General features: G+C 34.6%; 1 protein-coding gene across 1 annotated transcript; it reads left to right on the plus strand.

Annotated features, from left to right (window-relative positions):
* The first annotated feature begins 71,518 nt into the window (after positions 1-71,518).
* On the plus strand, positions 71,519-120,277 carry LOC129222650 (uncharacterized). The gene is made up of 10 exons (XM_054857181.1): positions 71,519-71,625; positions 72,515-72,649; positions 73,505-73,540; positions 74,792-74,911; positions 93,791-93,880; positions 104,901-104,973; positions 110,158-110,268; positions 113,803-113,936; positions 118,205-118,266; positions 119,997-120,277. The coding sequence occupies exons 2-10, from the start codon at positions 72,527-72,529 to the stop codon at positions 120,055-120,057; spliced, it is 810 nt and encodes a 269-aa protein (XP_054713156.1). The 5' UTR covers positions 71,519-71,625; positions 72,515-72,526; the 3' UTR covers positions 120,058-120,277.
* Positions 120,278-144,179: the final 23,902 nt, after the last annotated feature.

Raw genomic sequence — 144,179 nt, forward strand, 5'->3', positions numbered from 1 at the left:
AGTTGACTGTCTGTCGTGTGAAGGATGCCGGGCGATTCCTTCACTTTTCCACCTGGTTTACGCATCAAGATAACCACCAGTTCGAAAGTTGATTCTGACCAATCTCCTCGGTTGAAGGAGGTCTTAAACTTTTATCCCGATACCATAAAATTATATGCATATTAGCTAACTGCACTAGTAGCAGATCCAGTCCAGTAACAGGCAGTCATAAGTTAATGGTTGAAATAATAAGAATTTTAGGCGGGTAAAACTGATGTTGCTGTGGCGCATGAATACGGAGCAACCATCTACTGTTATCAGATTGAATTTTATGAACCAGTTCGTATTTACAAGGCAATGGTGTACGGTTATGAATAGCCACGACGAGGTCAGCGGGTGTTTCACGTTCATTTGACTTTAGTAAGGCTTCAATTCTAAAAACAAAGATCCTTTGCACATTTTCAAGAGAAAGGGGAAATTTTGTACATTACTCATCCTTTCCTCATCCTATCTGTTACTGGATATCATCAGATTTTTCGGTGTCTGTCACTGGGGTGACAGACACCGAAATTGAGTAAATAAAAGTAGAATTAACTAATTCAGAGGATTCAGATGCAGCCAAACGTTAGATGAGATGTAATTGCATGAGAGAAAAATATGTAGTCTAAACACATTAAAAGGCTCAGAAAATTGAGTTAACCTGAGAGCGATATCTTAAGCATGTCTGTTGCTGGTGCCATTACCCTATACTAAACTAAAAAGAACTCTCATTTCTGATTCATGCAGTTTTGTGGAAACAATTAGAATTAACGACGAATTACATCGAATATATTGCTGTATGGCAAAACAACTTTTTCTAAAACCCGCTTCCTATTCATTCTCATATACACACAGATTTGTCTTCTCTAGCAAGCGAACATTACTTCTTTGAAAGTAAAACATTTGTATTTCAGCAATTATCGAAAGAGTAATTACCGACTGCAATGCCGTTCCAAATGAGGAATTGCTATAATAAGAACGGAAAAGCTGAGTAACTGCTAAGTTCATTGGCCACTCATTACCCTTGTATGACAATGCGTTATCACAGTCGTAGATAAAAAAAAAACGATGAAAATTAATCACTGCAGTCCCATTACTGCTTTTGACATAGCTTACAATTAGTATATAGAAACCTGTAGCTTTGAAAACCATTCAATAACTTCTGGCGTGGAAAATAGGAAAGAGAGGACTTTACAATCATCTGCAAGACGCAATATCCTATTACAAACTAAATCGTAGAAAAAATTCTTCGGTGAGTGGACTTATAAAGCATTTCAACCCGATGAGACACTTGCAAAATACGTATTAGGGTGGGCCGAAAAAAAAAGGAAATTGTCGATAAGAAACTTCTAATAACAAAAAAAAAAAAAAAAGTTGTGTATTGGCATCTTAAATGTGGGAAAAATTTTTTTATATATATACGTATATATATATATATGTGTGTGTGTGTGTGTGTGTTTGCAGATCGTTCACTGACTACAAAATTTGAAAAAAAAAAAAGTTAAAAAAATGGTTAATTTTCAAATATTTTGTGAAGTTCCAAATGTTTAAAATTTTTATTCTAATACCATTTATAAATGCTCTTTTTTAACTCTCTTTTCACATATTTTTGAAAATATTTACATTCCTTTATGACTTATTTTGCACATTGCTGTATTTCTCTTTTTAGATTCGAGTTATTTTTTTTACAATAAATATGCACTATACAATACAGCTCTTTGTTAAAATAGCAATTATATTTTTAAATGTTAACAACCCGTTTGCACTTTTCTTCTGAAAGCATAACTATATACTACAAAGATAAGGACCTTTTTTCTCTTATTTTAATATTGTAAAATACATCCTTATATAAATAATGCCGATGATCGAGTAACCCGCGTGTTTCAACAATGAAACTCGCGCCACGGCATGATCATTTGATAATATGTTTTGGTAATGTTTGATATGCGGGGAAAGACTTTCTTGTGACAAGGCTGAACTCGATCCGATTAACTGTTTTACGTAAGACTCATTTCAGGGGAATGAAGAAACGAAAAAATGGTCAACAATGAACGCCACCTACTGGAGTTTAGGGTTCATCCACTGCAGTTAGGATTACAATTTCAACCATCAAAAAATCACCAAACATGCAAGCAATTTTCACCCCTTATATCTTGACGGGCGACTTTCTAATATTATAATATTTTCCGTCTCATTTTACACTCCAAGTTTGTCGAAGGCCAAATTCCTATCAAATGATCGCCAACTTAGGACCTTACTTTACTTTTTACCGATATCATTTCATTACCCGATTACACTGAAGTTTTACCGCCATCGCGCCAGAAGAAGTATAACTTCGAAAATGTTAATTTTCCCTCACCAATAAAAAAAAACAATTCATTTTTCAAGTGCAATTCCCTGAAGATTCTTACAGTTTAAAAAAATATAAATAATAAATAAATTTCGCTTTTTATAGCGTGACAGCTCAAAGTTGGCCAAGACACATCGAATTAGACGTTAGTAAAAATTAAATTTTAACCAGATATTTCTTTCTATGATCACAGTTCCTCATCTTGAAAACATAGTTCTTCTCAATATCATCCACACATCTCAATGTTGATTCATCTCCATGTTATAGAATAAATGATTTAGTTCGAAAAATTTCTCTTCATGTGATGGGCTATACTAACGTAACCAGGAATTAAATTTGGATAGTTAATTTGGGCTATTCTATGTGGATCTGATATTATTAAAAGAAAAGGTGAAAAGTCAAACTCTAGCTGCTATAATACTTAAGTACTACTTTATACCGCTTCAAGATAACAGGTAAAAATTCATTTATACATTTTAAAGTAAAAATATAATGAATTGCAAGCAAAAACTTCTGCTTACATACGGCTACAATACAATGAAACATAAAACTCTGTTTATCTTGCTACGCCACGCTTTACGCCGCGTGGTTTATTCGAGTGCTTGTTAAATAAAGGGGTGAGCAAAGATAGACGTTGTATACTTAACGATGCATTGAAAAAGGTGTTCCTTGTAACACCAAAACACGTGTCTGCAGTAATTTGCAATTTTTGTGTTTCAAAACGGTGGTTAATTGATTATTTTAAAGTTGTATACATATCTAAGGCAGGTTTTTGACAGATCAAAACGGATCTAGAGGCAGTTGAAGTGGATATTTCGAGCGGCAGCGTTCACGAGAAAACCAGTCAAGATAGTTTAAATGGAAATAATTTTCAAAGGATTTCCATAACTACGAAATAACTTGCCTAGGGATTTAACTACGAAATAACTTCCCAAGGTATATATTTTTTCGTAGTTAAAAAAGGAAAGAAAGAGAGGAAAGAAAAAGAAAAAAGACTGACTGCAGAAGACCTCACTACAGTTTCCGAAGAATTTTCTTCACAAAAACGCGCAAAAGCATGAACTTAAATTTGAGATTCGGTACAAACTGCTTTTGCTTTCGCAAAATAACTCGGTGAAAAATCATAACAATTCGACTTTTATCATTTCGCATAATATCCCTTTTTGTGCAATCTGCATTGTAATTTTACTGAAAACAGTAAAATTACAATGCAGATTGAGTGAATGAGTGTATGCATCCAGTTTGGAATGATAACGAGGAACTTAGGCAACCGAAGGCAGCCTTGAAAGTAAACTCCAAAGAAGAGAAAGTATTCAACCACAGGTCTTGCTCCGTAACAGGTAGATGGGGGAGGGGAGATCTTTACATAAAATGGAGTTAGAGAGAGGAATTTTTCAAGTATACACTATACTTTCTTTACTTCACACAAAAAGGAATATCATGCGAAATGATAAAAGTCGAATTGTTATGATTTTTCACCGAGTTAGTTTGCGAAAGCAAAAGCAATTTGTACCGAATCTCAAATTTAAGTTCATGCTTTTGCGCGCTTTTGTGAGGAAAATGCTTCGGAAACTGTTGTGAGGTCTTCTACAGTCAATCTTTTTTCTTTTTCTTTCCTCTCTTTCTTTCGTTTTTTTACTACGAAAAAATATATCCCTTGAAAAGTTTCGGAAAAGGGAAATTAGAGCTACATACACTTCTCAACCTTCTCGAAATCCTGAATAGCAACTCTGTATATTTCATTCAAGCTTAATACGAGGTTTGGAACTTCCCTGTAGTGGCAACTATTTATTTACAGTAAATACAGAAGTGACACATGACATCAAATTTTACAGTATTCCAATATAGTCACCAGCATTGTGTACAACCTGTTTAAGTCAATCGGAAGGACTTAATGTCTTTAAGACACTGACGTAATTCCTAAGGATCAAGGAACCACTTAGTGGAATTCTCTTTAGAACTGTTCTAAAGATTCTGGCGGCAGTCAACCACTCCATTCGAACTACCAGCAGAACAGGCGCTACACCCCAGGTGTTCTACAACTTCCACATCGTTGGAAACGGATTGCATGCAATGCTGATGGCTCTATTGTTGAACTGGCCATGGAAAGGTCCCAATTTCAATGCCAACCGGTCGAAGAGCATCCGTGTTCGTTAATGGTAACTGGGGCACATCGAACATTTCGTGGTCACAAAGTCCTCCAAGTGAATCAATACCTCTGGGAGTGCTGGACCAAAAATTCCTCTTCTACAGATCAGGATCAAAAAACTAAGCTGTCTTCATGGCCACATCCAACCGGTTAAACCACAAGTCGTGGTAATTATGGTGGACCCTGGAGTGTAATGTATTAAAAGCTTGCAAAACTTGGTGACATATATCATTTTTGAAGTTAATGTTAATAATAGTTGCTAATATCAAAGCTCCAACTCACGTATAAAACTGTTGAGAAATCAAAATTGGCGTGAAGTGACTTCAACATATAATTTTCAAATAACCATGAACCAAAAATCATTCTCAACGCTGGAACGCGTGTTCTGGACAGCACGTCATCTCAACATTGACCGGTACAAAACGGCCATATCCAATTCCCATACTCGCAGCCTATTTAATATTCCCCCGAGTTAGCGGGCGGGCAGGGTCCCCAGCACCGGCCCAACCGCCTTTTCACTGTTCAATCATTAGCTACGCACATCACGTTGCAGTCTGTAAGTGGATTTCTGGCAAACCACTGCCTCCAACCTGCGCGGCAGATTAAAAACCGGAGCCACTGCTAGGGTCCGGCAGATATCGGGGAAGTTTCGGTTTGCAATATCTTCTGGGCACACTTTGCTTTTTTAGCTTTTTTTCGGTGCGTGCTGCTTATCTTGCTGTGGCGCCATGCATGGATTGATGAATATGATTTTTTATTCATTATTATTTGGGAGGAGGCCTCGGCGACTGGAATTTTTGACGAATTCGCTGAGATACGGCTATCTGGAAGATACATACAAAAGCGCAGCAGATGCCAAAGTTATTAATGGTCATCAAGAATCCGAGAAATCGATAACTGGGAAGGGAAAATCAAAAGTTGTTTATGCTTCCTTGCCGAAAATTTTCTGACCTCGAGACAGTTTGAGTTCGCAATAAACACTAGAATGACAAATAAATATTTAGAAAAAAGAAAATTCGTTTAGAGTTCTTTTTTTAATTAATTAATTAATTTTTTCCTGCTTATATCCCGCAGAAAGATTTTGAAATTTATGATATATACAAACAGTTTGTAAATAAAATATTCACTGTTAGCAAAAGTTTCTGTTGAATCTTTTTCCTGATGAAATATTTAGATATTGGAAAAAAAATTGCTATGGAGTATTTTTAAACTTAATTCAATAAAGAATATAATGTGCTAGAGTCTTGCAGCAGCATTCAAATCAGTAAATCAAATTGAGAGTATTATTCAATTCAAACTTGCTGCACACACACATTGGAAGACAAGATAGTTCGGGATGAAACAAAACAACACTAGTCAGAAAGTTATTCATTGTAATGAAGACGGAAAATGTGCCAAGACCCATTCCTTGGAAGTGCGAAGTCCCTATTTAGAACCGCCGAGAACTAAGGCCCTTGTCAGTTTGGTCGCCAGGCACTTCTTCACCCCAAAAAAATTTGTTAAACTTATACTACTACCATTCTGAGCCGGAGCTCCTCAAGGGACGGGTCCCTAGTTTCCGACTAGGCTGACATGGCCTCTCGTCGTGCCCTGCCCTCATCCCTCCCTCTAGTTAAAGAAACGCTATTGGTTTGTTTTATACTTTCAAGAATCCTGTGGTATCATACTTAATTTATGTAAGGAATTCAAACATTTATTTTTCAGTTTGTGTGGTCTGTGTAGTAAATCATTTTCAATTTTTTTAAAACTGCCGTAAGACTTGTTTTATTATCAAAGCTTTATGCCCCCCCCCCTCTCTTGCATTTATTTTATCATTCATCTCACACACACACATTTATCTATGGGGACATATCTGTCTCATTGAGAAGAGATAAAATGGAGTGAAGACTTTCTTACGTGAACCAAAGACCCCAAGTCACGTGATAGATGTTGACGAAAAGCGTTCGAAGAAATCAAGTTTCTCGTCGTTGTTGAACCACGTGACTTGGAGCCTTAGCTTTTGCTAAGTCAATGATTGAACTTGTTCCCTCCATTTATACTCCTGCTCTAAGATCCGTCCCTGTAGACATATCTGTCCTTGTGTTCAAAAGCAAACAGCAAAATTGCCTATTTTGCAACATTAGCATTTAATGGTATAAATAGCATCAACCTCATATCATTTTTTAAGAATCAAAAATGCATTTTATTGCTATATTTACTCGAAGCAAACGTTGGTTCCCTCAAAAAATAACCTTCGTAAATCTGGCGTAAGAAAAAATCGATAACAAAATCAAGTAACCGTTCTTTTCGAACTCATTCAGTTTCAGTCTTTTCCCGTTTTGGAAAGCTTTCAACTCCTCGATTGATTTTGTCTCACGACCATATCAACTATTTTACTACCCTTCCCGTTTCAAAAATAACGTTTATGTTGCGAAGGCTTTCGATCGAACATGAGGTCGCAGAATTTAAACAAGTAACTTTGATGCGGGGGAAATGATGTGCATGTTGGTCCATGATCAAAATGCAATCTTTGTTTCGAAGAAGTTCTCATTAATCTCCATGATGTGTTTAACTAGGCGAAAGACATTAACAGTGGCTATGATAAATGTGATAAAAATATTAAATAACTATTGAAACACTACTTTGATTAGGATTCACAAAATTAAAGCAACAATTTATCTCAAGCAAAGTCTGAGTTTAGAACAAATAGGTAAGTTACTAAAGAATTTTCCACTTCGCTTTACTTCCAGTCAAAAATACCGTTTTCAAGTTTTCTTTTTCTTCTTGAGGATATAAAAAAAAGTTAAGGTTTTTAACCAATTTTTGAAAAAATAAATATATAAATAAGTAGAGAAATGTGGGATAAAATAAAATGGCGGGGAAAAGTGAAATGGAAAAATATTTACTCTGCTTTCAGCACCACCTATCTGCGGTAATGTTTTAACTATGTAGTAGCACATGTAGTCTATTCCAGTCAAGAAAAAAAATACCGTTGAAGATTAAATCATATGAAACTAGGGACAATTTTCAAAAATTAATAGGTACTTATAATGTAATAGTTTGTTGAAACTCAAAAATTATTTTTGGTTTCATACAGCCAAAGAAGACAATTGAGATTTTGAAGAAAAAGTTCTTGATATTAACATTTTAAATATTAATTGAGACCTTCTAGAATTCAATTCAGTGTTTATTTAGTTAATATTAAACTTATTTGCATTTTAAATACTTTTTACAATTAGTCAAGTACATGCGGGGCAAAGTGGATAAGACAAAGTGAAATACTTTATTTCATTACAAATGGCGAAAAGAATAACAAAAAATATTTTGAATAAATAAGCAAATGATTAGAAGGATAACCTTTCTCTGTTATCCGATATGAAATGCCGATGATGGTAAGCAAACAAAAAGGAAAAAGATATTGTTACAAATTCTGTAAATAGTAATTATTTCTCTGATTAATTTGTCATAATCTAGCTAAATTTGGCGTTTATTAAATTATCTTTCATCTAAAATTATTGTAGTAACGTAACCTGTAAATAGTTTCTTGTAATGAATATACAGCCCCCGTACATTCGGCTGATCCTCATTTCTGAATGATAAGATTTGTGAATAGAAAGAAATAAGAAAGCGTAGAATGGAGTAGGATTTTCTGGAATATCTGAGAAGCTCTCTTTCGATGTCTATAAATAGCAGTGCCGAATGATACAAAGTCAGTCTCGACTGAGCCGTTGGGCTGAGAGCAAGTATTTTGCTCTGTGTTTTGCGAGGCATTTCGCTGTGTTGTTTTGCGTATTTGGATGAAAATACGTGTGCCATCGTTGAGTATACAGTGTTAATTGATATTTGCCTAATTGCTATGGTGAATTTAGCAGTTGTTAACGATCTTTCCTGTACATAGTGTAAATAAATCTCCTGTGTTTTCGCAAGAACTGTGTCGTCATTTCAAGAAAGTTTGAAGCTGTACCGGAACCCTTAACAATATCTTTGTGGGGGAAAAATTTGCAGATAAAATAATGAGCTATGAGCATTCTCACGGCATTACCTCCTCAACCAACTTTCTGTTGCTAGTCACATTCCACGAGACAAACGTCACGCTAACTATTGATCCGTTGAAAGGTTCATCGAGTCCTATTCTGAAGTTCTTTATGCCGAGATGAAACCGAATTTCTGCTCCCGTGATCAAGAAAAAAACACTTTTCCAATCCAAAAACATCCGACTCCACCAACATCAGTCTTCATTAAAAAGCATCTCAGCAGCTGATACAAAAAAAAAAAAAACTGTTATATTCGAAATGGGCACGATGCATCCACCAAATCTTCACTTTTTCAATTAGTGGGCATCCGCGCGTGTGCATTTGTGCCAACAAATCGGACCGATAAGCTGCAGGCCGCACACAGTAGGCCCGGGGCCGCGATGTTTATCGGGGTAATGAGCGGGGGCATCACTTAACCTTTGACAAGAGAGGGCCACTTAAGAAAAAGGAGGGATCGGGGATGGAGGGGCGGCGAAGGATGAGTGGTGAGGAAGAGATAATGCTGTGCCACCACGGCCGAGATATTTTGCGCTGTCAGCGACTGTGACGAGCTCTGATAAGAGGGAAGCGTTAAAAGGGAGTTAGGTTATGATCTGGTTTCGTTTCAAAATCGGCTCATTTTTCACTTAAAAAGACTACTGGACATGCAGTTGCATAAGATTAAAGTGAGAAGCCAACGTAAATGAAGCACAAATGCTTAAAAAAATACACTACACATGACTATTTCAAGGCTGCAATGAAGCCTCTTCATCGATGCAAAACACTTACCATTCAACAAGAATTCGTAAGAGGACTTCTTGTTGTATGGTGAGTCTTTTCGCACCGATAAAGAGACTCCATAGTAGCCATGAAACGCTATATATGCTGTATGTTCTTGAGAATTTGTGCTTCATTTACGCTGGCTTTTTACTTAAATTTTACTGTAGCACAAAGCTGATTTGATCACTTTTCAATCAGTTGCAAACTTTTAAAATGTCATCTACTGAAATTTTTTTTTGTACGCAGTCATTCAGTGAAAGTTTGAGCCAGTCAGGTTAACATCGAGCTACTTCTCATTTTTTGAACCGTTGTGTCCAACATACGGGACGGGCTGTGTGCCACATGCGACTCGCAAAACACTCGTACGGTTCACTGTTTTTTTTTTTTTTTTTTTTTTTTTTTTGTATACAGGCAAGGGCGCCTATTTAGGGGGGCAAGGAGGGCTCGAGCCCTCCCCCCCCCCTTAGCAATTAAAACTTCCTTGCTTTTAGTACTTTTTTCCTTGCAAAAATGTAAAAACATTTCTTCTCCAACCGTTAATGAATAAGTTATTATAAACGTCGAATTTAATAACTCGAATCTGCACTAAAATCAATTTCCATGGGGAAAATAATCTGCGAAACCATGGGGAAAATATCTGAGCCCCCCTTACAATTTTGCATAAGGGTGCCCAAAACCACGGTTAGTCACAATGTCACTAACTTATAGAAAAATATTTAGTAATTGGTTTCTGAAAAATAGATGCAACTAATATTTGTTAATTTTAGCATTAGTAATGATTAGAACATCTCGTGGTTTGTACTTTTCTTTCCTCTTTCCCTGTTTACCATGTTATTTAGAAATCTTCAAAATATTTTGGTATTTAAAATGTGTTCTGGTTCTGACCTGAGAGAAACATTTCAATAATAAGGTGCAGCCCTCGAGTAAAAAGATCTTGGGCACCATTGTTTTAGAACGTTTGATTTTACAGTCGAGCCTGCTTCATGTAATATATGTATCATATATTTCCTGAAATATTTTTCTAACAAGCGGAATATTCCATTATCCGGAATTAAAATGATAAATTACTACGCTTTGATACATTGAAAGTTTATTACCCTGAGCGGGATATTGTTTTAACCGATATTCTAATCAGTAAGGACGGTTGTACAGACTTAAAAAAAAAAAAAAAAAAAAAAAAAAAAAAAAAAAACTAGCCGACCCAGTGACAGCCCCACCTAGGCTATGAAATAAGTATTTTACTATGCATTTTACAAAAGAAAGTTGGAAATATGGTACACAACTCAATGCAGCAGTCATTCATTCTGAAGTTACTGTTTGGAAGCTATTTTTAATGTGGTACTACACTGTCACATTCTATTCTATGTAATATTACAAGTGGTAGAAATCTTGTGAGGTTGCAAAGTACAAAGAGGGAGTTTTTAAGCGATTAGAAATTTTATTTTGCTGCATTCAAGTTGCACTACTTTTATTAACTTTTTGTTCTTTTCTTTTTTTGAGGAATCACGATTGCTTATTGCTTTTATTTGACTGTTTTTGGCGTCCTATCATTTTATTTTCCCAACGCCACCCTCCGCACCATCACCGTCGACCGGCTCCTCACGATGCTGCTCCTATAGCGAAAGCCGTCTCCAGGTTGCATCCATGTCCTACACACACGCGCATACATACACAACTACACACACACGCACACATACACACACATACACACACATACACCTACACACACAAACACGTACACACACAAAAACATACACACAACTGCCCACACATTCATGCCTGCACACAGACATAAACACACATGCCTACACACACATACACCTACCCCCTACACACATACACATACCCCCTACACACATACACATACCGCCTACACACATACACATACCCCTACACACATACACATACCCCCTGCACACAAACACATACCCCCTGCACACAAACACACATACCCCCACACACAAACACACACGCCTGCATACACACATTTGTGATTGCGAAAAACATAATTTGAATTCAAGATGTCAAAAATTAAATTATTTCTTTTTCTTTTTTTTTTGCATTCAATATTTAAATTGGTCTAAAGGTTAACTAAACACCAGGCTAAAAATTCTTCTTAAATGGATTACACGATTATAATCCTTTGTTAATTTTGAAAACTGTACAGTATAAAGAAAGTTCTTCCCGTTTTATACAAAGAAATACAATAAAGCTATAAAATAGGGGTGGGACAGTTTAAAATAGCGAAATTGTGGCTGGTACCCTGAATTGCTGTATACGTTAACTATCAGACATGTAATCTACAAAGCGCATTTGGGACCAAGTTTTCGTCCATAGTTATTTGATCTATTTATCATTTTTTTTAATTATTATCAAATTCGTCTTCACGCTCTTTGGATCCAACTTACGCTTATGTTAACAAATTACAATCCTAAATGTTAACTAATGCAACTTCTCCTTTATGATCTCTTAGCCTTCTCGAGCGTGATAAACAAGTTAATAGCAGCAAAACATACCAGGGTCATTCTTCAAAAAGTGTAACTTTTCTGTCACACGTCTTTTACAGTAATAACTTTAAGGAACAATTCATTTAACAATGATTTTTAATTTCATCAAAAAATATCTATTTAAACCTGCCAAAAATTGTTTAATAATATTTTTTTTAGTATATTTTTGGTTGGCAACATGTGAATTCTCACCTCCGTGGCATGTTACACACCTTGCTTGACTGTTTATGTTGCTTAGTAACTTGTTTAATTAAAAATAAATACTTCTTTATTGATTATTCCTTTCACAAGTGTCTCAAATACTAATCGTTTAAGTATATTTAATTTTTTAATATTGTGTTTTAGTTCATTTTAGTAGGACATGTAGTCATGTCACACAATAAATTCCAACCTCAGTTACTTAAACACAAAATGCCATTTCTCATTAATACGTGGCAGTAATGACATCAAATTTTATTGTCCATGACACAAGGGAGCCACTTTGTTTATTTTCAGCCGTAGTTGAAGTTGTGAGATTATGGTAAAAAAACAAAAAGATAGATTTTGCTTCAAAAACTTAGCATGGTTCTGACTTCTCAACTCCGTGAACCTGAATTTCAAGGATGTAAATTAATCTAAAAAAACGAAGTGAACATGTTTTCATATGCTGAACATGTGCAAATTGTAGCAACGAAGAAAAAAAAAAGTTCCCTGAAAAATGTATCTTTTAGGCCTATATTAATGGAAAATTCCTCACTTCCGTGACAGACCTTATCAATGTCATTATTTCTGAGATGAAAATAAATGATGGAGGAGAAATACATCAATAATAGGCATTCTACCAAAATTAGAAATTGCCAGTTTTTCCTCAATTTTACTAAATACTATTTTTTAACATACATTTGAAACTACTAATTAAGACGTACTTTAATTAAGAGAGCTTAATATTATGTTCCCACTAATAATTAAAATAGCCGATTGTTTGCACAATTAACAAAATTACTACTTTGATATTAAATTGGCCTCGAATTTTAAACATTAAATTTTTTTTTCTTTTTTTTATTTCTTTGAACAAAGTATTTTTTACTTTTTTTATTAATGAGTAAAATAATTGGAACTTATCTAGGCCATTGTTTATGGCTACTTCTTGTAGGTAACACTTTCATGTAAGAACGGAAAAAAAGTGAAAACAAAAGGTTTCGAAATTGAAAAATATTTGCGTTCAAAAGTTACGTTTTCTGGAGAATGACCCACCAATGCCTTATATCGCAAACCAGCTAAATCTATGATAGGTAAATTTTCAGCAGGTAGTAAAAACATGTTAGGTTTATTGCACCATAGGCGGCTCGTACAAGGCGGGCGGGGCAAGGAGGACAGCTTCCCATTCACTTTTAGGAGTCCTTGGGGCCTTATCCTCTCACTTTTCAGAGTTAAAAATTAACATTGATTGAAAAATGATTTTTTATTCAGCATATTAATTTAGTATACGAAAATAAAAACTAAAATTCCAAATAAATGAACTTGTCTCGTATTATTTCAAAAAAGGACACTTTGAATCGGAAGGGGGAGCCTACAGCAGCCAACCGTCCCGAATTTTGACTGCAAATTCTGTATTTTTCAGAGATTTTTCAATTAGCAATGTTAAAATCCAATAATAAAGCCCAATTTTCTTTTAAAAAATAAAGATAAAGGTAAAAAAATGTCAGATTTCGTGGAGCCTCCACCTATCCCTCATTCTTCTTTAGACCCTCCACTTTTTTAGTGCACCAGCCGCCTGTGACGTTGTGTAGTTATCGCGGGTTTTAACAGGGATGTCCCGTTGGGAGGTCACTGTGACCTCCCAAAAAGTTCCTTATTCAACTCATTTTGTCTGAGGATTCGGTAAATTAGAAAATAAGAAGAGAATTGCAGTCCTTTTTTTTTTCCCCATCATGCTTTATAATATTCTAGTGGTACCCGCGCGGCTTTGCCCTTAATAGAAAATTAAAAGGTCTTTTGGGTTGCCTGTACATTTACAAATAACGTATGGTGAAATTTCTCGCCAATTGCCTTGTGCCCATGTTACGGTTCCAAGTTATGATAATTTCGTAATTTACTCGTCCATCTTATGATAATTTTGTTCTTAAAATTGAAATAGAAAAAGAACCACATCAAATTTTCGAAAAATCGCTTCGAGGTGCACACCCCTATGCTACAAAGTAACTTTGTGCCAAATTTCATGAAAATCGGTCAAACGGTCTAGGCGCTATGCGCGTCACAGAGATCCTGGAAATCTGGACAGAGAGAGATCCTGACAGACAGAGAGACTTTCAGCTTTATTATTAGTAAAGATTTTATCATTAGATCCAGGTATATGTATGAATGATCATATTTTATTGCTCGGTAAAACTTCATTCGGTCCATTGAGAATTTTATCCCTCTCAAAAATGTGAATAGGGAAGTATCAACCTATCAAATATTCCAATTTTAACTATTGCACAATGTTGACAGGCTTACAAAACACAAAAATTCACCATGGCCGGATTTTTAAAACCAACGATTGATTTTTTATGAATTTTTTAAAGAGCGATGCGCAAAAAAGAGGTGTGGCCCAAAACCTCAGCAGCTGACGTCATTTCCCTGTTCCGATCAGAGCTCCATTTCTATGCCGTGTTGCGCCTACCAGGAGGTGAATAGCACTGTTTTTTTCAGCCTTTTTAAAGCCTTTAACCAGCATTTTTTCCATCATGGAGCTAGGATTCACGAAAGGTCAATCCAATAACCTTCCTCAAGTAAAGTCATTCATAGTGTTTGACTTTTTTCGAAAGGACGAGAGATTTAATGTCCTAGAAGTACGGGGAGTGAAACAACAAAGTTTCACCATTGTTATTCTTTAAAATTGTACGTACATATCCGTCTATGTTTGCAGTTCATATTATTCGCATTAGTTTCCCTTATCAAGATTGATCATTTCCATTTGTGTCTCGATGGTTTTTTTATCTGAATATATAAATTACAATGTAAGAGCGCTATTCCAGTTCTTACTTGGCGGCTTTTAATGAGGCGCGCATTTTGTAACAACCCTATTGCAAGTGATTCCAGTACTAAGTTTTAGAGCAGTTTTTGCATGAAAATTTTTCGCTTTGTTGGCAATAAAAGTTGATCTGCTTTTTTTTTGTGGAAAATTGTTTTAAATCCATTAATACATGTTAATTATCCTTAAGTTTTTGTACTACTTAGCAAAAAAAGGAAAATTATATTTTTTTGCTCTTTTGATAAAAATAATAAATTTGAAAATGGTGTTCATTTCATAAAATAAGTACCTTTTTGCATGTGGGAAAGGTCTTGTATATATAGAAACGCTTCTGGTGATAAACTGAAAATGTATTTTTAAATTATCAATTTGTAATAGTTAAAATTTGAAGATAGTTTGAATGTTAAAAAGAAAGTATTAATAGTTTTTGCATTGTTATTAAAATGGAAATAGTAATGCAGCTATTACTTTCTATTTAAGTTTATTGTGCAGAGTTTAAATTCCTTTGTTTACTTGCATTTTTTTTTTAAAATATCTCATATGCTTATTAAACATTTATTTATGAACAGTTGTGAACATATATTTCAAACTGTATTTCTCACTTGACATAGTTTTTAATTAAAATGAAGTGCAAATTTTCATTTTCAAATTTTAATTAATAAACACACTTGAAAACACACTTGATCCTGCTGGGACGGAACAATAACAAATCGCTTGTGAGGAGTTTTTTTAGATGTAGATACGCATCCAGGAACGAAGCAATACTTGTAATTGATTCTACTAGCCATGACAAAGAAAATCAAATTAAAAACAATCGCAGAATGCATTAAACCCTACAGACAGCAAAGGATTTTCACTAGCCTTTTATGCGCGCTGCTGTTAGAAGGCTCTTGTTTTCCCGCGCCTTCCCCCAAAGATCGCCAAGCACTTCTTTGTCCTAGCCAACCCCGCCGCCTCGCAGCGCGGCAGTGACGTCAGTCAAAGGACTTACAAGCAAATGACGTCACTCGCGCGTGAACTTTAAAAAATTATTTTAAAAAAAAGTATTAGTCGTATCGTAAAATTTTTTTCGCAGATGATGTTCATGTATGTTATTCTATCATATAAAAATAAAATTAGAAAATCGAATACTTCCCTATTCCTAGTCTTTAATACATCGAATTTCTCTATTTGTGGGCAACATTTGGCGTTATTCGTTTTTTATACTGATGCAGCTTGAAATAATATCCAAGTTAAAAATATTACTTTTTTTTTTACAATATGTGGAGTTAGCTAGTCACAGTCTAAACCATCGATAAATTATATTTAGCATAAACACTTTGTTTAAAACAAAATTAGTTCAATATTTATGAACTAGAAAAGAATAAAAACGCTTTTTTTTCCCAACAACTCACAAAATAAAATTCAATTCAACGGAAATTTTACCAATATCAAGACTGTAAATTAGAAAGATAACGCTTAGGTTAGGAATAATAGATTTTAGAAGTATCTTAACAACAAAACAAAAACTACAATTCTTGATACCAGATAAACCATAATTAAGCAAGAATCAGACATCACTTTGTCAAAAGCGTATCTCGAAAAGTTGGAATGCGATATCAAAATTCACGTTTTCAATCCCCCCCCCCCCCCCCCATCCCATGGCGCTTTCTAAACATCAAATCTGTACGCTGCAAAAAAAAAAAAAAAACACAGGAATATTACAGTAAAAAGTAATGGCATACATATTGCCAGTATTTTTTTACAGTAAAATTTTACGGGAAAAATAATTTATTTATTTATTTATTTATAAAAAATAACAAGAACGCTGTGGCTGGTTGCGCTGAGTAAAAAACCAGATGCAAGTAATGGGGTTCGACCCTGAGTTCCTATTATTCGGATCTCAGTTCGTTATACCCAAACCCATACTGAATGGGTCTCGACTGGAGAGTGAGGTGGTATTATATCCTTCGCATCATTAGTCACGTGGTGTGCCAATTGGCGCAGCAATCGCTTACTTTTCCCGGCACAAAAATCTTCTGTACTGTAAAAGCTCCGTTTTACTGTAATAGTAACTTAAAAAGTAAACGAAAGTATGCATTTCTTCAAAATCGAGATTTAAGAACAATCTTACTCAATTTATTTTACTCAATTCAGTGGGTATAAGCACTAAGATTTTCATAAACAAATTTTCATTTTATAAGCCCGTAAATGAGAATTCAGTAACGTAAATCATAGCCAAAGAAAACTTTTTAACTCATTTCCTAACTAATTTTCTTTTTTTAAGACTTAGGTACCTTTATCATCCAGGTACAGAAATGATAGTACAGAAAATGAAATACAGCCTTCCTCGGTAAACGCGAGCTCTTTTATAAGTATGTCCTACTGTAAAACCAAAACCATTGCACAGATTCGTTGGATTTCGTCACAGTGAAAACGGAACCTACATAAAAGCAGGAACCTGTTCCTCGCCCGTGGAGAAGGTTCATTTAAAAGTGCCATGCGGACCGATAGCTCGTCATCCACAGCCTCCCGCGGGGAATCCTCCGAGAGGGGAAGAGCAGGCTCCTTTCCCGCGCGGTGATGATCGGTATCTTCCCCCGGCAGACGATCTGTTTACTTTGGACTTGACTGACGAGGTGCCCTCCCCTGCACGTGGGTGAGGAGGCACTCGCTAAATGGCGTGAAAACGATTTTCTCTGCGACTCAGAGGAATATTTACCCTTCGGAAAAAGTCGTGCGCAACGGGAAACTAACAGGGATGCTTACATCATTTACTGAATTGTCATTATAATGCGACCCCGAGAGAAATCACATTATTTCAAAAAAAAAAAAGACGAAAGATTGAAGTTAAAAAACATGTAGAACTGTTCTCGTTCGCCTCGGAATAACTTCTCTATCGGTTTCGACCAGTGGCGTAGTCAGAGATTTTTCTTGTAGGGTTTCATTTATTTTTTCGCTCATGCAGATAAATGAAAAGAAATAGAAAGAAAAAAGTAGATGTAAGTAAATAGACAAATATAAATCAATAAGAACATAAATGTCAATAAATAGACATACATAATTCAGTAAGTAGATGGAGATAAATAAATAAATAAATAGGTAGAGATATTATAAATATATATTGAAAGAGATGGGTAGACGGATAGATGAGATAGATTCATATACTATGTAGAGAAAATCGGTAGATATGAACAGATAGATAAGATGGATTCATATACTATATAAAAAAAATCGGTAGATATGAACAGATAGATATAGGTATGTAGAGACAGATATAGTACATTCAGCGAGAAGTGATAGTAGAAGAAAACAAAGCAACGTGACACTTGGCGATACCGATGATTAGCAAATGGTTGTGCCAAACAGCAACCCTCTTTGTTTATTTCCGCTATCACTTCTCCCTCAACGCCCTATTGATAGATAATAGATACAATTTAGCTGAAGAGATGTATCCATAGAATGACAGAGATTAATAGAAATTGCATCTTTTGGAAAAGAAATTTTGTGATCGTCTCTGTAACCAGGGGTGCCCCCTCCCCCAAGTTCAATGGCGCAAATCCCCCCAACCAAAAAAAATTCTCAACTCTTTCCCCTTTTTATATTTTTAGCTCTCTTTTTTAATTTTATTTACTTTTTTAAAAAAGTTTTTTTAGTTCTCTTTTTTTATTTCATTTACTTTTTAAAAATATTTTTTATTTGTTTATTTATTTATTTTCATTTATTATTATTATTATTATTATTATTTTATTAGAAACGTTCTCTGCTACGCCAATGACATATACACACACTGACTAAATAAATAAATGAAATGAAATGCAAACAGAATAAAATAAAATAAATAATTTAAATTAAAAAGTAATCAAAAAATAAATTTAAATGAATAAATTTCTAAAATCCCCCCAAAAATTTTGATGGCGCAACTTGCGCCATAATTCCCCCCCCCCCCTGTGGACAACCCCTGTCTGTAACAGTTATACAATTTGCTTCTTCGTGGGAGAGTTTTACTTCTACCCCCTCTCCCACTTTCTCTATGTGCTACTGTTTTCTATTCGATCACATGACGAATTTGATATCATGTTGAAGACTCAGGTATAGTTTTGCCCTTGTGGCTGGTGGAAACCGATAGAGGAAAAAATTCATATTGTTCGAAAATCTTTCTGACTTTGATATTTGTTTTTTTTTTTTTTTTTTTTTTTTTTTTCTGAATCATTAAACGAATCGTAAACATGGGTATGAAAAATCTTTTAAAGCGGAAAATATTAAACTAGTTTTTCTGAACAACGACTTAGTTTCGTTAAAATTTATTTTTTAAGGTATGTCACATTATAAAAAATTTTATCACTTCAACGGACAGGTATTACACGCAGTTGATTATGTGCATAAAGAGATATACACAATTAAATTAAAACACAGGTGGAAAAAATTGTATATGAGGTTTCATAAATATTTCCTAACAATATGGCAAGTCATGGTAGCGCAGCGAAGAGAGGGAGGTTGTTGGTGGTAAAAACATGCCCCAGAGACCTTTGTTTTAGCATTATAGTGGAACAAATTATAGGACAAGCAACAAAAACTTAATAGAAATATTAACAATAAGTTCATGCGCTTTAATCATACAGAAGATTAAACTGCTTGTTCTTCTGTATATAAACAAAACAAACAAACAAAAATACAGAAGGTTTTACTCTCTACTTCTGGATCGTGAGTTAAGAATAAAAATTGGATACTATGTGCGTCCAAACAACTTAAATTGTGCTAAAGCCCATTAAGAATAATCAAAAGTCAGTAACAAACAAAATTTATTAGCAATTTTTAAATTAATTACGTTTGTTTATTTTGAATGTGTGTAGAAATAAAGACTAACACACGGAGAAGCAACAGATTAAATGGGCTAATATTTTACCAAAATGGTGTAAGATTTTATCCTAAACTTAATATATCGTACATTTAAAAATGTTCAACGTGGGGGACGGGGGAAGGGGAGAAATATGGTAGTAAATTAAATAACAAAGTACTATTCCGTAAAAAAAAAAAAAAAAAAAAGAAACATATATTCCTAACTCGACAAAAAGGTTTCAGCATTTGTATTTTGTTAACACTACTTTCAATCTTCAAAAACTAATAATGGAAAGATATTGTCTGTACACAATCAATACCTCTTGAAACATTAATGCATTCTCAAGTCAGCTAAAAATATCCGTTGAATACACACCAAACTAAACGTGTTTTATTAAAAATTCAAATTTGCAGGTCGATTTCCGTACAGCTGCTTAGTTGCATAAAAGAATTGCGTCGCACTGCGAAATAAGAAACAATAAAATTTCCAAATGCGAAACAAAACTTGTGGAAAGCACATGCGCAGAGATTAGTTTGTAATCATTAAAATTTAAAACGGGAAAATAATTTCAACTTCTGTAGGTCCCTCACACAAAATGAAATAAATGTCCCTCCTCATGGGAAAATGCAAAAGTTTCATCTAAAAACATTGGAAAATAAAACACTAAAAAATAGAAAAGCAACTCCAAAATAACTCCAAATAAACATCGACTGCCGCTAAATATTAAATAAGGCATTTTATCTATGCAATTTATTTGAAATCAAAACCGATGAAGGTAATATGCAGACATTACAATTTAATGTTTCCCAAATGTTTGAAAAAAGGACATCCTTAAAAATCTACGAAGAAAAAGGAAGAAAATTTTAAAACTATTCTCCTTGAAAGACAACGTTAATGGTAATTTTTAAACAATTGGGAGATTTCGTTTCTTCTTTCTTTCTTATTAGACAGAAAAAAAAATACACTTACAGCAAATTAGTTTTTAAAAAAGCTAGAGCTGATCGTTTTAAGTTTAAATTGGGGGCGTTACCGATATTAAAAATAATCATTTGCATATTTCTTCGGCAATCTACCTACGATTTAACATTTTTTTTTTAGATCAGCGCATGCCTTAAAGGTAATCATTAAAATGAGCTCATTATCGAAAATAATTGAACGGTATAAAAAGAGCGGTAAAATAGCAAGCAAATTGTGCTCAAGCGCTTTAATTCATTGAAAAACGAAGAAAATTTCGGAAAGCTTTCAGAATGGTTTGAGATGAAATTTATTTTGTCGTTTATAAAGTTATTGTTATTATTTTGTTCGTTATGTTTCCGCCTTTCAAATTTAAATACAGAAAAATCAAAAAGAAATATTGGAACACCGTTATACATTCTTTGGTGTATCGCGCAATAGGATATACCACGAGTGCTATCATGTCGCCCGATATTTTAAGAAATAGAGGAGTCCCCCGTTTTCTTGTATTCGCGAAATCTCTATATGGTCTCGCATATGTATACTTTTTATGCACGCTATCTATTTCTGCATTCCATCCCAATTTTCTACCTCCTTTATACTCTAAGACAGTGGAGAACAATCTACGATCCGCAGGCCGTATGTGCCCCGCAAATGCTGATCCGTGTGGTCCGTTGTGTTATTCAATGTTACAAATCGAAAACCACTATTAGTCACAGTGTCACAAACTTAGAGCCAAATATTCAGTAACCGGTTCCGGGAACAGATGCAATTAATAAAATAAGTATCAAGTAATTTATACCTACAATTCTCAGTTTATTTATTTATTTATTCATTTTCTTTATTTTTCTATGTTTTCCCGTGTTATTTAAAAATAAATAAATATTTTGAAATTTTCTATACATGTATGTTTCAGTCAGGGAGAAAAATTTTATATGAAGTTTGGGCCCCACTGTTCTAAGAAAATACACTAGCTGTCCTTTAGCATGAATTTGAATCATATTTAAGCTAAAATTAATAATATTTCGCGTTTGTGCAGACAGCTTGTTATAATATTTATGTGCAATAAAAATGCGAGCCGTGCATTCAAGTTAAGTTTGACAGGATATTCAATTCATGATCAGTTAATATTACTGTTGTATCACAGTCATTAATTTACATTTTGTAAAAACTATGTGCGTTTCATTTCACCGCTGTTCGGTTATAATGCGGGTACAAAATATAGACATTTAATTCAAGGTCTTGTCGCATTAGTGTCATTAATTTACATTTGGTAAAAATTAAGTTTCATTTTACCGCTGTTCTGTCATAACGCGGATAAAAGATGTGCCCCCACACCCGCGGAATAACAGGGTTCTGCTCATTAATAATAGTTTTATTAATCTATTTCTTATGCATTATAATGTCATAAGAAGAAAATTGAGTATCAAACTTCATTACATGATGTCTTGATTTATGGGTCATTTCTTGCCGCATTAATTTTATAATGATATCATGTAATTATTTAATGCTGTTTTGTAAGAATTTTATGATTCATATTTTTAGATTTAAGTATGCGAAGAAAGTTGAGTTGCGCCTCCAAACGGACGTTCAAAAGGAATAACTATGCAAAATTTCTTATAACGTTTCTGTATTTTTGGAGCTTGTTTCTGATTAATATACGTACACTGTCTTATAGTAATAGCATGATTAGCATATCTCTTTTCGCAAATTATTATTTTATCAATTACTTTTTATTTTTCATTTATTTACTTATTTATCTTACTTTTATTTATTTATTTATTTGATTATTTTTTATTGCATTTTTAGTAAAGAATTTTGATACTATATAATCTTGTTGCACTCTTCACACACATAGTACAAAAAGAAGAAAAAAGAAAAGAAAAAATAATAATTTTTTGGATGACAGAATACATAATTTTAGTTTTTTGGTTTGTTTTCTTGTACAATCAGAGTTGGTCCTTTTCAAATACCCAAACACAGTCTTTTGTAATGCCCCAACAAACGGATTTCACTCACTGAAAATCCAATAAACGGTTCAAAAAATTTGCCAAGCTTATTTTCGTGCTCTGTACCTTACATAAAAATGCAGCATGCGGTGTTAAATGGAGAAAGAATTGCTTTGAGTTTTTAAAACATTGCAGTTCAATGTTTTTGAGTTTTTTTTTAATTAAAAGCATCAAACATTCCAAAGGTTTGAAAATCAAAATAGTACACATCTTTTATTTCCCTTTTATCTTCCCATTTATTTATTCCTTATAGAATTGAGCCCTACAATGATCTGTACTGATTTTGTATAATTTCACTCCTCCAAAATACATTTCACTAGTCTAAAAATGTTCAGGACTATTTGAAAAGCTTTGAAATTTAAAAAAAAAAGTCACTGCAATATCTCTGCCCAACCATTATTATCCAATCCTAATTTATTACGACTTTATTAGAACTTAAAATTAACATTTTAAGGACTAAATCGTCCTTAATTTGTTAGAACCTATATTTATTTATTATTAGAACTTCATTTTAATGTTCATTTTATTCAATCCGAATGAAGGGTTGCCCACAAATTATGTCACGCTTTGAAGAAGGAAGGGGGGGGGGAGGTTCGTGAAATTTTGAAAGTTTGTGACAATAGTGAGGGAGGGAATAATAAGTTTAACATTACGGATTTTTTAATAACAGTATATTTACATTTAAAAAAAAAACAGCGTGGCATGCGACAAAAACGGGGGGGGGGGGGGGGTTAGTTAGGTGTCACACTTTGTGACACAGAGGGGAGGGTGTTAAATTTATTGAAAAAAGTGTGATGTCATTTATGAATAGCCAATAAGACAACAAGGATGTGTTAAATCGACTCTTCTCTTGATATTTCAAAGTTTGCATATCAAGTTATTGCGTTATTGTTAAACACGTTCACGAATCACGACACAGTTTAGCGACTTTTTATACGTTCTTAAAGGGATACTACCCCAGAATGATATCTAAAACAAGTTACTCAATGAAACAACAAAAAAAAGGCTGGGGAAACACACCCAACAAGCATCCCTGCACAGCAGATTTTTCTGAATTCTTCGTTATGAATAGCATTATTTATGTCAAATTTAATTTCGACGATCGAAATTATCTTCACCATCATCTGAAGAACCGATGCTCTCCCAATTTTTGAAGATATTTCTTAAAATTCTAACTAAAATGTGTAATAAACATTGCAAACATTTCTTTATACTACAGACACACATTTCTAACTCTTTTCCGCTATCGTTTTCGTCTTATGATTTTCGAAGCAAATTGTACATTTTTTTAAAAATTTACTTATTTATTTTTTGTTCGTTTGTCAGTGGAATTTTTATTTTATTCGAACTGAGATGCATATTTAAAAAATAATAATAATTTTTTCTTTGGGGTTGGCGGAGGTCGGGTGGCTTTCTCATTCTGTTCTAATTGTAATTAGTATTTTAACTAAAGTTTTCTTCCTTGGGGCGCAGCAGGATCTTCGATTTACTCTAATTTTAATGCTTATTTTAAGTCTTTTTTTATTTTAGGGGGAGTTGGATTTCTAATTTGTTTCATTTGCAATGTATATTTTAGTTAAATTCTTTCATCTATTAAGCTCAAGTCTTCAGCAATTAAAAAAAGGGAGGGGGGGGGGTCTTGTAATCCCAAAACGCATGTGTGCAACAATTTGCAACTTTGGTGCTTCATATACATTGTTTTTATCTTCTTTTCTTTCTTTTTTTCAGAAAAAATGTATTACTTTATCTTTTAAATGGTTGCAAAAATGTGGTACGAATTCTTCAGTACTTTTCTAGACAAGTGAAAATATTTTAGATACATTAAACGAATGCCTCAATTCTTTGAACAAAGATAGTGTTCCCCGTTTTCAACTAAAGGAGAAGGCAGAAGGCACAACAATTATTCAAAAATCAGCAACAGAGTTTCTTAAAATGACGTGCAAAATAAACTGCAAGTGATTAGATCGGCTTTGACCAAAATTGCAATCACGCAAATAAAAGTAAGGATGAATGACTTAAAACGATTTAAGTTCAACTGCCAATCTGGCAGATAATAGTAAAATGGGGCAATATCAATGATTTGGTTTGGTTATACAACAAGCTGTTGATTACATTAAGCAGTGAGTCAACAAAGCATGATCAGCGTACGCGTTGAAATTTATTGAATAGGATATTCGATGTTACAGTGAAACCTGTGTAAGTTGACCACCTGCAGTGCATTACTTTAGTGGTCAACTTAAACAGGTGGTCAACTTACAGAGGTTGATTTATTACATGATAAGGACTAATTCTGTGCCTGAAAAAACCAGTCAACTTAGACAGGTGGTCAACTTCACAGGTTTTACTGTATTGAAAAATTTATTTTGCGACCTACGTCTATCGAATACAAAATTCAACAAAAGTATTCAAACTGAAATCGTTGCATAAACCAGTGGGACTCATCACCTACGAAAGCGATGTCCCACCCCTTCGAATGCAACGAAGCACCCCCCCCCCCCCACACACACACACACAAGAACGAGACTCCCTCCAAAACAGAGACTAAGATTTCCCCTCCCCCCTCCAGAAACTTCAACGGCGCAATCTATGCCTCGTTTCTCTTTTTTTAGCATTCCTGCATATGCAAAATATAAGTGTATTTTAAGGTTACATATATATTTACCAATACGTAAATATGTAATTCACATTTATGTATCACATACGCAATATGTAAGGCCGCATGCAATTGAACTTCATTTCAATTGCTACGAATTTGTCTTTTATAAAATTAAAATACATCACTTTATTTCCCAAATTTAACACGAAATTATGCACTCCTTTTAGTTACATTCTTAATCACATTTTCAGCAATACACCAAATTTTTCATTTGCAGTTTATCTGTCGATGCAAATTTTGGGTTTATTTTTTAATTTCATAATAAAATATAAACCCTTAATATTACATATGAAACTATGGATTTACCTACACGTATTTCTACTTATTTTCTACGATTTCTTTCTTTTTTTTTCCTCGATACACATGTATTGTTATTTAACACTATTTATGTACTTCATTACTACTCTTTCTATCTTTCACTCAGTATAAATTATTTTTACATGTAATGAAGTATCCATCTATTATCCAACTATCAATATTTACATTCGTATTTAGCTAAACATGTTTTTACTATTTACATTTGTGTGCATTATATAAGTATTTGTTTTCTTACTCATATGTTGCTGGTTTTATTTGCATTTATACATAACTTAGGTATCATTTTCTTTATCCTGCTATATGCTGTACAGTATGAATATTCGTGTAATTTTTATAGGTTCTTATTCATCTGCCTCTTACCTAAGTTATATAATTAGCTATATATGAAAATGTCGAACTTCAGCTCCATGCACACGGTGGGCCGTCACTTTTATATGCATTGAAAAAAGGGGTTCCTTGAAACCCCGAAACAAGTGTCTGCAGTAATCTGCAAATTTTGAGCGATTCAAAGTTTTTATATTTTCTGTTACTCTTTTAAGACTTCCTTCTTCTAACTATACCTATCTACCACTGTATCTAAATATTCTAATATTCTTCTCCAAGCTGTTGATCTCTCTTTGTACTCTATCTGTCTAGCTGTTTATCCATCACATTGCATCAATCTATTCACCTGATGAGATGCTCATTAGCTATTTCTTCCCACAACTCTGTCTAATGTAACCAATATTTGATGCGCATCATTTGTTTTGTTCGCTTATACCACTACAGTTGACAGAATCTCTATCATTTTGCTTATAGTTATTCCGTTGTACATTTAATGTAGGTCAAGGGCGGATACAAGGGAGGGGCGATGGGGGCGATCGCCCCCTCCTTGAGCCGAAAAACTAGTACTTTCTTCAAGTATATTTTCGACATTAAAATTTCAAAAACGCAATTTTACATAATCTTCGATGGTGTTAGAAGAAAGGGAGCTATTCCCCGGAATTCTTCCGGAATCGAAGTTTTGAAAACGCAATCGTAGCACATCTCTTATTACTCTGGGGATAGGGACTAGAACTTTCAATAGGATTTTTTTTGAAATTGAAGTTATAAAATCTCAATTTTAGACGATCTTAGATGGTAATTAGGGATAGGTTCAAAAGCTCACCCTGGATATGTTTTGAAAGAAACACAACTATAGGACGCCTTTGTTTACATAAGGGTAAGCGATGGGGTTCAGTACACTCTTTTGAAAGTTTAAAGAGATTAAAGTTCCAAAAAGTGAACAGTAAAAAAAATCGCCCCCTCCTTGAACATTTTCTGGATCCGCCCTTGATGTAGGTACATATAACAGTTACTTAATGTAATGTACCTTACAATTTATTGTTATTATATTCATTTCCATTATATTTTATATCCTTCCATTATATTTTATATCCTTCCATTATATTCTATATCCATATATCACGACAGTTATAAAATCTAAGTCTCATTTCACCTACATTCAGTAATGTAGCTCTACTTTTCAACTCTTTATCGAGTTTAATCTAAATATTCAGCAATTGTTTCATCGATTCACTTACTTATTACTAAGCACCAGGTATCCATTTAAGCATACACTGCCGGCTGCAGGTAAGCGGCAGTATTTGCAAAAATGCGTTTTCGAGATATTTGAAGAAATGTGTGTTGGATTCAATATTAACGATAGGGAAATCTTGGAATTAGACGTTTTTTTTTCGCACCTTTTTTTCAGCGGAAACTAAACAAGCAAAGCTTGTACAATAAAGCTAACGTACAATAGATGACAAAAATGCAAAAATATGAAAAATGAAAAATTTGCAGTTACTGCCCTTTACCTGCACACGGCAGTACACCTGTTTGTCTTTTTAAATAATTACGCATTGATTAATCTTCTAGATTTATGATACCCATTTTTATTTGCTAATGCATCTAGATTCTATCACTAAATTCTTTCAGTAATCAGTCCCCCCCCCCCAAAAAAAATAATGCTCTGGTCCCGCTAATGATTTTGTCAGATATGCAACTTTCCACGCTTCCCCCCACCTACCAATACTTATAATAATTGATAGCAATAGCGTAATCTAAAATTTCGAAAATCTAAGCCTCTCTCATGTCTTTTTTCCTCAAAAATTATCAGAAACTTGTCTTGAGTCATACTTTTCCAAACTGTCATGATTTTCATTAACTATATTTCCATCTTCAAGACCGAACATCCTTGGGCACTTAAATAGAAATTTCACAAATGCGATGAAAATTAATAAATTTGAAGATGGACGGAAAAATTTTAAGTGTAAATAAAAAAATTATCACATTGCTAAGGGGGATTGAGGTCTTCAAAACTGCCTTTGCCTACGGTCTTAGTAGGTATCAGGGGCGTGCACAGAAATTTTGGGACCCGTCATATTGTTTATTCCCTATATTGTACGCCTAGAGTTAAAAATAATGGGCCCCCTTCAGTTTCGGGCCAACATATGTCCCTTCTCCCCCGCCCCCCCCCCCGTGGACGCCCCTGGTAGCAGCATTTGTTTTCTACCAGATGCCTATGCAATAATGAGGAAGCTACAGCAAAAGATAAAAATTACATCAAATCAGTATAGTTGCAACCACCGGGCTTAATTTCCAGTAGAAAAAGGTCGAGAGCATATAACTTATTTTCATGCTTAATAGAATGTCCAATATGTAAATCTTCACATGAAAATTAAGCATGGGAGGTGGACTTCCATCCAAATTAAGCAGTGGTTGCAACCAGAAAGCTATTGCACGAGTTAAGAAGTGGTACTTCACATCACGTTCAATTAAGATGAAAGGAAAAGTGTACATACCGGAGAAGAAGCGGCGTACGAGGAATATCCAAACTGCGTGTACGACATTCTTGTGCGTTCGGAATTAGTCGATCGTCACTCACATAGGAACCTTCTGACACCTCTTCGATGCACAAAACAAAAACCAAACATCCACCAAAACCCCGTGCCCGAGCTACATGTTCGCAGACGATCCAACACTAGGAGAGGACGGAGAGAGAGAACCGGGATGGGGTGGGAAAAAAAAGAGAAACGTAAAGGGAAAAGCGTTTTCAGAACAGGGTGCTCATGTCCTCTGCCCGATCCCTGGCGCGACAACCGAGACAATCGCCGATTCGGAATCCAGGGAATCCGTTCGGGTTTTGCGGACCGAATCGTCCTTCGGGCGCAATACGGGAATTGGGTGACGTGGGCGGGGCCGGCTCGCCTCCCATTGGCCCGCAGCGCTCCGGCCCACGGGGGACGGGGCCACGCCCCCTGCTCCGAGGCGGTTGCGGACGCGAAGGCGGACGGAGGGTCCCAGAAGGACGTTTGTTGACAAAAGATTCGGTTGTAAAACCACTGCCGGATCGGAGCGACTGCTGTCGGAATGCCTTCTCGCAAGAATGTGGAAGGAGATCGTGTGTCGATAGATGCTTTCTGCTCACGGATAAACATCAGTTTGTTGTAGTAGTCGGATTTTATTAAACGCGTCAAAGGCCATAATCAAAACTGATTATTATCTTTTTTTCGAAACCGCAATGTCAAGTTATCAGTGATGTTACCGTCAATTTTTCTGAAGGTATACTCCCAGTATTCCTTTACGCACAATATGTGTATGCGATCATATACATAATATGTCATCGTTTGAAAATTTTTGAAGCTTGAGGGTATACGCTATATGTCTAAAAAATGTTTGAGAGTATACGACGAATATGTATTATACCTTATGGGAACACCACTGAAGTTAAGTAAACCAGAGGTCAGGCTGCGCCATTGAAATTTTAGGGGGGGGGTTGAAGGGTATTTTTCACTTTGTTTGGGGGTCTTGGCAATATTAAGGGGACTCGCGTCTATGATTTCAGGGGGTGGGCACCCATGAGTAAACTATGAAATAAAAGTTTCTTCAACTTTGTCTCAACCCTTAGGGGTCGTCTATAGATGATGTCATATTTTATTTCAACATTTTTAACCCCCTCCCCCACCTTGTCGCATGTCAAGCTATTTTTCTTTAACATATTCTTGCAAAAAATGTGTGATGTGACACTTCTTGTTACCCTTCCTTCCCCCTTGTCATAATGTTAAAATTTGACATTTTCAATAAGTTATTCTTTAATGGTTGAAGAAATGTATTTACATTTTTGCAAAGAAAAAATACTAAAAACAAAAGGAAGTTCTGATTTCTAAGGAGGGCTTGAGCCCCCACTTGCCCCGTCCCCACATGGACACCCCTCCCCCCCCAGACACACCAACTCAAAGTGTGACATCATTTGTGAACAGAGCCTCTTGGTTACTATGGAGACATGTGTCCCCTAAGATAAAAATTTACTTTATAAATAACAGAACACAAATAATATTATAATATTTTCATTCCATATATTTAAGGACATCAGAATCTTAATATTAACAAAAAAAAGTAGTTATTGTTTTTTAAAAAATGTAATTTTATTTTAAAAGCATACCATGGCAAATGTTCTCAAAAAAATTTCACGTTTACACATTCATATTGTCCTGCTTCTACTTCTATTCAAGATCAAGATCATATTTTTTACATGTAGATTAAACGTAAGTAACGTCATTAATGATTCAAATATTCCTTAGTTAAACAATAAATTATCCACGTTTTGGAAAATTGTTATAGTTGTGTTTCTCCGATGGATCACAGATAGAGACACTAACTTATGTCCCATCCATTTACAAAAAATCAGCGGAACCAATTTTCATAAAATGTGTTAAGGGAAAGAGGGGCATGTTGGAATTTTTTTACTTTTTGGTCTGTAACTTGGTTGAGATGAAGCATTGCAAAATAATTTCAATGAAGCCTTTGAAAAATAGGAATTTCATGTCGAAATCTAAGAATCATAATTAATAGTTTTTAATTGATATCCCCGCTAATTATTATCGGAGGATTATGTAAAATAGCTGAACATACAGACGGGAAAATGACGGATCTATCGATATCTGGCTCGATGGTCAATTCACTGGCGCTCGGGAGAAGTAACTTAGACATAATAGGTACATACATAGATACATACACTCAGTTTTTAATTTTCCTTTATAAGTACGTCACTTGACCAGGGGTTGGAAGTAGCGCGCTACAAGTAGCAGCGCTACTGTAGTCGCTACATTTTTTAGTAGTTTGTAGTGTAGCGCACTACTTTTTTTAAAAAGTAGTGTGCTACACTACAAACTACTTTTTGTGTACTACAAAAAATTTTTACATAAGTAGTGTAGCGAGTAGTTCGATACAAAAAAGTAGTAGTTTGTAGCGATTTCTGGAAACTACTTTTCAACAAATTAAAAAAAAAAAAAAAGAATCCTAGGTTCAAACGAATTTGAATGGCGCAGATTTTACACAAGTACACCGTCAAATATAATGAGAAATATGACTCATAAAAATACGAGCTGACCTCAGGTATATCATTTTGACTCCATACGCTCCATACGTTCTATCTGTTTGAAGCCATTATTTTGTTTGTCATCGAAATTTTCATATTTCGCCAATAATTGTATTAAATAAAGCTTTACTTAAAAAGAAAAGTATATGAATTAGCGATAACCGCCAATTTAGTAACTCCTTTGTTTTTTCTGGCTGCCGAGAATGTCCCGTGGATTATCGTTTTATACTCGTATTTTAAAGAGATTACTGTCACAATACTGTAAAAGCACTTAATTTCACAAAAATGAAATCATCGGTGATTTCGCGAGTTGAAAATTTCCTGAATTTTATTAGAACAGACCGAAAGTCGAAAAACGGAAATATTTCGCGAATCTTAAATTTTCGTGCTTACGACGGGCACCCGAAAATTAAAATCTCGCGAAAAGAAGTGCTTTTACAGTATTCACCAAATAAAGAAACTACTGTAGCTGTTATAGAAGAGGATGATATTGAACTGCCCTCTAGCCGGCTTACAATAAATACGAGCATTTTATATAAGAGTATGATAACGGATATTTTTGGGGGGGAAAAGAGAAAAAATAAATAAAATATAGTTCTTAGTAATTTTCGATGTTCAGATGAGCTAATTTATCAATTTAAACCCTTTTTTTTTTTTTGTTCAATCCTCTTACGGTGTTGTGTATACGGTACGGTGTTGCAAAAAAATCGAAAGTTGATTTTTCAAGTCGCACGCCCGGTTATATTTTTCCTTTTGCGTCAAAACAATGGGGTCGTTTCCGAAATTTTAAAACTATTTTTTTTTTTTCTGAAAGAGCATGCTTTAAAACATAGGATTTAACCATGTTTCAAATAATTTGACTAAATTTAGTATTTTAAGCACTTATTTTAAACGGTGCAATTTCACTGTTTACGCTTCTGCAAATGACATCACAAATGATGAACTGCCATTCACAGCTGCCATAAGCAGATCGCAATATTTAATTTGCATCTTTACTCACGTGTACTGGCAACGATAAGGTTGATAGCAAGCGTAAAGCGCAGTATTTAATTTGCTTCTTGATTATCATAACGTGGAAACGCAGTAGACAGATGCGCCAAAATACGTCATTTGTGACGTCATAAAGACCACGCCTTACTTTCAAAATAGGACATTTTAAAAAATTAATTAAAAATAAGCGTTGGGAAAATAGAAGTTTTTTTTTTTCTTGCTCCATTTTTTTTTTCTTCTTTTTCTTTTTTTTTTTTTTTTTTTTTCTGCTTATTCTGTCAATTTCAGTGATTAAAATATTTTGACTGAAGGAAACAACCCCATTGTAAAAAAAAAAAGTTTTGTTATAATTTGGAAACAGCAACCAGTTCCGATTTCCGTCTGAAAGTATGAACCAGCACTTGTAATGCTAGGCCAAATAATATATATATATTTTAGAAACTCGAAATTCCCGTTGATAAAACGTTTCCCTTATACCACACATGCACCACAAAAACATTTATTCAAATTAAAAAACATTTAGGTATCCCACACTTGTCTTAAAATTTATAATTTTCTTCAAAAAATTGATTTTTCGATACATATTTTTTAAAATATAAGGTAAATTTTATGAAATTATCAAGCTGAAAAATATAAACTACAAAGTAGGTAATGATTTTTAGATAGAAATGTTTGCTCTCCTGCAATATTTAAGTCTCCCACATAGTACTCAAAGATATGGATTTTTTCAAGGTGAGGTTAAATTCTTAATTTTAAATACATTATTTTTTTTATTATTCATTTGCAAATGTTGTTCTGAAAATTTGCCCGCTAATAATTTTTGAATTTTTTAAAAGATAAATAGAAAAAAATCAATTTTTTGAAGAAAATTATAAATTTTAGGCCAAGTGTGGGATACCTAAATGTTTTTTAAATTTGAATGTTTTTGCGGTACATGTGGGTGTGGGGTATAGGGGCAACGTTTTATCAACAGAAGTTTCGACTTTCCAAAAAAGATTTTTTTTTTTTTTTTTTTTTCGCAAGCATATAAGTGCTGGTTTCAGACGGAAGTCGGCACGGGTTGCCATTTTTCAAATTGTATGATTTTTTTTTTCACAATTGTTTTGATATAAGAGGAAAAATATAAGAAGGTATGCGAATTGAAAACTTAACATTCATTTTTTGTGGGACACCCTAGTTTGTTTGCTTTTTGTTTACTTATTTTTTGAAAAGTAGCGAAGTAGCGACTACATTTCAAAAGTAGTTTGTTTGCTACATTTTAAAAAAAGTAGTTGTAGTTAACTACATTTGTAACAAAGTAGATGTAGTTGTAGTTCACTACAAAAAAATGTAGTTTTTCCAACCACTGCACTTGACACATGTTAAACCTTGGCGATCATTCGTTCATTGCCACTATACTTAGTCAAAATTACATAGAAATTAATTGTTTGAAGATATCATAAGGGAGAGAAAGTAAAAAAATCGCCAAGTCTTGCAACGGTAATGTACCGAGAATTGTACAAGGTACACTCAAAAATAACCAAATGTAAAGCTGTCTGTCAGAGGTGTTCCAGATGCGGTCACGCGGCGGCCTCCCAAAAACTTCCTTATTTAGTAATTTTGACTTTCCGATTTGGAAATTTTGTGGCAGTAATGTAATATTGCAATTTTTTTTGAACGTTTTAATGATGTCTAATGTATTTTCTAATTAAATGAAGGTGTGTGCGAGCTTGCAAGGCTTCTGCTTTTTTTTTTTTTTTTTTTTTTTTTTGTCACATTCGGTGAAATTCAGAGTTTTCGGGGAACAACACATCGGAGAACCCATTCGGGACACACTTGTGAAATTTTTGTTTTTTTCGTTCAAATATAACTTCACTATCTTTCCTTAAATACCGATTAATAGAATCTTTTTCTATGATGCTGCTAGAAATTTTGTTGTAATGAATAGCGGCAGGAAAAAGGATGTCCTTTTTGTGGTCAAAGACCGTCCATTGCCGGCGGCAATTGACAACTGCCCCCGACTTTGTTACGTTAAAAAGAAAGAGTTCTGACACGTGCTCCAAATGTGTCCCACTCGAGATTTTTTTTTTTTTTTTTTTTGCGCTTTTTTTAAAATTGGCTCGGAGGAAGAATATTTTTGAAAAGTTTCAAAATTGATTGTAGTATGCATCTATGTAAAATCTATTTTCAGTTTCAATTGTAGATTGAACTTTGGTAGTATGGAGCGCAGAAGCACAGATCGGTTGTAGATTGAACTGTGGTTTGAATTGTCAAAAAATTAAGGGTAGCGGATTGAAGATGTTTTGATAGAGTAAAGCATTTTTCAAAAACTTTCCTCAATTCAAACAAATTGAATAAAATTTCAAACGAAGTCGTACATGGTAAAGGGCATGAGCTTTTCCACCATTGAAGGAATCGTTTTGCAATAATTCTTCCAGTCGTCAAATCACAGTTTTAAACTTATTAAAAAAAGTGGTTTTTAGGGTTTTAACTCTTGAAGACCATCTTGCGTCACTCAGAGACTGCATAATTATAGAGTCCTATAAAAGGTATTTGTTTGATTTTCTTTTTTTAAATTCAATAACCACATGCATTTTTAAGGAGTTTCTATGAAAGCATATAATGCATGAGCAGCTAAAACGTGTTTCTAGCAGAAGAAAGACATTCATTAAATAAAAATACATTTAAAAAATGAACGTAAAAGTGAATGTGAAATATCAAGGAATTTTCTTGCGAAAACCATGCAGCCACACCACTTAGCAGGAGCCTATTATGGACATACCATCGTTATACTGGGCACACAAGTAAGAAATATTTAGCCTATATGAGGAAATGTATTCTTTAGCTAAAATTAACCATATTCTCTATCAGTTTTCTATGTTCTAAAAAGGCCGGAAAATACTTCATCAATTTCTAAGTCATCATCTAAATATCGAAAAACCCTTTTTTTTTGTCTGGGAATGTGTCGAGTTTCATCAAATAGTTACTGAGAACCAGCGCGATTTTTTTTAATGACCATTGATTTCCGACTTACCTAAATTGAATTCACCAATTTTCTATCATTCTGCTCAAAAAAATTTGGGGGTGCGACTGCCCTCTCTTGACCCCCCTATTTACGGCCCCTGGTGTGATGTGTAACAAGGGGAGAGGAGGAGGTAAGGTGAAGAATGATACTTAGTGACATGGAAGGTCAAGCATGTTGAAAAAAAAAGTTTGATATCATTTATGGACAGTTTTCCACGAGCTTTTTTAAAGAGGGGTCCGCTCTTCATATTGGTCGTTAAAACGTCAAAAGTTCTTTTTATTGGGGCCGCAGACGACTTTGTATTCCAAATAGATATAATATTAGGCTTCACAAACCAGCCAAAGCAGTCCAATGGTTTTGGAGGAGAAAAACTGAGGGTGGGATTTTCACAACAGTTTTAACAGTAATTAGAATAAATAAGAGAGGATAGCCAAGAAGGGGTGGGGTTCCTCTTACCTTATTCCTTCATTTTGCGTGACCAAAGGTATCCTAGAAATGGGTTTTTGAAACTTTGATTTTGGAAGCATTCCAAGGGAGGGTTTCCAAACCCCACAATAGCAACCAACAACTATGAAGAAATTCAAATTTGATAAAGAAGACTAGAAACTCCACCCTCCTTATCATTATTTGAAACTTTGACTTAGAAAGAATTTAGGAGGAGAGTTCCAGAACCCCGCAATTGTAACCTAGAATTGTGAATTTAGGACTTCAATTTCGAAAAACATGCAGAAGAACACACTCTCGGTAACCTTTAGAAACGATCCCTCTCCATTATTAAAGATCGTCTAAACTTTCGTTTACGAGCATGACTTCTAAACAATTTCTGGGGAAGAGCCCTTGAACCCCCTTTTTTAAAACATCATTGGAGATCATCTACAAATGCGTTTTTGGAATTTCAGGATCGAAAAATTGTGGGGCCCCCAAACTTCTCCTCTCACGAACAATACCAAAATTAATTTAAAATTGCACTTTTAAAACTACAATTTTAGAAAATTTCCGGGAAGAGACACTTTGAAGACTCCACCATTCAATTTCAGGATTTTTTAATTTCGAAACATTTCCAGAGGAGGGTCCCCAAGTTTCTTCTCCCCCAACACCACCAAAGATCGTCTGAAAATGCATTTTTTTGAACTTCAATTTCGAAATTTTTCCGACTGAGATCTCCGACCCCTCCCTCTATAAAATCACAGATAATCTGCACACGTGTTTTTCAAGTTTCAACTTTGAAAAATTATTAGGTGAGGACACTCAAACTCCCCCCCCCCCTTCTCCAACACTAATAAAGATCGGCCTAAAACGGTGTTTATAAAACTACAATTTCGGAAACCTTAAGAAGGAGACAACCCCGAACTCTCCTCTCCCTATCAGGGAGAATATTATACTTACGATTAGGTTTCAATAGCTAACACGTCAATCTTGTAATGACACCCTCTTAAACCAGAAGCTGAAATCTCTCTCTCTCTCTCTCTCTCTTTCTGTTAAAATAAGTTAAAATTTGAGGGACCGCCAAACGCATTCCCTCCTCCAGTTTGTGACCTTGCGACGGCCTTGCATTCGTTTTATTCCCATTTTCTCCTTCCATTAAAAAAAATTAATAAATAAAAAAAATAAACTTTTAAGATTGTGTACATGGAGAAAGGGAGGGGGATAGATTTACCCTAAAGCTAAGGGCCGGTTTAAAGTAATCGCCCGGGCCGTTTTAAATGTCCAGTCCGGCCCTGGATGGGTTTTACTGTACTTTAATTTCATAAACGATTCATTCATTGATGCTAGATTTTTTATTACAATTATTCGGTATTTTCGGATCTTAAGCCAATTTTCAATTATGAAAAAACACACGAAAATGCAGACAAAAATGTGATATTTTATTTAAAAAAAATAAAAATTGCTAGAATTAGTGTGGTAGCCCCCTCCTATCTCCCCCCCCCCCAAAAAAATAACCTTTTGTTGTCGGATGTCTTTTCATCTATAAGCTCTTTTTTTTTTTTTTTTTTTTTTGCTATTTCGAATGGTGAATCCCTAAAATAGATTTCCAGCTTTAAAAAAACAACTCTAAGATGCGCTACACTGTTTAGTATTTTTATGGAATTATAGAACTATTTTCTTAAAAGTATTACTAAGAAATAAACAATGGTGTCGTTTCCAAAATTTTAAAAGTATTTTTTTCTGAAAGAACATGCTTAAAAGCATAGGATCTGACCATTTTTTAAATAATTTGTTTAAGTTTAATATTTTAAAAAAATTTCTTAAACCGGTGCGCTTTCATTGTTTACGTTTCCTGCCGATGACATCACAAATGATGAAATGCCATTCTGTGTTGCCATTCCCAGAGCAAAAAATTTAATTCGCATCTTTACTCACTTGTATTGGCAACGATATGTTTGATAGCAAGCATACAGCGAAATTTTAATACGCTTCTTGATTATTATAACGTGGAAAGGTAGCGTATTCGAGCGCTGGAGTTGCGAATAAGCTCGAAATAATTTTGCGTTAAAAATAAATTACCCTAATTATTTTGCAATCCATAAAATCTAAATTTTCTAAATAACTCAAAGTTCCAAATTTGAGTTTAAGAAAAAGAAATCTTGGTTTTTTTTGTGCTTTTACTTTAAAATTTATAAAAACCAGTACTGTTTCAAACCCTTATTTCAAACCATTTATTGGATTTTAAAACTTCAAGACCGGCAGAATTGCGATAATCGGGTCGCGGCGATAAATATTTCATTCTGGCTACCCGATACCTTACCTTGGCGACAGAGCAATTTAAGCAACCCTACACCAAAGCTTATTCGCTATTCTTTTGGCCAATCAATCATGTCAGAGTTCACTACACAAAATTGCAATGTAATTTTTTTTTTTTTTTTTTTTTTTTTTTTATTCCATAGAATAAGATTTTTAATTTTCTCAAAGGTTTTTTTCCAAAAAATCGCAAAATATATTGTGTTCTTCAATTTTTAGATCTTCGAAACATTTTATAAAATTTTACATCGCGAAATGTTTGTCACTATTTTGAGTTATGGATTTAAAAATTAGTTATTCGTATTTTTGGATCCTTTTTTTCGAATTTGCTTGCAGTAAGTAATTTTCTTCGTGTTTTACTGTTCCATCTTTGATTTAATTCATTACTTATAGCAATAACTTATTCAGTAAGTTTGAATTAAAATGTTAGTTATGGTAACGTTCTCTGAATGGATCTTTTGATGTGATTTAAATTATTTAATAGATCGTTTTAAATTTTAATTGAACTAGAAATGTATGTTTCCTTTTAATGTTCTTTAGTAAATCAAACATAAAAAATGTAACATCATTTGTATCACGAACCATTTCGTTTTATGCGCTTTATATTCCCACGCAGATTATGGTAACATCTTGAAAAACGTTACCTCGCACTTGTCTTTTCTGCAAACTTAAATTTAAATAATGAGAAAAACAATGAAATTCTATAAAAAAAATTTGAGCAATTACATTGCTTATTGTTCTCATTTGACTGTTTTGAATTCCTATGATTTTATTTTCCCCCCGCCTTCCACTGAAGCACCACCGTCAACCGCCCCTCCCGATGCAGCTCCTCTAGCGAAAGCCGTCTCCAGGTTGCGTTAATGTCCTACACACACGCGCATACATACACACACGCATACATACACACACCTACACACACGCATACATACACACACCTACACACACACACTCGTGATTGCGAAAAACATAATTTGAATTCCAGATGTCAACATTCAAATTAATTTTTCGAGCAATCACGATTGCTTATTGTCCTCACTTGACCGTCTTTGAGGTCCGGTTCCTTTTCAGCTTGAACCAGGAGCATCTGCAGCACCACCGCCCACCGTCCTCTGCAGGAGCGGCTCCTCCGGTCCTGAGATATCCGCTTCTCCTGGTCGGAGGCGTCCATCACACACACACGCTCACACACATACGACTTCACACACACGAAATTACACACATACACTCACACGACATAACACACATACACTCACACGACATCACACACATACACTCACACGACATCACACACATACACTCACACGACATCACACACATACACTCACACGACATTACACACATACTCACACGTCTTCACACACATACACTCACACGACTTCACACACATACACTCACACGACTTCACACACATACACTCACACACGCCTACGTGCATACACACAGATCTACGCACACGCACAAACCTACACACACACACAACTATGTACACTTAACGGCCCAGGAGGAGGGGAACGCTTGGAGGGGGGGGCAGGAGTCGTTTCTAGAAACAATAACGGATAGGAGCAGTTTCTAGAAACAATAATTCCAATGAGTAGAGTCCTGTCGCAGTTCGTGATTGCGAAAAACATAATTTGAATTCAAAATTTCAGAATTTGGTGGTTTTCTTCAGTCAAAAGTATTACTTTTAGTCATTGAAAGTGATAGAATGAGCAAAAAAAAAATTACATGGACCCAGAAAATAATTTCATTTTTCCAACAGTTTTTTTTAATTAATTTTTTTTAATGTCCGATTTTTTAAACAAGGCGTGGTCTTTATGACGTCTTAAATGATGCAATTTGGCACATCTTTCTACTACGTTTCCACGTTATGATAATCAAGCAGCGAATTAAAATTGCGCTCTACGCTTGCTATCAACCATATCGTTGCCAATACACATGAGTAAAGATGCAAATTAAATATTTTGTTCCGTGAACGGCAACATTGAATGGCATTTCATCATTTGTGATGTCACACGACAGAAGTGTAAACAATGAAAGCGCACTGATTTAAGTAATTTTTTAAAAAATATTAAACTTAAATAAATTATTTAAAAAATGGTCAGATCCTATGTTTTTAAGCATGCTCTTTTAGAAAAAAAATACTTTTAAAATTTTGGAAACGACCCTATTCGAATTATTATTATTATTATTTTTTTTTTTTTTTTTTTGCTTCCTTACGGCTATGATCAAACAAATGAGAAGGTTAATAAACAATTCTAGTTATCAAGGTGATAGTTGAAGCTTGGAGGCATCCAAAGCTCCACCCCTTTTCTTTAGGTCTATTCCCATTAGAGGATTTTCTTTGTTAACAATGCAGTACTTTGTTTACATTGAGTCTTAGGTGCCAAATTTGGCTGTTTTTCAAAAAATGCGCCAACGCGACCCGGTTACCGTAATTCTACCTCAAGAGCAAACAGTTTTTCAAAAAAATATTATTGATGCACAAGCATAAAATCTAACGCAAGTGATGTTTACGCGAAGCAGTAGATGTTTTTACATTAAAACAGCACAGCCAAACTGTTTCGTAATTTTGGCAGGGCCCAAATTTGACACTTGCAAATTAGAAATAAGTCCTTTTAAACTGAAGTGAGATTAAAATGTCAAGTTCTGTAGCTGAATTCATGCAAAAAGAATTAGATCTACCTTACCGACCACGCTGGAATATCTACGAGGAAGATTACTCGCAATAAAAACAAACAATACTTCACAGTCGTTGTTGCCACATACTCTTTTGAACTTCGCAATTGAACTAAAGGCTTTAAAATGACGGCTGCGTAATTTCTTAATTGCGTACTCATTTTTGAAAATACATTTTTGTTTCAGATCTAAAAATTAATTCGCAACTCCAATAAACAATACGGGGCGCTGCAGCCCGTCTGATGGCGGATGAAAAAGGTAAAACAAACAAATACCGTAACTTTTAACTTGCCTTGAAGCTTAATAAATTCATTGTGTTTTTGGGAAGCTTTCGTTTCTATTCCTCCAAAATTACATTGCACCACAAACTGTCTGGAGCTTGTAATTTACGCCAAACACGTGGAACGGAATGTTTTACCTTTTCCGGTAGTATCGTTAATCACCGCAAGGTAGCGTATTCGAGCTCTGGAGTTGCGAATATCTTTTCATTAAATTAGTCGGCTGTGATGGTGCACATATTGTTACACGAGATTGGCGAGAACAATCAACACAACAGCCGAATAAACTTAATGTTATACTTAGTTACTGGATTTAGTTCAGCCTTGATTTAGTTGACTAAATATTTTACATTTTAATGGCACTTTTAAAATCATCTAACGGCTTGTTTTATTTACTTGGTAGATTACTTCCAATTTTAATTCAACATTAAATTTTTTTGTTGGCTTAATTAATTTATTTGGTTGAATTTTAACATTTTAGCAGAACTTTTGGAATAGCTGTAGCGCCAAGACCTTTGAAAGCGCGCCAAGACCATAGACTACTCGTATAATTTATGGCTTCTATGGCCAAGGCCAAGTTACGGCAAATCTGTCGATTAATCAGATATCTTCTAACAAAAGTTCAAGAAAAATGAAGAGACAAGTGTCATTGCTTTGATGGTTACTATTGAATGTTCAAAATCTTTTCGTTTCAAAATTTGACAAGTAAAATGAAATAGTTATTTCAGCTAACAAACTTAAAAATATAGTTGCTCTTTTTGTCGGAAATTTTTAATATCTAAAGATAATTTTTTACTATCTGGAACAAAATGAATCCGTTACACATGTTTGCTTTAATATTCAGTTTTTTAATACTTTTGATGTTTTTCTTGCGTTGCCTTCATATTTTTATGTCTTCAAAAGCTAAACAGAGAAATCCCCAAGCATTAGTATTAATTTATTCAGGTCTGATGTAAAGTTTTCCGCAATATGAGCATCACGCTTTTTGCATTTTGAATCAATGTTAGGCTGATTCTAAGCATTTTGTTTGCTAGCAGTGTAATAGGAAAACTAAATAATTTTGAGGAAACAAATCAAAAAATGCCATTTTGTTCATGCAGAATTAAAAACATTTACAAGACTAAATATTCTGTACTTACGTCACATACAAAGTAGATAACAGTTCCAATAGCAGTCTACTTGAATCTAATGGATGGTGCATAGCAACTGTTGCCTGGTCATCAGAAAAACACTAGAAATTGGAAATCCATAGTAAGTTTAACAATTTTGTTTAAATGGGAATATCATTTTAGGTGATATTTCAATAGCTGGGAATTTGACTAATAAGCCAAATTTTGGGCAATAGTCATTTCATTCTGGACCTATCAGTAAGCTCAAAATTTGCTAGTTGGAGCAAATTAAGGATCCAATATAATATTTTTATAGCGACTCTAGAGCAAACTTAAATAATTTCGCAGCGTCGTAATGCTATACATAGGATCTGCGTAGCCTTCACAGTGTTTCCAGGTAAGGTTTGCACCAACTTTTGTCTGTTGCATCAAAAATTCCGTAACACTTGAAAAAGGGGAAGATTTCGATAATTGGGAATCTGGCGATCTTTCTTCATTGGCGTCAATTTTTGGCTCCAGCGCCGGCGCAAGAGGTATTTTTCATTGCAAATCTAAACAAAGAGAAAGGAAACATCTATTCACATAGGGTTACTATAAAGCAGCAGGGTTACCAAAATAAAATTATTTACGCCAAAAATAAAACGAACGCTTCAGATTCCCAATTATCGAAATATTCGGGAAAAAAAGGGGGGGGGGGGGTGGGCGAGAGTCCCAATTATCGAAATCTCGGGGCTATTTCGATAATTGGGAATTTGGCGATCTTTCTTCATTGGCGTCAATTTTTGGCTCCAGCGCCGGCGCGAGAGGTATTTTTCTTTGCAAATCAGAACAAAGGGATCGGAAACATCTATTCATATAGGGTTACTATAAACCAGCAGGGTTACCAAAATAAAATTATTTACGCGAAAAAGAGACGATCGTGCCAGATTCCCAATTATCGAAATATCCCCGAAATATCCCTGTAAATTAAACATTAATAAAAATAATATGGATTTATTTCTTTTAATGACGTGAAGATACTTTCTTTTTTTACTTTTCCGTTAAAGGACGTCACTTGGTTTGACACCTTGTTAACTTTCTACCTTGGCAACAATAGAAAAATTGCTTAAAGCGACTGCCAATATCTACAAGTATTATATGACTACCCTAAAAGTTAGAAATTGAAGTTGTTGAATGTCGCCAACTACGAAATTGTTAGTTTGCAATAGCGATGAATAAATTAAAATCGCCAAAAAATGAAAAAATGTGCCAAGCGACGTACCTCAATAGATTTTTAAACAGACAAGCCTTGAATTAAGACTAAAAGTTTCATTAAAATGAAAAATAACTCTCTAATTAGTTAAAATGTCATTAAATGTAAAATAATCAGTCAAATAAAAAAAGAAGCTTATAAGTACTATGTATAATAAATAAAGTACAAATTCTTCTCTTAATAGAGTATAAATTCTAATAACATTAAAAATTCCATAAAATAATTTGCCAAGTCGACTTTTTAATGATTCATATTTAAAATAAATCAGCCAAAAAAATATATATATCAAAAATAAACATTAAAATTTCCATCAAAATTAAAATCAGAAACGGAGAAGCAAACTTGGCGACGATGTAAACGGAATTTTTCAACATCGTAGAATGTAAGCAAGTCGCCAAACCAAATGTCGTACCTGTAACTACCTGGTAACGGAAAAATACCAACACAAATAGTGCATGATATCGCCAAATAAGTTGTTTCTTAAAAAGTTTGACAAAACATAATAACAATAAATATAATAACAGAATTTTTTTTAAAAATACTAAGCACTTTTCATAATGCACTCAAAATGGCAAAATAACTTTTCTGGGTCAGAAACGACAATTTAAGTATTCCTGTAGCTTTCAATTATTCCAAGAAAAAGACTTCTCAAACGAAGAAAAGTGCGGCTCAAGTCATGTACAGAATGTTTTATCATTATCTGGCATCTTTAAATCATAAATTTGAGTGTTGAAACATGCATAGTTTTCTTAATGGGAAAGTTTAGTTTGAAATGACTTGAGCGCATTTTTCTTCGTTTGAGAAGTCTTTTTCTTGGAAAAATTAAAAACTACAGGAATACTTAAATGGGGTTGTTTCCTTCAGTCAAAAATACTACTTTTAGTCACTGATATTGATAGAATGAGTAAAAAAATAACATGAAACCTGAAAATACTTTCACTTTCCCAACAGTCATTTTTTAATTATTTTTTTTAAATGTCCGATTTTGAAAACAAGGCGTGGTCTTTATGATGCCACAAATGATGCAATTTGGCGCATCTTTCTACGACGTTTCCACGTTATGATAATCAAGAAACGAATTAAATATTGCGCTCTCCGCTTGCTATCAACCATATCGTTGCCAATACACATGAGTAAAGATGCGAATTAAATATTTTGCTCTGTGAATGGCAACACTGAATGGCATTTCGTCATTTGTGATGTCACACAACAGAAGCAAAAACAATGAAATTGCACTGATTTAAGTAATTTTTTAAAAATATTAAACTTAAACAAATTATTTAAAAAATGGTCAGATCCTATGTTTTTAAACATGATTTTTCAGAAAAAAAAAACACTTTCAAATTTTTGGAAACGACCTCATTGTCCTTTCCAACCCAGAAAAGTTATTTTGTCATTTTGAGTGCATTATGAAAAGTGCTTAGTATTTTTTAAAAAACATCTGTTATTTTAAAAGTTTTTTGTTTTCAAACAAAATTTTTATGTCCAGAGAAGTCCTGATTTAAAAATTTCATTATGATTACTATTAACATTATAGGCTGTGGGACGAAGGCATAAAAGATGCTTAAAAACATGGTTTCGCTTGCCAACTTCGGGGACTACAAAAAGTGATATTTTTCTGAATCCTTAGTGTCTACAGATGAAAAAAACCCAATGTTCACAAAAAAATGGTGTCTCATAATTTTTTTACAGACCATTAGAAATACAAGACAAAATGAGTAAAAATGAAAAAAGACGAGAAATTTTTAAATACATCAAAAATATTATGCAACCACAATAAAAATACTATGCATGTACAACATTAAAAATATTTTTTTTTTCAAGAAGCAAAGATTTCCTTCATCACGGGTGCCAACCTAGGGGAGGGGTCATGGCGCAGACTGCGCCCTTGAAATTTTTAGGAGGCGGGTTGTTTTAAGGGGTATTTTTCTCCTTTGTGGGGGGGGGGCTCTTGCTCTTCTGGGGTCTTTGTGAAACCTAAGGGGAGGGGTTATGCCCTTGCTTTTAGGGTGGGCACCCCTGCCCTCGTCCTTAGTAAAAATCTAATTTCTTACAATTTCTTTTAGTACATACAGCAGGAGAGCTTACAACAAATCAATAGTCCAGCAAGTTGACCAAAAAAGGCACATATTTTATAATTTAAATCTACTTTTTATACTTACTAGATTTATCAAAAACTAATTCTAAATGGATTATCATATCTAGAAAATTTCGTCCTTTATTCTGGAGTATCATCGTCAGAATCACTTATTTCATCCATCCAGTCTTCATGCATAGAATTGATTTCTTCTTGGGAGTTTACACAGCTGCTGTTACAAGAGCAAAACTCTGTGCATGAAAAAATTTTTCATTTTGCATGTTCATCTCTTCGAGGAGCACTTCATTTTCTGGCATGCGCAGGAGATTTGTTTTTGTATAATATCTGGTGCAATTGGAATAGTGTTCCATTGTATTTCAATGTTGCCAGCATTTACACTCTAACCATGTTCTGATGGACTAGGAGCGTTAATTAAATTTTGCAAGCATAGGCGATGAATATTTGCTTGATAGTTACTTCTCTTGATGTGTAACAGAAGAGAATCAAAATTTGGAGGTAATGATACATCTAGTCTAAATTTTAACTTAAATATCAGGTAACGAACTTCATCAATGTGCTTCAAATGAGGATATCCGTACAGTGCACAAACAAATGCTTGAAGATCTTTAACCGACGACTCATTCACTTCCCATGAAGAACCCAATTCTTGAAACATTTTTAGGCTATTCAGTTTAGACTGCATTAAGAAAAAAGGTTTGCTTTTGCCTTTGCCTTTGAAAGCACTAGATGTGTCGCAGCCAGTAAATACATGAAACCCGATCAATGCTGAGCAAAGATCGTTAACTAACATCTCAGCAATGACGGAGATGTTCTTTAATTTTAAACTGCATAAAGTGCCCATTAGTAAATAGGTATCAGTTGCAAAATACTGATTCATTGCTAAGGAAAGAATGAAAACATCTGTGTCTGAACTCTTTATCAAAACAGTAGCAGCAGAGCTTTTCGATGCATAAAAAGCGTGCAAAAGAAGTCTGGTGTCAGCCTCTTCATGGTCAGACCTTAATTCTGTAATTTCTCTCACATCTAGTTTGCTCTCTGTAGGAGTTAGACGATGACATTTCCTGTCCATGTGAAAGAAAAATGGACACGCCTTTAAGGACAGCAGAATCGTAGGATGTAGGATGTTCATTGGTTGAAAAGGAAATTCACTAGGGCTTCTTTGTTATGACCATGTGCAAGGAATTTCTTAAACTGTTTCGATGTTATTTGATTAGGGTGTCTGATGTTAATAAAAATTTCGCTACCAAAATTTCTTCTTTCTCTTTCACTGGCTTTAATACTAATCGGAGGGTATGTATCTGTTAGAAAATGTGCAGCTGTACAATTATATTTTATGCTTATGTTGACGACATATTCGATAAGAGTGACTGCTAATTCTCCCATTGTATTTGGTATATCTTTCATTTGCTGCAGCACTGCCATCCCATCCATTATTATTACTCCATTTCTTGGAATTTGACTTAAGTCGGCATTACTATCAGCCAGATCCAGTACCGTTTGGACCAAGGAGGCCTTGTTTGTTTAAACAAGGCATCCGCCAATATTTGCAATTGCAGGTGGGTGTGGAGTTAAGTTATACTTCATGATACTTCTCATGTCGAGCTCTGAGGATTGTCCCATTACAATTATGCGAGCTAAAAAATCTGTGGAACTCTTAAGAAACTTTTTCTCAGACTGCTCTTTTAATGTATGGTTTTTTTAGAATCTGAAAATGTCAGCAGCTTTTGCAGCTTGATTGGAGAGTATATGACTGAATCACGTTCTTCAAAAAGATGTTCTTTGCAGCATTTTTCATAAGCTTCTTTTCCTATAAACTTTGCTTTAGTGAGATCAGATTGTAGAGTTAGATGCATATGCTCCACTTGAAATATTGACTAATGCTTCTTCGCTCCACGTAAAGGGATTTATCATCGAAGTTATAGTATAGCACTATTTACCATCGCCTCATGTTTTTGAATTTGTGCGGGTTGAAAATCTTTTTTCATGAACTCCTTTATTGTTCTTTCAGCGAGTTGCTCACAAGATGAAGAGTCATGAGCTCTCAAATGGTGCGATAGCATCCAACGATGCACAGCAACTGGATTTCTGGTAAATTCTGTCAATCCACCTTTTGTTTTTGAGTCTCGGTTAGCTGTTTGCTCTATTACTTGATCCATGGCTATGCCACAAAATCCATAGCTTGTTTGTCTTTGAGCCACAAATTTACCAGCACTTAGCTCATTGTGTGCACATGGATGTGTCTCAGGCAAATTCAGCATCTCATGTAAATAAACAGGTAAATAACGAGCATAGTTGATATGATCATAACTGAAAAAACCAAGGTATTAATTCTTCAACAGTAACAAAATGTAAATCCCAGTCGGCGTTTCTTGTTGCTCGTAAAAATCTCAACAGACAGCCAACCATCTCCAAGTATGATATCCAAAATGCAAATGTCATGTTGTTTTCACAGTTTTCAACAACAAACTCATTAAACTTCTTCATAGTCAGAAGGAAATCTTCAGGAAACTGGTTTTCTTTTAAAATTTCCAGTTTAAAACTTTGATAGAGATGAAAAGATATCTTCAAACAATCAAGTTGCTCTTTGACTGATAATGAATCCAGAAATTCAGACCATAGAAGTCTACTTAATGCTTCAAAGATTATTTTGTGGCAGCGTATGCTACGATTGTAGTGCTTACCACTCAGAACACCATTTATTGATCCTTCAGCAATGATTCCAGACTCAATCATAATATTGCTAAGTCCTCCATTCTTGAAGCGTTTGCCTAGCACAGAGAGAAAGGACAGTGAAGTATGAAATTCATCAAGACGTATTACTAAATGTTTGAACTTTTCCTCCTTCCAACGTATTTGTTGTGCCTTAGAATAAATTGCCTGATCAAATACTAGAACAATTTCTTGTAATTCTAGTTTTTGGCACAAATACGAGCTTTTTTCCAGAATTGCATAACTGTGGAAAATTCTGTTGGGTTTGCTTCTAACGCAGGGAGATATCGTATTGTTGATTGAGAACGTATATTTTCTTTATTCAATGTGCAATTGTAACCAGTCCAAGCCGGTAAAATTTCTTTGTCTTTCATAGGGAGTTTCGAAAAAATGTAAGCAGCATCTGCAAGTCTTGCATTATCTAATTTTACTCTTTTATTGTTGCATGAGAGGGTTTGAGAGATTTCAGGAGAACAACGTTGTCCAGTGGAATAATTAGATATATGTATTACTGGTGGATCAATTTTCCTTTTCTTCGATTTTTTCCCAGTTTTAATATACATTTGTGGACTTTCGGAGGAATCTTGTGCTTCTGTTTGTACAATTATACCATTAGTGCTATGAGTAGTCCCGTGTCCAGTTACTGATTCTTCGTAAAAGTAAATATTATCCCAAACCAGAGTTGCAAACATTTTTGGAACAATACCTATGGGAAGACTATTTGTTGTGTTTAACTGCATTTCTGCTAGTTGAGTGTCATACTCAAGTACAGCTGAATGTGAAATGGAGTGGCCCAACCCATTTAAAATATTGATTACACGTGCTGATCCAGTTATATGCTTCATTGCCATTGCCAGTGATATATGCTTCGGAGTCTGTTTTCTTCCTGCTGATGTAACATATATCAAATCTTGAGAAATAGAAAAAAGTTTACGTTTAACCTTTTCTGTTACACTAACAAATTCCACAGTTTCCAAATCTTCGCTTTCACCAACACACCATACTAAGAAATTAAATAACACTGGATGAATCATGCGTTCAACAGAAGCTTCATTTAAATCTTCTGCAGGAGGAGGCCATGTGCATTGAAGAGCCGGTGATTTCTTTATTATATTATGTAGAATTAATGCTGCTTTATACAGAATATTAATTTCTGTACTGTTACCATTTGATAAATCATTTGATAGTTCAATCATGTCTTCATCGGTATCTGTTGAGTCATTGGAGAATGAACTTTTTTCAATTAGTACAGGTTGCTCATATTTATTGCACAAAACTAATTCAGGAAGATTTCGTTGCTTTGGCTTCACAAACACTAGTTGAGGAAAGTCCCTCTGTAACCATCTTCTCAGCTGCCTATTACTTATATTTTGCTCTTCTGCATTTAAACTTTCTGCAGTGCTTTAATATATCTGTGATAGTTTGTTCATAGAAAGAATTTCAGAATTTCTTACGATTCTTTTCTCTACTATGTCACAGAAAGCAGAATATGCTGCTGGCTGGTAAATTTTAGAAGTGGTCTGAACGCTCAATTTAGTGTAAGATTTATACAGTGTCTCCCAAAAGTGTTCGTACACTTTGAAATTTTTTAGTAAAACCAAAATAACTCGAAGCTGAATTCGAATGTGAAGTCCAATATTTTTTCACATCATTCCTATGTCATTCTAAATACAACCCATTGGTTTTTTTTCAAAATATTGAAGGATCTTCTTTTTGAAATGGGTCAGAAAATGAAGAGACAGAGAAATTACACGCCACAAAAGTCACCATACACTCCAATATTTTCGAATAAATTCACGATTAAAATTATGATATGCCGTTTTATTAATATTTTTGTATTGTGTTGACCGTTGTAAGTCATTTGGCTTTAATTTTTTGTTTATTTATTCCTTAATATTGTGCTTATTACTGTAAAATGGCTTGTATTCGTAAAAAACCGCAATCACCATTCAAAATTTGATTTTTTTCCCACAGTAGTGGTAAATTGGTTTGAAATGTCTCTAAATTAGTTAATTTATTTGTTTGTATAGTAAAGTGCTTGATAAAAGTTTTTAAAGAAAGGAATCGGACCGAAAACAAGGTAAGAAAAGGTCAACCGGCAAAGTTGACAAAACGTGATCGGAGATTTAAAGTTAAAAAAAATATGAAAAATACACATTTGAGTGCTGTAAAAGTTTCTGCAGAGTTAAATGAAACATTTTACATTTAATTTTCACCTAAAATTGTTCGCCAAGTTCTCTAATTAGCTGGATTAAATGGGACCTCTTCCCGCAGAAATTTTCTTGGTCGTGCGAAAAACAGAAAGCTTACGCTTTTCGTCGCAAAATCAATGATAAATAAGCTAAAAACGTTTTAGAATTACGTCTTACTTACAGATAAAAATGAATTCAACATTTTTGGTTAAATTGTTGTATAATTGTAAGTATAAGAAAAAAAATAGGAACTTAATCTTAAGAACTTATTTGGATCAGTTAATCAGGACGGTGGAGGTGTTCTAGTGTGAGGGTGCATATCAGCATCAGGACTTGGTAGTTTGTAATTTTTTGATGAAATAATGAATCATGCTGTTCCTTTAAACATTTTAAAAACCAATTTTGAACTCTTGGCCAAAAATTTGGTTATTGGAAACAACATTGTTTTTTTATCAAGATAATGATAAGAAGCACACGGTTTTCAACGTTTGCGTCTAGTGCCTCGAAAATTGTCCTAAAGTTTAGAAAATACCCCCTCAATCTCCAGATTTTAACTTAATGTAACGTATTTAGAGAGATCTGGAGGCTAGATTACGAAAATAGGGCTTTAAAACGAAAATACAGCTAGAAACAGTAAGACTCGAAGTGTGGTTGAACACTTACTCAGAAATTACGCAAAAAAAAGAAAAAAAAAGAATGAAATCTATTCCCAGACGTTTAAAAGGTGTTATGAATACTATATGATATTCTACTAATTAATAACTTAATCAAAAGTTAGATTATTCTATAATGTATAGACATTTCATAAAGTGTACGAAAACTTTTGTGAGATAAAATTTCTGGAACTTTTTGGTTTTTGATCTTTAAAAAATTAAGTTTTAATAATTTTTAAAAACTTTTCATGTAGTTTTGTTAAAACTTGATCATAGATCTTATAATTAAATACCTATTCCGAAATATCAATTCTAACCAATGGATTGGGGCTTATTTCTTTGAAAGTCGTAGGTGTACGAAGACTTTTGGGAGTCACTGTAGCAACTCTTATGATATTTTGCTCCTTTTGCAATTAGATCAGTATCTTGAATTTTAATAAGAAGTCGTTGATCATTTTTCTTCAAAGCATTTTCTAGTAAAGACTTACTTGCAATGAATGTCTGGCACACGCTTAGGTTTTCCTTGCATTTTTTCCCAGAACATTTCTCAGAGAAATATTGTTCTTTACTACAGATCAGGCACAGATCGGGGAAAATGTCTCTTCGGTCAGTAGTCTTAACTCTTAGCCGTTTTGGACGATCCGGTATTTTTGGTGGTTGAACTTCACCTTCACAGGGTTTCTTTTCGAATCTTTCTATTCTAGTTTTATCTGTAAATCGCATGTAACATTTTCGGTGGTAAGAGTAGCGATTTTCAAAACATTTTTTCATTGCATGCATCTCCACGAAATCCTTCCAACTCCTTCAACTGCTCTGCTGCATCTTTCTCTTTGCATTCACTTAGACCTATCCATTTCTGCATATACTCTCATATTTTCTCAAAACCTTTTTTTTTTGAAATAAGAATCAGACCTTCATTCGTGTCTTCCGTGACATGAATACAACAAAATAAAGGTAATTCATCATCCATGGTTGTAATCCAATGAAACAAAAAGCTCAAATCCAACCAAAAATGGTGTAAACTAAAACCACTTAATTGTATTTGGTGTTAATGTCAAATAGAATTGTATGCGAACTTGTAAAACAGTCATAAAAATGAACTTGAAATATCGTATGTTGCTAAAAAGCAATATTGTTAGAAAAGAAAAGTAAAAAACGAAATGATAAGAAAATGAAATATGCTTCTTAATTTTATCATCTGCTAATGTTTAATTTTATATTTCCTAAACATGTCTTGGCATCGATTAGAGTTGTTGTTTATATTCTAAAGATTATTGTTGGTCGGTTTCTGCTATTCGGCGATCTACAAATATGTTTTTTGTGCAGTAAAGTTTTTGTACTTTGTAATGTTTTTCTACGCTTGCTCTAGTGTAATAAACGAAACCCCGAGATGACGAGCACGCAGATTTGCGGATGGATACAATTTTCGGTTTCCTTTTTGTATTTAATCACAAAACAAATATAGTAAATAATTTAAAACGTATTAATATATTTTGCAACAAAAAAACAAGTAAAAAAGTAATTACATGGTTGAAAAACTGTTTACTTAATTTTTTGATTATAAATATTGCGTCTAATAGCGCCATCTGGAGACAAATTTATTTGTGTAATTGCCAACAGTCCACGGAACATATTATTACGTATTAAAACTTAATGAGACAGTTCCAGCTTGTGAACATTGCATTTTTCTATTGTGTTCATCATTTATAATATATTTCAAGCAAGTTCACGTAGTCCCTAAGATTGGTAAACGAACTTGAACGATATTTGCTCTTGGCCCATAAACTACTACTGTCGCAAGGCAACAAAATTTGTAATAATGCGTTTTATATTTAAACATTTAATGGAGGAATTAAATGAAGTTTGCTGTTTCCCAGCTTAACCGAAATAATAATTTTGTTTTAGAATTTTAGTTTTTCAGTGTAAACTTATACCTTTTGATTAAGCAAATCATTTAGGGAAATCTCGAAGTCTCTAAGTGGTCTAGTTGCTGAGATGTAAGCAAAACCAGTCATCAGATGAAAATCAGGCCAAGTGTAATAAAAGTGCTTAATTAAAAAATATCGTTAAGATTAAAAATGCGCCGTGACGTAACGGAAAGGTACCTAAAAGTTTTTCAATAGTGTTGCAGTGGTCGCCGCTCATTTGAATCACGTTTGTTCTCAATAATTTTGATTCCATTAAGCTGCTGTTTCAATAAAGCTGCTAATGGAGTTGTTTCCTTCAGTCAAATGTAGTACTTTTAGTCACTGAAATTGATAGAATAAGCAAGAAAAAAATAACATGGACCCATAAAATTCTTTCATTTTCCCAACAGTTCTTTTTTAAAATGTCCGATTTTTCAAACAAGGCGTGGTCTTGAGGGCGTCACAAATGATGCTCTTCGACGCATCTTTGTATCGCGATTCCACGTTATAATAATCAAGCAGCGAATTAAAATTGCGCTGTACGCTTGCTACCAACCATATCGTTGCCAATACATGTGAGTAAATATGAGAATTAAATATTTTGCACTGTGAATAGCAATACAGAATGGCATTCCATCATTTGTGATGTCATCGGCAAGAAATGTAAACAAAGAAAGATCACCGATGTAATTAATTTTTTAAAATATTAAACTTAAACAAATTATTTAAAAAATAGTTAGATCCTATGTTTTTAAGCATGTTCTTTAAGAAAAAAATACTTTTAAAATATTGGAAACGACTCCATTCAATAAAGCTGGATTTTGTTCTGTTTTTGACAATTTGATTCATTTAAGCGGATGATTGAATTAACCACTGATTCAATTAAACGGCATCCACTGTATTACTTTTTGCTAATCAATCAATCAACCAAAACTGCTACTGTATTGTACACAAGCGTGGATTTATGAAGCGAGAGTAAACAATGATTGTTGTAGGGGAGCATATGATGCTAAATGGAGTTTTACCCGAGCGTCGTGAGGACCTATTTGATTTTGTAGTTTAGGTTATAAGAAAAAGAAAATGTCATGAAATATTTCCTTGTCAGTGGTTGAGAAATCTTCAACAAATTTTCAAGAATGTATATATATATATATATATATATATATATATATATATATATATATATATATATATATGGGAATACTTGAGCGTGTCAAATATTGATAGTTTAGGTGCACCAATGTGTTTCTCTGAGGCTAAAGGTATGTTCGGCTGCCAGCGTGGTGGGGGTTGGGCAAAATAAAAAAAATGCCGAAAATGTTTCTTTTCATAATGCTGACGTTTCGGAAGTGACGAAGGCTCATAGCGAATTTTTAAAAATGCAAAAATAATAATAATAATAATAATAATAATAATAATAATAATAATAATAATAAATAACAAATTGTTATATCGAAATGTTCGATATAACATCGATCGAGCGTGTCAGGTTTTTATTACAGAAGGTACAGCTTGATGTTCCAGTCATCGTAGACTAAAATGTGACGATTATTTAGAGTAGCATTACTCATCTGACCTCTAGGAAAAAAAATCTCGCCGATCATACCTACTATCAGGGCCTGATCCCTGAATAGGCGAATTAGGCCGTGGCCTAGGGCCCCCGCTTTTGAGGGGCCCCCCAAATGGCAAAAATTGTTTTAGTAAATGGCAGAAATTGTGTAATCCAATGCTAAAATTGTAAAGTCTGAATACGGGGAGCCCCAAAAATTTGTTTGGTCTTGGGTCACCTGATATCTTAATAGGGCTCTGCCTACTACAGAATGAAGAAATATCCCATTTCATCCGCCATCTCTCCGTGGTCAAACTTAATCGCTTCCTGCACATGTGCACGCTCTAAACTTCTTTTTTTTTTTTCCATTGAGGTAGCGAGAAGCAAAGGGATGCAAGCGGCAAAATTAAAAATTTGGAGATAACCAGTACAAACGGTAGGTGAACCTCTCCTCTGTCTTGGGGCAAGAGATTGTACTAGTACCCTGATAGGTGTTGCTGTACAGAACGATTTAGAAAAAAAATTTCAATGAAAGCCTACCTAGGATCTGATCTTTAAACACGTTTTACTCGAAACTACTTGCATCCCTTTGCTTCTCACTGCCTCAAATGTCAGAGAACTTGACAAATTAGCAAAATACGAACAGAACTAAAACGAAGAACCGGGGGGGGGGGTCATTGTCTCAAAACGCACACTCTAAACTAGATGGACGATTTTTATTATTCAGCTTAAAGAAATTGGCACATTATATTACATCATGATTTTTTGCATTTTTTCTTCAAAATAAAAAACAAAAATTAACCACTCTCGAGAATGTCAACACCTTATATTAATCTAATGCTCTTCAATATTTCTGACGATCGATTTTTTTTTAACTTATCTGAAGGACTGTCTTAGGCGCACGTTCCTATATAAAAGGACGTAAATTTTGTGTAGGTACTCGAAAAGATGCATGGTATCTCCCCCCCCCCCCCTCCCATGTTCAACTGACGCGCTCGAATAAATCCCAAAAACTCTTTTGGCTCCCCTGCTATATCCGTTATTGAGCAGTTCATCAGGTAGGGCCGAGGTAGTCGAATCGGTAAGGCGTCGACAAAGTCGGCTCGTATGAGGAGGAAAGGGAGGCAACGGCCCCCTCCCCTTTAACAGTAAAATGGCTTTGCCCTTTCACTTTTTAAAGTTCAAAGTTAACAATCGATCGAAAAATGAAAAAATGATCGATTGACATTTTTAAATAAGAAAAATTGATTTAATAAGTGTGTGTGTTTTATATTTTTCTCCTGTTATCTGATCTTGAAAATTAAAATGCAGCTTCGAATTGGAAGGACCATATCCCGAATTCGTTAGAGAAGGTCATTTAATCAAAATGACGTTCAAATTCAATGGTCCAATTAAGGAAAAGAAAAGATCAGCTTTAGAAGCACCGCCCACCTAACCTGTATCCCCCCCCCCTTTTTCGGTGCACCAGCCGCCTATGGTGTGGGACTCATGAGTGATATGTCACGGGTTCGAAACTGGCTTCATGAGAGTGGCAGATTTACCATGCCACAAATGACGCAATTGTAAGCCTCTCCCCTTCCCGAAATTAGGGCCCAGAAAGGGATCCAAAACGGAACATGAAAAAGTGCTTATATTAGACTAGGGGGCTCCCTAAACTAGACTACGATGGGACCCCGAATGCGGGAATCCGTCACTCTGCGCCGTGCGTGTTAATGATGACTAGTGCAATCACGTTAAATATTTCACGAGCTCTTCAAGTTACCATTCCAAGTCGGATCGAAGTTCGCTCAGCACCTGATCTGGATTTAAAAAAAAAACCAGAGGTCTTTAGTTCTCCGTTCAATCGCTGAAACCACTTGTGATGGTAAGCACGTGGTACCCTGAAGTGTGAAGTAAAACCTACTACGGATGCAGGAGAAGATTTCCCTCCCCTTTTAGCATCATGTTTAAATTTTGGAATGAAAATGGCTAGTGGTACCATCTTTCCACGGTTAAGCCAATGTTAGTCCACTTTGGAAATCCAACTTCTCGAGACAATGTCTCTGTGCATGGATCAGTATGATAACAACAACAACAAAAAGTACCGTTAAAATTTCATTTTTCCAAAATCTCGGTTTAACAAGAAGACTTAACTTAGTAATAATAATGATATTGAAGTCATTTATACACTCTTCTATTAGAACTATACCTGAAGCAAACCCAAGCTAGCTGCATACATACAGTGGCTCCCAAAAGTGTTCGTACACCTTGAAATTTTGTAGTAAAACCAAAATAACGCAAAACTGAATTGGAATATGAAGTCCAATTTTTTTTCACACCATTCTTATGCCATTCTGAATAAAACTCAGTAGTTTTTTTTCAAAATATTGCCAGATTTTATTTTTGAAATTTGTCAAAAAATGAAGAGACGGAGAAATAATACGCCACAAAAGTCGTCGTACACTCAAAGTTTTTCGAATAAATTCATGATTAAAACTATCATATGTCATTTTTTTATTATTTTTGCATTGTGTTGACCCTTAAAAGTCATTTGGCCTTAATTTTTTGTTTATTTATTCCTTAATATTGTGCTTATTACTTTAGAATGACTGGTATTTGAAAAACACCACAAACCCCATTCGAAATTTGAATTGTTTACTCACAGTAGCGGTAAATTGGTTTGAAATGTCTCTAAATTAGGTAATTTATACCATTCTATAGTGAAGTGCTTGATAAAATGCTGTAAAGACAAGAATAGGATCGAAAACACGGTAAGAAAAGGTCAACTGGCAAAGTTAACAATGCGTGATCGGAGGTTTACAGTTAAAAAAATTATGAAAAATACACATTTGAGTAATGAAAAAATTTCTGCAGAATTGAATGAAACATTTTACGTTTAATTTTCACCTAAAATTGTTCGCCAAGTTCGCTGATTAACTGGATTAAATGGGACCTCTTCCTGCAGAAATTTTCTTGTTCGTGCGAATAACAGTAAGCTTACGCTTCCCGTCGCAAAATCAATGATAAATAAGCTCAAAACGTTTTGGAACAACGTCTTACTTATAGATAAAAATAAATTTAACATTTTGGGTTAAATTGTTGTATAATTGTAAATAAAAGAAAAAATGAGGAATTTAATCTGAAGAACTTAGTTGGATCAGTTAATCAGGACGGTGAAAGTGTTTTAATGTGAGGGTGCATTAGAGCATCAGGACTTGGAAATTTGGAATTTTTTGATTAGATAATGAATCATGCTGTTCATTTAAATATTTTAAAAATCAATTTTAAACTATTAGCCCAAAATTTGGTAATCGGAAACAACTTTGTTTTTTATCGAGATAACGATAAGAAGCACACGTTTGCGTTTGGTGCCTCAAAAATTGTCCTTAAGCTTAGAAATACCCCCTCAATCACCAGATTTGAACTTAATGTAACATATTTAGAGATATCTGGGGGCTAGATTACGAAAATACAGCTTTGAAACGAAAACAGAGCTAGAAACAGTGAGACTCAAACTGGGGTTGAACACTTACTCAGAAATTACGCAAAAAAAGAAAGAAAAAACAATGAAATCTATTCCCAGACATTTAAAAGCTCTTGTTGATACTGCATGATGTTCTACTAAATAATAACTTTGTAAAAAGTTAGATTATTTACTAATTTTTTGACATTTTTTCAAAGTGTACGAAGACTTTTGTGAGATAGAATTTCCGGCAATTTTTGGTTTTTGATTTTTTAAAAATTATGTTTTAATGTTTTATTAAAAATTTTCATGTAGTTTTGTTAAATATAGATCATAGATCTTATAATAAAATACCTATTCCGAAATATTAATTCTAACCAATGGATAATGGCCTTTTTCATTGAAAATCGTAGGTGTACGAACACTTTTGGGAGCCACTGTATGGTATGATTAGGCTCTTCGTAGCCAATATCTGCTGTTTTCACTACATCCAAACCTGTTTTTATGCGGTGGATAGGGACCGCATAAAAAAATAGTATTAAAAAATTGTTCGAAACTTCACGAGTACTGTTTGAGCACGGATTGTATGGAACTGGACGGTAAAAATTTGACGCGCGTGTTCCGCTCATTTGAATATGACTCCGCTTACTTAAGGGGCTTTCATACATCTGCAAAAGCTGACATCCCTAAAAACTAATAGATGCGTCTATTTCTGCCTGTAAATCGGATATTTGCCTTTCCATTCAATCCGTGGTTTGACAGTAGCTACAAAAAGTTGTTTTCGCAACACAGTTAAGAAATATTTTTTTATGCGGTGGATAAGGATCGCATGAAAAAAGTTTCACGAAGAAAATGACCCAAAAAGTTCTCTTTAAACGGAATCAAAATAAACCAAGTGATGATAATTTTGCAGACTCCCGAATAAGGAAGTTTTTAGGAGGTCACGGTGACTTCCTATCGGGATGCCCCTGTCGTCACTTGAAGATACTACCTCGAACTCGTTTTATAAATAATTTTCACATATATAAAAAAAACTGCACGAAAAAAGACCGCACAAAAACAAGTTTAGGTGTATGTATTCTTAATTTTTTTTTATAAAGATGATATTTTCCATAAATACAATGTCTCTCCTATTCTGCAATGTTGAAATAAATCTTTTAAAATGATTTGTTATCACATTTTTTTTTTTTTTTTTGCATAGATTGGGCACGTTTTCTCACGCTTGGTGCGTTAACAAAGAAAATACCAGGGCTGCGGAGTCGGGCTGATCCTGGGTTGAAGAGTCAGAATCTGGAGTAGAAGGTTTATAATTTCAAGAGTCGGAGTCGGTCATTTTCCCTCTACGTCAGCAACTCTGTCAGTACTTGCGGACTCGTAGTCGGACTGATTTTGGGCTAACGGAGTCGGAGTCGGAGACTCTAAAACCCTTGCTGTAGGAGTCGGCCATTTTCCCTCCGACTCCGCAGTTCTGGAAATTATAATGACGAGGCTTATTCCCGGTGTTAGAGATTTTCGATAGCTTTCGTTTACATTACAACCTGTAGTAGGCCAAAACATCCTCTAATCCACTTTGTCTTTGGTAGAGACTAGGTTCCAATTTATATCTGTAATGATCCATTAGTTTTTTCTTTTCTAGGAAACTTTCTTAGCGCTGGTTAAAGTACGTGCAATGGGCCGGTATTTTGATCAATGTGAAAGCGGGCTCACTGAGTTTTCCTTTTAACACTCGTTTTTCTTTCTTTTGATACTTTCATTCTCTCTCTCTTTTTTAAAATGGCTTTTATTATTTCGTTCAGGATTTTCTAAGTGTACTTTTCACTTCCCATCATCTTATGTACAACATCCCGTAAGTCAGCTGTAACATTTGTTAGGTATTGGAGAAAATTCCATCAGTCAAACACTCCACGACGCTTTTCTTAAAATTCAGTTTTTTAATGATGAGACTTTCCCTCTGTACCCTTCCACATTTGATAGAAAGTGTCGGCGATTCGGGCACTTTTTATGGTTAATTAATTAATTTTATTTTTCAACTTAGGAACCAAAATTAAAAATTATAAAAAAATGCAGAAATGTCAAATTTTTTTGAACATTTATTTATTTTACTTTGTATTTCTGCTTTACGAAACAATATTTAGCACGAGCTGTGACTTTTAGCTCATGTATTCATTGTTTAGATATTAGTAAATCAATTGTTCTATTTAAACGAGCCAAACTTGTTAAATGAAATTATTATCAAGTGTTTGTGACATCTCAAAATAATTTGGGATAAATAATGTAAGTCTAATTCATGTCTAAGTGTTTCTTCGGGGAAAGTTATTGTGCCCATAATTCATCACAGTCTTAAGAAACACATTACTTTAGTTGTTAAATTTGCATCAACTACCACTTATCTGCTCTCAAAACCAGCCTAACAATTTTTTGCAACAATTTTTTCTTCTCTTTTTTATCTTTAATTTTTGTGCTGCCGCTAAAAGTCCTATGTTTTTTTTTTTTTGCTTCCCCCCCTCCCACATTTTTTCAGCTCTAATCGCCGCCTTTTTAAAAAATAAATACCCCATGTATGGTTTTAATATTAAAACCAAACATTTTTAAGCATCCATACTCAAACTTTACTTTTTCAAACCTTCTTAACTTTCCACTGAAAAAGCTTTTACTTTTCTTAGGTAAATTTCACTGCATTTTGCCCGATATGATTCAAGCCGACCTACATTTCCCCCCATTTCAATTTGTAAATCAACCCCATGGGCGTAGCTTGCCTTATCATTTATCGCTCCTTGGATAACACAATAGAATAGTAACGACACCCAATGAAACAGATAATTGCCAGCGCGAAACCACTTCAGAGCTGAAGTGAAATGAAAAGTATTCATTACCTTGCAAGCGATTCCGCACTAATTAGAGTACAACTTCCACGGGCCATTTTTCTACAAGATCTCATTCCATCGAAGACGATCCTTGCCGGTTCAATAATTTCTCTTTCTATGAGGCGCTTTCTTAGAAGGATGGGGTTAATGAATACGAGATTAATTTCTTTAATTACGTATACCACGAAACGTAAATAATAACATCTTCCGCGGAAGGAATAGGAAAAGTAACTTCCACGTATCTTTATTTATGTAAGCAGTAAACCGGAATAAAACATTTCGCAGAATATAATGCATTTTTTTTCCCTTTCCTTTTTATGATCAAGGTACAGCCTATGTGCTATATCTTTTCTTACTCTTTTTTTCTCCATCTTTTTTTTTCTATTATTATTCACGATGATTAAGATACAACTGAAATATTATCTACATCCTAAACCAGGTGTCTCCAACCTTTTTTACTCAATTGCCACATAGTGAATTTTTGGATGCGAGACGGACCAACAATCCACGGGCAGACCTCCTCCCCATACGCCCACATTACATTTATTTATTTATTTTACAAGACATTATTGTTATTTTTATATAACCACTTAACGATTTTATTATTTGTAAGAAAACGGTCATCAGAGTGCCTATTATTTTTATTCAAGAAAACTAGAAAATCGCCCGTCAAGGTATGACGGGTGAAAATTGCTTCTACATTTAAACGAAGCCATTGACTGTTTGGTGATATTTTTATTGTTGACATTGTAACCCTAACTCCAGTGGATTAACCTTAAACTCCAGTAGATAGCGTTTAGTGTTGACCCCTTTTTCGATTCTTAATCCTCCTAAAATGACATTATTACCAGTAAAGCAGTCAAATTCCCGGACTCAGTTCAGCCCAGTCAAAAAAAAGCATTTCGCCGCATGTCAAATAATATCAAAAAATATTATCAAATTATCATGCCGTGGCGCGAGTTTCATTGTTTATGACGTCAGCGTTACTCTATCATTCGCTATTATATATATATATATATATATATATATATATATATATATATATATATATATATATATATATATATATATATATATATACACAGGGCAGACTGGCTGACTTTGGCCCAGTCGGCAAAAAAATATTTTGGCCCACCTACGTAAATTAAAAAGGTTAAATTAAACAGTTCCGAATCTCGATTCTTCTGAGTCGAGCAAAGACATTATACTACAACTATAGTTCTATACAACTATTTTAAAGTTCTAAAAAAAGAAAATTGTGAATCGTAAAATAAAGCGATATTTTCAAAGTTGATGTCAAAAACCGCAATTTTGCAGTTTTCGGTAACGTTAGAGGAGTGGGAAAAGAAAAGGTTCCCCCACGATTTTGTTTTCTTAACTTTTTTTTTCCATAATCGAAGTCTGTTTTAGTTTATTTATATTTACAATAGAATGTCGGGGGCTCTTCTCAGAAATTCTCCGAAATGGGAACTTTAAAAATTCAATTTTAGGCTTCTCATGGTAAAATTAATCAAACAGGGAAGCATCGGAAGCTCTCAACGAAAACGTTTCGAATTTGAACTATAAAAAAACACAAAACTATCTTTGGTCACTTTTGAGAGAGTAGGTGCTCAGTGATCTCATTTGGAAGCATTTAAAAACTAAAGTATACTCGACCCAATTTTAAACTACATTTCGTTACTACAGGGAATTCGGCGACTCCCCTTCGGAATTTTTCGACACTGAAATTTTAAAAACAGAATGGAAACATTGAAAGGAAAGCGGAAAGTTTTCCGAGTGTTTCCCCCAAGACTTTTTAGGAGGGCGCCGTGGCCTTTCGCTTTTAAGATAGCCTTTGGTTAATTAAGTGCCCAGTGGTGGGTTTTGAAAAAGAGAGACGTGTACTGTACTCGTAGTGAATGGTAAAAACGCTAAAAAGGAAATATATTAGTTTTTTTTTTTTTTTTTTTTTGAGCAATCACGATTGCTAATTGTTTTCATTTGACCATCCTTGATGTCCGGTTCCTTTTTCAAGCCCACCGTCCTCTGCAGGCGCGACTCCTCAAGGTAGCCGCTGCTCCTAGTCGGTGGCATCCATGTCCTACACACATGCTTGCTCATACACACACACGCCAGCGTGCATACACACAGGTCTACGCACACACACAAGCCTGCACGTGCACATACACAACTATACACACGTAACCGCCCAAGAGCAGGGACAGGAACCGTTTCCAGAAACAAGCGAATGGGGTAGTAACCAATGAGTAGGGTCCTGTCGCAACTCGTGATTGCGAAAAACATAATTTGAATTCAAAATTTCAGAATTCAAATTAATTTTGAAAATTAGAAAGTTTTTTTTTTTTTTTTTTTTCAGTTTATAAGTTTCCTGCGGATCGGACAAAATCTGTTCACAGGCCGTAGACTGAGCAAATAATTCATAGTTTCTAAAGTCGTTTTTTCAGGGATAATAAGGCCAGAAAGACTATTACTTTAAAATGTGTGAAACTTTGGAAATGTGTACAAGTGCCATCTAATACTAAAAGAAAATATGCTAAAAACTAAGAAAGAATTTTTTTTTTATTTATGATCATCGAAAAATGATTCTTAAACTCAAATGGAAAAGTCGAACATATAAGGAAAGTAATCTTATAAGTATGAACGAAAAAGACATAACCATTAGGGGAAAAAAAGTATTTTATGTGAGTCTTTAGCTTGTATGCGAAATGCTTTGGCACACACAGGAATTTTGCAAGGGGAAGGTCCAAATCGAAAGCCTTATTCGCATACCATACTCCAATACGGCCATCAAGCATACTGACTTGATTTTATCGATTCCCGAGAACGAAATAAATAACGATAAAGCAAAATAATTTACGCTTTTACTTTTCTCATAATTAAACAATGGATTCAAAATCATGGAATTTAATTTTAATCTTAAGGGAATCTTAAGGAAAAGTGCACAATATTTTTAAGAATCTCTTTGCATGATGATTTTATTTTTTCTCTTATTAGATCATAAATTTTTGTTACCTTTGTTTGAAATTAATTTACGTACAAAATTCAAAGAATCGCAATCACGACTGAAGAAACGCCAGATATTTGGTGGCCCTCCAGTTTCGCCGACATAAAACGTCCTTCCCTCCTGTTTTTCAGTTCTAATCTTACCTTTTGATGTATGTAGGAAATTTTAAATGTTGGCGAAACGGGGGGTAAACCAGAAACTTGGGAGAAAAATATAAATTACTTGAGAAAAACTTAGGGGATTGAGCAGAAAAATTCTTGAGATCAATATAATACTTGATTGAAAATTGTAAAGAGCTAAGAGGAAAACAATTCTAACGATTAACTGAAAAAAAAAATCCTCACAATTAAGAAATCTCAAAAATTAATTGAAAAATAGAAAGAAAATACTCTAACGGATGCGGGAAAATAATTACGTGTCATGGACAAACGAGGTTTCCACGAAAAGTATCATAAGGGGAAAATGAATAACAATTAAAAAGGATAAGCGACTCCTTTAAAGATGTCAATGTACTAGATCAATCACTGGTTCTACAAAAATCTGGATCATAAGGTGCAAGCTAAACCTTCTCCTCAGGAGAGAGCCCCTGCCCTAATCGGTCGGACTGGAAAGGAGGCACAAAGCGGGGGTGGGCAGTCAAAGAAGAAAACGTTTCTGAGGAAACTCTGCGTTTTCCTGAAAAAGTTGTGCAAGAACATTACGATATCCTTGAATTAATAATGTAAAACCTGTAAAGTTGACCACCCTTGTAAGTTAACCGATATATCCAGGCACAGAATTAGATCTATATCATGTAATTCAACTTCTATAAGTTGACCACCTGTTTAAGTTGACCACTAAAGCAGTGCACCGCAAGTGGTTACTACTGGTTTTACTCTAGCGATTTTCTATATCCAACATAAAAAAATTTCATTCGAAAAAATGAGTTTTGAGACAAATAAATATCATTTGCATTAACTTTAGATTTCATTCCAATTTTTAAAAAAAACCTGTGGATGTTGTGCAGAACTTTTGCAAACTTATTCTTTTAACATGAAAATATCTTATATAAGAAATTATGTATTCCAAGCGGTTACATTGCGTAACACTTGAAAGGGATCCCATGATTTATAAATCATGGGATCTATAACTATGATATTAGGATATAGATTATAAACTATGATCTCCGTAATTGAGTAATGGAGCTTTCCGCGATTGCCCACTGCGCAGATGCATGAGAGCGCCTGATTTCATATGGCTATAGATAGTCACCAAGGGATGACTGACAAATCTCCTGACCGAATAGCGGGATAGCATTTTATGGCATATTTTTGTCCGCTATTCGGGAGTAAGGGCAAATTGGTTGCCCATCATGTAAACTGTTTCAGTATGTGGAAAAATTAATTAGTTGTGTGTTGCGAATTGTGTGTGTGTGTGATTCTCTCCTAAAAAATAAATTTACTGATGGAAAATGTGAATGAGAAGAAGTGGAGAAGTTCCTTTTCATCATCTTAAAAGTTTCTACAGAGCTTCTGCAGCAATGGGCAGAAACTCTGCATTTTTCGCCTTTCCTTGCTTTAGTCCCTTTTACTCGCTCTGCTAGATCTACCGCTCAATAAACATCTAAATAAGTGCTCTCTTAGGCAAACATTTTCCTTGTATCTTATGATCAACGTTTTTGTGTAGACAGCTACTAGTCTATAATTGTTATTGGGTAGCTTCTAAAAACTTCTTACGACTTAAAAGATGGAAATTCTCATGATTAATGGGACAAGATAAGGGGGGAAAATCTAAAGAATTAAGTTTAATGACTTTGACACACACAGTGAGAGTGTAAGTTTTCCTTCCTACAAAAGATAAACAATGTTCTGAATTCTTAATGAAAGAGCAAAGTAGCGTCGACCCCCCCCCCCCCCAACCTAAAAAATATATTAATAAATGAATTGAAATAAATCTTTAAACGGTTGCGAAAAATAAATTTAGTCGAAAGGTTTCAAAAGGTATTTGAAAAAACTTTAATGTACAATTAAGTTAGTAATGGTGAATTTGCACATTAAGGCACCCGTAACAAATCATTTTTGAGGGGCCCTTTGAAAAAGATCTAAGTAAAATATTTACGCGCATGTTTGAATATACGTCGGGAGAGGAGGGGTCATTGATCTTGGGAGTCCCTTCCAATTGCGACATGGTGAACGAACCACTGAAATTTATTGCATTACAAACAATTTAACATAAGTACATCACCTCTCATTCACCATTTTCAGTGTATATTCCTATTTTTAAGTATATTTAGACTTAAAGCCCTAAGAATAAATAATTATTCCCTTGATAAAAAAAATCCCTTCAAATGAATAGTTTTTTGAGAAAATGAATAAATGTATAAATAAAGAAAAATTCATAATTTTGGCGTGTAAACACCTCCTCACTAAATTTATCAGACACCAATCGAAATGAATAAAAACAAAATAAAGAGTTTATTTCCGAAAACTTGCGAAATCACTCATATCTCACTCCCGCATCCTTCCCTTCAGACAGGAGATACGGCCTGGCAGTTCTCGACGGTGGCGCCCTCTCCAAACAATTGACGGGCGTCGATCGTCAAGGCGATGGAACCGAAGCTCAGCAACCACGAAGTGATCCGATTCCTGCTACAAAAGGGTGGACGATGTACCAACTACGAGCTGGTGTCCAACTTCAGGGCAGTCCTCAACGACCCCCTGCACCAAGGTAGGTCAGCCCCCGATGCCCCCCTTCGGTCCCCATGCCAACAGGTGTCAATCCGCTGTTTTGAGTTAGGCCTAATACCTGTGTGTGTACTACCTGCGCGTCGTCTGCCACCAAGGCCATTCACTTTTCGCTCGCAGGGAAAGTGAAGTTCTCCGTAGAGAAGCCCGGGACGGGAGGGGGCACTCACTTGTTGCCTGCAGTGAATCACTGCCGTGGAATGCACTTTCTGAGAGACGGACGTTCAATCTTAATCTAGGAACTTATTCCTTGTTTAAATCTCTTTTCATAAATGGTTTTTCAATTGCCGTTTTTCTGTATTCATATGTGAAGCACTCATAAATAATGTTGTTTGTATCACATCATATATATATATATATATATATATATATATATATATATATATATATATATATATATATATATATATATATATATATATATATTTCCTGCCCTTGAGGAGTCCCCCTGATGAGAACTCAGGGTGTTTTGTGGGATTTTGGTTCGAATTTTCATTTTTTCTTGTTCAAATTTTCTATTGCTAATAATCTTTACTAATAATAAAGCTGAAAGTCTGTCTATATATATCTCTGTGACGCGCATAGCGCCTAGACCGTTCAGTCGATTTTCATGAAACTTGTCACAAAATTACTTTGTAGCATGGGGGTATGCACCTCGAAGCGATTTTTCGAAAATTCGATTTTGTTCTATTTCTATTCCAATTTTAAGAACATTTTACCGAATAAATTATCATAACGTGAACCATAACATGGGCGAGCAATTTAGCGAGAAATTCATCATCCATTATTTGTAAATATATAATCGAACCGAATGACCTTTTAATTTTCTATTATGGGCGAAGCTGTGTGGGTACCACTAGTATATATATATATATATATATATATATATATATATATATATATATATAAGAAATGAAATTTTACAGGAGAAGCATTTGAAGTTTGACTCTTCAGGAAATTTGCTTTAAGAAACGTAAATTTGCTGTGCTCTCCAGTGGTTAATACTAGAACAAAAACATCTGTCATTATTTTCCAAAGATAATGTCATTTGAAGACCTTTAAGCGAAAAAAAAACAAAAAAATTAAAAAATTTCGTATTGTGGCACTGTTTTTCCAAATGAGCGATATATATATATATATATATATATATATATATATATATATATATATATATATATATATATATATACTTATTTATTTATTTATGCAATTTATGAACGTATGAATGCCACAGAGGCGTAACGAATGAAGGTTTGAACAGTTTCGTTTTGATAAACCTTTAATAGTGTTACTAAGCACAATATGCATCGGTTTAAAATTAGTTTTAAAAGAATGTTAGCATTAAAACTTATTTTGCGACATTTGGAGACATTTATTGGACACTTTTTTTAGAGAAAATGTAAGAAATTTGTAGTTTTCATCAACATTTTCTCCAAATCCCGTAGCCAGGGGTTCTCAAAATTTTCTGATTCGTGGCACCCTTTGAAGAATTGGAAATCCCTCACGGCTCCCAAGTCTCTCCTATTACATACATGTTATTGTTACCATAACCATGAACACTTCGTGGTACTCCATCATTTCTTCCTGCGACACCCTAGAGTGACGCCGCCCCCAGTTTGGGAACACCTGCCGTAGGTTATTAAGAAAGAAATGAACGATGCTTAATGCAGAAAATATTTTATTACCAGCCTAAAAATATCTTCCACGTTTTCTTTGATTAGGAATGCATTTATGCCATAACAAAAAAAAAAAAAAAAAAAAGAGAGAGAGAGAAACATACGGGTAGCATCTTTTATTAAAGTGACCTCACCAGCAATACTTTTTAGAGCTATTTCCGCTCAACAGCTCTTCTCCTATTCCTCTACTCTCTATTGTCTTTTTGTGACCCAAATCATTGATCAAATTTAGCTTTTACGACAAGAACTAATGTTAAATTAAAAATATGCTCCCCTTCCCCGACTCAAATGAGTAATACTGTAAAAGTGTTGAATTTAGAAGTGAAAACAGTAAATTTAGAATTTGTTCAATCGAGACTCCCCGTAAAATTAATTTTTGAATTAGAGAAATATGCAAAACATAAGCAAAAGTTACAAAACAACTTTCAATTTTCGTGTGTTACTTTTTAAAACATGCAGTTTTCATACATTTTTCATTACCTGGGGTTTAGTAGTCGATAAAAAAGTATTTTCTTTCCAATTTAGTGGACCTTAAATGTGACAATATTAATAACTTTGAAATAGGTTCTACGTTACTTAATCAGCCTATTTTAGGCTGCGTTACTTAATAGCCTATTTTCTAATTGATAAATACATTAAGTTTTTTTTCTTAATAAAAACTCTTTATTTCTCAGTTACGTGTTGACACAACGTTAGAAGTTAATCGTATGTAATCATGAGTTTTTTGAAAAGGGTTCTTTAAAATAAAATTTTAATTTTTGTTTTCCACTAACTAAGATCCTGCATCTTGAAGTCCCCTATGATCCAAGTTTGAATAACAACTTATAGATTCAGGAACCCTTACTTTGAATGTTTTAATAGGACAATAATTAAAATTAACCTACCACTTCAACTCATTAACACACCGCTACAATATCTTCTACCCTATTTTTTTACCCTAACACACAAGTTTTTCTTTTTTTTTTTTTTCAATCCCATCTGGATTACCATGAATGAATTCCCCTTGATGAAGAATGGGAAAGAGGCATCACCGTATAACCCGAGAGAAGCGGTGGCAGGATAATTGGATTCGATAAAATCTCCCATCTTCTTTCTTCTCGAACAATACTGTTTTGTCAGGAGAATAAAATCACCGTCATTATGTATCCCTCTCTGTGGTAAATATTCATTGAATCTCTCTGAATAGCCTCTTGGACTGGGTCATGCATTATTCCTCGCTCACAGTTACTTTTGGTTTAAAATCAACAGGTGACTGCGGCTGCCATTTCAACGTGTCTCATTTATTATTTTTGTGTTAGGGGCTGTCTATAAATGATGTCACACTTTTTTCAGCATTTTGACCCACCCTTCCCTCTTTGTCACAAAGTCTCACACTTCAAATTCTTCCCCTTTTGTCACAGGTCTCACTGTTTTATATGAACATTTTATTTTAAAAAAATAAGTGTTGTCACACTTTTTGTCACCCCCCTCTCTACCCCTTGTTACAAACTGTCACAATTTCAGGAACCCCCTCAAAGCATGACATCATTTGTGGAGAGCCCCTTAGCAAGGGGTTCGGTTCCACATTTGAAGAGTCGAATATTTATAGTTGCGGTGATATCAAAAATAAATGAGTTTTTTTAAGTCTTTTAAATGTCTTGTGACTTCTGGAACAATTTAAATTCACGTGGAACATGACAGCGCAATTTTGATATAATTATTGACAATCTACTAAAGAAATTAATAAATAGTTAATTCCTCAATTTTATAGACAATTACAAACTTGAATTAAATTAATAATTAATAACTATAGTAACTGACTATCATTACTTGATAAAACAGTTAAATAATTAAAAATGATCACTTATAACCTGTTTAGCTGACAATATCTTTAGATTTAATTGAACTGGCAATTTTCAATTCGTATTAAGATTCATATTGATTCAAACTAAACATTCTTCTTTCCCATTGTTTGTTTCAGCTGAGGCTCGACTGAAATTCAAAGACATAATCAATACAGTAGCCATAGTTGGAGAATCTCAGGTACATAGATTTTTAGACAACCTTTTCCCACCTTTCCACAAGTGAGGGGTTGTAATAGTGTTTTTATGTTTCAGGAAGGGAAATTCATCGAACTCAAGCGGGAGTATCAAGACAACAATTACTCGCCGAAATCCGACCAAAATGATTCCGGGCCTTCCAGCATCCTTTCGGACAGATCCGATAGCAGTGGATCTTACACATCACCGTTATCACAAACCTTTCAACCATACTGGCGATACCGCCTGTCTTCGAATACTCGAGTTCCTACATTACCAGCGAAAAGCCCTGATTACGAGTTAGTCACAAAGCCCCCTGCCAGGGAATCGCAGCCCACTCCGATAAACAGATCCGTCTCAGAATCCGTTCTTTCTGAATCTCAAGACATTGGATTGCCACCCAGGAGGTCTTTAGGGTCGATTGGGTGTAACAGACCTTTATCAGAAGAATCAGCATTTACCCAAAAAACAGCTGGTTCTGAAAATTCAGGGTCAAATGGATATAGAAGCTACCATAACTCGACCTCGACGATATCTGAGAACACGCCAACAAGATCTGTTAGCTTTTCTTCCGATAGTAATTATGATGCTTTTGTGAGGGGTCGCAGTCGTGTCGCGCAAAATGACTCAACTTTTAGTGATACTACACCATTCCAATCTTTGACTTATTTCTATGAAAATAATTACGAAATCGCTCCGAGGGATGGCAGCCGATTTCTTCGTCACAATTCGACTACAATTGTACCAGACTACGTGCCATCTAGGGCACGAGCACAATCCTGTGACACTAACTACGATAGCTCTTTCAGGGAAGACAGCCGACGGGTTCAGATTAGTTCTACAGGAGCACTTAACAATTCATCAAGGTCTTCCAGTGTTTCTTACAACAATAGTTATGATGGTTCCTCAAAAGGTGACAATTATTGGCCCCATAACACACACCAACAAAGACATAGTTTTAATAGAACTGCTCCGGAATATTCCTCTTTGGACTACAACCAACAACTTGCTAGTTACATGGATGAATCTGTTGGTCTACCACCGCCTCCTCCACCACCAAGAAAATCTGCCAATAGCATCGCGACTGATTTCGGAAAGAACGAAAATATACAACAGTACTGGGAAAGTGGTTTAGGAGGTCCTATACCTAAAAAAGTTGAGGAGTTTAGGCAAAATGATCGTTCATACGATAACCGGATGTACAATAATGTTAGCGATAGATCTGATTACAACTCATCACATGTGATGGGATATAGTAAAAATAAACAAGATAGAAATAACTTGGTGCAAGCCCATATATCGAAATTTTCAGGCGCACTTCAACAAAAAGACTCTTGGCCATCTAATGAAAGCAACATTCCTCTAAATTCATCACATGAGGACAAAAATGTTGCATCGGAAATGCAAAGTTCCCCTGTTAAGCAATCTCATCCACTTTCAGTGCACGATCACAACCGAATGAACGAGTTAGGAGTCCCCCCAGTAAAAACTTTTGACGAGGGGAGAGATCAAAAAACATCTAAGGAAAATTGGAATTCTTACTATCAACCAAACTTAGAACATCATTCTGGCAAAGCCGAAGAAACTAACTTTGATGCCTCAAACTATTTACTTCAAAAAACTGGTAACGCCGTTCCAGATAAAACGAAACCATCTCTCTTGGAACAGAACTCAAATCGAAACGATTCTCGTCTCCCAACAGAAGACGAGCCACCTGTACCTCCTGAAAGAAGACGTAAGCTTCAAGATAAGAAATCAGCTGAGACGCAAATCAAGGCAGATAGCGATAACCTGCAAACGGTACGTTTTATTATGGCTGTAAATCTCGGTAAGTGTTTGGAAACATGTTTTTGTTTAATTCACGCTGCTACATGGGAAGCATCAACTTCTTGCAGAAGAAAATTTCGGGCAATAAGTGAAAACAAAATGATAAATTAACTGCACTCAATTCTGACATTACTCCCAAAGTTGATAACAATTAGTACTTAAAAACGATTAAGTACTGTGATTTCGGTGCCCTATAATGGCATTAATTAAGTGAAACAAACTAAGGTCAACAAAATTCTAGTCATTACTTTTTCGGTTTATTGAATGATTTCTTGCCAACTTTAAGTGGTATTCAGATACGTCATTTGAAATTTTTCCATAGGAAGAGGAAGGGTATTCAGCATATACGCCGCCTCCATATGTGGCATTAACGATAACTGACTAGAATTTACACAATGATCACTATGTGTTAATGTACATCAACAAGTAATAAATTGTATAAGGAACTATAACTTTTTAAATATTTTACCTCATAATATATTTTGTTCCAGTTTTCTGGGCCATTATATTTGCTCTCGATACATAATGCACCGAATCCCCCCCCCCTCCTGGAATTTACGAAAATACTAACAAGTTACTTTGGTAAGGAAACTATAGAAAATAATAAAAGTTTCAAAGATAAAAAAAAAGTTTAAGGCTTTCAAAATGTATAAAGTTTTTGAATTTGTGTAATAATGTATTAGCTGGTAGTGTGATGACACAAATAAACTCGATTCTGAAAGCGAAACTATAAAACCTGCCACTCACACTGGTAACAAGCCTCTAAACAAATAGTACTGTATTTTCGTAGTTACCATTATTAATATTATTGATGCTACTACTGTTATAATAATTATTATTACTATTGATATTATTATTTTAGAACCGAGATAAAATGATCTTGGTTAGCAGTGGCAAGGTGAAGGATCGTGTTCAGCATTTCGACGACATGGAAAAAAGGAAAAATACTAAAAGATGTCTTTCTCCACTACCTGACAAAGAGAACAGAATAAGCAAGGTAGAGTAAAATTACGTATTTATAATTACGATAAAAATTTATATAATATGTTTGGATAAATGTAATAACTCCTACCTTGTGAAAGTAAGTTTGAAATCACTTTTACGTGATTCAGAATGTCTTTTTATACCCACTTAGTTTCTGTTTTTTCTATTTCCAACAAATGCGCACCAACTGTGATCACCAGAGGTGTTCTGGCAACCCATTTTGTCAAAAAATACAAACGCTAATGGAAAACTCACATTTTTTTCGATTTTAATTTACCAATTTCATCCGCCTCAAATATCCTAATACTGCTTCTTTTATGCTAAATTTTTAAAAAATGTCCTGGAACCCCCCTCCCTCTAAGGAGTAATTCAAACCCCTAGACTTCCCAGTACAGTGTTACTCTGAATTCTAAAACTCTGAGCACACTTATGATCCCAAAAACCTGTTTTTGGGGTTGCTCGAAATTTTACCGATAAACAATTATATTTAATTGATTATTTTCATTACAAATTAAGTTGTCAAAGAAAATATTGCTAGCATTGCCAAGACTATGAGTTCTAGTATGAGAGAGCCAAGACTATGAGTTCTCCAAGACTATGAGTTCTCTGGCTGGGGTAACCTTTAAAAAAAAAGCACTCTGGTTGCACCTCATCAATTCATCCTGAAAAGAAAATTCAAGGATAGAACTGAATTAAGACTTTCTCTAGTTACTGGAAAATTTAAGGATTCTGAACTATTTTCTTAAGTATGGGGAACTTTTAAATTTGATCACTGTTTTAAAGACTGACGCAACCTCGTTCGCTAAGATTTTTAAATGTGTTACCAACATATTGAGAATTCTAATTTGGGTTCCCTTTCTATTTCTAGGGTCAAGAAATAGAAGATAATATTTCTATTTCTGTGGTAAGTATATTTCTGTTTACATTTTCATCTTGAATCGTTTTTTTTTTTTTTTTTTTGACCTTTATTTTTCGAAACTATGAAGTGTAAGTACTGATGGATGGCAAGGCTAGCATTACTACCCTTGTGTATGCATGGGAATCATAAAGCTGAAATTGCCTTCTAGGGACATCTCAACACCACCTATGCCTTTAAACTAGCATCTCGAACATGCTAGTTATTAGACATAGGTGGTGACATGGTAAGCCATGAAAGAGATGGTACCTTGTATGTATATGTTGTTGCGAGAGTCATGCAGTATGTAGCGAAGAACTGTCTCCAGTACTCAAGGCAATTGAGTAACTCAATAGCAGGGACAGCACTACTGGCCTTCAAACTACTCGCCAATCGTCAAAGTAGGCTGCAGCACGGCTGAAACTAATCATCTCTCATGCTTCTCAGTAGTAAATGTTTTCTGAGGACTCGCATTAAAAGGTAAAGAGTTCTTGGAGCAAAGCAGTAAATGATGGATTGTTCCGTATACCGCCGAATTTCTCTGCTTCCACACGTATATGCGATAGCCATAATCACCCAAGGAAAACCGGGATTCGGTTCCGTAAACCATATTTCTCTTATTAAATGCTATCAACTTGTCTGAGAAGATCGACAGCAATACAGACGACACTGCCACAGTTGTGGTGTTAATAGCGAATAACTTAATGGACGTCGAGACCTGAACCCAGAATTCCAAGTCGCCTTTGGTTGACAAGCCTTGCTGCCACTGAATACATGGCAAAGGGTATCAAATGCAAGACAATAGCGCACTTTGTGTAAACCAGGTTAGTCCCCTGATTGCTCGATTGCTTTCCGAGCATTCACGGCTGCCAAAACCACTACCACATATCGTTTCCAATCAACCGTCTACTATGAAGCCTATGATGGATGAGACCTCTTTCACAGTCGGACAACATTGAGAAGAGATAAGATGGAAGGAGTGAAGCCTTTCATTCGTGAAGCCAAGACCCCAAGTCACGTGATAGATTTTAAAGCAAAGTATTTGAAGAAATCATGTTTTTTCGCTTGTTTCACTCAAAACGTGTCAACCATTCGTCGTTGTTGAGTCACGTGACTTGAGGTCTTTGTCTCAACTTTTGCTAAGCCAATGATTGACTATCTTTTTCAAAAATTAATTATTGTTTTTTGTCCAATCAAATGATCACTTTTAACATTATTTGAAGTAAAGACCCTTAATACGGTAACTTTCTCATTTTATAGTTGGACCCTAAGCTAAAGAAAGAATGGTTTGTAAAAGCTGCTCAGTGTGATTATCATGCTCTTGTCAGCTTGCTAAAGAAAGAACCAAAGCTTGCAGGAATAAAGGTAAATGTTTCAATCGTTCATCTAAAAGTAGAAAAATTATCAATGAGCTTCTTTTTTTTTTATCAGAGAACAGCAGACATCTTCACATAATGCATTTTGAACAAAATAAATGTAATCCATGGTTGAACTCAAAAAGTTTTTACGACATTTCGAAATTTTAATTCAGACAGCCTTTGAAATGAACTGTATTAAAATCACGATAATATGATTTTTAAACTACACAAAGAAGTGTTAATGCCAAAATGGAAAATTTTGAGATTACCTGTAAAAATGGTATGAGAACCTTTCCTCTGCGTTGGTGCAGGGGATATTACTAGTAGTCCTAGTAAGTTCTGCTATACAGCATGATTTAGGGGGGAAAAAAACAATTAAAGCCTACCTAGGATTTGAACTCCAAATACGTTTTTCTCGCAACTTAAAAAAGTAGACTTACATCCCTTAGCACAGCGGTCTCCAACCTTTTTCACTCGCGGGCCACATTGTAAATATTTGGAGGCGAGGCGGGTCAGTCCAACAATATTTTAGCTCAGATGGTTTATTTAGTACTAGCCCCCCCCCCACCCAGTCCCCCATACATCGCGAATAAATAAATAAATAAATAAATTTATTTATAATAATTTATTTATTATATATACATTTTTTTTTTTTAATTGAGCGCTCAGTGGTGGTTTTTGAAAATTTCTGGGCTTGCTTCTTCTAAGTTGCTATATTTCCTTATACATATTTGCTGTTAGCTACATCAAATTATAGTTTATATGCCCGTAAATCTCTAATAATATAACGATAGGGAGTCTTGTAAAATTTGGAATAGTTCAGGAAACTGAAATAAAAAGTATTCTTTGTCAGAAAATAAAGTGAAGCTTTTTTTTAAAAAAAAATGCTAATGAGTGAGTGATACAAGACAAAATTACAAAATTATTTCAATGTACTACAAAATTATTTTATTGAATTAATGACGATTAAAAACTTAAGACTTGAAATAAATGAGAACACGTGCAAAACTTTTAAAATTGTTTAAAAAGTTAAAAAATTAAGACTCTGCATTTGTTTACCGCTAAAAATTTCAGTCCAGACAAACTTCATGGTTTCGATGATTAAGAGTGATTTTAAATGTTATAAAAAATGATTAAAAAAGGATATAAATTAACGGTAAAAAGATTTTAAGTACTTATTTGTAAAAAAAAAACAACTCAATTATATTTCCAACGAGACTGTCTTTAATCTGGAAAAAAAAAGTTTGCAAGCTTCCCGCGGGCCGAACAAAATTTGTTCGCGGGCCGTAGGTTGGAGAGCCTTGCCTTAGCATATCACTGCCTCATATATCAATGTCCTTTCAGCACGATCCTAACTGTACTTTTCCCCCTGAGATTTGAATAGCAAAGGTACATTTAATCTGAAAGAATGATTGAAACACTTGCTTTACGGTTTTTCTTTATGCCCGATGCTTGGAAGAGTTCGATAGGTATTAGAGCTCTACTTGGTACAAAATTATACAACTACAGTGAGGATTACGCATATCTCACAAAAAGAGGAAACCCAAGAGGAATAGGACACAGGGATGCCCACCTAGGGGAAGGGGGTCATGGCGCAGACTATGCCATTGATTTTTTTTTTTTTTTTTTTGGGGGGGGGGGTGTTTTGATGGGCGCTTTTCTCATTTGGGGAGTCTTGCTTTGGGGGGTTCACGATATTGAGGGGGGTGCGTCCGCGCCCTGGGGGGAGGTGGGCTTCCCTGTAGAATAGCGAGAGGAGTGGGACAACGCCGCATTTAAGCCGAAATAAAATGTGAAAAATTATTTCTAGCTTGTCCACCCTGACTACATATACATGCAATTTCTTTCTCAAACCAGTTTTTCTCATCCCTATTTTAACAAATAGAACCATTAAATTCTTTGTCTAGGCCCGTAACTTTTGAGAGGATCAAGGGAGTTAATTGCCCCCCCCCCCCCCGCAAATGGAAACTTGATGGTTTTCCATATAAGTGGACGTGGTATTAGTTGTTTTTGGACAAAATTTGTATTGAGTGACATACTTTGGCCCCACCCCGGGGAAAACTCGAAATGTCGGCTCTTTCTCCGTTCAAGTCATCAAAGTCAAACAAGATCTGTTTTAGTGTCATTAAAACAACTCTTAAGCACATCGAAACAAACGAACAAAAAAAGATTCACGACGTTCACCCTGATTGCTAACTAGTGTTACATAGCATTTCTCACGCTTTCAAGACGTCTACCGGGGGAGCAATCTTTATGTAGCAAGAAATGGCAGCAGAGGACCTAGTTGAGCTAATAGGAAATTTGTGTCTCTTCAGGAGACAGAAATATCACTTCTTCCCGGGGGTAGCTCGTACGCGTGATGAGTGTGCGACAGGGCGACCCTCATTTGTCACTGTCTACCTCTTCGCATTCCGGTAGCTGGCAGACCCCCTGTTTGAGTTATGGTCCAGACTGTCTCCTAATGAAAATTCAGTCACCCGATATCCGAGAGTAGATTAAAAATTCCAGTTGCTGTCTATTGGGTGGTGCAGCTTGTTCCAAACCTCAAGTCTTAATTTGATACTTGGTGGACTCTGAGTTTTGGGAGAGGAATGGATTAGCTGAAATGGAAGGATTCTTTCCTTTTTTTCACTTGTAAGAGGTTGGTTTATGCCTCTCATGGTAGGTAAATGTTTGGGTTGGAAGAGGAAAAAAAAAGCATGTTCTACGAAAGTGTCGACAGTGTAGATGACTTGTCTGATGTGACTGGAGATGTAATTAAGGGTGTAACGACCATCTGATTCGACTTATCTCGTTTTTTTTCAGCACGCGGAGACGAAACTGTTGCTGAAGCAGACAAACTTCCTGGTTTTTCGATTCCGAGAAATTATTATTATTATTTTAATAAAATTATACACTGTGATGTGCTACAGCTCTTGATGACCTATGATTTCTTTAACATTTTCCTTGCTGAGCTGGTGCGACAGTTGCACCAGAAACATTTCTCTGTTTGGAACTATTATGACTAGTTAAGTCGTACATCCGAAACAATAGCTTGAAGAATATTGGAGGTAGATTTTATTTTGCTTTTGATTTTTCAAAGTGTGTGTTCAGTAAATATGATGGTACACATTTAGATAATCGAATGATTTAAGTGCTTGCCGTTAGGATTTTAATTATCCCCCCCCCCCCCCACCTTTCCATCAGCTGCCTCGAATTTCCAGTTAGTCATTAATGTCCTCGAGATCTTCTGCCACCCGATTAATTCATCGTAACTTGGGTTTGTTTCTTGTTACGTCACAATTTAAATTGTAAAAAATATATATTATATGAATCCCTACTGGTTAGAAACACGTTGCTACGTAAAATTCAGAAAAAAAAAACAACATCTCAGAAAAGATCAAAGCATATTGGGAAAGTATGGATGACAGTACACTCTTCAGCAGAAACTTTTTCCTTCTCAATTCATTAAAAAAAATGCAGTGAATTCGGCATTCTATTAGTTAAACGGATTAAGTAAAGAAATTTCACTCACTATAGATCCGAAGGTGGCATTACCCTTTGCTAGTTGTAATAAAAACTACCCAAAATCAATTTAAAAAGCCAAGGACAGTATTATACGAGGGTTCAGAGCTAAAACGGATCAAATACAATTTCACTTAATCCACTTTAGCTCTGAACGTCTCATTAGTGAACGCAACATTTTGTTGCCAAAATCTACTACGTTCAGAGCTAAAGTGGATCAAGTCGAAATGAACTTGATCCAATTTAGCTCTGAATGACTCATCTTTTTGGCTCTAATCATCCAGGGAGGTTGGTGCATCTTGATGACTTCAAAATTCAGTGTGTTTATATCAAAGTTATAAAAGAAAGTTTCGCTTCGCGATGCACACAGCAAACTAGTTCGTAGTTAGTTTTCAGCTGTTCAAATGACATTTCAAAAATTTGAATTCGACAAACGCTCTGTTACAATGAACATTTCTATCGACGTCCCGAAATGCACTGTATCAAGCATGTGTATAAATATACACGATATACAGCAAAGGACTCCCTGATTTTAAAATTAAATGTCTCGAAAACAAAGGCCGATATTAGAATAAAATAAATGGTTACGCTTATTGTGAAACCCATAAAAATCATTTACAGAAACTTGAAAATGAGTAACAGAAATTGCCAACAGGGAGCGCTGCACTCTGTAATTGCAATAGAAGTCCCAGTAAATAGTGCTGCAAATACAGTGGTTTCACAATGAACATACCCAGGGGTGCCCACCTGGGGAGGGGCATGGTGCAGACTGTTCCATTGAAATTTTTAGGGGGATTTGAGGGGTATTTATCTCTTTTTTAGGGACTCTTGCTTTGGGGGCGACTTTGCAATATTTGGGGGGGGGGGGCGCCTGACATACTGGCTATTTTATTCCAATATCGGCCATTGTTTTCTATATATTTTATTTTGAAATCAGGAGTCCTTTCCTGGAAACCCTATATGTGCATACACATCCTTTCTGCGATTGTGTGTATATAATTTATTAGCTAGGAGCTTCCAATGGACATGCAAGTATTCGATCTTATAAGAACAGTGTGCTACATCACCATCCAGAAATGTTACCCAATGAATTACTTTCCCAACGAGCATATTTCAAGTTGATAAATAGTGAACAATTACATCCGACACATTGTGAACGAAAGGAGGAAAAAAAAAAAAACAATTGCTTTATTTTTTCTTAAAGCTTTTGGCAAAGCCGTAGCCGTCTCTTTGCTTTTCGCTGCTTGTGCGGTTTATTTTCGTCGGGACTTGAAACTCGTTGTGACAGCAAAAGAAAGCTTATCGTTTGGTCGCGACACATATGTCAACTTTATTTGCCATTTTGTTTCAAGTGGTTGAGCTTCGGAAAGAGAAATATACGTGTCTTTTTGGCAAGTGCAGACGAAAGTCTTTGATCAAAATGAAATGTTGTCTTTCTTGTAGTTGAAACATCGTCGCTAATGAGGTTATTTAAGATTATACGTGTCATAAGTTACGATTTATTCGCGTTGTGGAGCCTTTAAACATCGCTGAATTAATGACGAGGTTACTTACTCATGTCCAAACGAGCTATGTGAGACTGTTGCGCATGCTTGTAGATTAGGGGGGAAAATGTCAGTACGACAAAAACTACGCACAAAAATTTGAGCAAATTAAGGTAAAAAGCAATCTTACAGCTTATGTACTTTGGTTGTAGAACTATCTCTTGCATTTGGAAAAACGTAGGAGTACGACATAAATTAGGAATGAAAATGTGAGCAAATAAAATTTATGAGCAATGTTGATAATTGTAGATTCTTACCACTTAATTGGCTTTCGTTATTCAACTAACTCTTGCATTTACGAAAACGTGGCATACAACAGCAATGAAGAATGCAAATGTCAACAAACAACCTGAAAGAGATCTGTTGGTATTCTTACCGTTTATCTGATACTTTGGTTGTAGAACAATTCTGGTGCTTGGGAACAGGCAGATAGTTGTTTAAAGAATTAATGGGTGATATGTGGCTTAAAATGGGTTTTTAGACTCTCTTAATAACTGGGTCGTATGGTGAAGTACAACGGCACTAACCATCAGACTAAATGAAATCAGAAATACAATTGAGCTATAAAAAAATGTCCTTATGTTTTGGGATGCCTAAATATCCTAAAGCTTTTCTCGAACAAATGGACCATTCTGTTACACAGCATCCTCCCATTTTACGAATTTATTATTTATTCAGCTGACTGCTATCAACTTTTACAGACAACGAAAATAATGTGGGAAACATTTAGTACCCGATGTAGAAGATTTTTTAAAGCTCATCTTACAAAAAAGAAAAAGAAAAAAAGGGCAGAAGTCAATGAATGCTCGCCAAAATGTTTCTAACAGGCTGCAGAATCCGAGTCTGAATCGGGCGGATTTTGGGATAAAAGAGTCGGAGTTAGAGTCGAAGGTGCAAAATTCCAAGAAATCAGAGTCGGTCATTATCCCATTTAGTCCACGACTCTGCCAGTAGCCAGTGTTAGCAGAGTCGGACTGATTTTGGGGTAAAAGAGTCAGAGGCTCTTAAACTCCCGAAGTCGGAGTTGGTCAATTTCCCCCCGAATCCGCATCCCTGGTTAATAAACACCTCCTTCACCGAATCGTAGACTGAAGTCCACATGGCAAACAAATGCTTGAGCAATCCTCGATCTGTGTCCAAGTCATCCACTTCTGAAGCACTCCAGCTTATTATACCCACAACCGGAATCTTCTCGTTGCTAGCAAGCAAATCACTTCTCGTCTTCCTCCCAATCTCGCGTTTATTAATCATATTTGTTTTGTGGTGCCTCTCTTGAGGCCCCCCTGACGCCTGCGTGATGGATGCGAGCCCGTCGAGAGAACTGGAACTTGACTCCCGTGTCGGGGACCTGTAATTGGAAATAACGTCGTCGTGATTTATTGGGGAGCCTCCCGCTGACCTCCGCAGATGACAACCTGACAAAATGCGTCCTCAGCGCCGGAAGGATGAGCCGCAATTATCTTCTGGGCCCGGCCCGATCGCACGCTACACTCCCCGACTTACCTTAATGTTGATGGATAAGGGAATTTTGGACTACATACATATTCTCCCGATCCGTGACGCTTTCCTGTTCACTTTCGTTGACAAAAGCCAAGTAGCTCTCTTTCCGTGTTTATGCGGACTTGAGAAACTCTGGGGGATGGAGGAAGAAGATAACGTGTAATGCCTTCTTCTAATGGCATTGTTATGTCTTAATGAATATCATTTTTAAAATTTATGTAATTTTTAAGACGATTCGCTTCATGGTTCCTAAGTTCGCTTAATAGATCGATTAAGCAGAGGTGCTCACCTGGGGGAGGGGGGACATGGCGCAGACTGAGACACTGAAAACTTTCGATGGGGGGGGGTTGAGGGTACTTTTCTTTTCTTGGAGGGCTCTTTACTTTTTAGGGGTTTTTCTCTATATTTAAGGGGATGCGTCCTTGCTCTTTGAAGGGGGGGGGGGGGCACCGCTGAATTAAGTCGTCATTTTGTCTTAGAAGTTAATTTTCATCTATTGATGAAGCATTGGAGGATTATTGAAGCATACGAGAGGCAATGCTAGCCTGGTCGGAAACAAGAAGCCCGGCCTTGGGAGGGGAGGGGGGGTGCTCGGTATCGGTGCAGTAGGAATTTAATAAGTTTCATGGTGGAAGGGGGGCCCGACGACCAAACTGACAAGGGGCTCTTGGTGATTCGGACCAAAAATACAGTTCCGCATTCCATGTCTTTTAAAACGTGATACTGGAATTTCAGTCCTAATAACGATATTAGGCAATTTTCAAAAAAAAAAAAAAAGAAATAAATCCATACCATACTTGTTTCGTTGCCATATTGAGTAACTTCATATTACGATTGAATAAACTGAAAAAGAAAATATGAGTACAATTTCTTTACTACGTTTTAGTTTTGGAGTTACAAAAGCATTTTTAGTTAGTTATTCTTTATTTTTTGCATTTACTAGAATGTATTTTAATTAAAATCTTCTTTTTTTCCTTTCATGTACGTCATTTGTTCAGGACATTGCTTTGGTAAGTATTACTTTGAATGCCTCATTGTTATAATTTTAGATATATTTCTTTTTAAAGTATTAAAAAAATCTCCCATTTTAACAATAAGTTTTCAAAAGTGGTAAAATACAAGTCGATCCGACTTGTTAGCTGAAGAAGTATGAGTTAGCTGAAATATGTTGTATAGTTTTAGATAACACCGATTTTACAGTAAAAAAAAAGTCTCCCAAACGTATCTTTGTTTTCCAATATTCTAATAAAGCGTAATTGGGAAGGGTTTTCAGATTGGCAAGACACATCAATATTTGCCATTGTTTTGTGATAGGATGTTGGGATAGTATCACAAGGTGAAACAACGAATGTGTGCAGATAAAATTGGAGAAAGAAAGAGAAATATAGGTGTGTTATGCAAAAAGCATACATTGAAACCAAATCTAATAATGAGGTAATGCGGTCTTTTTTTTTTTTTTTTGAGCAATCACGATTGCTTATTGCTTTCATTTGATTGTTTTTGGCGTGCTATCATTTTATTTTCCCACCGCCACCCTCCGCACCATCACCGTCAACCGGCTTCTCACGATGCTGCTCCTATAGTGAAAACCGTCTCCAGGTCTCCATGTCCTACACGCATACATACACACACGCATGCCTACATACTCACACACACATACACCTACACACATACACAAACACATACACACATATACACAAACACACATACCCACACACTCATGCCTGCACACAGACACAAACACATGCCTACACACACACACACATGTCTGCACACAGACACAAACCTACACTCACACACACACTCATACCCACACACACGCCTGCAACAGATACAAACACACACCTACACACACACACATACCCACACACACATGCCTGTACACACGCAAAAAACACGTGATTGCGAAAATTGAATTCAAGATAACAAAATTCAAATTTTATTTATTTATTTATTTATTTATTTATTGAAGGAAGAGAAAGGTAATACTAGAATTCAAGTCAAAGGAGGAGAAAAATACTGTATCGAATTCGTATACGAATTCACTATTGCACACCTGTTAAAGGACCATGTACAACTTAGATCGACCATGTAACCATGACGAGGGGATCTTCTTCTATTAAAAGAGATGTGGTCCGTTATTTTAATGTAGAAAATGTGTCTCTGGACCTTTTGTTAGACGTCGGGTGAAATAGAACAGAGCTTAAAAATTGGTAAAAAGTGATGTTATCGTTTGCTTTAGATTTTAGAGCTTGGTTGGTTGCTGCCGCTGTCAATTTGCTTGTAGCATATGAATAATTTCAAATAGGTCTACTGCAGAAATTTGGTGGAGAAAATTTTAGCCTAAAAGTGCTTAAAAGCCGAATATGACAAGCACTTTACAAAGGGTAAAAATAAATTTTTTAACATCTTAAAACATATTTTTTGTAAAGAAGTTTTCTTTACCCGTGCAAGAATTTACAAACACCATATAGAAATTCTTTACTAATAATAAAGCTGAAAGTCTGTATGTCTGGATCTCTGTTACGCGCATAGCGCTTAGACCGTTCGGCCGATTTTCTATAAAATTTGGCACAAAATTAGTTCGTAGCATAGGGGTGTGCACCTTGACACGATTTTTCGAAAATTCGATAGTGTTCTTTTTCTATTCCAATTTTAAGAACATTTTATAGAGGAAATTAACATAATGTGGAAGAGTCAATTACCATAACGTGGACGAGCAAATTACCATAACGTGGTGGAGCAAATTACCATAACGTGGTGGAGCAAATTACCATAATATGGACGAGCAAATTAACATGGCAAATTGGCGAGAAAGAAAGTCATCATCCAATATTTGTAAATATACAGGCGATCCAAATGACCTTTTAATTTTCAACTACGGGCAAAGCCGTGCGGGTACCGCTAGTATACAAATAAAATGAAATTGTTTTGATATGAAGTCGTTTTATTTTTATCCACAAAGAATTCAGGATTAGAGTTAAAACAGCAACACCGAAAAAATATGACTGCAGTCAAGAGGAAAGAAAGATGCGAACTTAAGAAGTTTTAAACTGTCTTGCCTAGATCTGGATGCGGTTATAATGTGTATTCCCAAGTAGTTGGCATTTCCAATGTTTCCTTGTCACTCTCAAGTAACTAAACGGCGTGTTTGCCATGTAACTGAAGGTTCAAAACAAGTTTGTGGTGAAAAACAGGGACACGAATTCTTTCATCGCAGGAGCATTACGACTCAATATACATTTTATTCTTTTTGAATGTCAGAATTTACATGTTCATGACGTGCTTTAATAGGACTTCCAGGGCGAAGTCACATGTATGTAATTTAATTGTGATTAAGATATCTTTTACCAGATATTTTTAAAGCCTCTACAGTCTTCAGTTTTATTCCACACATTGAAAGGAAATACGCCTTAAAAAAGGTCAAGCTTATTTCGCGCTTTTTATTTTGAACAAAACTTTAATGTCCTGGAAGATTGAAAAAAAAAGAAGAAAATTTTGAAGATTACAGTTTTTGTGTTTTATTCTTTGTGACGCAAAATGTCAAATAATTTAAAGATTAAACTCAAAACAGTACAGAATTCTTAATCTGTTATCTTCTCTTTCATTTTTGGATCTTTTAGTTTAATTTCTCTCTTTTGAGGAATTGATCTCTATTACGATCCTCAATTTTTTTCGTGCATTTCATTCCTACAAAACAAATTTTATTCCTTTAAAAAGAGAATTTTCATGCCCTTGGGGGGGGAGGGGGGGAACTAGCAATATCCCTGTCAATTACTATGCTTTGAGATGTTTCCAAAGCATTAGGTTTCATCTGACATCATTGGGCATAAAATATACGTAGCGGAAAGTTGGGAAATGTGACCGGCTTTTTTTTTTATCATTTATTTATTTTTTTTTTCTGGCAATTAGAAAATTTCCAAATTGATATTTTGTGTTTCCTTATGATGTCTGGCAACTTTTTACATTGTGTATTTTTATTTCAATAATATATTAATTTTTTATTTGTAATTTAAAGGGTCCAAACTAGGTCAAATCTCCCCACTTCAGGAAGCACTGCGTCTTTATCAAGCAGCAATTATCTTAACACTTAATCATGACTGTTTTACGCACTTATTATTGATTAGTTTTGTGCTCTTATTTGTTGCAATTGGTTTTAACAAAACTTTTTAACAAAACTTGGTTTAACAAAAATTAGTTTAAAAACTTTGAAAAACTTTGAAGAAATCTTACAGCTTTGTTAAACGTCTACTAGCTGGAAAATTTCTTCACACTAATTTTTTATTTCTCGTGTACTTATTCTTACAAAAATCATTTGTTGCATCAACTCTAATCACTTTTTTCATTTTTCATCATGTGCTGCTTCTTCATCATTTGACGTCATATTAGGGGGTAAGTATATTTATTTTTTCTCAACTTGTTTTAGGCTTTTTAGTGTTAAGGTTATTTCCGATTAATAAAACAATAATTAAAAATATCAGGCAGTTTCAAAGTACACGCAAGCTGATCTCATCAACTACGAAACGGTATTTCTCTGTCACATTATTGCAAAGATTCGATATCGAACAAAAATAAAATAAAATACTACTAAAAGTAGCAAATTAGAATTGAGTGCAATTAGTTAACACCGAAATCGCATTGCTTTATGATATTCTCTCTCTCTCTTTATTTTTTTTTTCAAACTATTATCGTTGATATCCCTGAGCAAAATGGTGTACATTTGAATTGAAGGAAAAATAAATTATCATTAAGATTTTAAGAAATGTTCCAAACTATATAATTAAGCTACAATTTACAATGAATTTCTCACCTTTGGTGAAAAGCTTTTTCTAAACGTTGTTAGAAAAAGGTTGATTAGTGAGTTTTCTAGTGGCATCAGTAATATATAAAACAACCTCGATAATAATGATGATTTTGGGGGGAAAAAACGATTAATCGACATTACTATTGAAATTTTGGTCTTTTATATGTTATGCTTAGGTTATTTTGTTTCTTATTTTTTACCCGCGACACACAAAGGAAGGGGGTTATAAGTCTGACGTGTCTGTGTATCTGTGTGTTTATCTGTGGCACTCTAGCGCCTAAACGGATGGATCGATTTTGAAAAAAAAAAAAAAATGTTCGAAAGGAGAGTTGATCGAGAGTATTCTTAGCTAGGTTGCATCTTTGGATGACATTTATTAACGAAGATATTAATTAAAAACCTCGAAAAAGTTTTTTACGATTTTTGCATTGAAAATATAGTTAAAAATTTGAAAATTTAATACCAAAATAAAGATAATTTTTTTTCCGCGTCTGATAGAATGTGTTTGGAACATCTACGTTTCATAGAATTAGAACGTTTTTTAAAAGTAGATTTTAATAACGACTAAGCCTTTATTCGCGCGATTGATAACTGAATTCGTTGTTGGCCGACAAGGAAATAAAACGCAATGATTTAAAAATTTTGTCTGTTACCAGTTGCTGTTTAATAGTAAATAAAATACTTGACATTAATTTTAAATAATATAGGGCTTTTCAAATTATTTTCAATTTTTCGTCTCGATTCTACAGTTGAGACTCAGTCGGGGTTTTTTAAAATTTTTAATTTTATCGTTGCTTGTGCATAACAGTTAGGTTTTACTGATGAAAAAGTATATTTTAAAATCTACTATTATAATTTAAATTAATTTGAGGAGATCACCAATGTAATTAACAAATGAGTATACCAAACACGCAAACTATTTTTTTTTTTTTTTGTACATCATTCATCATATTTTAATTTAGTTTAATTTTATACTACGTGTAGGTTAAGTTTATGGTTTAAGGTTATGTGTTTGCTATAAAATTGGATATGAATTAAGGAGTCACAGTACCTTTCAAGCAATTTCTTTCAATTTAAGTAAATTATATTTTTCGTTGAAACCATAACATGCTTACTTACTTTGCAATCAATAATTTATTTTAAAATTTTTAAAATATTGCTTACTTTTTTTTAAATATTCAAAACATTTGGAAAATTTCAATTTTTAAAAATCCCCAAGGCTTTTTTGTTTTTAAACTAATATTAAAAAAAAAAAAAGCTTTTTGCTAAACGATCACAATCATCATCTCTAAAAATCTGTGCATTTATTTGCTTTTGTGCTTATTTGAATATTTTCTGTGATCAATTACGTAAAATATCGTAATTTGTTTCAAAAAATTTGGTTTTTAAAGGTATAACATGTTTTAAACATTTGAGTAATTTATAAAATGCTTATCCAATGCACAGTCTTGTTAAATATATTATCCTAATTGCAAAAAGTATTACTTTAAAGTTGTATCTTTAATAGAAAAAAAATCCTTAGGGATTCTTATGACATGAAAACACAAAAAAACGATCATTGAGAAAAATCAAGTTAAAGTTTTCTTTTTGCATAAGAACACATAGCGAGCATGACCTAAAACCACTCATAACTTTTTCAATATTTGAACTAAAGCAATGAAACTTTTCCCCTGTGTTTGGACTAGTGTTTAGTTTCGAAATAAGCAATAAAATTTTTTTTTTTCATCGTTTGGTCATTTTTGAGGCACTGTAACCTCTAAACGAGATGAGCTAAATTAGAATACGCTAAATTTTACGTGAATAAAATTCACTTATTGACAAAAAATTTTATCTTATCGATCCACATGAACCACATGTTCTTTTGTTTTTTATTTTGGAGAAAACTAAAAAAAAATGTGGAAAATCATAAGCCGAGTATAAAATGCAAACGACAGAACAAAAAGTTTTGAAGTGAAAAACTGCATCTTTTAACGTGAATCAATCAGGATAAAAAAAATTGATAGTATTATCAATCGAAAAAAAAAAGTGATTATGAATACTGATAATTTGTCAACGCCGATGTTTTCTTACCTTTGTAGCGGTTAAAGGAAAATTAATGGATGATTTTTCTTTTCTTTTATTTCCATGTTCATGTTCTTGATCTGTCTGTTGTTCGTGATGGTGAAATGTAATAGTATGTAAGTACTTTTCTGCTTTTAATTCCATACTAATGAAAATTTTGAATACATTTAAGCACTGTTTCTTTATTAGTTAAATTTAAATTTTAATACACAATCAAATTTTTGCGCAGAAATAAAGGAAGCTCACTCATTTTGTATTATATTCACGTAATACAATGTATTTACCTTTTCTGGTCAGTTCTGCTGAATGTAACCTTTTTTACTAGGACAGCCGGGAGTGACCTTGTGGGCGGGACGGAGGGGGGGGGGGTCTTGACAGTCCTTACATGTATATTAATTACCATACTAGAAATGGTATTAGTTTTTAAATAAATGGTTTCTGGAGGGGGGACTTCCAAATCTTGCTACCTCGTTGCGCGCTGAATCTTTCAGTTAATCAGCACTAAATCTCGAAGTTCGGTATCTCTATTGATTGCGATATAAAAAATGACTGATTTAAGTGACTTTTATCTAAGGTATTGATAAAGTAAGATTTTTCTCCCCTTAGTGATTAGTTTTGTTCCATTTTTCAAATGAATAAATAAAAAAAGAAAAACTTTTTAAAATTCTTTTTATGTACAGTAGACCAGCGTTTATCCGGACTAACTGGAATAAAGGCGGGTACTTTTTTGACGTCTCGTTTCCCAAGCAGATGGAGACACCTGGACTCTCCTTGATGCGAAACTGCACTGAACATTTAATTTTCGCCAAGAGCACTCCTAGCCAAACGAGTACTCGAGGGGTCTTCCACATGCCGCAAAATCATACAACATAACTGCTTTCGATTTTCTGCGTCTAGAAAATTCACCGACTGGAAGGAGCTGGAACCTGCGCCTTTGGGTGTGAGAGGCCAATGCTTAAGATTTCGATTCCGAGTCACAACTGACTACAACTGTATTTATGTCGAGGATTGCATACTAAGTGCCTTGCCTCCTTTATTTTTTATACCGATAGATGGCAGCACCATCACCGGATCGAACAGTTAATGAGAATTTAGAACTAGACCAGGAGCTAATAGCTACCTGGTGCTAGCACCCCCAGAGGTATCGTTTCACTTGGAGGACATTGAGACCACGTCGCCCAGTCCCCTTTAATGACGACGGTGGATCTTCGACCATCGAGGTTCGAACTCAGGACCCTCTGGCCCCAAATCCGACACTCTACCGATCGGGCTACCACGGCCCACCCAATGCTTAAGAGGGAATGAAAACAGAGAAGGTACACGGAGGGTATAAATGCTACATCCATAAGAGAAGAATACGAATATACTTTGCAAATTATACATGCAAATTAACAAGAAGAAAAATGTTACCGTGAAGTGTTTGTCTCCATGCAGTCGAGAGACGGAACCAGATATACATAGTGCACCTACTACTGTCTTTGACAACTACCCATAAAGTCCCCTACCCTCTATATAAAAGAACGATTTGCTGCAGCAAGGACCCCCTGCTAGTGGATGCGCAGATTTGTGGCCCATTATTAGAACACTAAATACTTCAACTGTGTTTCTTCCTCTTTTTTTTTTCTACCTCTATAAATCCTCTCTCTCCCTTCACTTTCGAAGATAGACAGCAGAGAAAACGACAGGAATGCCAGATTGAGTTTCTAAATTTTGGGATTATGAAAATTTTTTTGAGTTTTTGACTTTTGAATTTGAATATAAATGCTGAAAATGTTGAAAAGTGGGACAGTGGAAACAGATGAAAATATCTAATTTAAAACTATGCCTGCAAACATTGAGGTAACTGGTGGCATATATTTCAGTTTTATTCCGATCAAAAAAAACTGTTTTTTTATTGACATAATATGTAACGTATGTTTCATTTTCAAAAGTTTCCAAAGCTAGCTCCGATTTGCATTTAGAAAAACTGAAATAGTAAATGTTTTTATGATTTTGGAAAAGTAGCGAATGTTTACATATTTTTATGCAAAAAAAAAAACTGTTAAAAAAAGGAGGATTATACAAATGAACAAGGGCAGAATTTTGTCTAGACCTAGGGAGGTCACCCTGTATTTTGAGTTAAACACTTATATTCATTGTGCTATTAATATTTGTTGTCTCGAAAACATTTTCTAACAGAACAGCGTTATTAAATAATTTATCTCTGTTATACATTGTAGGAGTAAGTTATGTTTTCGATTCGATGTCATAAGGGTGCTGAAATTACCACTGATCTTTCAAAAGTCAATGTAAAATTTAAAAAAAAAAAAAAAAACTAAATTACTTTTCAATTTGATCAATCCTATATTTCAACTTAAAAGCCACGTCATTATTGTATACGAATTAAAAAGCTGTCTATTTGGAAAAAAATAAACATGGCAAAACTTATTACACAATTTTAGTCATTCATTTTTTGAATCAGGTTTGACTGGCAATTGTAGCTACAGTTTGCTGAAATGTCTTCAAAGGTTCTTTGTCCCTTTGTCTTAATGGATCGTCGACTTGATCCTGGACACTAAATTTTGCTTAAGTTTATTTCCCAGCAGTTACGATTTCAGAATTCTAAATGCTCAAGGAAGAAGAAATATGCGGGCATCACGTGGTCTGAAAATCCTGAAGCGGAAGTCGACTGCCACTTAGTTTCTCTAGCACTATAAAATGGCTTTGTACAATCCAGTTGTTATTCGGCCACCTATGGAGTGGATGGAACATCATGGAATTGTTTCTCTATCCCCCCTCCCCCCATTTTGCTAAGATTTATTTGTCGAAGAAAGGTAATGTTGCTGTCTGCTGCTTTGACTGTGTTTCAGTGTGAGATATGCTCACGAATTCAGTCATTTATTATTCACCCATCTTAAGTGGAATATATATTCGCTTGCTACGAAAAATTCCGAAAATGTGCTTTTTGAGCTGTAAGGTATATATTAAACTCTAGCTAATCCGGCAGCTGAATATCAGAAGATTCTGTTACTAAATATTTGAGCCTGAGTAATTTTTAATGTAATTTATTTAGTTATCCCCTCTCACTTACATATACAGGGTGTTTCAGAACTCTTGTGCAAAACTTTAAGGGGTAATAGTGCACATTAGGACAAACACTATAATGGCAAAAATAAGAGTCCCAAACGTCTTCCGAAGGAGATTGGCGCCATTAAAGTTTAGTGTCCAAAATTTCAAATGATCATTAAAAACGGAAAAGTAGGTCGATTCGCTAAAATTATTCTTTTTATCAGTATTTTCTTGAAAATAAATTTTAAAGATGTAATTTTAAAAATGCCGATAGAGGCGCTTTAGACTTTGGAGTAACGAACAACTATTTTTTACCGCTACTTGAATCTCATTGGATATTTTTTAATGCTTAGACTTAAAACTTAAATTTTCAGCTCAAAATCAGAGCCATTGGGCGTGAATAAATTGCGCAAACTGAACTGTCTTCAGATGTCAAAATACATTCTGTCACAAAAAAAAAAAAAAAAAAAACATTAACCCAGAAGGAAAGGAGTGATCTTCATGAACTTAAAATAGATGTGTTCAACTTAAAATAGATGTGGCCTATCACAAGATCTAAAAATGATAACAAATTCAAAACAAAATATCGTTTTATTAAGAAGTTATGACATAATAAAGGTTACAAAACCGTAGTATAGCCTCCTCTAGCTGCTATACAAGACAAAACACGGCGTGATATGGAGTGAAATAGGTTACCTATGATCACTGGGACTGAATCGGGATTCACCGTTGAAGGTAACATTCCTCCATACTGTCGCGACCCAGCTAATCAAGTGCAATGAAAATCCAATCGACGAAAATCCAATCCATCGCAATGGACGTCGGTTCGAGATATCAACGTCTTTCAGTGTACTCAGGATTGTTTTTCTTGGTACCATCAGTTTCTTGAAAGGTGTTAAACGGCATTGAACTAAGGTTAGCGACCTTGTTGATACAAGGGTCGCTGTTATGATGTGCGATCTTCGCGCTCAGTTTTGTTTCTAGAATGCCTTAACTCTTAACCGACCGCAATGGGAGTGACTCGTTTATTTTAAGCTACTACCATATCTCTCCAACCGTAGTGGCAGCAGCTACGCGTATAAACAACCTGCTTCTCTGAAACCTACTGTACGTCTCTGTAAAAAGTCCAACAATTGTTCGTATGCCTCTTAAAATTCATCATAGTCACAATAGCGTCCTTACAACTCGACAGTTTCATTTGAAGTGCTCTTTGAGACAAGCTTTCACACTTTCAATCGTACCTATCTGCGCATCTTGTATGCGCATAGCACGCTTACCCTATCATCACTGGCGACGAAATTTAAATAATCTCTTGCCAGACTACATTCCTGCCGAGTTTGTTTGTTGCAGCTCAAATTATTCTTGTTGCATACATTTTTTGTGACAAAATGTATTTCAACCTTTGAAGATAGTTCAGTTTTTGTTACTTAATCACGCAAAATGATTCTGATTTTGAGCTGAAAATTTAAGTTTAAGTCCAAGCATTAGAAAAAGTCCAATGAGATTCAAAAATAGCGGTAAGTTGTTCGTTACTCCAAAGTCTAAAGTGCCTCCTATAGGCATTTTTTAAACTACATCTTCAAAATTTATTTTCATCAAAATACTGATAAAAAGAATAATTTTAGCGAAAACCGCAAACGAATCGACCAATGTTTCCGTTTTTTATGATCATTTGAAATTTTAGACCCTAAACTTTAATGACGCCTTTCTCCTTCGGAAGACGTTTGGGACCCTTATTTTTGCTATTATATTGTGTTTGTCCTAATATGTACTATCACCCCAAGAGTTCAGAAACACCCTGCATGTCGTTCCCAGCAGGGTGTCCACCTAAAAAGTCATGGCGCAGACGATGCCATTGAAATTTTTAGAAAGGGAGGAGGGGGGGGTTGAGGGGTATTTTTCTCATTTTTTGGGGGGCTCTTACTTCTGGGGTGGGGTCTTTGCAATAATTAGGAGGGGAGGGGTGCGCCCTTGCTCTTAGGGGGGTGGGCACCCCTGGTTCCCAAGCTTACCATTTAAGGTGTTAAGACAACGTAATTGCCCTTCCCCCACCCTGACTTTGCAATACACATACATTCATACATACATGCATAAATATACATTTATATGAGGAGGCAAAGATTTCTCAAAGCTTACGTTCGACGACCTCTACCGGTCGGTTAATCACATGACAGCTAATGACGTCAGGGCATGCTAAAGCATTGGAGCTGACGTCATTATTTGTCATGTGATCAACCAACCGGTAAGCTACCGGTAGATCCACGAACGCAATCATTGTTTTTTAAATTTGTGTACTTTAATTATTCCAAGAATAGTTTTCATAAATGACCGACACAATACAGCTTTAGATAAGTACACATCTAAAGGATTTTAAATATACTTGTTTTTGTGTTTAGATGAAAATATTGTTTAACTTACCATTTTCCGTCCGTTTTTGCAGACAGCTCTTCATTGGGCCGCAAAGCAAGGTGACGCCAACGTTGTGAAGCTCATTTCCGGTGCTTACAAGGTGAATCCCAATGTTCGTTCGGTAAGTCTGCATAGATTCCTTTAAAAATGTAAGAAATCGATTTTTTACTATTTTTCGTATTTACTACAATTTAAGAACAATTCTGTGCTTCAAAGCCAGACTAACATAAATCGCATTATCACTATTTTTCACGAGAACGTAAGAACGTTTGTCTGGTGCATATAAAGGTTGACATTCGCACTCTTATAACACTGGTAATTAATCATAAAAGATTTTTTTTTCAAATAGAATTATGCTGTTATGGTTCAATTTCTTACATACAATGCAGTAATAACTTGAAAATTACGATTTTTAGGCTTAACATCAGTTTCGCTCTAAGATACAGAGTTTAGGAACAAATTTGGTTATAAACATAAACAAGTGCTCTAGAATCTGCTAAGTGTCAGGAGATAAATTAATCGATACTCTTATTAATGATTGATACTATAGTTTTGTTCAACTATTAATAACTGGACTCTACCACAACTAGATCTTAAGAAACTAACTGCGTCGCCCGGCTTTGCACGGTCCATCTCAAAAATAAAAGTTATGTCAAGTGACGCGTGTTCAACACTCAGACTTGAACCAAAAAAAGAAAAAAATCAGTAAAATTTTGCGGCAGATTACGGAAATATAACCAAAAAGCAAACATTTTTAATCCCCCCGACTACAGGAAGAGCCTTTAGAACGAAATCCAGTGTTTTATTCATTCATATTCAAGACAAAAAATGGCAACAAATCTTTCGTCGCAGTGATTTTCTTCACGCTATAAATTTTAATAAAAGCATTGTTGCGGAAAGTTGAGATGGAACACTGAATAATAATTTGAATGGAGGAAAGTCTTCGAAAAATAGGGATTTTATGTCGAAATCAAATTGTCATAATTAATAGTTTTTAACTGATATCTCCGCTAATTATTATCAGAGGACTATGTTAAATAGCCGAACATAAAGACGGGACGAATCCATCGATACCTGGTTCGATGATCAGTTCACTGTCGTTCGGGAGAAGAAACTTGGACATAAGTACATACATTCAGTTTTTAATTATATAAGACTAGCTGCGTCGCCCGGCTTTGCACGGTGTACCTCGAAAAAAATAATTATGTCTAGTGATGCGTATTCAACAATCAGGCTTGAACCAAAAAAAAAGTAAAATTTTGCGGCAGATTGCGGGAAAATAACCAAAAAAGTAAACATTTTAAATCCCCCGATTGCAGGAAAAGCCTCAAAACAAAAACCAAAATGTTATTTGTTTATATTCGAGAAAAAAAATGGCAACAGATCTTTCATTTAACGATTTTCTTTAAGCTACAACTACAAATTTTAATAAAAGCATTGTTACGGAAAGTTGAGATGAAGAACAGAATAATAATTTGAATGGAGGAAAGCCTTCGAAAAAGAAGGGATTTTATTTTGAAATCTAACAGTCATAATTAATAGTTTTTAATTGATATCTCCGCTAATTATTATCGGAGGATTATGTTAAATAGCCAAACATGGAGACGGGAAGATTGCGAATCCATCGATACCTGACTCGATGGTCAGTTCATTGGCGTTCGGGAGAAGAAGCTTGAACATACATAGATACATATAAGATACCTCCTAAGACTAGAAACCTGTGTCCTGTAAGCTAAAAAGAGGCTAAAAATCACAGAGGTGGAACACACTATTACTGTTTGACCACGGATTGTATGGAATTGGCAAACATCCAGTTAAGGCGACTCCATCTGAATGAGGGGAAAAATAAAAATTTTATGCACATATTCCGCTCATTTGAATGAGACTCTGCTTAATTTAGAGGCTAACATACATCTGCAAAAGCTGACATCCCTGAAAACTAATAGATGCTTCCATTTCCGCGTGTAAACCGGATGTTTGCCTTTCCATACAATCCGTGGTTAGACAGTAACAAGTATTCTAAAATATACAAATAATCAGGAGCTAAATCAACCTTTACTAATTATAAAGCTGAAAGTCTGTGTCTCTGGATCTCTGTTACTCGATAGCGACTAGACCGTTCAGCCGATTTTCATGAAATTTGGCGCAAAATTAGTTCATAACAAAGGAGGGAGCACCACGAAGTGATTTTTCGAAAATTCGATTTTGATCGTTTTTTATTCCAATTTTAAACCCATTTTACAGAGCGAATTACTATAACGTGGACGAGCGAATTATCATAACGTGGACGAGCGAATTATCATAACGTGGACGAGCGAATTACCATAACAAGAGCGAGCAAATTAACATAGAAAATTGACGAGAAATTCATCATCCGTTCTTTGTAAATATACAGGCGAAACAAAAAATTTTTAAGTTTCTACTACGGGCAAAGCCGTGCGAGTACCGCTGGCTAGTTAATCAAAAGTCTCAAGATCATAATAGTTGAAGACTTGAACCAAATTCCAACAATAACCATCTGTCTATCTGAAACTATTTTTTCACCTCAAAAGTTTTTTTCCCCAATTCTCGTTACAAAACGAGCATAATATGGAACTTATTTCGTCTAAAAAGGGTTGTTGAACTTTTTTTTTTCAAACCGGACACTTTACCATTAGATTGAAAAATTTACTTCCCGCAAGCAACTATTAGATCCACTGTATTTTAACGTCGCACGCCAGATTTGTAACAACTGATGGATCCTTGTCACGAGTCCTTGTTTACATATCGGAATGGATCTTACTTAATTATTTCCAGACTAAAATTAATGGATCTGCTCGTATATTTTATTTTCCATGCCTGTGGACATTGACTTTTGACATGTTTTAGAAAATTGAAATGCGTGATGTTTTAGCAAGTTTGGATGGAACGAGTTCTTGTTTCATGCGAAATAACTAAAAGCCAAATAGTTGGACATGTATCTGGTAGACTATGGGAATTGGTGGAGTGGAAACACTAGGGCTCTCTATTATGGAAAATAAATACAGAAACTCTACATAGATGAATGAGTTTGTTCTGTAATTGGGAAATAATAATGCATTTTAAATTGTTCGGGAGGAAAATGATTTATGATAAGTTTCTCTGAATCTGTCTCAGAATTTGATCGTAATTGGATAAAAACCACTGCTGCAGCTTTAAGCCCCATTTCACATCCTTGGGTCGCTCTGAGGTTTTACCGGTTGCATGGGGCCCTTAAGATAGCTTTTTGATGCAGACGGGCTACTCCATGGGAAATGGGTATTTTGTCCCGCACGTGACGCCACATATATTTAATTAAAAGTAATCCTCATATATAATAGCCAATGATCGAATAACGAGCGTGTTTCAACAATGAAACTCATGCCACGGCATGATAATTTGATAATGTGTTTTGGTAATGCTTAACATGCTGGGAAAGGCTTTATTGTGACAAGGCTGAACTCGATCGGTAACTTAACTGTTTTACTGGTAAGACTGTGCCATTTCAAGGGAATGAAGAAACGAAGAAGCGGTCAACTATGAACGCTATCTACTGGAGTTTAGAGTTAATCCACTGGAGTTAGGGTTAAAATGTCAACTATCAAAATATCACCAAACAGGCAATGGCTTCGTTAAAATGTTGAAGAGAAGCAATTTTTACCCGTCATATCTTGACGAGAGATTTTCTAGTATCTCAAAATATTAATGAACAGACATTGTGTGCTTAACAAATGATAAACTTATGTGTGATATCTAAAGCATAAACTTTTTCATTACTCTTTAAAATGAGTACATTTTAATGAAATATATAAGCCGTTACGTGCGGGACAAAGGGGACTTTTTCGTGGAATGGCCCAGACCAGGAATGCAGTAACCTCCTGATCCACGGACTTTTTTTAACCTCGATAAATTTTACATACACCGGTCACCAGTAGCTTACACGGAAGGTCTTCGATAGATTGGAATCGAACCCGCGACTCTCTGGCCAACAATTCGGCGATCTTAACGATCGGGATTCCTAGGCTGTTTTGTCTGACCCAGCAGCAATGTATTTGACTCGGTAATACAAGGTTCTGGATTTTAATCCCATTTTCTCATATTGATACAGTAGAACCTCGTTCTTCCGGCCCTCGCTTATCCAGATCAAATTTGGAGCATTTTAAAGACTGTACTATGTTAACACTGATCACTTCAGGGCTCCCATTAGATGATAAAATGTGGGTGAGCAAATCTCACCCTCCGTTAAATTTAGAGTGAGATTTTTAAAAATTAAGAGATTTTTTTTTTCAAATCTTACTGTTTACTTTAACAGACGTGACAGGATCTCGAAAAAGTTCTGCATCAAAATATTTTTTGAGTGAGATTTCTTTTAAAAGAGCGCGATTCTCGAGGTATCGCGCTGTATCGGGAACTCTGCTTTTAATTGATAACAAGGATGTGACTATAAATATCCTAAATATCCGCTTTTTATTTTAATCTATTGAAAATAAAGCACTTTCGTGGCCGTGCTTTATTCAAATGTCACAGGTGTTTGAATCAGAAGACAGTGGCCCAGTTCTTTGTTAATAAGTTATGTGAATTATTGATAATTTTTAACTGCTTTTAAGCAATTATTCATAAAATGTCTGTTAATTTCCTCTTCAGAAAAGATTATTCTATTTTTGGAAGTATTTCATTAACATTTTGAATTCGACTGAAAGTTAGAGAAAAGACATAAATCGTGAGAACAAGTGATGACAGCGCTTTAAAAAAAGAAAAAGAAAAAAAAAAGAAATCGTGGAGTAGAGGAACATTTAAAAAGTATATATTTGTTGAAGAGAATGTTATTATTTCCGAGATATATACTTCCGAGGATAGCTGAAAGTCAAGAGAAGGGGGAAAAAATGAAAGCAACGACCATAGCGACAAATGTGAAGAAATGTTAAACAGTCCTTGACATACTTGGTTCCTGAAGTGCAGAAAAACTTTTACAGTTGAACTCTCTTAATACGATCACGTTTAATACGAAATCACGGCTAAAGCGAACATTTTGTTCGTTAAGTTTGATTTGCTATCTAATCACGTTAAAAATTTCACGTATAATACGTAAATTAAATTGAAAGTCTCGGCTAAGACGAACAAAAATTTCTGACCGCTTTACTTAAAATGTTCGGGGTTTAATATTGCAATTTTCTTTTTCAGAAATTAGTCATCATATTGTTAGGTAGTAGAAGTCCCAGTGTGTAAAGAGAAGAAAATATTAAATATTTTATACAGAAAATAAAGCCTGTACCATTTGTTTACCTGTGGACAACATATTTCGTGGTTGTCGATTGTCATTTTTCTTTTTTAAAATTTTCCAAAAACATTCATTGATAAGAAATGAGTGATTAATTTTCCGAATGTACTAATAGTTAGATTACAATGTGTGAATTAGTAATAATGGTTTTTAAATATACTTAAGCATTTCTTCGTTTTTTCACAGTATCACTCATTTACGGTTGTTACGAATAAGGGGTAATACGAACAAATTCGTTGATGTTTGACATTTTGTATTAACCGAGTTCAATTGTATTTTGAAGCCTCGGATGCGGACACCATGTTCCTCTAAAACAATAACAAGAAAGAGACAGTAAGTCAGTTCAAATCAAATAGCCAACTTATTTGGTACTGTACAGAAATATAAAAATAACAAAGCAAATATGTGTAAATTTTTATGATTTTTTTTCACGAACCCGTTTTTTTACGAGCACTCCGTTATAACGAGCAAATAGCGCTGTCCCTTCGCGCTCTTTATAAGCGAGTTCGACTGTATTACTTACATTAAATGATGTATTTAAGTACATAAAATTCAATAAACTAAAAAAAAAATATTATTATACTCTTTAAAGAGAGAAAGTAGTCACTATTTTAAGCCACTTTTTGTCGCTACTAATGAACTAATGAACCTAATGTTAAACCACTGGCGGCTAAAGAACTTCCCCAGTTTTGCCCTTTACTGTCTGGATCGATTTTTCGGAAAACTGTTCTTAAATAATTGGGTTAATGTAGTTTTTTGTATGTCACATTAATGATAGTTTTCTAATTTTGCTTAATATCGTTACTCACTAATCGATCTAATATGAATCGTTATTTTTTTCTTTTCATGAATTTTTTTGGTTCCTCCTCCCATGCCATTAATCAACGAACAAGTAGAACGTAAGTATATTTTTTACTCATATGAATGCATGCGAAGCCTATTAATAACTGATGTCATTTAGATGAAAACGCCATTAATCTTTCCCGCCCTTCTCCATAAAGTCATTCCAGAAACTTTTTTTTTTTCGTTTTGGAATCGATTAAAAATCGAACATTAAAAAAAAAGTGTAATGATTTCATAAATTAGTTTTCTTTGCGAAGTTTATTAGTATTTCACAGATTTTGCTTTCGTTTTTTAATTTTTGTATTTTGTTCAGAATTCATGTGAAGACGGACTTTTTTTTTTGTTATTAAAATAATTAATTGTTGTTAAAATAATTTAATTGTTGTTAAAATACTTGTTAATAGGAAAGGAACAAAATAGGCTTTAATGCAGGCGAGTAATTTTAAACTTTTTCAGAAAAGGAGGGTGGGGGGAGAAAGAGTCAAAAAGTATATTTATTCAATACAATTTACATGAAAATACATAAGAAACTACTCCCACGTATATGAAAATACATTAATTTGTCCCCCTTGATCCCCCTAAATGACGAGCCTGCTAATCTAGAGCACCAAAAACCCCTGGTTTAAAGCCATACTGCTAATCCTATAGTCTTTACATGCATGTAAAGATTGCTCTAAGGGAAAATTCTATCTGAGGTCCTACAATGACAAAATCTTTGGCTATTTGAAGGAGAACAAAAAAAAAGATTTCTTTTCTTTTTTTCCCTTTTTTTTACGGATATTAGAAAATAAAAATAATGCTTTAAAAGGGGATACAATACCTAATTCTAGTATATTTTAGTTTTCACGCATTTAAAATACGTTGTTTCATTAGAAAATATTTCAAAAACTTTTAACTAAATATAAATAAATTCTGCTCCTATTCGATTCTAATGTTTGCTCTTTGAAATTACAATTATAGTTTTAATATAATACTTGCATAATTGTAATGTTCGTTATAGTAAGAAATGTATATTAAATATAGGTTCCTTAAAGGAAAGTTTATTTTTTGTGAGAATGAATTAGAATCTATTCGCATAATCATCTTATGAAACTTTATCATTATTTTTTTTTCCATATAATGTACCAAGTAATAAATAAACGAAGAAATTATTAAGGGCTAAAAAAAATTTCAGTATCGCAATCAAACTATTTTTCTAGATGCAATATACCTTACTGCTTAAATGGTCCTTCTATTTAATCAAAATGTTTTTTCTTTTCTTTCATTATCTCCTGAAATACATGGAATTGAATATCCTGTCGTATTTGAATATGGACACTTTAACAGGGAGTAAGTATATGTTTGAACTAATAAATAAAACTTCACAGATTTTAGCGTCTTTGATCGTTTTTTTAATTGCTTTATTATAACCTCCTTATATTTTATTAAACAATAGAAGGGAAAAGAAGTTGATCTTATCCAATAAAATGAGAGTTGAGATTAATAGTGAATTGATATGTTATGAATTCGACTGTATATTTCCACCATCTTTTCCTGCAATTGCTTTTGAAAGCAATGGTTATAACTATGGATTAATACCGGTATACCGAATACTGGTATTTCGAGCAATTTTGCAATTTCGTAATACCGGTATACGCTGAGGAGAATACCGGTATTTTCGGTATTAGCTGAAAATAATAAATAGTTTTAAAATTCAAGAATTTTCAATTTAACTTATTAAATATCTACTTATATTTTAAATGTATATTTATTTTCCCATGATACAGAAACGAAATCAATCTATTGATATAAAAATTTGGCTTCAAAAGCATAGACAAATAGAATATCATTAAACAGAAGTATTTTGTGCATCATGTATTTATTTTTTCCATTTCCCTGACCGCTCATTTTCCCTTTTGGGAAAGTTAATGTCGAGTGTAATTTTGAATTTTTGAATCCCCCCCCCCGCCCTTTGTCCGATGAACAATCAATTTATTCAAGCCATGAATTGAAGGAATGCTTTATGATTTCTTTTTCTTAAATATTTGTCTCAACTGTACTAAATTTTGAGAAAAACACTTTCTTGTTAGCATTACAAATGGCAATTTGTTGGCACCAGTATTGGTTTGTTGTGCCGTCTCGCTATTTGGCATCATACTTGGCAAGATAATATTTAGAAATTATATATTGCCTTGAAAATTCGCATAGAGGAAAAGCATAAATATATTCCATGAATTCAAGGATATTTTCAGATATTTACATAATTATAATTGCGAAGAATTTTAAAACGAAAGCTAAAACGAATAAGAGAAACCAACAAGATCGAATTTAGTCAAGTTTATCAGAAATTTCTAATCAAAGAGCTAATAAAAAGTGAACACAAATCCCTCCTGTTCAAGAGAAAATGATATTAATATGTATTGGAAAAGTATCGTCTCTCAGGAAAGAAATTTCAATTAGTTTTAAATTAAAAAATAATAGAACCGAATTTTTTTGAAGATGAATACTTTTAGGCAATTAAATTAGAGGAGGTGTATCACTCATTGTTAACAGTACCACTGACCTGTGGGAATTCAGAAAGAGTAGTTTCAACTATAGGAAAGTTGAGCACAAAAATAAGTTCCAGGCTTAGAGACAATTCAATAGATGCATTATGTTTTTTACTAGTATTTCTTTTCCATTATGACATTTGTTCCTTCATTTTATATTTGTTCACAATACATTTTCATAATAATACAATTTTTGTACAAAATTATGAAACATGGCAACGAAACAATATGTTTTCAAACATTTTTTGAGAAATTTCAAATACCGGTATTAATACCGGTATTCCGGTATCACGTTTTAAAAATACCGAATACCGGTATTGAATTTTTGGTCCGGTATTGCAATCCCTAGTTATAACCAATGTGTGTTTAAACCAAAAATGTTCAAGTTATAGAGATTATTGAATTAATAGAATTTGTATTATATATACTGATTTAGTGCTAAAGCCGATCGACAAACGTGGTTAACGTTTAAGTGAAAAAAAAAAAATCTGCCGTAATTACTTTTTACAAACATTTCTTCGTAGAATTTTTTTTCAGAATTATGCATGCATTATGTAAAAGACACAATTTTAAAAAGACGTTTCACTTTTTCTTCAATCATTAATATTTTATTACATTACTTAATTACTTTTGAATTATTCATCAAGTTATTTTTTGAAAAAGACGACGGAACATAAAACTGATTAATGATAATTAGCAAATGATAATTTGGGCGTCATCAGATTTAAAATTTCCGTTATTATTTTTACTAACTAAAACTCATTCCTCCTCCTTGTTTGGGATCTGCATACCGTGCTCAATAGATTTAACTTCGTTGGTAAAATGATGAAAAATCAGTAAATCTGTGATGGGACTGGTGATTCTAAAAATATATTAATTGTAGTCAAACGTTGCTAATTTTTGAGAAAAATTAGCATTGTATAGCACAAAACAGCATAAAACATTGCGTACTTACTCGCGAGCTACAGGGATACAAGGATTACTTTCTCGCAGTGGAAACTCTCTCCTTGTAACCCCAAAACTAGGGTATGCTGCTACATATTTTGCATAAAGTGTCGAACAACGTCTACTAAAAAGTTAATGTCCTAACTCAAAAAGTTAAGAAGACCCATTCCTCAAAAAAATCATTCATTTTATTTATAGCTAATAGTTCTTTTGTAATGTGGCGTGAACTCAGAGAGAACATAAAGCACTGGGTTACCATCGCAAAGGACCGCGGATCAAACTGACACGTCACGGCCTCAGACACCTCACGTCCAGGTCACCAATATGTGGGGTACCGATGTGGACAGAGAGTGGGTGATATTATGTCCGTGATAATGACCGTGACGCGTTTTGATCCTCCGACCTTTGTAGTGGTAACCCTGTGCTATAGTCCGACTGCGAACAAATGACCCTTGTCAATCATTTGATAAAACGAGTCCATTCTTTAAAATAGGTAGAGAAGGGAGAAAAGACGTGTGCCACATTTTCGAACGCAGCAACATTTTGGCGATATGAAAATAAGTGCTCCTATATATTTTCGTTATGTGATTACTGTTTGACCACGTATTGTATGTAATTTGGCAATCTGCCAAGGAAAGACGATTCCATCTGAAAAAATCTAGCAGGGGAAAAGGAAAAATAACGATGGGATATTGATACACGCGTTTTTTAATGTCACTAGTGCCTTATTCATTTATTGCATTATTTAAAATAAAATGAGGGAAAACAAAAATGGTTACTATAGGAACAAAAAAAAAAAAAAAGTTTTCATTTCGTTCAGGAATTGAAAAGCAAAATGGTAAGCTCAAAACTATGTTGTGAACAAATAAATCAATTAATTTTTGCAGTGAGAATATAGATCGAATATACTTTAGATTAAAAAATATTGCCGTAAGCAAATTTTCATTTTTGCAAAACTGGGGCTAAATAGTAGAGGCAAATGCGCACATATGTAGCAAACTAACTAGCACCCCCATAAACTAATAAATACGTCCATTTCCGCCTATAAACCGGATATTAGCTTTTCCATATAATCGATGGTCAGACAGTATTTAGACCAGAAATGTTTAAATTGCAACAATAACTGCATTTAGTTGGCGAGAAAGTAAACATGACAAGCTTTGCAATCTTTACAGTAACCCTGCTCTCGGAAATTTTCAATTGGAATTAATAACAGGAAGCGCTGTCGTCTCTAACCAATGGCTGCTGAAAAAAGTAAAATCAGGGCCCACCCACTTACGTAGGATATGACCTGTCGAATAAAACCTGCCTTGGTCTCATAAAATTAAAATGTTATACCTCTTTGGCTAATTTCTTAAATTTCAATTTGGCGTATTCAGCTCTAGAACCAATAACGTACTTTCAAATTCCGATCTTCAACTGTCCTTTCCGTATCGCATCTCCACGAAAATGGACAATTCTGAAACACGGCGGGGGTGAGTGGGCTATGTGTTCTCCGAGTGTACGTCACAGTAACATTTCATATGGTAGCTAATTCATATTTTTTCCAGGGCTATACACCCGTCCACTTAGCAACTCTGTATAAACATGATATGATTGTCCACCTCCTTGTACATACCTACGGTAAGTACTTCAGTGCTCAGTTCTCAATCAAGTTTTTAACGTAGAGATATCAGTATGGGAAAAGCCCTCTTCCACACTGATATCTTACGATAGGAATTACTTTATGTTCTGAAACTGGTGAAAATCTATCGAATGAAAATGAAACTGAGAAGTATTAAAACTGGTGGTGAAAAAGAAAATGAGGTTATGTTGTTTCATAAAATTAAAATTCTAATATTATTTCATAAAATTAATATTCTAAGGCTATTTTATAAAATTCTCGAACAGCTTAATTTATTTGATTATAATTTTGCTGATTATGAGCTGATCCCCAGCATACATAGTCATTCTCAATTAATGCCCAATTAAATCTTTAAAAAAAATTCTTTTTTAGTAAACGCCCAATTTTTCTTTCACGCACAAATTTCAGTTACACCACCAAGAAATTCAGATAAATATTTCATTACACATACATTTATCAAAGTGGGCTTTTATTTATTTATATAAAACATATACACAAATAAACGAGTTCATGTTAGATAACATGAGTGGAAGAGAAAACAACTTTTTAAAATTTCAATATTTATTGACTATTTTCCCAAATTCCTGTACTTTTTCCTTTGATAAAAGTCCCGGTAGCAGAATATTTTCCAGCAGTCTGTGACAAGGGCGCCCATATGGGGGGAGGGGGGTAAGGGGGGCTCAAGTCCCCCGTAGAAATTAGAGTTTCCTTGCTTTCAGTACTTTTTTCTTTGCAAAAATGTAAAAACATTTCATCTCTAGCCATTAATAAATAATTTATTAAAAAGGTCAAGCTTTAATAACTCTAACCTGTACTGAAATCTGTTTCTATGGGGGGAAATATCCTGCTAAACCATGGGGAAAGACCTGAGCCCCCCCCCCCCCTAAAATTTTGAATATGGGCTCCCTTGGTCTGTGACACTGATTAAAAAACTGAAAAATAGCCTTCAAGGCAAATCAGCATTAGATTAGTCGCAACACTTATTATAAATCATTACGAAGAAAAACCTGAAGATAAAATGCTAAATTTGAAAACTACGAGTGAAACATAGACTATGAAAATTCAAATTAAAATGGAGTAGTGGGGTGTTGGTAGCTGCTGTGGCAAGGGCAAACGAAATTGATCTCTCAACCACTGAAGGTGAGGACTCCTTCATAGGTTTTAGCGCGTTTTTTGTTTTTACTTTTTCTTTCTGCTTCATTTTGAACTGTAATTTTCTACTTTAAATTCTACAAATTCGTGCATACAACAACAATTGACATTCCTATTTAGAAATAGTCTGCAGACCTCTTCAAGAATCTACGACGAACGTCGCAGTGTCGCTCTGCTTCTGCTACCGGGATAAAATGTCTTTCAAGTAATTTTTAAAATGCTCAATATCGTAGTTAAATGGAAAAAATAGTGTATAAAAATAGAAAAGAACGTACATTGAAAGTGAGAAACAATAACAACGTTCTTGCTATAGAATGTGCGGTAAAAAATTATTGTCACTAAAGAAGGAAAGAAACAACTTTACTCATCTATATGCATCATCGCATTTTCATCTGCGAATCAAATATCCTTAATGATACCTCGAAAAATGAATATCAAGAACCAGCGCAAAGAAATTAAAAATCTTCAAAAGTACAACATTAATACATAAATATAAGGTGTAGCGTACCTGCAGCATCGCTTCGCAGAACAAGACCGAAAGATCGGAAAATTTAAGGTGTGGGTTTCGCGGATACACGTAATTATCACCACTTTAGTGCTCTTTAAGCAGGTACACGAGCCCATTTCGTCAAACTGTTCTCGTCATTATCTTCGAGGTGGTCCGCAGCTTCCGGTTTTAGACTCATCACCGATCTAATATCTCAATTCAGGCAACGTTAAGTGATTTGAACGGCGGAGGCTGGTCACGTTTTTCGAGATCGCTTGAGCAGATTGAGTCATTGATTCGGAATGCTTATGAAAGTTTCATAGGCGAAATTGACATTTTGTCATTCAGGATGCAGGCTTTAAGCTATTTGCTGATTTTTAAGAAGATGCACCCTGTGGCTACAGCAGGACAGTTGACAGGATTTTTAGGCCCCCTAGGCAACTTTCTTTGTGACCCCCACCAACCTTTTTTTGGAGGAGGCGTTGGTTCATAAGTCCTTACCACACATCATTACTTTACTAGGATTGGTAATATATCTCAATCTAAGGATTGGTTACACTGGGGTCATTAACCTCCAAACACCTTTTTCACTGCGCTGCTTTACCTTTAGCTTATTACCTCCGGACTTGCTTCGAGTGGATTACTTTTTCACAGGTCACCAACAGGGGCGATCCGAACTTACGTTTTTGGGAGAGCGTAAATTCTCAATTCACCGAATGGAATTCCAAGTTTTGCCGAATGAAAATCCAAATTTCTCTGAACATTGATACTTTTGCCAAATGAAACTCAAATGATGATAATTTTACTGAACCGTCAGACAAAATTTAGCGAATAAGGAATTTTTTGGAAGCTCACAGTGCCCTCCCATCAGGGTGCTCCTGGTTACCGAGCCTAGCTATGGGAATGCATCAGCTTCTCAAATCCAAATATGTATATCTGCCAGGTTCCCAAACACAAACATCGACGGTAAAAGTCCAGTGGAACCCCGTCATTCGAAAGCCTCACTATCCATACAACTCGCTATTCGTCCAACTTGTTCAAGTAAAATTGAACTCGGCAATTGTGCCGTATGCTTCTTCACTGTTCGGACAGCGTCAACTAAAGAAGTTGATCGAAGACCACAGGAAAGAGTTGGCAGTTTTAAACTGCACAAAAGAAGCATTTCCACAGCAGAAATGAAAGAATTGTGCTACCAAATCAGGAAAACATAGAGAGTGGAGGAAAATGACATCGAAACACTGTTGTGGACAACACAAGCATCAGTTGGTTCATCGACATTGTTATTGGTCAAAGCCAGACAACATTGGATAGAATTTTGGAGAAATAATTCCTAGATTCTTCTAAAGCAAAAAGACAGATAAAAAAAAAAATAACACCTGAAAGAGAGAAAACACCTGAAGGACTTTTATCTGACATTTTTAATGGAAAAGGAATCTTGTTCCAAACAATAATATCAACATCCCTCGTCCTCCTCCCCACGTTTCACTTAAGCCATCAGTTCATCTCACTCGCTACAAGCAAAGTGTAATTTTGTTTTATATATGTATTTCATGAACAATACTGTAGATTTTTTGTTTTTCATCGGCATAAGCAGTCATCTGTGCTTTGGAACGCATTAATCAATTTACATTGTATCTTCCATGAAAAACGATTCGCCATCTGTGCAAATAGCCATTCGAACTGCCTTCTGTAACTGTGCACAAATAACGAAGTTCCACTAGACATTTTTTTTTTTTTTTTTTGGAAGTGAGTTCATCTGGTCAATTCAAATTTTAGCACACAAAAAATACAGTTAATCTTTCTTTCCACATATTTAAAATGTAAAATATTTTTTGTTTTTCGCGGACACCACAAACGATCATTGTTTTCGAATGCAATGAGTGTATTTGTACCTTTTCTTCTTGATGGAACTGAGTACAGAGCAGAGAATATCACTGAAGTGTTGGTTCAAAGAGAAATCATTACAAGCAGATGAATATATGAGGAAGATAAGTTCGAGTTCTTGTTGAAGAACACAACACTTGTGGTTTAAATCACAGAGCAGTATAAATGCTCGAACCTATCAGCTTGTAGAAAAAAACTTAATTTTATTATCGCCATTTATGGTTCTTTTTAAGTTCAAAAGAATACTTATGTGCACTATAGTTTCTGTAAACCTATCCTGCCAGCGTCGTAACACTGTGGTTAGAATCTGCGTCTCTTTCATAATGCTGCCAGGTTAGGTTTGCCCCAACTATGGTTAATACATTTTTTTTTTAAGTAATACTTTCCATGCAAGTTTAGTTTTTTTCTTGTTCACAGCTCAAACAGTGACCCGTTAGCGAGAGTCACAGAAAAATAAATGTCTTTAATTAAGCCATGCAAATGTTTGACTTGAAAAAAATGTAACGCAACACCCCTTGCTCTTGCCTTTTGATGGCGGCGCATGTTACCATACGCAATACGGAATTTCACCATAGTTACAATAAAGAAGTTAATAAATTTAATGTTCGCTTCAACATATAGTCACTAAAGGACGAAGTATGATGCTACGCCCCTTTGAAGTCAAGGAAGCAAAATATAGGCTTTCGCAGACACTGAGTCTTATGTTAATACTTAGGTAATTACTGCTAGTTTACACCAGTGTTGCGCAGTCGAAGTCAGATTAAGTTCGGATTGAAGGAATCGGAGTCTGGATTCAAAGGCTTTAAAGTAGACTCGAAGTCTGTTCTTTTCACTCCGAGTGCTCTGCGGGCCTTCGGAGTCAGATTCGAAGTGGGAAAAATTTTTTGAGTAAAGGAGTCTGAGTTGAAGACTCTAAATGTTTCAGGAGTCTGGTTGGGTCACATTCCGTCGGACCCCGCAGTCCTGGTTTATTTCTCAGTGAACCTGGCAGGAGAAGTGGTTGAACTGTGACGTGATATTTTGACAATCTATTGAAGAATACCAAGTAAGAAATGAAGAAAAAAAAGCTTGATAATATAGCTAATTTATTTTTGTTGCTAATGTATTCAATTACATTTGAGATGATTATCGCACCAACGTCAATGGTACTTTAGAGTGGCTCAAAAATACATGCAAAAAAAAGTTTTTCCTAGATAACAAGACAACCCTCGATATTTTTAGGCTTGTGAATAGTAATATACTGGAAGAATTTTAGCTTCTTATTTCAACTGAAAGAGGGTGCTCAACCCCCTCCCCCAAACTTCATATGTATGGGGTGGGGGGGGGGGTAAACAATACATTGAACTGAAAAAACAATGCTACATATTATAATATGCACGAGTAATGTGCATATACATTGCAATAAAATAATTATTTACAAAAAAGAAAAAAAACAGCTGAGGAAATTAAATGTTTCTAAATTTGTGACATTTTCTATGCTGTGGCTAATGTTAAATTGAGGGGTCATTGAGCACCCTCTTAAAATTTGAGTAAGAAGCTAAAACTTTTCCAGCATAATACTATTCGTAAGTCTAAAAAAAATAGGGGGTGTCCTGGACTCTAGCTGAAAAAAGTTTTTTTGAACCACCCTATGGTACTTATGCATGTTTTTCGGTTTCAGGCGCCGATCCTTCCATACGAGACTACAGCGGTAAACGAGCTGATCAGTATCCTGACAATCACGTCAGAACTGTTTCGGGTGTTAAAACAATGGAACGGAAACCACTTAAAAGTAAGTGAAAAATCTAACAGTAAAAATTGAAGTGGTATGAAACTTATCTAGTTTCGCCACAATTCCTCAAAAGACTATTTATGCCTTTTTATGTATCGCGATTTGAGTTAGGTTAGGTCCTCTTGATTGAAAGGCAATGAATTAAGAAATAAATCAACAGTCTCTTACCGAAAATGAAGTATCGATGACGCTGTTGTTGAAAATTAAGATTATTTCTTATATGAAGATGATTGTGATTATGGAAATAAAAAGAGGGAAAATTGATAAAATAATAGCAAAGAGTAATATGATAGTAATATGTTTGGTTTCGTAGGTACATACTAGACGTCAGTTTACTAATAAAAATGACTTCGCAATTCCTTCATTTTTTACTTTGTAAGGAACTGACGCAAATGCTGCATTCAATAACAAATTTCTCTTTTAATCATCTTTAAATGAATTTGGTTAGATTAAAATAATAGTTAGTAGTGCCCCCGCCCCCCTTCCAAGCTTGGATGACGTTTCTTCGCACGTTTTACGCACTGTACAGCAAAGGGGTTGTCCACAAATGATGTTACGCTTTGAAAAGGAGGGAGAGGGTGTCGTGAAATTGTGACAAGAGCGATGCCTATTGACAAAAATGGATGGGGCCCGAGCCACGATCTGGCAAGGGGGGCCCATAAAAATGTAGGGTCCATGATAACAGTACTGAAATACAGGTGAGCTAACTAAAGGTTGAGAAATAGCGCATCAAAGTTGCCCGGATTGTGACTGTATTTCTCCCCCCCCCCCCCAAAAAAAACCTTGCGATTTTAACCTTTAAGCTTAAACCGCTTTGCATTTTTTCGCTAATTTCCAAAATACAAGCTATTGACGAGTTTTACACAGTCAGAGATCCTGACTTTTTCCCGGTCCGTCATAAAAGTCAGGGTTGCGGGCAGGCCTGCCACCGCAGCCCTGAGCCGGACTGCCACTCCGGCCATTAGCGATCATCCTTAATGGAGCCCCCTCCCCACGGACCCATCGTTCCTGACAGGGGTCGCGCCTCGGCCGGACACCTAATGGCCGGACTAATGGCTTCTCCCGGTTCCCTGATTACGCAGGCGTCACGTGGCCCATTACGGAATCAAAACTGATAGATCAGGACTCCCCCGTGCGGATAGACCCCCCGGGAGGCGTTTTTTCCCCATTTTTTCTCGCTCCTGTCTGTCTGTCTCTCTTTGCCCCTCCTGACCGATATTCTGTATTGCCCCACTGCACGAACTTTGCCCCGTTTTATTTTACCCCGCTTATTGTTTCGGTGGCAGACTGATGCATTTGATATAGGTATAGATTTCACCCAACTGCGGAGGTAAATAAAAAGAGAGGCGATACAAAAGGGAGAGGAGAGGGGGAGAAATGTTTCAAACTATACGCAAAATAGAATCACTTTTTGGTGAGGCACTAACATTACGACTACGAGGTATTTTCAACGCGTCTACAAACTTATTTTACTCTTTGAAATGTTTGTCTTTGTATTTTAAGTAAAATTTTACATCGTGGAAAAGAGAGAAGAGAAGTTTTTAAGTATGGGTTAAAATTGTGAATATATTACATTTCAATATTTTTAATTTATTTTTAAATTAAAATTTCAAAAATTTTAAATGTTAAAAATCAAAATATTACAGCACAAAGCTCTCTTTTTTTCGGACATCCTTGTTCCTTATCCCGTTATCGCGGATCCCATTTCTTCCTTAGAAATTTATTTTTCATCACTATTATCGTACATTTTACTCTAAAATGAACTTACAACCTGACCAGAGCTTACGCATTCAAGAATCCAATATGGGATCCAGGGACGGATACAAAAATAATTTTTGGAGGGGGCCCGACGAAAATGGAAAAAAATGCCTCCCCCCAACCATATACTACAGTGCTTCCTAATCAAGTTTTCATGATTTGATTTTTAAATATTTTTAGGATCCCTTACAACCAAGTAATCTACTTTTAAATATATTTTTTTTCCTTTTGCATTTTTATAAGCTGAAAAAGAGGCCTATTATTTTGCAAATAATTCAACAAAGACTGTTATCGAAATGACTCTTCTAGGTAAGGCTACACATTTTTTAAAAAGGTTAATTATTGATTCCATTAAAGACGAATTGATGGACGAATCGCGATATTACGTTCCCTCAAATTCCAAACCAGGGAGTTAAATGTATTCTACCGTTTGGCCTTTAACTCCAGTAATACTTCTGTTGCAAACAAAAAATACTTTTGTTCAAATATGCCTTGTGTTCTTTCGAAATAACCGTAAAAGAAATTCTGAAAATGTTATAGAGAAGACATTTAAAAAATAGAAATGAATTTGTTAAATTAATTTATACCTTTTGGAGGGGGGACTGGCCCCTTGGGTTCCCCCTAAAATCTGCTACTGATGGGATCCCGAACAAAAGGAAGACCACCAACAAGGTGGATGGATGATATTGAAAATGACTTTAAAACTTTAAATATTAAAAACTGGCAGCGATTTGCTGCGTATCGTTTGAGTTGGAGGAAGCGAGCTGTAGAGGCAGAGAAGACCTGCAACAAGTTGTTACGCTTGTAAAGAAGATGAAAATGAACTTATCTCCTCTAAAACATGTAGAAGAGTATTTTCCCACCTTGAAAAGAGTCCTAACTATATTCCTGATTTCGATGTATGTCTATATTGATCTCTCAATTTCTTCATCAGTTTCTATGCGTTTAAATTAATTATTTTTACTTTCGTGTAAAATTTTGATTTTTTTTTGACATTATTAATTATTGAAGCTTTAAATTTATTCCATATAAAATTAAAGAATTATTTATAATGCATCCTGCATCGCAAATTGTTAATTATGTTAGGAAATTTTTAAACTCAAACATACAAACTTGCAATATTTATATTTAAGGTAACGTAAGCTAATCTCTCTTTATGCGCAGTACATTTATATTACAGTGAAAATAAACACCGTTGCTTTTATTTGATTTTGTTTTTAATAAGAATAAGTAATAGGAAACTGCATTTTAAAGTTCAAAAAGTTTCACCTCAAATAAATTTCAAAACGAAAAAACTGAAAAAAAATTATTTTTTACTTTTTATTTTAAAGACTATGAATAAGCTTGGTACGTTCTGAAAAGTATGAAATAAAAGAAGTATATGTTTTCTTACAACACACACACACACACTCAAAAATTGCAGTTAATCTTAATGTTAATCTTAATGTATTTTGGTAAATTTTAAACCAGCCAATAAAATTTAAATTAAAAATTGAGAGAAGATAAGTATCGCCGGTATAGTAAACACATCTGTTTATTTATTATCTTAATTTAAATTTTATTGGCTGCTTTAGAGTTCACTTTAATATAAAGATATAAATATTTGCTACAATTTTTGAGTGTCTTAATCAGGAAATCATTTTTTTCTGTTTATTTCATACTTTTTAGTGTGACCAAGCTTATAGAAATTATCTTCAGATTAAAAAATAAATAAAATTAAAAAATATATATTTTTTTGAATTGCTTTATGACGTAGTTTATTTGAATTTGTTGCAGCCCGGCCTTTGGAGAAAGAGCCGAGTTCCGGATTCATTAGGATAGGTTCTCTCAATTTACGAAAATCGAGGAAATCGGCTGTTTTTGCAAGCGTACGAGGCAGCACGAGGAGCTGGGGATCAGCCACTGAATTGGTAAGTACAGACTTTGACGCAGCTCAATCACATACGCCATGGACAATCCAATCCAATCTTTACCTTATAAGTGAATATCACAAATTTTAGTTTGACGGTGCTCTATGAAAACCGTCAGAGGCACCTTTGATCAATCTTTAACTTGTATTAAGTATCACAATTTATAAACAAGCAACTTGACGCTGCTGTAATGAAATCAGTCTTAGACAATCCTATCCAATCTTTGCCTCCTAAGCGAGCAATTTGACGGTTGCTCAATGACGTTCGCCATAGGCACTCTTTGTGAGCGAGCAATTTGACCTTGCTTTATGAAATCCTTCATAGATAATCCTGTCCAATCTTTGCTTGTAAGCAACCAATTTGAAGGTTGTTCTGTGAAATCAGTCATAGACAGACCAATCTTTACCTTGTAAATGAGTATCACGATTTATAAACGAGCAATTTGACGCTGCTTTAACGAAATCCGTCTTAGATAATCCTATTCAATGCTTGCTTTTGTAAGTGAGCAATTAGACGGTTCCTCAATGAAGTCTGCCGCTGGCAGTTCCTGACCAATCGTTAGCTTGTAACAGAGTAATTTGACGCTCCTTAATGAAATCCGTCATAGACAATCCTATCCAATCTTTACCTCGTTGAGCGAGCAATTTGAAGCTGCTTTATGAAATCCGTCATAGACAATCCAGTCCAATCTTTGCCTAGCAAAGGAGTTTCACAACTTGTAACTGCTTTTTATAAGCGGCTCGAAGAATCGTGAAAATTTAAACAAATTGTACTGAAAAATTAACCCAGATTTTGTCCGTATTGCATAACAATCAGAATGGCTGTGCGAATGACGTTACTGAATAACCTCTGCTGAGCTCGAAGCAAAACGATTCTGACAAAAATAAAATAAAATAAATAAATAAATAAATAAATAAATAAAATTACTTGGCGCTAAGTGTCCCTAGATTCCTCTCAGTAGAAGACAATAATCACTATTCGAAGTCAAATTATCCATTTTAAAAAGATATTCATGAGTTTTGCGAGCAATCTGGTGGCTCTAATTTTTAAGGCCCTTTAAAAGAGAAAAGAGCCTACATAGCGTCGCCCGACTGGAAATTTAACAAAACAGCTCTTAGATGCGAATAGATCTTTTAAATTTTACTAGACTGACTGATTAACTGTAAACAGTAGGGCAATGAGGGACGCAAAGTGAAATGGTTTTACGCAACTTGTAGTGCACCCAATCTGGAATGTTTTTACGTATGTTATTAAACGTACAGTTTAGGTGTTCCCAAACATTTCCGATTCGCGGCATCCTTCATAGAATTAGAATTTTCCACGGCACCTTCGGCTATCTCTAGTTATGTTCACTTATTGCAATCATGGATACTTCGCGGGACCCCACGCCTCTCCTTGCGGCATCCATTTTAGAAACTCCTGAAATTGTCGATTCCAGTCAAAAAGTAAATACTGCATTGTGAAGGTGAAGGGCAGTAACTGCAAATTTTTCATTTTTCATTTTCTTGCTTTTTTGTCATCTACACTACTGGCCATTAAAATTGCTACACCAAGAAGAAGTTGTCAGAATGAAACAAAATTTTGCGCACGTGATGGCAACATTGACATTAGAAATCGATTACAAAATGAAAGCAGAATGGTCATTTATTACTGGAAAAATCTCACATGAGTGGAGGTTTAAGTACCCTGTTGAGCCACCTCTAGCTGGAATGTAAGAGTCGATACGGTTGAGAATTGAGGTACAGCAGTTTCGTACAATGTCCTACGTCCTCTCGTACCACAGTTGCTGTAAACGCGCCACTAATTCAATCAAACTTACAGGCTGTCCAATTTACCGTCTCAAGTGATCCCAGATGTGCTCGATTTGAGACAAATCAGTACATCGGGCAGACCAGAGAAGTGATAATGTGGAAAAGGAAATCCCTTGACACCCTTGCTGTGTGTGACCGAGCATTGTCATGTTAAAAATAGCTCCTGGGAGCTCGGTCGTGAGTGGTAACACATGCGTATGAGTTTGATCGAATGAGTGGAATCAGCGATTGTATCGCTTCGTACTTCGTACATTCACGCAAGATGTGACTTAACAGGGTACTTAAACCTCCATTCATGTGAGATTTTTCCAACAATTAATGATCAATTTGCTTTCATTTTGTAATTAATCACTTTCTAATGTCAATTATGCTATCACGTGTAAAAAATTTAGCTTCATTCTGGCAATTTCTTCTTTGGTGTAGCAATTTTAACGGCCAGTAGTGTATATTGTATGTTATCTTTACTGTACACGCTCGCTCATTTGGTTTCCGCTGAAAAAAAAGGCTCGAAAAAAAAAAAAAAAAAAGGCGCGTAAAAAAAAAACGAATCCACTTCACATTTCTTCAAATATCTTGAAAACTCATTTCTGCATACACTGCCGTTTACAGTCGACTCCCGCTACAACGCGATCCGACTTACGTGAAATGGCTATAACGCGAATTTTTCACGAGTAACGAATTTTAGAGCTAAAGCGAATTTTTCGCATGCAACATGAATTTTTTTTGAAGGAAGTATCAGCTTCGTTATTGGCTACTAAATATTGATTTCGTGAATGTTATTACGTCTCTTTCAGCATCACTGACAGCCAAAGTTCCCACGCCAAACTAGTCTAGTACATCGAATAACCATAATGGCACCTTAGTGTCACCTTCATCTAAAGTTTGAAAATGTGAAGAAAAAGTTTCTGATAAAAAAAATTTAAAAAAAGCTCAGATTTTCGATATGCTTGAACAATTACAAAACGTCGAAGGTAGCGCGACAATATGTATGAGTGAACCTTCCATATGTACAATTAAAAGTCAAAACAAAAAGGTGTCCGTAAAAGTTTAGAACTTAGTTTCAATATTGAAGCTTGCAGAGCAGTCTAGCAAATTAAAAATTATGAAAATGGAAGCTACGCACGCTCTTGCATTGTGAATTAGTAAAAAGATCACGTAGAGGAGATGTAGCTACAAATTGAAACGTTTTAAATAAAAGGGGAAGCGTATTTTAAAATGTATTAGATAAGAATAACGATCCGATCTTGGAGCATAAATCATCACTAGTATCCTCATTTTTTAACTCGTAAATATTGCTACTGTATCTACTGTACAGTACTATTTTGTGCATCATTTTAGTATTACTGCACGCAGTGCGTACCGTGTTGTTTTATTTCACATCTTTTATTCCTATTGGTCATTCATTTTGTGCATCTTAAGTATTTCATGTTGAATAACAGTTTTTTTTTTTTTAAATACAGTAAAAGTTCAGTTCTTTATGGAAGAAACTGTAATAGTTAAGGAATGCTTTAGAGCAGTTTGAGGGGTGTTTATAAATGCCTAAAAGTATTTGGTACGCTTTAAAAAATTTGTATGCATATATTTTTCCACAACGCGAAATTTCAACTTACGCGAGTCTTGGAACGCATCCCTCGCGTAAGTCGGGACTCGACTGTACCTGCACACGGAAAAATAGCTCTAAACGTCAAAAAGAATAACAGTATATACGCCATTTTCAAAATCTGAGAAACACATTGTAACATTATGTGGTTTACGAAAAAAAAAATTGTTATAAGAAATGATAAAAGTTTTTGTAATTAATGTTTTAAATATAAATTGAAATCTACTTGTGTCCAGAGCAGTACTTATTTAATAAATATAAGGCACGTTTTATACTCCAATATTTATTATAATTTCTCAAGTGCCATGCGGTACAAAGTGAAGTACCCTCATTTCATTTGTTTATTCATTCGTTCATTATTTCATTTACATTCATTAATTTATTCATCAAATTTTTTTTTTTTTCGATTCATACAACAAAACGTCAATGTTTTACATTTCATTTGGGATGGATAGCAATGCCAGACTTTAAGAACAATTTTTTATTTAATTTAGTTGCAGGAGAAAAAAAAATTTACTTTACAGGTAAAAAGGTTTAAATCAATGGGAAATATTCAAAAGAAAAACACAGAAATATTGTACTAATACAATATACGAGCATCTATAATTAAGGTAAAAGTACATTTTAACAAGTTCATATTGTTTTCCAATAACAGGGGTTTAGCCCCTAAAGGCCTTTTTTTGAGCAGGGTACTGCAAAGGTGATAAATAATGAACACTTGAACACATCATAAGATTACTACGGTTTGCTTGAAAAATGCTCTTATCTGCAGAAAAATTGGATATCAATGTTTCCACTTTGAAATGCATAAAAAATTCCTTTTATCATTTCAATTCATCCTTTGTTTTCTTTTGCAGAGGTTAAGTAATTACATGTCCACAAGGAAGAAAACGCCAAAAATCCAGATCGAGAAAAAATGGTAAGTTTCTGAGCGTTTTCTCAACTTTCCAGCGAGCATCTGCAAAATTATATCGATGATGCTGCCATCTATTGACAGAACATTTTACTATTATCTATCGAAACTCAAACGCGAATTTTTAAGAATATAATGCAGCTCGGTAAAACGAAAAGATATTTTAAAAGCCTTCGGCTTTTGAAATTAAAAATAATAAAGGTTTTTCTGTGTAAGAAAAAATTTCAAATAAAATTAATTAAGAGAGAGATAGTTGCAAAATAACGTGCTGCCATCTATGAAAGATACTTGTCATTACTAAGGTATTTTTTATTCTTTTTAATTTTAATATTGTACCCCTCCCTTCTCCATGACGCTTTCTTTATAAATATTTAGCAATACTAGGAAGCTACCCTACTTGATGACGCTCACCTGCCCACAAAGAGTGTTCGCAGTATTATAAAGTTCACGAAGCTACTTCTATCTTCTAATCACCTGCTAGAAAGAATCAGATTAATTATGATTAGGAGGGGAGGGAAAAAATGCAAATCCCTGTACGAATGCCGTAGAAGTATAATTTAACTAAGAAGGTAATTATAATTAGAACGATATGAAAATGCCACTCCCACTCGAGGATAAAATACGTATGAAAAATTTAAAATAATTCAAATTCGTGGTCTCCAGTGAAGGTCACAAGAGATCACTGTGACCTCCCAAAAATTTCTTAAGTCTTTAAATTTCTTTTTGTCTCCCTATTCGGCTTTTTTTTCATTATAATAATGTTATGCTCATAAATTATCATGCGGTGAAATTCGGAGTAACATCCGGCAATTTAAAAATTTCCCTCTTCCCAAAAATTTTAGTCCAAAGTGCAACTGGTGGCCTCGAATAACACTTTCGTTCTTTACCTCCAGATTTGAATTTCTTTAGCCTAAGGTTTTCCCTGAATTCGAAACATCTCCTGTTCTAATTAATTGAGGAAACGGGAACAAACTTTATTTTGTTTCGAAATAAAGCTCTTTCGAGTGTTATAGAATATTACTAGGTGCGAGAAATCTTTCATCCACTGAATAGAAAATGTATGTGAAAGTTTAGCTTAAAAAAAAAAAAAGAAACCTCCATGGTGCAAACCCCTGGAGAACAAAGTAATTTTGCACCAAATTTCAAGGATGTTGGAGATTTAAGGTCACTCCCCGATGACGCTAATAGATATGGGACAACCACAAACATACTTTCAAAAATTCTATGACAAAACTACCTTTTTAAAAAAAGAAGTAAATAATTTCATTTGTTTAGGTATTTGAATTTCTTCTTTGAACAAAAACTTCAAATGTTATTTAAAGGTCAGTCAGTAAATACAGTAAAACCCCTCCTAACAGACACCCCTCTTATGCGGACAATTTTTAATTCCCCGATTCCAAGGCAAATAACATTAAACCCCTATCCTGCGGACAACCCTCTATCGTGGACAAAATAATTTGTCCCGTTAAGTGACCGTCTTAGAGAGGCTTTACTGTGTTACTATAAGAACACTTGCATAACCTAGAGTTATTTAAAGTACTAAAATAATTGCTTCTTTTTTCCTTTCTTTTTTTGTAAAATAAGCATTTCATAACCTTACTAATTGAGTATATTTTTCTTCTTTTTTCTTTTAATTTCAAAAGCACTACACATTTTGAAATAGCGCAAAGTTAATCAGTATGGCTCGAATTTAGCCTTTTTCCTTTTAGCAATAAATAATATTTCTTCCATTTCAGTGAAACGGAAGTAAAGAATGATTCCGACTCGGACAGTGCTTACGGATTCAATTCGAAATAAGTGAAACTGAAGATTCCCGATCGACCGCAAGTGGACCGCCACTTCTTAGAAATCATGCCAAAGTGAAACTGATGGACTGAAAAGTGAATCATGGATAGCTGGGAAAAACTTGTTTCATATTTTACTGGAACTGACTTGTAATTGAACTGTACATAATGAATACTATTTATTTGCTTTTTGGTTTAATTCCTAGAGCTGAAATGAGTTATCTAATGTAGTAGTATAAGAGATCCGACTTAGTTTTACCTACCTTCACAAAGTTTCCTCAGAAAGTGTATATAGAAATATTAAACACGATGGTATTTAGTTGCCTAAGCAAGAGTGGTCCAGTCATAGAGTTGGCACTATTTGAAATTTCAATAATTGAATAATTCTGCAGATTTTCTGCCAGTACCTTCAAAGTTTGCAGGAATCTGTAAATTTCCTGTAATTTTTTTAAAATTAAAAATAGATCTTAAATTTACCACAAATGGCGCTTATTCGGCTCGAAACTCCACATTTTCGCATGAAAAAGGTTTTGTGACGCGTTAAAAAAAAAAAAAAAACTGCAGAGGTTTTGCAGATTTCTGCAACATTTCTTCTTTAGTTCGGAGATACCTGCAGAAAAACTTCAGAATTACTTAAATATTTAAACCTCAACTCTATATGATTTGACCACTTTTGCTTAGACCATCCTACATCATCGTATTCGTAATATTTTTATCTACGTTTCTTATATATAACTAGCGCGGTAACCGCACGGCTTTACCCGTAGTATAAAATTAAAAGGTTATTTGGTTGGCCTGTATACTTACAAATAATGGATGATGTATTTCTCGCCAATTTGCTATGTTCATCGCCCATGTTATAGTAATTTGCTCGCACACGTTTTGATAATTTACTCGACCACGTTATGATAATTTGCTCAATAAAATTTCTTAAAATTGAACAAAATCGAATTTTTGAAAAACCGCTTTGAGGTGCTCCCCCCCCCCTCTCCTACGAACTAATTTTGCGCTAAATTTCATTAAAATGGGCCGAACAATCTAGTAACTATGCGCGTAATAGGCATCCAGAGACACAGATATCCAGAGAAACAGAGATCCAGACTTTCAGCTATATTATTAGTAATAACAAAGACTTATATGAGGGAACTCGATGAGTGTAGGTCATCCTTAGTCGGATCTTAGACCATAGCTTTTTCCAATTGTTTCATCCTTAGGAAAAACTTAAGACAAGTGCCGCGTTTCTCATCTTTTAAACATTCCTAACCCAGTTGAACGACTTCATTTTCATCGCCATCCTCCCCTGTCATAAACTAGAAGCATAAATTATGCATCGTGAGTATTTTGATGTTGTATCCACACAACGACCTTAATTAAAATCTACATTTAAGCTATGGAAATGTTATTTTGTTTTTAAAAATGATTGATAGATTTCCTCAGCTTTTGTAAAGTGTTAAAAATAGCTGATGTAAGTTCTAATTAACCGTAACATTTTGTGCATAAAACGAGCGCAAAACATCGACAAAAATTTCGAAAAAGATTGATCTAAAACGTTTTAATTCATAAATCAGAACACGTTGTCCCGTACTAAACGTTTTAAGCAATACTACGCAGCGCAATTAATGACTTCACTTAAATAGGTGCAAATAAAAGTTACTTCATTTGAAATTTCGAACCAATCGACGAAGAGCGCTGTTATGGCCATTGGTATCCAGAAATGATAAGCCAAGGGGGTAAAATATACTCTTCTGTACGCAGTTGACTTGAATGTTAATTCAGCGACAGATAGGTGCAGAGCTGAGAATAGTATTTATGTAGGAATTGAGTTGTAAGTATCCTGTAATAGCTTTTGTTGTAATTCAAAAAAATTACGATGTCTCAGATTTAGTTTTAATTTATGAAACTTTCATGTTCATTTTTAAACGCCTATATTTCAAAAAGAAAAAAAATATCTTTTTGCGAGTCCTTGTCTTTAGAAGTGTGGAACAATACTACAACAATGCCTCTTGTTTATTTTTCATCATAAAAAATACATTTATTCATAGAATTATTACTCACTAGCAAAAATACCCGGCGTTGCCTGGGTCAGTAATAATTATTAGAAAAAATCGTTATTTGCTTTTGTTTTCTGTTTTAAGTGAAAGAATTTAAAACACATCTTTTTGACGTGATTAAAAATCGAGTTTCTTCCTTACCCATAAAACTAAAATAGCAATAAGTATAAAGAACAAAGTAATATTGATTTAGAAACGAAAGCACTATATTTAAGCATATACAAATTTAAAAAACATGAAATTAATCTTCTCATATTTAAAAAGATTAATCTGTTGATACTTTTTTTTTTAACATGGAGTCTAAAACCTTCTCTGTATGGCTAATGAAGTACGAAGTGATTAAAAAAAAGTAGCTGCGCTCGTAATCCCCTTATACTTGCTTTAGTTATTTCGGGAAATTTCAATTATTGTGGCTCTTGGTGCGATTTTACCGAATTTGCGAAAGTCGTTTCGGGGTACCTTCGATGATGCTCCCCCATTCTTTCCTTACTTTGTAAAACGATATGATATTAATTTTCGTTACAGAGATATCGTCGCTAGATGCTGAGATATTTTTGGTCACCATAAAATGGCGCTAAACAGTTTAATCCGAAATGTTACCAAAATAAGTAATACAATTTGGTGATTGTTTGAAATTGTGCCAAAAGGAAAATTAATGGAAGTTTTTGTGCTGTTTATGGATTTGCCTAATTTAGTTGCTGGATTATTTAACACAGTAAAAAAGGTCTTTTGAAAATTCTTTGATTGGCGATATTTTGTTTACATGGTGAAAGCTGAGAAACATTATGACGTAGTCTTCGGCTTCAAAAACAGCAACGTTGAAAAAACTGCCAAATGCATCAGCTACGGAAATCTTTCTGCAAAAATTTTGGCGATCTGCTGGTTGTTTGGATAATGAGTAAGTGTTCAATCAGCATAAATAATAATAAAAACCATTAATTACATTAAAGTTCCGTTTAAATGGAAAATCATCAGCCAAATCATGTATTATTTGCCAATCTTGTGCAAAAATCTTACTTCAAGATTTGACTTGAGAAAAGCCTTGAACAATCACGAAAAGCAAAGAAAGTCAACAATACAACAATTGTCGCTATCGACAGGGAGTTGAGATGATACACTAAATACTGTATTGAGTTGAGGAAAGCCTTCGAACATGGATCTAAAAAGCTCATAACTCGTTTTTTATTCTACTTAGAAATTTCGAACAGGTGCCATCTTCAGCAGAAAAATCAGAGCTTTCGATGGACATATAATGTAAATATGTGCAAGTATTTTTTCATCCCAATATTAGAGAATTTATACAAAAATTGTGTTTTATTGCCCCCCTAAGGGGGTTTTGCCCCCCATAACGGGACGAAAACTACCCTATGTGTTATTCTGATGCATAAGCTATATTATTGTAAAGTTTCATCAAAATCCGTTCAGTAGTTTTTGCGTGAAAGAGTAACAAACATCCATCCATACATCCATACATCCATACAGACAAACTTTCGCATATATAATATTAGTAATACATCCATACAGACAAACTTTCGCATATATAATATTAGTAAGATAATAAGTCTGTAGACTTACATATATGTATTTACAATTGTAACAGCATAAATCCATTTCTCATTTTTAGGGTTAATTTATATTTGCAGAGAGTCATTCCATTTTTGTACTTAGTAGCTAGCAATAGGAGGAAAATTTAGTATAGTATATATAGCTTTTGTCATAACAAGTGCAAAAAAATAATCACGTATTTATGTGTTGAAGTGTTATAACTGAAATAAATATCTCTCATTTACACCATTTCCAACCCTTAACATGTTGAAGAGAAATTCCATATCTGGGTTGTCGCCAAAATTGGCGATAGATTCATATCATTAGATGCTTATTATTAGCTGCATGGATATGTGAACACTATATATAGTTTGTGTTATGAATATATCGCTCATTTGGAAAAAGAGTGTCACAGTACGAAAAAATGAAATTTTACAGGAGAAGCGTTCGAAGTTGAACTCTTTTATGCAATTTGCATTAAGAAAAATAACTTTGCTGCGCTCTCAAGTGGTTAATATTAGAAAAAAAATTCTGTAAATATTTTCCAAAGAAGATAAAGTCCTTTGAAGACCTTTAAGCGAAAAAAAAAAGGAAAATGAAAAATTTTGTATAGTGGCACCCTTTTTCCAAATTAGCGATATGTTAGATATTTATGTTGTGAAAAAACTCTCATGTATTTTGATACAGTTTTTGTTTTTATTAATATTTTGTGTGATAGCATACTTGTATTATATTTTATAGTTATTTTAACTTTTCTTTTCTGCTTTTGATATGCAGAAGGTTTCAAAATCAATTTTCAGCTGTAGAGAGAGAACTCTCGCTCGATTTGGCGATAATCCAAATACTAATACAGCAGGTATAGAACCTTAGGTTTTGTGTGTCAAACACTTGCCTTGACTCATGTAGCCAAGAGTAACTTTCAGAAATCAAACATAAGCTACCAACTGCTGTATAGTTTGCAAAATATACCGAATAATTTTTGAAACAAACTAAAAATAAGGTTTAACGATCGTCTTGACGACACATGACGTGTCATACGACGTATGACTGAGCTAGAGGCCGCTATATAGACAGGCCGACGAATCGGCTTAAGTGTAGCCATTTTGGATCGGATTTTTCATTGTTGCACTGCTAGGTTACCACAGCTAAGTTTCGGATTTCGCCAAATTTACCAAAAATAATATTTTATTTACTAAACAATTCACGTGTGCCGCTAATAATTGCTCTCAGTGAACAATCACCAAACGCGATAACTCGCCAGAAAAGACAACCACTCAAACACGCGCTCCGATCCAAAATGGCTAATCTTAAGCTGATGCGTCGGCTCGTATATATAGGTGCCTTAGATTGAGCGAATGACACATTTCCATTTACCAGTGGTAGAAACTAAGGCCCCTATATATACGAGCCGACGCATCAGCTTAAGATTAGCCTTTTTGGATCGGAGCGCGTGTTTGAGTGGTTGTCTTTTCTGGCAAGTTATCGCGTTTGGTGATTGTTCACTGCGAGTAATTATTAGCGGCACGTGAATTGTTTATTAAATAAATTTTTATTTTCAGCAAATTTGGCGAAATCCAAAACTTTGCCGTGGTAACCCTAGCAGTGCAACAATGAGAAATCCGATCCAAAATGGCTTAACTTAAGCTGATGCGTCGGCCTGTCTATATAGCGGCTCTAGTAGAAACTACTTCTCCATTTCCAATATCCTTTGAGCGAAATTAATTTCCAATTTGGCTCTGGTAAAATGACTTTCGTTGGACAAAGAATTAAACGATTCTTTTTGTGAAATAGGGTTGGAGAAAGACGGTTTGCTTTGTCAATAAAGGTTTTGGAGGTTTGACAATGTAGGAATCCCCCCCCCCCCCGACCTAAATCTCTGCCTGGAAGGTAAAGGACATTGGATCCATTTTTCCAAAATCCGGGTAAAAGTATTATGCTACTCAACTTTTTAAGCTCAATTCATAGGTATAAAGCAATAAGCCTAATTCTCATGTATATAATAGCCAAACATCGAGTAACGCTCCTGACTTCACCAACGATGAAACTCGTCCCACGGCATGATAATTTGATAATGTGTTTTGGTAATGTTTAACATGAAGGGAAAGGCTTTATTGTCACAAGGCTGAACTCGATCCGGTCACTTAACTGTTTTACTGGTAAGACTGTCATTTCAGGGGAATGAAGAAGCGGTCAACAATGAACGCTACCTACTGGAGTTTAGGGTTAATCCACTGGAGTGAGGGTTACAATTTCAACTATCAAAATATCACCCATCAGACAATGGCTTCGTTCAAATGAAGATGCAATTTTCACCCATCATATCTTAACGGGTGATTTTCTAGTTCCTAATAACAAGCAAGATCGACGATTAAAAACAGCGTTTGTTGACGCATTTTGCATGCTAGTTTTGAGATACAAGAATTTGAAACGTACCTTCTGGAAATTTTAGTTTTCATGATACAGTCCCGTAAACTAAAATTTACCTCCCAGGTACAGAAATAAACGTGTCCTAAGTCAAGTGTCTTGTTATCAGAGATCAGAGCCAAACTATGAGTAGATCAATTGACAATCATTGACTGTAAAACGCTCCGTCTTTCGAATGCAAGTTAAAATGTTTTATGTCTTAACTCAAGTTTCATACCTTTGCAGTTGTTCAATGTTGGTGCTAATAAAAGAGGGTCCACAACTTTAAACATTCTCAATGTAGTGAAGTCAATAGTCAGAGGTGTGTCAATTTTAAATTTATCGATATAGGCGCGAGTCTGAACCGTGAAACAACGAAAATTGCAAAATTATGATACCGGTTGCTTTTGTGATATTTTAAGAAAACATTTCGATTTTTCGGAATGTTTTTCCTAGTTTTATGTTTAAAATCAATCTCACTATACACTATACAAACCTTTTTTCATGCATTCCTTTTTGTATTTTGTGCAGTTGTTAATTATGGTCCATGCTTATTCAAAAAAAAAAAGAGAAATGTTTAATGTATTTTTTAAACAATGATAGCTACTTATGAAGTTTAAGTTTTTTTTTTTTTTTTTTTTTTTTTTTTTTTTTTTTTTTGTGGTGTCGTTTCATGTTGCTCAAATCTTGAAATATGTTTATAAGAAAACTTGACAATTAAAGATACATGCAAAATGTTTACTAAAATCATGTAGGGGAATGTCGGGCAAAGTGAAACGGTTAAATCTATACTGCTTTTAACGCCACCTGTCTGGTCATATTTTAACTATGTAGTAATACATGTAGTCCATTGCAGTGAAGAAGAAATTATTTCTGAAAATCAAAAAATATGAAAATACAGGCAATTTTCAAAAATTGAAACTCACATTGTAGTATTTCGTTGGTAATCAAAAATTATTTTTGAAATTATAAAATGATAAATATTTTGTTTAGACATTTAAAATAAAAGTTGATACCTTTCAATAATCGGTGCAATATTTATTTAGTTAATATTTAGCTTATTTGTATTTTAAATGTTTTGTACAATTACTCCAGTACATGCAGAGCAAAGTAGATGAGGCAAAGTGAAATAGTTTGTTTCGTTTACTCACTCAATCATTTACTAAATCACTTATACATTCATTTATTAATTAATTCATTACATTCCTTCGTTCATTAATTCTTTTATTTATTCATTCATTCAATTATTTTCTTTTTCATTCACTCTTACTCACTCATTTATTTTTCTTGATAGATTAATATATTTAATTTATTCGTTTATTGTTTCATTATCTTTACTTTTATTTTTTCAACCTTTCATTTACTAATTCATTTGATCAAAAATAGAAAATATTCAGTTAGAAAAACATTTTATTTTTCACTTTGCCCCATGAAAAAAAGGGGGGGGGGGTCGACTTTTTTTTTGAAGACGCAAATTGACTGCTAAAAATATAAATGCAAGTTTTATTATAAAATACAATGTTTTTCCTTTAAGTACCGCAATTTTCAAAGCAATTTGCTCATTTTGGAAAAGCTCAGTCATCTTAACTATTTTACTTTGCCCCACATTCTCCTACTGTTGCTTTAAAAAATACATTACATTATTTTCACCACCGTTAATTGTATAATTCTAGTCGAAATTCTCAGAAAAGCTAAATTTATTTGTTGTGTTGATTTTGTACAAAGAGAAATGAATAATATAAAATGTTCACATGGTGCTGACACATTTAAAGACATCAAATCCCGGAGTTTTTTTTTAAATTAAAAACCGATTTTTTCCTTCACATATTTGTTATATGTTAATTTAATTTTGTTCATGTATACACTGCCTGTGAAGTTTATTTAACATTTTTGTTCCCATCTGAGTTATTTTATTAAAACTATAATTTATCACTTAGTTATTTTGTTGTCTCTTGATGAAATCTCTTACATTTTAGAGTGATATGTCAGGAATATGCAAATTGCATAATTGACATGAGCTCCAATATGAGATGTAAATATTTGTTGTACTAGAACCATTATTAATTCTAAGAATACTATTGGTGAAATGCATGAATGAAGTAGTAAAAAATAATAGGGAATTCAAAAAATTACATTTTTCTTGAAAAATATTCAATAGTAGTTGTATTAAAAAGTTTTAACAGAACGAATTGAAAATTTCACTTTATATTTGAGAGTCATTTTTTTAAAGCTGGGTTAGTCGTACTACTATAAGAAAAAGTGAAGTTTCTTTTTATAAAAAACTGATTTCTTTGTCCTTGAGTAGGGGTCAAAGTTTAAGGTCGTGAAAAAAAAAGAGATAAATATATGATTGCTTTGCTTCAAAAGCAATGAGTGAACCAAGTGAATTCTTTTAAATGTGGATACTACTTGATACCAGGTACATGCTAGCATAAATATTTTAGTGGTTCACTTACGGCTTTGAGGACAAAGTTCAATTGAAACTGCTACTTTTTTTACTTTTTTTGCCTTGTTTAGGCACAGATATCTGCTAAAGCCGTGAGTACCCCTCGGAGATAAGTATATGATTCACTACTCACCGCAGTATTGTACTAAGAAAGGTATAAAATAGCTTTCGTTTCTCTTGACTTTAGTAGTTAAACGGTCTCAAAGTCGTTGATTTTTTAAAAATTCCCGAGTTAAGAGGTCAATAACTTTATTCGCAGCGGGTCAACAACTTTGAGACACAGCTGTAGTTATAATCCGAGTGGTGTAGTTGAAGGTCCATTTTATAAACCCATGGCATTTTCAGCTTTCGAGATCCGAATCCTGAGTATCGAGGACCTCCAAAATATACTGCTCCAAAATGGCGGATCAGCTTTGTGAGAAGAGTTGCCATGTTGTGGTCAAGGTTACAGAAACACTGGAAGCATGAAATTTTGGGAGCTTAAAGTAAATTTGGCTATGTATTCTTTCTGGTATTTATGCGAGTTTAAGCTCATAAGATTTTGAGTAGCACGCATATAAACTCGTGTAAAAAACGCTATTTTATACTGAAATCATAATTTTTGAGACCGTTTAATTAAGTAAGATGATTAGATCTCATGGTTTTCTGACACGAGTCTAAAACTACACCTCGTAGAGCATAATTACAGCTCTTGCTCCAATTTATTGACTCTGGCGTTTTAGAGTAATTGACCTAAAACTGTGATTCTTTTTGTTTCAAATTATCAACTTTGAGACCACGTAATTAAAAAAGTTGATTAGTTGCCATCAGTTTTTAACCTGGACCTTAAACTACACCACTCAGACTATAATTACAGCTGAGCCCCAAAGTTGTTGACCCGTCGCGACCAAAGTTATTGACCTTTAAACTTGGCCATTTAAAAAAAAAAAAAACATCGACTTTGAGACCGTTTTACTACTAAAGCCAAGAGAAACGAAAGCTATTTTATATTTTTCTTAGTACTATACTGTGGTGAGTAGTTAATCCTATACTTATTTCCGATGGTTACTCACGGCTTTAGCAGATATCCGGGCCTAAACAAAGCAAAAAAATAAATAAGTAGCAGTTTCCATTGCCCTTTGCCCTCAAAGCCATGAGTGAGCCACCAAAATATTTATGCTAGCATGTACTTAGTATCAAATCGTATCTTTATTTAAAAGAATTAGCTTAGTTCACTCATTGCTTTTGAAGCAAAGCAATCATATATTTAGCTCTTTTTTCTCACGACCCTAAACTTCGACATCCACTCTAGGACCAAGAAGTCAAATTAGAGAGGAAAGAAGCTTCTCTTTTTCTTATAACCATACTAGTAAAATATAATGAAAGTTTCAGGAAAAATTGAAGGTGTCAACTATTAGCCCCCATTCACTTTGTTCATTAAAAAAAAAAAACGACTCTTAACAAGGATGAAACACTTTATGCTTTTCCTGAGCTTGTCGAAAAATGTACAAAATGACGTTTTTATTACACCATTAATTAAATAACAGTTGTTTCGTCGCAGCAGTGGCAAGCAGAGCTTGAATTTGGGAAAATGTGTTGAAACTTTCATATCTAAAATGCTTTAATAATGTTAATATAGCCATCTACCATCACAGATGAAAACATTGAATTTTATGCAAAATTTACGTAAACGCACAGTACCACACCAGCACTAATAAGTAGTGCTCAGTGAAATCACAAATAATCTACCCAAATATTTTTATGCTCAAACTTGAACTGATAGCAAATCAATCTCATCCAACTTTGTTTTATAACCAAAGGCCAAGATGTCTCGAAAACTGACAATAATCTATCCATCTCAAATCTTGGTAACTCTTATAACATCTCCTTTAAAATAAATAAATAAATAAATAAAAAAGAATTTAAAAAATTTAAAAAAATGAAATATTCATATTTATTAATTTATTTTTGAGATTTTTTCGTTTCTAAAATTGTCCCAAATGTAACCAAATCGTCATTTCGACAAGTATTTTTGTCGCCAAGTTGAAAATTCTCAATAAAGATGAAATAATAAGTTATTTCTCAGTCGTAGCTTTTTCAGTAAAGAGAAAACAAATTTTCTTCACATTTCGTTGCTAAATTTGACATCAAATGAAGCCAAATAGCCATTTTGACGGTCATTTGTTTCGCCAAGTGCCCAAATAGGATAAACGCATCAGTGTGTTATGTTTCTGTAAAAGGGTTTTCTCCATCATCTCTTACTCGATGCAGAAAAAAAATCCATCCTCACTACCAAACGAAAGGAACCTATTCCTTATTGTTACATATTTTTATACTAATAAGTAATATTTCTATACTATGCAGATCGTTTGTTACGACCAAGTTTGTTTACTTAAGAAGACGTTCAGGAAATGTAGAATAACCAAGAAAAGGTATTAAGCTCCGTACTTGAAAACTAAAGTGATTATTTAAATTCACTTGAAAACTAGAGTGATGAATTGATCATCCAAGTTTAACAACTGAATCGATCTAACCATTTGGGAAAATTAATGTGATATATTTTTATTGGAACTTCTTTTTCTCCTACTTTTTCTGAGAAGAAAAAGTAGGCACAACTCTTTCAAACGATTGTTTTATTGTTAAAAAAATATAATATATAAATAATATGGCCAACAGAGAATAACCCGCATAATACTAGTGTGCGGCTGTGATTCTCAACTGGTGGTCGGGCGTATCGGCACATGACCGGTACGAGAAAAATTTCACAGGTCCTGAAAGATTTTTTGCCTGTTCACGTAAAAAAATTTCCTTACTCATTAAAATACATGTAAAATAAAAATTAAGAAAAAGAAAAAAACCATAATAATGTAACCTGTATGACGTTTTAAACTTAAACGTGAATTTTGCGTTTAAATCTCCTTTAAAAAAAAAAGAAAAAGGATAAAAAATCTCAACCATCAGCGATTTTTTTTTTAAAGCTTCTGCCGGTCAGTGAGTCAAAACTGGTTGAGAAACGGTGGAGCATGGAAAACATGCTCAATCAGTTTTAGACTAACTTCGTGTGTTTAATTGATACATTCTCATGAAAATACTTTTAAAATCATACATTGAATCTCACTAAAAAAGTAAAAAACCATTTCACAAGGTGCTCTTTCATGTTTTGATTTCGCGAGTTTTGGAATTACTTTTCATCAGCCTTCACTACCGAAAAATATTCAAACAAAAAAAAAAAAAAAAAAAAGAGGGAAGGGGAGGAATAGGGAACTTTCGAATGAATGCTTTTGGAAAACTTTAAACTTTACAGTAACCGTTCTCGAACTATGGCAGAAAGGTTATAACAGTACTATTTTTGCATAAACAGGAAAAATGATCGCAATCCGAAAAAGCATTTCGCTATTCATCGAATGCCTAGATTTCGATCTTCATTTCTCGACTATTCTTCGACTGTTGCAATGAATATTCAAAGCGTGTGGAAGGTCACTGCGTCACGGCCTTGCGCATCCACGCACGGTGACGTAACTTTCGCGCGGCTGTTAACCCGAAACTCGACGATGGAGAAGAGTTGAGAAGATTGCACGCTTGCCACAATGAACGTTAATGCTGTTGAAGGATGTTTACACAATTAATAATAAGGTAGCAGGTAACTTATTTGGAGAACGTCTATTGTTTGTGTTGATGTCTGACCATTCAACTTTTTATTTCGAAGTTCAGAAACCAATTTCAATGCCATTTTTTAAGCAATTATACAATAATACAGAAAGATAAACAATCAAAACATGATATTGTGGTACTTTTGGTGACAATGAAGGCTTAATTCCAACGAAACATGAATGCGAAAAGTAGCCAGCTTCGGAATAGTCGGTATCACCGAGTAGTAGTCACACAAAAGAGTTCATATCAAACGGAAACCAGTTTCGACAGCAGTTTTTTACATGATATATCATAGGTCATTGTCTTATGTTCTTTAATTAATTTTGAAAGCAATTTTTAACTTTCCTTGATAATTGCCATCGACTCCTCCAACCAGGCCCGCACCAAGCATGATCAGCGCTATCGTACAAATGTGTTTGAAGCGCCTTTATGGGGTGGGGTTCGAGAAAAATAGTTTGCACCTAGAGTCAGGCTTTTTAGACAAATGTAATGTGGAGAAAAATACGCATCACGTTAAATTTATATTTAAAAAAATCAGTGTGTAAATATTTAATTTTGGAATCGAGTTCAGTAGCTCCTTTATTTTGCTAATGTATTTTGGAAAAGAATAGATTTTAAATATCACAGTTAACACCTCTCTAAATATATCTCTCATCTCTAATTGATGGATAATGAACTAAACACTTTTATACCTGTCTAAACATGACAACAGAGAACTGATTATGTTTCTGATTTGAAATATAGTATTTATAATTGAAGTAGTAAGAGCGGATCCAGGAATTTTTAAAAGGAGGCGAAATTGCGTTTTTAAAACTTCCAATTTAGGAAAAATTACAGAGGAGAGTTTCCGAACAATCTCCCTCTAACATCCTCGAACATCATTTAAAATTGCATTTATAGAGCTGCAGTTTTGAAAAATTGGCAGAGGGAAATGATTTCCTCTAACGTTACCAAAGACGGTTAAAAATCGCGTTTAATATTGAATTTTGCAAAATGTTGTAAGCCTCCGAACCGTTTCTTTCCCTACTAACACTCCCATGATAAAATTTCATTTTTAGAGTCTTAATTTCAAACATTTTAGAGTGGAGAATTCTGAATCTCATCCTTTCTCCTAATGTCACCAAAGATGACTCGCACATGCTTTAATTTCGAAACATTTCAGGTTGAAAGTTCCTTGAATTTTATGGAAAAATGTTTCAAACACTTTTGGCAATGTCGAAAATTTGCCAGTAGTCCCTCAGGGGATCGCCTCCATCCCTTGTACCCCCCCTCCCAAGAGTGTAATAATTAAGATATATTCCGCCTTAAAACCTGAAACTGCAATCCTTTACGGAAAGACCAATTACTATTCTGAGATAGGGAAACGCAAAAAAAGCATTGAATTTAATGTCTGAAACAAATACATTTTCTAAAGCTCTTTTTTAAATTTAATACACAAATAGTTACAGAAAATGAGGGGGGATCGAGTAACCATGGTTAAGTTGTTACTTTTCGGAACTAATAAGTTAACCTAAATTATTGTCTGCAATGTCCAAGTATTACACGCACAAGTAAATAATATGCAAATGTGCTTAACGTTTTTGTTTTTTTTTTCCCTGTATGATATCATGAAGCAGTTTAATTAATACGAAAAATACTTAAAAGTCCCAAAAAACACATTGCACAAATTATAATGGGGCTGTCTCCCAAGTCGTCGTTGCTTGTTTCAATGAATAAGCAATATAATTTCAACGCCACCATCATTAGATACAATGAAAAGTTAAATTATATCTTTATAGTTGGAGATTTTTCCTCCCATTTCGGTATTGTTTTATTGGTAGAGCTAGGCACCTATTTGATTCTGGCGCGGCATGACCTTGCACATATGGACGGCGTGGCACTTCTCCAATTATAAATTAACTAGCCAAGTACAGGGTGTCCTGAAAAAGACTGACCGTTTTCAAAAATTTGTAACAGGAAAACGGTAAATGATAAAAAAATAATTCTTCCGGAAAATGTATGTGGAGGGCTGTAAATTTTTTATCCCTGACTTCCAAATTTTAGTTGAAAAATTTTCCAATAGATGGCGCTCCAGATAGTAAGTGCGTAAATCCAAAAAAAGTTTGCAAATTACATCATAATTTTTTGAAAATAATGAACAAAAGAACAAAACAATATTTTGAAACACTCGTTGGGAGTAATCCCATGTCGCAATCGGAGGAAAAATCGGTGAATTTCAACCGGTCAATCGGAATTCAATCGTTTTTTTTTTTTCTTTTCTTTTTTTTTTTTTTTTTTTGACTTACAGACTTACTATGTGCAGCGCCATCTATTGAAACATTTTTGAACTAAAATTTGGAACTCGGAGGGAAAAAATTAAGCATCCACCACATGAATTTTCTGCAAGAATTTGTTTTTTATCATGAACCGTTCTCCTGTTATAAATTTTTGAAAACAGTCTTTCAGGACACCCTGTAAGAAATCCCATATAGGGTTAGTTGGGGTAAGTAGGACCCCTTTTGAGAACAGTTCGTTTTTGAATCCTTCAACAAAAGTTTTATCATGAACCGTTCTCCTGTTATAAATTTTTGAAAACAGTCTTTCAGGACACCCTGTAAGAAATCCCATATAGGGTTAGTTGGGGTAAGTAGGACCCCTTTTGAGAACAGTTCGTTTTTGAATCCTTCAACAAAAGTTTTGAAACAAAAAAAATTAAATAACTATCTTATTTTATCTTGAACATTATGAACAAACAAAAGTTCATCATTATTTTTGAAAATGCTTTAAATATTATTAATGAGTACATTTTTAAAACGATCATATAGGTTTCACTCTTACCCCATTATTAGGAATAAGTGGGTCACCCCCTTTTATTTCAGTTTTAATCAAACATATCTAAACAAGGGGTAAGGGGGTTTTACTTGATAAAGTATGCTAATTTTTAGTAAGAGTTATTTTTTTGTAAATGCATTCATTTATGAGATTTTTACTGTCTTTTAAATCTGTATGAGGGAAAATTTTAAAACACAATACAAAACTGAAATTTATTGAAAGCCTATAGGAAAATACTTTGCTTTTACATATAAAGATGTATTGAATAAACGTAATCCAGTTGATTAAGATCAATTCAGGTAAATTAGCCTAAGCTATAAATCGGAAAAGAAATCGTAAACTCTAAATGGCTGCGTAAATTTAAAGTTGACCAAGGAAGAACTATTATTACGTCATCCTCAGTAATAATTCCAAAATCATCTGCAAAATGTCAATAAAAAATCGCCATTTCTATTCGTTCTTGCAAATTCAGCAGTATTATTTTAAATTAGTATCATCAACTTTCAGCATTTGGCCTATATAATACTTTATGGTTTTCTTTGATGAAAGTTTCACACCACACATAATCACCATAATCACAATACATAATCACCAGCTTTAGCAGTTTTTGTAGCTGAACTATCAATTCTCACTCGGTCATCATAGCTGTCTTGTATTTCACTAATACAAACATTTCATCCCAGAGTTGTCTTTGATTTTAAAATCCTCACTATTATGGGGGGGAGGCATTTACCCCTTATAGCAAAAACTTGCGGTGTAAGTGAGACCCCTCCTCTTAAACACTTATTCATAATATTTTAATAAAAAAAACTATTTTTGCAATATGGATTTTAAGCTAAACTATACACGAAAGTTCAATGATCATAAAAAAGTAATGAAAACTAACTTGGGAACTCTTTTTTGGAAAATGTTTCTTGAACTCACAAAAAATATTTTTCAGAATTTTTTTAAAACTAAGATCTATTACGTAGAAAAAAATTCCACGAAACCCAAATATAAGCAAAACCAATCACTGTGATGAAATATGACATGATCAGTGTGAAAACGTACAAAAAACGTATTCATAATTCAGGTTTAGGGGGATGATCCACTTCCTCCCAACAACCCTATCAAAGAAAAATAAATTGTTTGTGGATGATTTGCATTTTATGAAATTTTCACAGCTAAAGAAGTTACAGAAGGAAAATGTTCAAAATTTTATACAAAAACCGTTTTATTATCAAATTATTAAGAACCTAATTGTCTAAATCGAATACCATTCTTCGACATTGCGTATTTAATAAAACTAACAAGTTCAATTCTTAACACATTGAACAAAATAACAACAGATTTTCATATCCAACTTGGATTTAAGCAGCAACGTATTTAAATCGGAACCAAAGATCACGGACTCTTATCTCGACACTGCAGTCACCCTTATGATAAACTAGTTGCATTGTCCGGCTTTGTTTGGTCTACCTTGAAAATTAAAGTTATGTCAAGTGACGTATGTCAACGATCACACTCAAAAAAAAAAAAAAAAAAAAAATCACCATGCAAAATTTCCCTTCCAAATAATGACGACTGATATACGAAGGCAAATCAAAAAGTCTTTGCGCCTATTTTTTATTTGCCAAAAACAGGTACATACAGGTATTTACAAATATGCGTAGCGTACTACGAACCTTATATTAGTTCTCCATATAGTCACCACACCGGTTCAGACATTTGTCTTATCTCAGCACTAAATTAGAGATCCCGCTGTCGTAGAATTCTTCCGGCTGCCTGTGGAATCACCGTCGGACCGCGTTCTTGGTTTCTGTCCTGCCAGAAGCTTCTTCAGTGGACCGAAATCGTAAAAATCACCAGGGGCAAGGTCTGGGCTGCAGGTGCATTTCCCTGTGAATTGCTATGGGCTTTTGTCCCTTGTTTCATACAAAACGAATAACACTTCACTGCTCATAAGCTGTGGACGTCTAAAGAACAACCGTCATCTTAAATGACTAATAGCAGCTCCACTCATCGGAGCAAAAGGCAGATACGGCTGGTTACGGTTCAAGGAACGGTCACTCATGAGAATGTATATGTTCACTTTGTATTCACAGCCATATTTGAACTCGTATTAAAATACTTTTAAGAAATTAAAATGATGAAGACGGATTAAAAAGCGTAACCATGGAAACGCAAAATAAAATAAGTTAAAGAAATTAAAAAGGGAAAGATGAAAAAAAAAAAAAACAATGGATTCAAAAAACGTAACCGTGGAAACGCGAAAATAAATTGGTTAACTACTTGAATGGAAATGAGATTTTTCGAACTTAAATAAAGAAGGCTTGTAACTTTTCCTTCAGAGATAAAAGCTTATTTTTTCTTCCATAGGTCAAGATAGATCTGGGGTAAAAAAATGTCAATTTTTCCAATGGTGTCAAAAAGAAAACTGTGGCACAATTCCTTCACTTTTTATTGATATATTTAATGAAGAAAGTAGTGCTGAATTTCAGTTAAGACTTAAAAACAATTCGAGCTAAAAACGCAAATATTTCTCGCCGTAATTAAATTCGAGCATTGAAACAAATTGCGTAGAACGCAGAAAATTCTACCCTTTCCAACGATATGTAATATTAATATGTGCAAATAATTTTCCATCCCCTTTTTCTGGAATTTATGTGAAAATTGGGCCTAAATTGGAATGAAAAAAGAACTACTCATCGAATTTCTTTCGAATCGGTCTGCAAACCTTTCCGGTGCTAAAAGAAAGATACTCTGAAACTTTCAGCGAAATCGACCGGGTAGTTCTCGAGTTTTGCGCGTTCAAACAAACAGACGCGCTTTTTGGAGACTTCATTTTATACTATGTAGAGAAGAATACGTAATGGAGCGGTTGGGGCACAGTTGTTGTTACCTTGTGCCAGCAATAGGCTGGCAATTTAGGATGCGCTGCTCCGCTTTTTCAAATGTTCCATATTTTAGTAAACCTTTATTTTAGTGTGAAGTTCGACTTCCACAGCACACACGCGAAAAAAGTACCCGTTTATGGAGCAGCGGCCATTCCCAGCACAACAACACATTCACACCAAGAAAGGACAAAGACAGAAGAGAGAAAGTACATCCATGTCCGAGCCGGGATTTGAACCCGTGACCTCCCCCATCGCAATCAGACTTCTCTGACCACTAGGCAAAGCGTCACCGAATAGGAGTTTTATTGTTTTTCTCATATTCAATACCTAAATGCAGAGCAGACACCTTTATAGAAATCCTCTATCCTCCAAGAAGACAACTTTTCCCAGTTTTCTTTGAACCGAAAATAAATCATAAGACAGATTTCTAATTCATCACTTCTCCCATAAAATTTTTTAACGTTTAGGAATCCTAAAGCCAGCCATGCACGTGCAATGTCAACTGACCAGTTCAAACTGTCAGTTAAAACTATTTGCGAGTGGCCAGCTTGACACAAATCAAATTGTCAGCTATGCAGTTAAACCCCCACGCAGACAACAATCCTTTATAAAATAATTATATTAAATATCTGCTTCACTTGTAAAAGATGACAGACTGAAAAATTAGGGTGATTCGAAAAAATCGATTTTTTTAAAATTTCGGAATCGCGTTACCTCTCAAAAGTTGTAGTTTGATATCCTCAATTGGCGAAAAAAAAAAAAAAAATGTGCGCCGACATCTTCAGCTCGCGCATGAGTCTGAAAGTTTGAAAAAATACGTTAAAAATTGAATTTTTTAAAAAGGCGCCCGCCCCCTCCCCCATCCAGGAGTAGTACCAGCGCCCGGAGGCTAGTGAACCTCAAAAAGAGGAGGATAACAACTATGGTGAATATTCACTTGTATTAAAATTCCTCATCCAAAAATCTTTCCTGGAACATGTCCTTTGGTTTGAACTCCTTCAAAATTGGCAGGAAATCTGGGACACTGCAGAAACTGGTCGGAGACAGGGGCGTAGCTAAGGGGGGGGGGTTTGGGGACAAAACCCCCCCCCCCCCGAAAAGTTAGTCTCAAAAAAAAAAAGAGAAAAAGAAGAGAGAAGAGAAAGAAAAAAAAAGAAAAGGAAAAAATTCCAAGCGATTATACATATATATATATATATATATATATATATATATATATATATATATATATATTATATATATATATATATATATATATATATATATATATATATATATATGTAAAAGAAGTAACCCCCCCCCCCCCCCCGAAAGTCGGGTCTAGCTACGCCACTGGTCGGAGAGTTCACGATTTCCTCCCAAAAGTTACTACTAAAACCACGCTGCAAACATCCAATAGAAGTACAATTTTTTAGTGCACACGGACCATTTCGTTCCTATCTACACCGATTCAAGATAATTAGCTCCCCATTGTGTGTATGCAGTCAACCTGGCATACACACAACTCCTGAGCACTACATATTCAACTGTTCTCTAACCAGCTCTCTCCATTGCACTTACAATTCCAACCTCTCTTTTTCCAAAAATATTGCACATATTCTATCTCATCCTGTTTCACGCAGGAATATCTATAAAATAATGTCCTTACTCTTATCACAAGCAGATGACTTTTATATATATAATTTCCGGCCTAAAAACTTTCAAAGAACTTGTATTGCAGTTTGTATTGTATTTCCAGCCAACCAGATTTTTCCAACTTCTATTTCACATTTTTACTGTGTTTTTAAATGTTTTATGCTTTTGTATGTGTTCCCCCCAATCATCACATCCGGTCAAACCCTCACCCTCACCAGGGTTGGTACGGTGGTGATTGGTGGGGTTTAAATAAATAAATAAATACATATGGGGAATTGAAAACAATAACCAATCGTAATTGTTCAAAATCTATAAATAATGAATAAAAATAACACGCTTGAGAAATAATTAACGAAGATTAGATGGCAATAATTATCTGACTTAAACCTACGACGTAGGAAAATGATTGCGAAGTAGAAAATGATTGATTTCGTAAATATCAAAAACAGGAATCGAAATACTATTTATGCTGAGCAAGAGAAGAAAACTTGTCATTTACAAGGTCATGATCTAGGAATTGGATTATAATTATATTGACTATTACATTTACTATCCATTGCGAAGTCTTTAACTAGAAAACAAACGAAGAATTTTGATTTTTAAACTTCTCCCCAATCATAAGTTTAATAAATATGCAAATCTTTCCTGCTACTTTTCCTCTTTGGAAATCGTTTTCCACATTTTTTTTTTCCTCTTTGTACTTTCTTCTATATCTACTATATAGAAAAAAGTATTGGATTCGTTCAAATTTTCGAATTTCGACGGATTCGAACGTTTTGAGGTGTGTTGAGTCCATTTCGACAATTTCTGGAAAATGTCTGTCTGTGTGTGTGTGTCACGTCTGTTTGTGACCAGTTTTTTGTGACCGCTCTACAGCAAAAACTACCGCATGAAATCGAACGAAATTTGGTACACATATGTGCCGCTATGTAAACTTGTGCCCATTGGTTTTTGGCACGAATTCCTCCAAAGGGGGTAGAGCAATGGGACGTTTTTTTAAGTTATAAGTGACTGCTATTCCCCAGCAAGTAACTGGTGGAATCAAACAAAATTTGGTCCATATGTTGTCCCTAACAGGTACAGGTGCTGATTCAATTTTGGTGTCAATAGCTCAAACGGGGGTAACTGTAGAATATTTTTTGTTGTCAATTGTGACTGCTGTATCTCAAGAAATAATGAACGGAATCAAAACAAAAATTTATCGACAAGTAGTTCCTATAGGGTATAATAGCTGATTTTATTTTGGTGTCAAAAGCTAAAAAGGGGGTGGCGCAATCGAATGTTCTTTTTTTTTTCATTGTGAGTGCCATATCTCAAGAAGTAATGCTACGTTCTGGATGAAGTTTGGAATAAATGTGAATCTATTTGTAAATAAGCGTTGTTTCAATTTTGGCGCTAATCGCTCCATGGGGGCTGATTTTTTTTTTTTTTTTTTTTTTTTGTAAATAAAAATAGCTTTATAAATGCAACAATAAGAAAGATAAGTTGTAATACTGTCGTCTGCTTATTTCACGTAATTTTAATTTTTGGAAAATAATCGGAAATGTTATCGCAAGGCTTCACTTGATACGATCGAGTGAAGCCTTGGTTATCGCAATGATTAAAATTTTCAACTGTTGCCATCTTATGTTTGTTAACAAATAAAACATCTAAAATGATCAAATTTTTCTTCGCATCTGAAGAACATGTAGCAAACACAAGAGAATTGCTTTCTGAAAGACTTATTGTGTAGTTATTTATAGGGAACACCAGTAGACTACCAGAAAGTGAGCAAACCACTGGTTTGTCTCCCCTTTTTTTTGGAATCAATGTCTCAATTTCAGCGAAATCGGCAAAATCAAATTTTTGTGGTAGTAACTTCTAAGAGCACTGTACCTTAACCGTTTTCATTTTAAATATTGTAATATTTTTTTTTCCTGAATGCCTGGAGTGACTTATTTTCAGAGACACCAAACACTTCTACACTGCATGAGTAGAATTTTTAAGAAAAAAAAAAATAAATGACATCAATTTCTTGGCATTTTGAGCGAGTGGACAAACTTCGAGGACCCATATCTCAAAAAATAAGTGGAGCAGGAACCTAAAAAATTTCGACTTTTTCATGCCTCTATATCATCAATCTGAGTACCAAATTTAAAGAAAATCCGAGTCGGTCATGCTACCCCCTATTGGTTGAGTTGGTATGGAATCACTCTATAGCGGGTCCTGTCTATGTAATTTCGTTACTCTATGGTCGACAAGGAAATTAAAACGCAATGATTTAAAAAGAATTCTGTTGCCAGTATCTATTTGTAAACAAATAAAGTACTTGTAATTGATTTTTAACAGTATAAGGCTTTTAAAAGGATTTTAAATTTTCCCTTTTAAAATTACATTTGCGACTCAGTCGTCTTTTTTTTTTTTTTTTTTAATTTTTAATTTTAGTTACTTGTGTTTTATTTATTTATTGAGCAATCACGATTGCTTATTGTTCTCATTTGACCGTTTTTGGTGTCCGTGCCTTTTTCAACTTGCACCAGAAGCCGCTGCAGCACCACCGCCCACCGTCCTCTGCTGTCGGCGCGGCGCGGCTGCTCTGGTTTTGAGCTATCCGCTTCTCCTGGTCGGAGGCGTCCATGTCCTACACACACGCACGTTCACACACATACACACGCACGACTTCACACACATACACTCACACACACCTACGTGCATACACACAGGTCTACGCACACACACAACTATGCACAAGTAACTGCCCGGGAGAAGGGGCTGACTTGGGAGGGGGGACAGGGGCCGTTTCTAGAAACAATAACTCCAATGAGTAGGGTCCTGTCTCAGTTCGTGATTCCGAAAAACATAATTTGAATTCAAAATTTCAGAATTCAAATTAATTTTCTTTTTTTATTTATTTTATTTTATTACTTTAATTTTTTATTTATTTATTTATTTATTTATTTATTTTTTTGCTCTTTGATCAAAAGGTTCCATCATGAAAATGGTAAGCTCAAAGGGTTGCCCAAAGTGTAAGAGGTTGAATACCTCTGCACTAATGAATGACTGAAACGATAACTGGATATAAAAAATTGAACCTCTCAATGTAAATTGCGCTCATTGACTTGCTACACGGACGCTAGTTGGCCTATTTAGTGTGATCGGCGCCGACAGATTTCAAACTGCAAAAAAAAACTGGCAATGCCAATCGCGGTCAAGTTCGAGGACACAGACAAAGAGGTGTTATATAATTTGATGGTTGGGGAAAATTGTTGACGGAACATTCCTTCTGAGGAATTGGGCGCATGCTATGAGAGTCGCAAGTATCAATTAATTCCGTCTGCGGTTGAAGCAACTATGCGGTATTGATTGCAGCACATCAGGCATCTTTCGATTTAGGGACATCAGGCGCAGCGGTAAAACCTAAAGTGGGCTTAGAGCATTGCCTTTAGTTCTTTGTTTCGCTGAAATCATAGTGGAGAGTATGATTGGCGTACTTGAAAAAAAGCAGGCGAGAAAATAGAGGTCGTTATACGTATGGTCCATTTGACACAAATCGGGGTCTAAGGCATGACCAGAATGGGGTTGTTTCCAAAATTTTAAAAGTATTTTTTTCTGAAAGAGCATGTTTAAAAACATAGAATCTGACCATTTTTAAATAATTTATTTAAATTTAATATTTAAAAAAAAAAACTGAAAGCGGTGCGCTTTTATTGTTTACGCCTCTGTCGTGTGACATCACAAATGATGAAATGCCATTCTGGGTTGCCATTCACAGAGAAAAATATTTAATTCGCAACTTTACTCACGTGTATCGGCAAAGATAGGGTTGATAGCAAGCGTAAAGTGCAATATTTAATTCGCGTCTTGAATATCATAACGTGGAAACGTGGTAGAAAGATGCGGCGAAATGCATCATATGTGACGTCATAAAGACCACTCCTTGTTTTCAAAATCGGACATTTAAAAAAACTGTTGGGAAAATGAAAGTATTTTCTGGGTTCATGTTATTTTTTTTTTCCTCATTCTATCAATTATCAATTTCAGAGACTAAAAGTAGTACTTTTGACTGAAGGAAAGAACCCCATTAAGATGCTCCATAATACCTTATTTTCTTACGACATTTTGTAGTTGGAAAAAAAGTACCACATACTGCCAAATATTTTTATTGATGCCCTTTGAATGTAGGGATATTATCTATGATTTAAAATATATAGTATAAAAGAGCGCTTCTTAATTTCTATGATGAGTTAAACCCATGTTGGTGACCATTTTTTTTTCATGGTAACTCTGGTTTTTCATTACTTACGGTTTTTAAGTTAAATTCTGAAAACTATATATTTGCAATAAAAATGCAAAATACTATTTACAATAACATTTATTGACTTCAAAAAGTTATTTAAAAAAGAAATAAGATCTTCCTTAAAATATTTTTAGCAGCATATTCAGATAAAATTTTAAGCTTTAATGAGTTGAATTGTACTCATTTGTATCATTGCAGATATTTGAAGTTATACTCGCATATCGGATTCCGCGTTATGTCGATTTTGGCATTTATTTTCTGAAAACACATAACTTGAGAGCCCCGTTTTGCTTATACATGTAGCTGCAAATGATTGGAAAAGTGCCAACGTGGTCTTTTGTGGCAATTAAGAATACTTATAGTACCACACCAGAATTAGTATACTACACCGAAATTCTACATTTCAGTTGTAAGAATGAGTTATTCACTAAGAAAACGAGCTGATTTGTGCATCACATGACT

This window comes from Uloborus diversus, chromosome 5 (assembly GCF_026930045.1).
Source record: "Uloborus diversus isolate 005 chromosome 5, Udiv.v.3.1, whole genome shotgun sequence".
Classification (NCBI taxonomy): Eukaryota; Metazoa; Arthropoda; class Arachnida; order Araneae; family Uloboridae; genus Uloborus; species Uloborus diversus.

Coding starts and splice junctions, on each gene's coding strand:
- LOC129222650 (XM_054857181.1), top strand. CDS start 72,527: ATGATCTTGGTTAGCAGTGGCAAGGTGAAGGATCGTGTTCAGCATTTC. Junction 113,937..118,204: donor GGGGATCAGCCACTGAATTG/GTAAGTACAGAC, acceptor TTTCTTTTGCAG/AGGTTAAGTAATTACATGTC. Junction 118,267..119,996: donor ATCCAGATCGAGAAAAAATG/GTAAGTTTCTGA, acceptor CTTCCATTTCAG/TGAAACGGAAGTAAAGAATG.